General features: G+C 44.1%; 4 protein-coding genes across 4 annotated transcripts; all 4 read right to left on the bottom strand.

The window, feature by feature from the left end:
- Positions 1–30508: 30508 nt before the first annotated feature.
- LOC128330926 (vomeronasal type-2 receptor 26-like) lies at positions 30509–38908 on the bottom strand. The gene is made up of 4 exons (XM_053264293.1): positions 38678–38908; positions 34304–34531; positions 34107–34128; positions 30509–31410 (listed from the first exon to the last, which is right to left on the bottom strand). Exons 1-4 carry the CDS (start codon positions 38906–38908, stop codon positions 30509–30511), a joined length of 1383 nt encoding a protein of 460 aa, XP_053120268.1.
- A 9351-nt stretch (positions 38909–48259) lies between these two features.
- On the bottom strand, positions 48260–71100 carry LOC128330925 (vomeronasal type-2 receptor 26-like; the record flags this gene model as incomplete). The annotated part of the gene is made up of 5 exons (XM_053264292.1): positions 70914–71100; positions 68298–68341; positions 67499–67726; positions 66938–67064; positions 48260–49140 (listed from the first exon to the last, which is right to left on the bottom strand). Coding segments are annotated over exons 1-5 (1467 nt in total), but the record flags the coding sequence as incomplete, so codon positions are not given.
- Positions 71101–81361: 10261 nt separating this feature from the next.
- LOC128330924 (vomeronasal type-2 receptor 26-like) lies at positions 81362–92385 on the bottom strand (the record flags this gene model as incomplete). Its single annotated transcript, XM_053264290.1, has 5 exons — positions 92350–92385; positions 91547–91657; positions 87871–88098; positions 87307–87433; positions 81362–82230 (listed from the first exon to the last, which is right to left on the bottom strand). Coding segments are annotated over exons 1-5 (1371 nt in total), but the record flags the coding sequence as incomplete, so codon positions are not given.
- Positions 92386–101274: 8889 nt separating this feature from the next.
- On the bottom strand, positions 101275–102974 carry LOC128328919 (vomeronasal type-2 receptor 26-like). Its single transcript, XM_053259162.1, has one exon. It carries the CDS (start codon positions 102910–102912, stop codon positions 102028–102030), a length of 885 nt encoding a protein of 294 aa, XP_053115137.1. The 5' UTR covers positions 102913–102974; the 3' UTR covers positions 101275–102027.
- Positions 102975–144179: the final 41205 nt, after the last annotated feature.

Here is a 144179-nt window from a genome sequence, read left to right as displayed (position 1 = left end):
GGATATAGGAAATTGCTCTAATCCGAGTCAGACTATTGCTCAGTAGTGTCCACATTGACTGGTGTTGGCTATCCAAAGTTCCAGGCTGGCGTCTTTCCCAGCCCTACCTGGAGGTGTCATGGATTGAACCTGGGACCCACTGCATGCAAAAAAGATGCTCTACCACTGATCTTAACCCCACTATCGCCATTTGTCATATAGCTGTATGACAAAGGAGGTCTTAGAGATGCCACTGCCCTTAATAAAGAAAAAGTGGCATCCTCTCCATTTGGACAATATGAGGGTGAGTTCCTAAGACCATAGGTTAATGTGAAAGATGTAGCAATACCAATCAATATTCCTGCTGAGAATTGGTGTGTCTGATTTTCCTTTCAGAGGTTTTGACTCTCTATCTAATAGAGCTTCAAAGACAGCCTCCACTCAGGGGAGGCAGGAGTAGAGTCATGATCTGGAAAGAACCATTGGAGAGGAATAAAGTGGGTATTATCCATTGTCTGTCCAGATGCAAACCTCCACCCCTCCACCATACACCAGCATAATAACTGCTTGGCAGGGGAGAGAGGGAGCATTATGACAGACCTGACTGAGGTCCTCTCTGTCCCCTATTCCCTGCATACACAGCTGAACACCTATGACATTAGCACAAATGCTATCTCCAGAGCACGGACAACCACAAAGGTTTTGCCCAAACAGCAGGTAATGTTGCTGACATAGAGAGAAAGGATTTGGTGGTGCAGCAAGAAAGTCATCTAACAGAACTTCCTAACTAACTGCACGTGCTCAGCAGGGAAGCAGCCATTTTCTGCACATTCCCCCTCCCCCAAAAGCCCTCTCTTCAGGTGTTCCACCAGAAAATATCTCCCTGAGGGCTGTGCAGATTTTCAGGTGGCCCAGAGGGCTTCCTGGGGAAGGGAAGGGTCTCATAAATTGCTGCTTCCCTACTGCACCAGTTCTATTTAGCTGCTTTCTCCATGACCCTCTGCATCCTTGTTCTGTATGCCTGCCAGTTTCTTTTTCCAGGCAAGGTTGAGCTATACCTGTGCTGCTAAATGTCCTTTCAGAGGTTTTGACTGTCTATCTAATAGAGCTTCAAAGACATCCTCCACTCAGGGGAAGCAGGAGTAGAGGATGATTGTCCCACTTCTAACCAAAATAGAGAAAAGCTATTTAAAACTGGAAATTTGAAAATATGACTCCTGACCAACTGTCAGCTGGAACTGGCTTCCTGAGACAGTTGTGACTTTTGATGCTGCAGCCTCCATGTGAGGCATATCAGAAGCTGCCATTGATAATGAATCTCCACTAGAATAATTTAAACCAGATAGGCATACATTAGATCAACCCTACTTAAAAGACCCAATACAACCATTAAAACAAAAGATGCAATACTCACTATCCTGTTGTGGATCTGTCTGGTGGTACAGTAAAGTTGAATAGAAGCACACCACCCTGTAAGAAGGATACAAATTCCCCAATGGTAATGTCTTCTCTGGAACCTGTCTTGGAATTGTGCTGAATTCTGCGCAGATGTCTTTGCCTGCTGAAAATAGTAGGCAGATATAGGAGGAATGGTAGTAACCGAACCATTCTGAGCTCCTGCAAATTTTGAATCTCACCCCAGCTGTACACTTGCTTTGTCAGCTAGAGAAGGCTACCCACAAAGAACTTTACCAACACAGAAATTCCATTTGACAGAGCCTTGTTTGTTTCATGTTAACGTCTTCTGAGTTCTAGGGCACACACTGGCACTTTAAAATCCTTAAAACACTGAGTGAATGTGTCCTAGTATGAGCTACTGAGTTATAATTAACCTATCTTATCATTAAATGACCTCTAGCTAGCCATGGGGCTTCCACAAGAAGCAGAACTGAATAATAGTGATTTTGATAATTACAGGGTGGATTGACACTTTCCCTGCTGTCCTCTGGTCCCTATACAATCCACGAGAACATTTCTTATTCCCTCCTAAACAATATTTGTTGTTTAGCAGGCAATAACAGGATTCAGTTAACACTTTGTGGACCCAAGTGCCTGCTGGTCATTGGGCCTTGCTTTGAGTGAGAAGAAAGGGAAACATGCAGTAAGAGGCATCTGGTCAATGCGTCCAGATGATTTATTTTATTATATTTTATTTATATATATTTCATTGATTTTATTATGAGTGGGTACAGATCGCCAATGTGTCCTACATAGGCAAAGTGACCTATCTTCTAAAATGTCAGGCAGAACATTCCCCTTCTTCCACTTCCATGGGGTATCCTAGCATTCATCAGCAAGGTCTTCCCTCAAAATGGCCCAAAGCAGGGCTTAATTGACTATTAGATGTCAATCCCCCAGAAAGAAAATAAACCAGTGAATGAAAATGTTTCTAGGCTCCACTGCAAAGATGTGGTATATAAATGGATTCATGGTCCAGAAAAAATCTACCCAAGTTTGTAAAAATAAAATAATAATTTCAGGATTCAGACATAGTGCAGAACCTTTGTTCATTTTCAGTAACCTTGCTGTCTTTGATCATCCGGACCTGTGTTATGGCAGAAACCACGGTTACAAGATGCGGGCCTAGGGCTGCTACTGTAATGTCTATCCCTCTGTGGTAGACATGGAACTAATAACAAAACAAAGGGACAAAACAAGGTTTCAGTGAACAAATTCAAATTTATTAAAAGAGAATGAAAGTAAATTAGTAAAACAAATACATTACATTCATTCGTTCATTCATTCGTTCATTCATTCATTCATTCATTCATTTTCTATACCACCCTTCCAAAAATGGCTCAGGACTGTTTACACAGAAAAATAATAAATAAATAAAATGGCTCCCTGTCCCCAAAGGGCTCACAATCTTAAAAGAAACATAAGACAGACACCAGCAAGAGTCACTGGAGCTACTGTGCTGAGGGTGGATAGGGGCTGCTAAATAAAGAGATGCACCACGTTAAAAGGTGCCTCTTTGCACATTTAGTAGGGGTATAGCCAGAAATTGAACCCTATAAAAGACTAGCCCTAACTAACTTAACTTGTCCTTTCCCCTTTCTTTGTTTGCTTGCCCTCTTGCTTTCTTCTTTAGAAAGAAAAGAGAGTAGAAGAATTAGTGGGATGAAATATTCCATAATGGTGCACCGGACATTCAGAGAAGTTAGGGAAGGATGAGATTTGGGGAACGGCAGACTCCAAGCAGGCTTTGCTTCTGGCTTAGTGTAGACAAAGTAGGGAGAGAAATAGGGTTGTGCGAACTAGCTCAGACAGAGCCAGGCCTGTTGGGGTGGTCCGAGGATGAACCAGGCCAGTCCTCATAAGGTGTATGAGGGAGGGTGCCAGTCTGATTTAGAACTGGACCACCCCCAATTCATGGAACTGGCTCACAGGCTTGCTTGGTGAGGGGTATACTTGTAAATGGGAATCCAGCAAGCTGGATTCCCCTTTACAAATACAGGGGATCTCCTAGCAACAGGGCATATTTCCGGTGCGCCACACCCTGCGGGGTGCCCCTGTGCCCCAATTCCCACCCTTAATTACCCATTGTGCTCAAAACCCAGCACCCTCCCCACAAACATTCCCCCGTCCTCTGAGTGCCCGCAGTCCGGCCTGCCACCCCCGCCATTCCCAACCTTTTGGGCCGCAAAAACCCTGGAAGGCTGTTCCTTGGCCCCCTGGAATAGACACACAAGGACATGTCTGAACGAGCTGCAGCTGTATTTCCATGGAGACAGGTACATCTCCATGCATGCAAAAATACTATATTCCCCTCCAGAAGCTGGGTCAAAGGTGGAGGTCACTGCTTTCATCCTTGCAAAGATTAAGCCCCTTCCTCCCCCACTGCAGTCGTAGAGCTTAGAATGAATGGCAGCCATTCATGTATCCATGTGTTGTGCTCAACACTTGTGAAATCTGTGGCCAGTGCACATGATTGCTGATCTGTATGCATGCATGTTCACATTTCTGCACTCCAAGCACGTTTTGCAATATGTGCCATTGATACACGACGCTTCTGGGAGCCCAGGTCTCCATCGGTGTTCTTGCTAATTTTTTTTCATCTGAGTGTGGCGTGAGTTTTGTTCTGAGTGACAGTTTCAAGGCAGTGTGCACGCACCATGTGCATTCAGAGTGGGGCCTTCCTGATTCAACCTGTGCGGGATCTAAAATTAACTGAGCATACATCAAAAACCATGTGAGCACATGCACATGTGTACATCTTCAAGGGAACCCTGGTCTCCATGTTGACTGTGCCACGCTGTACTCGGCAGCAATGAATACTCCCACCCTTAAGTAGCCATTCTGCTCAAAACCTGGCACCCTCTCCGCATAAATTCCACCGCCATCTTAGTGTCCCCAGTCCAGCCCTGGCAGCAATTCTTAACATTGCCTTGGCTATCCTATGGTATGTATAGCAAATGAAAAAATTGAATGACTTTACTAAGCAAGTAAATAATTTATGTTTTTAAATTTATGTGCATTTTAAAAATTTGGGACCCCTTTATGACATATGTTACAGGCCCTACATTAGCTTAATCTGGCCCTGCTCCCACCCCAAATTGGCCTCCAGCCGAAAACTGTTATTCAATCTACCTACCCAACACCAGCACTCTCCTGGGAAGTGAACGGTTCCTTCAGTGCCAACCTATGACTGAAAGCCAAAGGACTCAGTGAGAAGTAGGCCAAAAAAGGCCATGCCTTGTGACAATCTGGTGCCACCCAAAAATTTCCTACTTGGCCCCAACAGGCTACCGGCTATCCTTCACTGAGTACAGGGTGTTGGGTGGGTGCCAAGCTGTGGAGCAACTGAACGGAATGGAGGCAGCCGGCACCCAAGGAAGGAGCATGGCCATTTCCCCCCTCACAGTTGTTCTGTAAGCAGATCCTGGAAAGAGACCTTTGAGGATTGTTATCATGACTAGTGGGGTGTGGAAAGAAGGATCTGGGTCTCAAAGGTGGCCGCCTTATTTTTCCAACAATGGAAATTGCCTCTGACCTGTATCTGTGATTTGTTGGTTCGCAGGTACTGTCTGCTGGTCCTGGACCGTAGTAATTTCATTCAGTTCACTCTCTGGCATGTATTGTGTGAATCCGATGGTTTAGATGGAGGTTGTCCTCTCCGCCCCCCCTCCACCTGCCCCACTTGCCTGCCTTTTCATCAATGGTTTTTGCTTTTCCTCCTTGGTCATGACTTCAGGACCAGAGTTTTTAGCATGACCTGTCTGTGTGGGTTTATGTTTCCAAATCTGAAGTAGGAAGGTAAACCCTTTTACCTGATACAACAGTGATCCCTCCTTTCAACCTCCCACCCCACCCCATTCTTCAATGCACACCTTGCTGCATGATTTATTGGCTCGCAAAATGCCTATCATTATGATGGGAGGAATATGCAGAAGCATTGTGTGTATGTGTGTGTGTTGGGAGGGGGGTACATCTCCATGCATGCACAAATACTATATTCCCCTCCAGAAGCTGGGTCAAAGGTGGAGGGCACTGCTGTCATCCTTTCAAAGATTAACCCCCCTTTCCATCCCCACTGCCGTCGTAGAGCTGAGAATGAACAGCAGCCATTCATGTGTGCTCAACACTTGTGAAATCTGTGGCCAGTGAACATGATTGCTGATCTGTATGCATGCATGTTTGTTGACATTTCTGCACTCCAACCACGTATTGCAATATGTGCAATTGATACACGACACTTCTGGGAGGCCTGGTCTCCATCGGTGTTCTCTCTAAATTTTTTTCATCTCTGTGTGTCGAATGAGTTTTGTTTTGAGTGACAGTTTCAAGGCAGTGTGTGGGCACCATGTGCATTCAGAGTGGGGCCTTCCTGATTCAACCTGTGCAGGAGCTACAATTAACTGAGCTTACATCAAAAACCGTGTGAGCACATTCACACGCGCACACCATCGAGGGACCCCTGGTCTCCATGTTGACTGCGCCCCACTGCACTTGGCAGCAATGAATACTCCCACCCTAAGGTAGCCATTCTGCTCAAAACCTGGCTCTCTCCCCACATACTTTCCACTGCCCTCTCAGTGCCCCCAGTCCAGCCCTGGTAGCAATTCTTAACATTGCCTTGGCTTATGTTTTAAAATTTATGTGCATTTTAAAAATTTGGGGCCCCTTTATGACATATGTTACAGGCCCCACACTAGCTTAATCTGGCCCTGCTCCCACCCCAAATTGGCCTCCAGCCAAACACCATTATTCAGTCTACCTACCCATTGGCATTGTTGGAATTAAGACAAAAAGAGAGTTTTTTAAGGTTCAGAGGTATTCCAGAAAAAGCTGACCAAGACATCAAAAAATTACTTGGGGAGGAGCTTGCATCACTTTTGGGAATTACAGCTGAAGAGATGGAGCCACAGATTGAGGTAGCTTTTTGTTTAAATTTGGATTTTGCTACAAGGAATAAATAAATTAAAGACTGTTTGGTGCAATTTATTTCAAAATCAATTAATGAGTGAATTGTTCAGGCTCATTTTGCTACAGCTCTTATTATTGAAACCCAGCAGATAAAGTTTTTGAAAGAAATACCAGCCAGAATTCTAAGAAAACGTAAGGATTACAAATTTTTGAAAGATGCTTTGAATGCCAATGGAATACGTTTTAGGTGGGAAATACCGGAGGGAGTTTCCTTTTTTTATAAGGGCAAGAAGAATAGATTCACTGAGCTCCTCAAGGCGCAATAATTCTGGCGGAAATACAAAAAAAACTTATCTTCTGAGCATCCAGCTCCCTCAACACATAACTCAAATTAGACCAGATGGATTACAAATTAAGAGACTATAGGAGTCTTTCTTGGAACATTAATGGGTTAAACACAAAAGCAAAAAGAAATAGAGTCTTTCATTTTCTTAAGAAACAAAATTTGGACATTGTGTGTTTACAGGAGACACATATTAGAAAAAAAGATAGAAAATTTTTGGTCAACAAGGCTCTAGGACAAGAATTTGTTTCCTTAGATAAGGAAAAAAAAAAAGAGGGGTAGTATTTTATGTCAAACAACAATTTGAACCTAAATTGATTTTCAAAGATGATGAAGGTAGGCTACTAGCATTGGAAATTTTAATCTCTGGAATTAAAACGGTGATAATTGGAATCTATGCCCCTAATGAAAAGAAAGTTGAATTTTATAACTATTTGGAACAAAAGATGGCTGAGTTATCGAATGTCAATTTGATTATAATGGGAGACTTTAATGGTGTTGTTTCTACATCTATGGACAGAAAATCTGATAGATCGGAAAAGAATTTACAAGGTAAACTTCCTAAAGCATTCTTTGATTTAGCAGAACACATGGATCTTTATGATTTGTGGAGAATTAAAAATTTAAATGCAAAAGAATATACTTATTTTTCTGAAAGATATCAATCACATTCAAGGATAGATATGGTTTGGACATCTAAAGCTATTACACCATGTATGAAAAGAATGGATATTTTACCCAGGACTTTTTCAGATCATAATCCAATTTGTTTTACATGGAAGAAGAAAGGAACGACTTCATTTCATTGGAGATTGAATGAGTACCTCTTGAAAAAAACATGTTGTGGAGAAAGCCAAAAAGAAGTTAAAGGACTATTTTGAATTGAATTTAAATCAAGGAATGGACAATAAAATAATCCGGGATGCAAGCAAAGCAGTTATGAGAGGTTTTTTCATACAGCAAAATGCATATTTTAAAAAGCATAGAGGATTGAAAAAAGAGACATTATTGATGCAGATCTCCAAAAAGGAAAGAGAATTATTATGGGCCAAAGATAAGAAGATGGTTACTCAAGCTATCAAAATGTTACAACAACTTTCTATGTTAGTAGCAAATGAATTTGAACGGAATTTGAAGTATGCTAAGCAAAGGGTATTTGAGTTCGCAAATAAGCCAGGCAAGTTGTTAGCTTGGAAAATTAGATCTGAGAGAAAAAAAATTATATATCTAAAATACTTACAAAAAACGGGCTCTCTTATGATGGAAAGGGACTAAGAGCTGAATTTTAAAAATATTATTCAGAATTATATAAAGATAAGATAGTTGAAGACAAAAAAATCGAGCAGTTTCTTAGAACCAAAAATATTCCAAAACTTTCTAAGGAACATATAGAAATTAAGAATGCTCCGATAAAAATCATGGAAATAATAGAAGCAATAAATCAAAGTAAGTCCAACAAGGCCCCAGGACCTGATGGATTGTCAGCTTTGTATTACAAGTCATTCAAAGATCAAATTTTACAGCCTTTTCAATGGACTATGAATGATATCTTACAAAAAGGGATTATGCCTGGAGTATTATGAAAAACATAATGACAAACAGATGGCGATGATTTTTTTGGATGCAGAGAAAGCCTTCGATAATGTTTCGTGGCAATTTATGTGGAGACTATTAGATGTAATGGGTGTTGGCAACAACTTTATTAGGGCAATTAAGACAATTTATTCGGAGCAATATGCTAAGATTATTGTAAATGGGGAATTATCAGACAATTGTGAAATACAAAAAGGGACCAGACAAGGATGTCCACTTTCCCCATTGCTTTTCATATTGGTCCTAGGAGTGCTTTGTAGAAGTATTAGAGAAGATGATAAAATATATGGCCCCAAAATTGGGAAACAAGACTACAAGTTGAGAGCCTTTGCGGACGATGTTGTGTTTTTTCTAGAAAATCCAATGGACAAGATTGGAAGACTCTTGGAAAAAATACAACAATTTGGCCAGCTGGCTGGATTTTATATAAACAAGGCCAAAACTAAGGTTCTGACAAAAAATATGGATCAGAACTCCAAGGATAGATTCTCTGAAATAAGTGAGTTGAAAGTGGAGAAGAAAATTAAATACTTGGGGGTCTGGTTAACAAACAATAATTCTTTGTTGTTTACAAATAATTATGTTAAAATATGGAATACAGTGAAAATTGATTTACAAAGATGGTCTAAAATGAATTTGTCTTGAATGGGAAGAATTTCAGTGGTGAAAATGAATGTCTTGCTTAAAATGTTATTTCTCTTTCAGACTATTCCTATAATCAATACTTTAACTTGTTTCAAGCAATGGCAGAAGGATATAACTAAGTTTGTTTGGGAAGGGAAAAGACCAAGAATTAATTTTAAGAATTTAACAGATGCAAAGGAAAGAGGTGGTCTTACCTTACCGGACTTAAGGTTGTATTTCGATGCTGTTTGTTTGACGTGGCTAAAATAATGGATAACATTAAGAAACCCTAGAATACTTGACTGGGAAGGATTTGATAGAAGGTTTGGATGGCATGCATATCTGTGGTATGAAAAAAGTAAAATACATAAAGATTTTTTGAACCATTATGTGAGAAGGTGTTTAATGAGGGTGTGGTTAAAATATAAAAAATGGTTGGAACCTAAAACTCCGTTATGGGTATCTCCGACTGAAGCTTTATCACGTAAAGAAGTAAATATGCAATTGCATTGGGGTACCTATAGGGATTTGCTATATTTTCAGGACAAGGACTGTAAGTTAAAAAGTTTAACTGAAGTACAAAATTTGGTCAGAGATTGGTTTCAATACCATCAGTTGAAAGAGTTATATAAGAATGATTTTGAAGTTGGATTTGAAGATCAGACTTCGAACTTTGAGAAGGACTTATGTGAAAATGATGAAAAATTAGTTTCTAAAATGTATAAACTTTTACTTCTGGAGGAGACAAGAGAAGAAGTGGTTAAAACAACAATGATAAAATGGGCTCAAGATGTGGGGTGTAACATAGAAATGGCAGCCTGGGAAAAATTATGGAAAAATGGTTTAAAATTTACTGCATGTAATACTTTAAAAGAAAATTATTATAAAATGATGTATAGATGGTATTTGACACCAAAAAAATTGGCATTAATGTATAAAAATGTTTCAAACAAATGTTGGAAGTGTGGACATTCTGAAGGTACTTTTTTTCATATGTGGTGGACCTGTGAGAAGGCTAAGGCCTATTGGGATATGATATATAATGAGTTAAAGAAAATATTTAAAATGACATTTCCTAAGAAGCTAGAATCCTTCCTGCTGGGAATAACACAAGGTGTAATTTCTACAACTAATTTAACATTTTTTATGTACGCTTCTACGGCAGCTAGAATAATATATGCACAGAAATGGAAGAGTAATGAACTGCCTTGAAAAGAAGATTGGCTGATAAAATTTTTGGAATATGCGGAGATGGCAAAACTTACAACATTGATGAGAGACCAAAACTTAGAATGTTTTAAAGAAGATTGGAAACCATTTTTGTTGTATTTAAAGAACTATTTTCCTACCATGGACCTTACAGCAGGGTTTGAAATTTAGTAAAAATTGCAGGTTGGGTAGACTAACTGTATTTGTAAGGGTTTAAATTTATGTTTTGAATTATTATTATAGCAAGGGTAAATTTTATAGCTGATGATTCACGAAGAGATGTGTGTGGGAAGTCCACTTTTGTTTATTTGTTAATGATAATATTACTATTGTTAAAATCAATAAAGATTGAATTTGGGGGAAAAAACAACCTGCACTCTCCTGCCAAGTGAACGGTTCCTTCAGTGCCAACCTATGACTGAAAGCCAAAGGACTCAGTGAGAAGTAGGCAAAAAAAGGCCATGCCTAGTGCCAATCTGGTGCGATCCAAAAATTTCCCACTTGGCCCCCACAGGCTACTGGGTATCCCTCACTGAGTACAGGGTGTTGGGTGGGTGCCAAGCTGTGGAGCAACTGAACGGAACGGAGGCAGCCGGCACCCAATCGCCCCACCTTTTTCCCTCATTGGCCGATCCCTGCCAGGTGGAGGGGGAGGCAAGATGGTGCCCGTGGCTGCCTCATGTGCCAGGGGCACAACCCTGCCTCATTGTACTGGCCCCAAGCCTCCGCCACTCTCCGCTGATGCACTCGCCCCCCACCTCCATGATGCTGCTGGCGATGGCCCTTCTCGTCAGTCCTGTCCCAGCCCCTCCACATGGCCACTATGGAGAGAGCTACCGCAGTGATCCTCACTGGTGCCAAGCTGCGGAGCAACTGAATGGAATGGAGGCAGCCGGACGAAATCGGGCCGCCTCCTTCCCTAATTGGCTGATCCCTGTCACGTGGAGGGGAGCATGATGGTGCCCGTGACTGCCTCATGTAATGGGGGCACAACCCAGAACCCCACCTCATTGTGCTGGCACGGCGGCAGAGACTGGCAAAATTAGAACCAATACCATAGCAGAGGAATCATCCAAAAACCAAACCAAAACTTATTTCCTCTGTCTCTTGCGGTACATTTTCAAAGCAAAGATAATTTGAAAATGAGGGACAGCTACAGACATAATTGTGTGGACACTATTAAGGACAAGAAAGATGGAATGAAATGTTGAACAAAGAAGGGGAAATAATCAGGAACTGTGTGACATTTTTATGTGCAAGTAGCCAGAGCTTGACGTCACCCACACTTTAGCATCCAGGGTGATGGCTTTGTTTGAAATAGTATCTTTATTTTGCATGACCACTAATATAGGAGGAATAGTAGGAAAAAGTAGGAAATAGTAGAAAACTCATCAAAAATAACCAAAGAGTCCAATGCCACAATTCATTTTCCGTACTAGTTGCTCTCTGGTGTCCAGATCAGGCCTAAGAATAATAATGTAGCATTTGGGGAGGAAGATGCAACTCAACAGTTCACCGCTAGAGACCAAGATGAAGAAGACCTCCATAGCCACCATGTATCTCCGCTTGGTGTTCAAGTAGCTTTTGACAAAGGACATCCAAATACTGCAGAAGACCAGCATGCTGAAGGTGATCGGCTTGGCTTCATTAAATTGTTTTAATGTTGTTTTTAGGATATTGTTTTTTTTAAAAAAATTGTTGTGTTTAAAATTTCTTGTTTTTGTTTTTAACTAATGTTTTACATTTGTTTTTATCTTCTTGTAAATCGCCCAGAGACGTAGGTTTTGGGTGGTATAAAGATATTTTAAATAAATGACTGACTGAATAAATAAATCCATCAGTAACATTCTAGCAAGGAAGGCCACAGTGAAGCTGATGATTGCCAGAAAGCCCATGTAAGAGACCCTCAGACCCTTCATTGCATTGCAACATGATCTGGATGAATGTAGAATGCATTTCAAACAAATGTGCTTCATTGGATGACCACACACTGTGTTAGTCTGGATGTCAGCCATTCTTTTTTCAACTAACCTTAAGTATAAGGTTGTCTACATATATCTCCCTTTTTTGAGAACTATTAGTCTGTGGCCAATACTGTAGGCTGGCTGACATCCAGTGCTGCATTCTGGACACATGGTGCTACCGGGCTGATGTGTCCTTCAAAGCAGTGCCAGAGCTGTGCAATATGGCTCATTGTTCAAGCAGCTCTTCCACAGTTCCCCCCATTGTCCCGATATCACCCACGCTTAGTCACCGATACCACCCATGTTGACTATTCTCTAATCTACGCCTTCCTTCACTACTAATATGGGAATATAATGATGAAAGACATGGTGCCGAAGAACAAGAAAAGGCAGAAAGAGTCCAGTGTCTCAATATCGTTTCCTTACTAGTTGCTCTCTGGTGTTCAGATCAGGTCTAAGAATAATAATGTAGCATTTGGGGAGGAAGATACAACTCAACAGTCCACCACTAGAGGCCATGATGGAGAAGACCTCCACAGCCACCATGTATTTCCCCTTGGTGCTTAAGTAGCTTGGGACAAAAGTAATCCAAACAGTGCAGAAGACCAGCATGCTGAAGGTGATCAGCTTGGCTTCATTAAAGCTATCTGGTAACTTTCTCGCATGGAAGGCCACAGTGAAGCTGCTGATGGCCAGAAAACCCATGTAGCCCAGGACGATGTAGAACATGGTGTTTGAGCCTTCATTGCATTGCACAATGATCTCACTGATCTGAGAGTGCATGTCAAACTCTGGGAAAGGGGGAGTGGTTGCCAGCCACACAGCACAGATGCCAATTTGAATAAGTTAACAGACAATGATGACCGATACTGCCAGCCTCTTCCCTATCCATCTTCTCATCCTGTTTCCCGGCTTGGTGGCCAGGAAGGCCAGAACAACAGTGATGGTTTTAGCCAACACAGAGGAAAGTGCGACAGTAAAGGTGATACCAAACACGGTTTGTCTGAGGAGACAGGTCACCTTCCTAGGCTGACCAATGAATAGGAAGGAGCAGAGAAAGCAAAGCAGCAGAGAGGAGAGAAGGGTACAAGTAATGCTCCAGTTATTGGCTTTCACAATGGGAGTTTTGCAGAGCAGAACAAAGATCCCAATCACAGCAAAGGTGATCAGGGAAAACAAAAGAGCAAAAGAAATCAAAATTGCTCCTAATGGTTCTCCATAGTACAAATAGGTCATTGTTTTGGCGATGCATTGATCCTGTTTCTCATTTGGACATTGATCTTCTGGGCACATCTCACACTGGTCTGCATCTGAAATACATCAACAAAGTCTTTGTTTTGCCAAGATACACAAACATTGTTCAACTTTAACTGGAATCTGCTGACTGCCTTGTTTTACTACTGACCGGGTTGTTAAGGTTTGCTCCCTCTCATGTGACATTGATAGATTTTAAGCTGCTCTTACTTTTGCTGTTCTTATAGTTTTTTATTTAATGATTTATTTCATTTTATCTGTGATCTATACTAGGGGTGTGCATTTCGAATATTCGATGTTTGATTTTGGACCCAAATCAAAACACCCCTATTTCATTTCGGATCCAAATCAGACCCATCCAAATCACCCCAGATTCGATTCGGTTCCGAATTAATCAAAATCTGAATATGAACTGATAAGCATTCAAAAAACCGGTCCTGGAGACAAAAGAGTGGTATGGGATGGAAGTGCCTAATGGGTGGAGGCTACCACTCAAATTTCAGAGGAATTGAGCAAAGGACTGATTTTTGGTGATTTTTTGAAGTTCACACATCTTTAAGATTTTCTTCTTCATGTGGGGGGGAAAGGGATGGCCCAGGGTGGAGTGTGGTTGGTGGTAGTGCCTAGCGGTGGCAAGGAAGCTACCAGAATTATTTCTAAGGAACTGGGGAAAGGGCTGATTTTTTTAAAAGTGATTTTTAAAATTTAAGTGTCTTTAAGGTTTTTCTCAATAGGGAATAATGTAGGTTTCAGCAAATGCATCTCTTCACATTGGGGGGAAATGGGTGGCCCAGGGTGGGGTGTGGTGGGTTGGAGTGCTCAAAGGGGGCCAGGAAGGTACCAGAATTATTTCAAAGGAATTGGGCAAAGGGATCATTTTAAAGTGATTTTTGAAGTTTATGCGTCTTTAAAGTTTTTCTCAATAGGGAATAATGGAGGTTTCAGCAGCCCCATAACTGCACTTTGGGGGTGCTGGGGTGGCCCAGGGTGAGTGGAGGTGTAGTGCACAGAGGGTGCCAACCACCCGCATGGGTTGCTATCTCATGGGGTATAGGGTTTTGTTGTTTCTGAGGGGTTCTTAGTGTAGTTTCACTGGTAACAAATGAGAGTGGATTCATGGTTTGTCATTATAAATCCCATATGCTACCAGAGAATAGACACTCAGAACACCTCAGAAACAACAAAACCCTGTACCCTATGGGTTAGCAACCCATGGGGGTGGTTGGCACCCCCTGTGCACTACACCGTCACTTGTTCTGGGCCACCCCAGTGCCCCCCAAGTGCAGTTATGGTGCTGCTGAAACCTCCATTATTCCTATGGAGAAAAGCCTTAAAGATGCATAAACTTCAATAAATCACAAAAAATCAGCCCTTTGCCCAATCCCTTTGGGATCTGGGTGGTGGCAGGCACCCACTGGGGTATGGCACTACCACCTCACCCCACTCTTCCACCCCAAATGCCCCCTTTCTGCCCCAGATCTGCCCCAAAGACACTCAAACTTCAACAAATCACCAAGAATCATCCCTTTGCCCAATCCCTTTGGGATCTGGGTGTTGACAGGCATCCATTGGGGCACTATCACCCCACCCCACTCTTCCACCCCAGATGCCCCCTTTCCACCCCGAATCTGCCCCAAAGTCACTCAAACTTCAACTCAAACTTCAACAAATCATCAAATTTGCACTACCACTACCCCCACTCTTTCTGTCCCAAATCTGCATTAACAGCAAACGTCAACAACAACAGTAGAGCTTTGCAAAGAATAGAACCTGGTTTCCAAAGCAAGTAAAGAAAGGATGCTGCTAATCAACATATTCTGCCAGTGGAATAGCAAGGTTTTGCCCCCCACTCACCTACGCAAGTTGAAAGAGTGATGATGACAACAACAACAATGGTGCCGCACAATTTTTTGGCACATCTCTTTGACATCACCTTTGTTGACTATGGGACAGCTATCCTGGTAGTGGTGAGGAATAGAAGAAGTAATGTTGGCAGGTCATCAGGCCATTCCAGGGGAAGGAAGTCAGAAATTTAATAGCGGTCTCCCCTTCCGGCTGTCCTGCCAGCTCATTGACCTTGGGGGTCACTGCCAACAATCCACAAAGCCTTACCCTGCTCCTCTGTAATGCCAAGATGGTCCAAAATAAACCTAAACTCATCCCTGATTTGATCATTGTTGAGGGAGCCGACCAGGTACGTATTAGTGAAACTTGGTTGGGGGAGGCTAGTGGACCATTCTGGTCCCAGTTTCTCCCTCCAGGATATTCTATAGAGGAGTGGGTGAGGGGACGTTAGTGGGGAGGTGGATTATAATATCTCCCTTACCAGGGTCCCTGTTAGGGTATCAGACCATATTGAATGTGTGTACTTAAGTTTGGGGACCAGGGATAGATTGGGACTTCTGTTGGTGTACCGATTGCCCCGTTGCCCAACAGAATCCTTTAGTAAGCTCATGGACTTGGTCGCGGAACTCGCGTTGGAGTCTCCCAGACTCTTGGTGCTGGGGGACTTCAATGTTCATTTTGGGACCAGTCTGTCCAGGGCAGCTCAGGAGTTCATAGCGGCCATGACAACTATGGGCCTATCCCAAGTGGTCTCTGGACCGATGCATATTGCAGGTCACATGCTTGATTTGGTCTTTGACTGATCAGGGTGGTGTTCTGTGGGTGGGGACGCCTGTGATTTCCCCATTGTCATGGATGGTTAAGATTGGACTTACAAGCACTTCCCACCTCCACAGGGGTGATGGGCCTATTAGAATTTTTCGCCCAAAGAGGTTATTGGATCCAGTAGGATTCCAAGAAGCCTTGAAAGGATTCAGTGTTGTCTTTGCCGGTGATCTTGTTGACACCCTGGTTGAGAATTGGAACAACTTGCTCACCAGGGCAGTAGACACAATTGCTCCCAAGCGTCCCCTTTGACCTGCTTCAAAATTGGCCCCTTTTGGTATACGGAAGATCTACAGGGGCTGAAGTGGCAAGGCAGGAGATTGGATCGCAAGACTCGTATCTGACAGATAGCGACATAGAGCACATCTAAAGATCTATGCTCAGGCAACACGCGTGGCAAACAGGCGGTTCTTTTCTGCCCATATTGCCTCTGCGAGTTCATGTCCAGTGGAGTTGTTCAGGGTTGTGAAGGGACTAGTATTCACCCTCCACCTTGAACCAGAATTTGGAGTCATCAGTTTCCCGCTGTGATGTGTTTATTGAGTTTTTCGCAGATAAAATCTCTCGGATTCGGACAGACATAGATGGAGAAACCACAATTAATTTGGTGTCTGAACTGGAGGTGCCCAAAAACTCCTCTTATGTGATTTGACTGGATCAATTTCAGTTTGTAACTCCTGAGGAGGTGGACAAGCTGCTTGGAGCAGTGAGGCCTACCACCTGTTCACTTGACCCTTCTCCAATATGGCTTGTTCGATCTAACAGGGGGGCTGTTGTAGAAAGCCTGGTGCAAATCATAAATGTTCTGGGGGGGGGGCAGGATGCCTCCTTGTCTTAAGGAGGCAATCATTAGACCTCTTCCAAAGAAGCCTGTGTTAGATCCCTCAGAGTTGAGCAATTATAGGCTTGTTTCCAACCTCCCATGGCCGGGCAAAATAATTGAGAAGGTGGTGGCCTCTCAGCTCCAGGTGGCCTTGGAGGAAACCGATTATCTAGACCCATTTCAAACTGGTTTCCGGGCGGGCTATGGAGTGGAGACTGCCTTGGCCGGCCTGATGGATGATCTCCAATTGGCAATTGACAGGGGAAGTGACTCTGTTGTCCCTTTTGGATCTCTCAGCGGATTTTGATACTATCGACCATAGTATCCTTCTGGAACATTTGAGTTTGTTGTGGGTGGGAGGCACTCTTTTACAGTGTTTCTGCTCCTACCTCTCAGATAGATTCTAGATGGTGTTGATTGGAGATTATTGCTCTACGAAATCTGAGCTTTAGTATGGTGCCCCTCAAGGCTCCATACTTTCTCCAGTGCTTTTAAACATCTACATGAAACCTCTGGGAAAGATCATCAGGGGATTTGGAGCTGGGTGTTACCAGTACGCTGATGACACCCAGATCTACTTCTCCATGTCAACTTCTTCAGGAACTGGCATATCCTCCCTAAATGCCTGCCTGGAAGCAGTAATGGGCTGGATGAGGGAGAATAAACTGAAGCTGAATCCAGATAAGACAGAGGTACTTATTGTGTGGGGCCAGAACTCCAGAGACTATTCTGATCTACCTGTTCTAGAAGGGGTCACACTTCCCCTAAGGGAACAGCTTCGCATCTAGGAGTACTTCTGGATCCACATCTCTCCTGGTTTCTCAGGTTGAGGTGGTGGCCAGGGGTGCTTTTTATCAGCACTGGCTAATACGCCAGCTGCACCTGTTTCTCAAGTTCAGTATCCTCAAAACAGTTGGTAACCTCCAGACTTGACTTCTGTAATGCGCTCTACGTGAGGCTGCCTTTGTACGTATTCCAGAAACTTCAGTTGGTTCAAAATGTGGCAGCCAGGTTGGTCTCTGGGTCATTTTGGAGAGACCATGTTACTCCTTTACTGATGGAGCTACACTGGCTGCCAATAGGTTTCCGGACAAAATACAAAGTGCTAGTTATAACTTATAAAGCCCTAAATGGCTTAGGCCCTGGGTATCTAAGGTAGCGTCTTCTTCACTATGAACCTCACCACCCATTGAGGTCATCTGAGGAGGTCCGTCTCCAGTTACCGCCAACTCTTTTGGTGGCTACCCACAGCCGGGTCTTCTCGGTTGCTGTCCCAAGATTGTGGAATGTTCTCCCTGCTGAGATATGATCCTCCCCATCTCTGGCAATTTTTTAAAAACACCTCAAAACCCATCTTTTTGCCGAAGCTTTCTCAACAAATACAGGAGAGGATCCAGCCAAGCTCCAAGGATGGCTCAGGTAGCAGGCTTTCTGTGTTAGCAAGACAGAAGGAATAAAAGATGGAATCTTCTTATTTTTCTCTATTAAAAAAATTGCTGGAGAAAAAAAGGTGGCAATGGTGGCAATGCTGAACAATGGTTGGAGGCAATGGTGGATGTGTGATGGCAAGGCTGAGCAATCATGCAAAAGAGCTCTCTCCCCACACAAGGCACAGCAAGGAAGAAATGGCTACTGGCCCTTTAATACCCTCCTGAAATATCTCCCAAAATCCCCCCCCACTTGCCCCCTCCTCCACCTCCCCTTAGCTAATGGGAGATTAATTTGGCTCCTGTAGAGCCAAATATGGGCATTATTTTGCACATCAGAACATTGCATTGAAGTCAATGGGAGGCTGAAAGGCAGGAAATTCAAGCACATGTCACCGAACTCAATGGAGGAGGAAGAAGACGCACATTTGGGAACTTTGCGGAAGTCAATGGGAGGCTGAAAGGCAGGAAATTCAAGCACACATCAGAACTCAAATTGGAGGAGAAAGGAGAAGCACGTTCTCGGTCACAAAATGGAGGGCCGAAACGACAACACTTTCGGAACCAAATCAAGGGCGATTCGTTTCGGCTCCAAAAAATTTAAGGATGGTGATTGGGTTTTTTGTTTCGGTGACGGAACACCCAAAACATTTTCCACTTCCCTATTATACATAGAATTTTAACAAGAGGCAATATGAAAATTAAAAACAAAAAAGCAATGCAAAGCAATTAAAAACAAAAAAGCCAAGTTGATGTTTCTCATTTGTAGACACTGTGCCATTTATAGGCTTTTTTGGGGGCAATGATTTATTTTGTTTATATTGGCAGAAATGTTGAGTTGCAAAATGCTGGTACTACCTATGAAGTGTAATACAGCACCAGCACCTATGAGAGAGAGATCAATTTTTGATGATCTCTTCTATCCCCCAGAAGTGCTCTGCGCCAGTCAAAACTATGTCCCTGAGAGCTACATGACCCTCAGGGACATATTTCCAACTGGTGAAGAATGCTTCTGGGGGGAAGGGGCGATCATCCAAATTCACTGTCCCCAAGTGAGTAGCAGTGTTCCATTCGTTGACCCCTTCAGCACCATCTATGCATATCACCTAGCATCAGCTTTTTCTAATGGGAACATCGGCCATTGCAGCTTATTGTTTTAACTTTCAAAGAATCCAGGATATTCTTCTGCAAAGGCCAGCACCTGAAAACTTAAACTAAAGGAATGCTCATCATAAATGCCATAGTCTCTATCCTGCATAAACTCTTTCTAATTTTGGAAAGGTTACAGATTCTGGCTTCACATGAAAAGCCTAGATATTCTGAGAATTTAGTTGTAAGAAAACAAAATGTTTCCTTTCCGTGCAAGGGTGCTAATACCTGAAGATTAAATCCTAGATGCTGCTGCAGAGGGCAGATTGCTGCTCCTGGAGAAGGAGTAGGGAAAGTTTTTCAAGTGAAAAGATTTGCCAGACGAAATAAAACTCTCAGATCTTGGCACTAGTACTTGAGTTCAACAGAAGTATGTTGAGAAATTCAGTCATCTATTTGATGTAGAAAAGAAGATAGAGAATTTTAAACATTTGGATTTGGTTACACAATATACATATTTTTACCGGTCTGTGTTGAAATCCTCCCCGCAGGACACTGAGCACAATCATAACAACAAACTTGTCATCCCTGCTGGGCAATCCTGCTGGATCCAAGATGGCAGCTCTCAACACATCGGGAACGGGGCTGCATCTAACAGGAGCAAGAAGGAAGAATGTTCTGATTTCCCCCCCACTTCTATTATTCCCAAAACTAAATATCCACATATAAAGAGTATGGAATAGGGGTCTACTCCCTGAACCAGGCAAAAGCCAAGCTGGGTCTGACTGCAGGCAGACAAAAAGAGGTTGTGGGCATCAAACATGGTCAAGGTAAATATGGGGTCAGGCTGATAATTTCCTCTGTCGGGGGGGGGGGGAGGTCACCTGGACCCTACTGCTGGAGTCCTCAATCTGAGACTCCTGGAGCTTTGCCCAGAGGAGAGAAACAGAGCATCCCCCATCATGGCACTCCATTCCTTTCAGCCCATTTCTCGCTCCCAACACTCTTGACTCCTGATATTGGAGCTGGGTTGTGAGAAAACCCCTTAAAGTCAGGGACCCTAGCAAGGTGTGGCCTGACAGGTCTCCACATACCTCTTTAAACTTGTGGTTCCATATAGTAGCACTTCCATTCATGGTGAACTTTTTTCCTTCACGAGCCAGGGGATCCATCCTTCCAGAATGGACTTTCTGGATGGTGTCATTGGGGAATGTGACCAAGTTGATGATATTGTATCCTGATGGCAGGCTCCCTTCCTCATCAAAAAAGATTTCTTCCCCAGCACTATTATTGAAATGGATATTGCTCAGAAAAGCATGAAGCTAATTGGGAGGAGAAAAAGTTCACACCCTGGGTCAAATTGTGGGAAATTGCATTAAGATTATCACTTTAACCACAAATCCCTTGATCACCAACTGGAAGATGTCACTGAGAAGAAATACTATATAGCTATCAGGAATATACCTTTAAGCATGTTTATATTGGTAGGAAGCCACTGGAAGCAACAGCAATTCCTGTTGATGAGTAGTACAGGATCTTACGGGAAAGAATACTCACATATAAATTGATATACAAAGCAAATTTGGGATAATTATTACAAAGGGAAAGACTTTTGGAAAAACTGACATCCATTTACCTTATTCTGGAATGGGAATCAGCCATGTTAAAACATTAAAAAATACTGAATATTGAATAAACAATTACAAGATGCTTGATATAAGGTTTGCTTCCTGAAATTTATTTCTGTTGAAAAGCATAATAATTGTGTCACCCCTTAAAAGGGCAATTTGATTTGATTTCCAACTGAATTTTTCAAATTCAGATTCAAATCTCCATTTAGCCATGAAGTTCATGGGTGATTCTGGGTGTTTCTTCTCTCTCAGCCTAAGCTACCTCACACTGCTTCACCAGTGCTTTTTTAGTCAGGGTGTCAGGAACTGCATACAACTGCATGCCATAATCAGACATTATATCACAGAACTGCTAGTATGAGTTATGAACTAAAACAATGGGAAGTGACATGGAAACAAAGAGGAGGAAAAACATACAGGCCGTAACAGAAGACTCTTTCCCCCGAGTTTCTCCATTTCTTTCTGTTTAGCTTTCGGTGAATACATAGAATGGAGAGCATGTGCTACAGCATAAACAGCATTGTAGATGTTATAGCTCTGCCCAGACATGCCCATTTCAAGCACAGATTCAGGCAGGCTCCCCGGTTTCTCCTCCCCAGTGCAGTTGTCATGATTTGGAACATAAAAGCCATGCTTTGGGAGTGAACAGAGAAATGTATACGACCAGAACTGATGGATGAAATATATCATAGACTGGTATGGATTTATTCTCTCCAGGAACTCCTGAAATCCTGGAACTACTTTTGTGTGAAGTGTGAATGACAAAGCACCATTGAAGGATTTCCCTGTGAATTTACTCAGTGGAGTGAGTAATTATTCCTTAATTTTTTGAGAAAACACTCTAAGGACTTGGAAGGGGATGAAAACCTTTCCATTCAAGAACATAAGAACAGCTTTGCTGTTTCACACAGTGGCCTACCAGATGCCTCTGAGAAGCCAACTGGCAAGAGGCATGCCTTTTATTTTTTGGTTCTATATTTGCCACATCCCATAGCAGAGAATTCCATAGATTAATTTTCTGCTCTGTGAAAAATGACTTCCTTTAGTTGGTCCTATTTTACCTGGCCTTCAGACCCATGAGATTTGTTAGAGAGGGAGAAAGATTTCTCTCTGTCCACTCTCTCTTCTCCATGCATAAAAGTAGGTCCGGCAAAGTAGGCAGGCCCATTAGCAATATCGGGCAATGCCAACTAATCCTTGCCTTCTTCCCATCTTCAGTTCATCCAGAACAAATGTTAGGAGGAAAGAAGCAATGCAGTACAGTTAGTTATGTAATTATGCTTCTTTAAATAATGGTTCTAAATGGAATGCATGTAGGCAAAAGCTGCCAAGGGGAGAAGCTGCAGGAGAATCTCTGCCTGAACGCCAGGCTTTCTGCCTAGCATGTGGAAGTGTGTTGTGTATATTCAGAGGGGAGGAAGGTACTCTGAAAATATTCAGGAACAGCTATCCTTACCTTTATCTCATATCTTTCAAGGGTTAATTGAAAAAGACATTGCTACCTGCTAGTTCAAATTTAGCTGTGACTCCAAAGAGCAACAAGATTAGTTTCCTGAATAGTGGTGGTAAGCTGTGAACATATTGTTGGAAATGAAGGACTCTGTGCTGCCTCATGCCTCAATGACAGAGGGGGACAGACTAGTGAGTCAGAGGGCTAGAGGGGTCAAGACATTGGTCATTCCTTCTCTCTACTGTTCTGACACTATCTCTTTGATATGTAGATTGCTACTCTCAGGGACTTCCTGCCTGCCTGCCCCCTCTTCTTCTCCCTATCACACACACTCACCTCGCTCTCTGCGCCATGTGTGCAAAGATGCAGACAGCATCTCTCTGCATCCAGCTAGCTAGCTAGATTAGAGATTGTGTCTCTCCACTTTCCTATCTAGAATGGAGTTCTCCAATAAAGACTCCTCATATTGATTTGAAACTATGAACTGGCTCCAAGTTTCCATCAATGGTTTTTGCTTTTCCTCCTTATTCCTGACTTCAGGACCAGATTTTTTGGCATGACCTGTCTGTGTGGGTTTATGTTTCCAGATCTGAAGTAGGAAGGGAAACCTTTTTGCCTGATACAACAGTGATCCCTCCTTTCAACCTCCTCAACCCACCCCATTCTTCCATGCACACCTTACTGCATGATTTATTGGCTCACAAAATGCCTATCATTATGATGGGAGGAATATGCAGAGGTATTGTGGGTGGGGTACATCTCTATGTATGCACAAATACTATATTCCCCTCCAGAAGCTGGGTCAAAGTTGGAGGGCACTGCTGTCACCCTTGCAAAGATTAACCCCCTTTCCTCCCCCACTGCAGTCGTAGAGCTGAGAATGAACAGCAGCAATTCATGTATTCATGTGTTGTGCTCAACACTTGTGAAATCTGTGGCCCGTGAACATGATTGCTGATCTGTATTCATGCATATTTTTTTCCACATTCTGCACTCCAAGCATGTATTGCAATATGTCCCATTGATACACGATGCTTCTGGGAGCCCTGGTCTCAATCAGTGTTCTCTCTAAATTTTTTCCATGTATGTTTTAAAATTCATGTGCATTTTAAAAATTTGGGGCCCCTTTATGACATATGTTACAGGCCCCACCCTAGCTTAATCCAGCCCTGCTCCCACCCCAAATTGGCCTCCAGCTGAAAACCGTTATTCAGTCTACCTACCCAACACCAGCACTCTCCTTCCAAGTGAACGGTTCCTTCATTGCCAACCTATGACTGAAAGCCAAAGGACTCAGTGTGAAGTAGGCATAAAAAGGCCATGCCTAGTGCCAATCTGGTGTGACCCAAAAATTTCCTACTTGGCCCCGTACAGGGTGATGGGTGGGTGCTAAGCTGTGAAGCAATTGAACGGAATGGAGGCAGGCGGGACCCAATTGCCCCACCTCTTTCCCTCATTGGCCGATCCCTGCCATGTGGAGGGGGAGGCAAGATGGTGCCCGTGCTTGCCTCATGTGCCAGGGGCACAACCCCGCCTCATCGCACTGGCCCCAAGCCACCGCCACTCTATGCTGATGCACTCGCCCCCACCTCCGTGATGCTGCTGGCGATGGCCCATCTTGTCAGTCGTGTCCCAGCCTGTCCACATGGCCACTATGGAGAGAGCTTCCGCAGTGATCCTCACTGGTGCCAAGCTGAATGGAATGGAGGCAGCCGGGACCCAATCGGCCTGCCTCCTTCCCTAATTGACTGATTCCTGCCATGTGGAGGCAGGGGGCAAGATTGTGCCTGTGACTGCCTCATGTGATGGGGCACAACCCAGAACCCCACCTCATTGCGCTGGCATGGTGGTGGGGACTGGCAAAATTATAACCAATACCATAGCAGAGAAATCATCCAGAAACTAAACCAAAACATATTTTCAGTGCTTCCTTCTGTACATTTTCAAAGTAAAGATAATTTGATAATGGGGGACAGTTGCAGACATAATTGTGTGGACACTAATAAGGACAAGAAAGATGGAATGAAATGATGAACAAAGAAGGGGAAATAATCAGGAACGGTGTGACATTTTTATGTGCAAGTAGCCAGAGCTTGATGTCTCCCACACTTTAGCACCCATGGTGATGGCTTTATTTGAAATAGTATCTTTATTTTGCTTGACCAATAATATAAGGCCCTTCAGTGGCGGGGTCACCCCTTTGGGTGAGCCACACTGGGGCAGAAACGAGGGCGAGGGCTGGACACTTTGTCCAACTATTTGTATAGAGGGAGGCGTTCAATAGTGGGGCTTCTGTTTAATCAGTTTTAAATTGTGCTGAAGTTGGGTTGAAGTTGCAATGTGTGTGGGTTTGTCTGGAAAAGGGGAGGCAGGGAGCGCCTTTGTTGAATGTGGGGCAGTTATTCCGGTGGTGATGGGGAATAGAAGAAATAACGTTGGCAGGTCAGAAGGCTGTTCCAGGGGAAGGGTAGTCAGAAACCTAATAGCTGTCTCCCCTTCTAGCTGTCCTGCCAGCTCTTTGACCTCGGGGAGCACTGCCAACATCCCACATAACCTTACCTTGCTCCTCTGCAATGCCAGGTCGGTCCAAAATAAATCAGAACTCATCCATGATCTGATCATGGATGAAAGGGCCGACCTGGTGTGTATTAGTGAGACTTGGCTGGGGGAGGCTAGTGGCCCAGTCTGGTCCCAGCTTCTGTCTCCAGGATATTCTGTAGAGGAGTGGGTGAGGGGATGTTGGAGGGGAGGTGGAGTGGCTGTGGTCTATAAGGATAATATCTCCCTGTTAGGGTATCGGACCATATTGAATGTGTGTACTTGAGTTTGGGGACCAGGGATAGTTTGGGACTTCTGTTGGTGTAACGATTGCCCCGTTGCCCAACAGAATCCCTTACTGAGCTCACGGACTTGGCCGCGGAAGTTGCGTTGGAGTCTCACAGACTTTTGGTGCTAGGGGACTTCAATGTTCATTTCGGGACCAATTTGTCCAGGGCGGCTCAGGAGTTCATAGCGGCCATGAAAACGATGGGCCTATCCCAAGCAGTCTCTGGATCGGCGCATATTGCAGGTCACACACTTGATTTGTTCTTTGACTCTGATCAGGGTGGTGTTCCGTGGGTGGGGACTCCCACGATCTCCCGTTTGTCATGGACGGACCACCATCTGGTTAAGGTTGGAATTACAACCGCTTTCCACCTTCGCAGGGGCGAGGGGCCTATTAGAATGGTCTGCCCGAAGAGGTTACTGGATCCGGTAGGATTCCAAGAAGCCTTCGAGGGATTCAGTGTTGGCTCTGCTGGTGATCCTGTTGATGCCCTGGTTGAGAACTGGAACAACTTGCTCACCAGGGCAGTAGACACGATTGCTCCTAAGCGTCCCCTCTGACCTGCTTCAAAATTGGCCCCTTGGTAATCGGAAGATCTACGGGGACTGAAGCAGCAAGGTAGGCAACTGGAGTGCAAGTGGAGAAAGACTCGACTTGAATCAGGCAGATTACTACATGGAGCACATTTAAAGATCTATGCTCAGGCGATACGTGCAGCAAAGAAGCGGTTCTTTTCTGCCTGTATTGCCTCTGCGAGTTCACGTCCAGTGGTGTTGTTCAGCAGTGTTACTAGTACACTGATGATACCCAGATCTACTTCTCCATGTCTACTTCTTCAGGAGTTGGCATATCCTCCCTAAATGCCTGCCTGGAAGCAGTAATGTGCTGGATGAGGGAGAATAAACTGAAGCTGAAATCCAGATAAGACGGAGGTACTTACTGTGCGGGGTCAGAACTTTAGAGACTATTTTGATCTACCTGTTCTAGACGGGGTCACATTCCTCAAAAGGAACAGATTTGCAGTCTGGGTGTACTTCTGGATCAACGTCTCTCCTTGGTTTCTCAGGTTGAGGTGGTGGCCAGGGGTGCTTTCTTTCAGCTTCGGCTGATACCCCAGCTGCGCCCGTTTCTTGAGATCAATGACCTCAAAACAGTGGTACATTTGTTGGTAAGCTCATAGGCGTAACTGGGGGGGAGGCAGGGGGGGCACGTGCCCCAGGAGCCATTGAGGTGGGGGCACCATACCAGTCCCTGCCACCCCCACCCCATTGCCCACCTGCCCAGCCCCAGGGCCCCTCAGCCACTTGCCTCCAGCTCCGGCTGATCGGCAAAGAGGCCTAGGATCGGCAAGGCCTGCAAACTGCAGAGCTCTTCTCTCCCCGCCTCTCAGCTGATCGGCGGCTGGGCGGGGCTTCCAGAGAGGCCTCCGAGTAGCCTCCCTGAAGCCTGAACTCGAGTAGGCCCCAAGCAAGGAAGGAAGGAAGGAGGAAGCAGGCAGCAGACCCTCTGCCCAGACCAGACCATCCAGAACAGCTATTGCTAGGTAGTCTGTGAATTCCTTTTTGTGGTTGCCCCCATATATAGGGATCTGCTTGCCATAGGGCTTTGATATGGCGGGGTGGGGCGAGACTGAGAAGTCTCTGAATATTTAATTTAAAACTGACTGGAAAATGTGCTGGCTTTAAAAACAAAAACTATCTTAAAAGGCCTATAGGTGGCTTGTTTCATGTCAGAAAATTACAAACACTTCTGGAACAAGTATATTTTATTTATTTTCATTCATTCATTCATTCATTCATTCATAAATGCACTTATGTTCAAGTTGTTTTGCAATCCAGAAGGTCTGAGTGAGAACTGTGAAGCATGTGTTGTGGTTTTATTTTATTTTGTTTTGCTTGTGTGTGAACTGCTCCCCAATAACTTGCAGGGACTTCAGGGTAAATCTGGCCAACATGTGAATGCAGCACCTCTATTCCAGAGGAGGTGTGTGTTAAAGGGCTTTAAAAGCCTGGTGTGAAAAGACTCCTGGAATCAAACTTGACTGAATTTGTTCAGAATTCTGAGAAAACCAACATAGGCTCACCCTGCATGGTTGAAAGTATCATTTGCTAATCTGCAGCAAGGAGTCCATTTTAATAATTAGCATTGCTAGTGTGTTCTAGGCATTAAAAGTAGCACAAATATATAGTACTCAATGTATATCACTATATACTGTGAAGTGTGCATGCGTGTATTCAGTGAAATGTATTTCCAGGTAGCATACTTATTTTGAAATATCAGACTTAAATCCTTGGGGGCCTGGGGTGTGTGGAGGCCCTGGACTTTGAGGGTCTGGGGGCCCATTTTGAAATCCTGTCTCTGGACCCATTCCAACCTTGCTATGCCCCTGGCGGAATAGTTACATATGTATTGATCACTACACATGGGTTTCTGCACAGCACCTGCACAGAAGAAACTTCCATGTAGAAAATGTGTCTCTTGTAAATTGACCCTGAATTTTCCATCCATGACTGGGATATCTGAGAGTTAGAGTCAATAATAAAAGAACAGCACACTGCTTGTGACAGGAAGGGGCAAATTACAATGATTTCTTAGTTTGGCAGGGGCTGGTTTTGGCCCAGGCAGAACTTGGCTATCTGCTCCTGTTGCAAATTCCTCTGTCTAGTGTGGCAAACTAATGTATCCTCCTCCCTCTTGGTGTCAAAGTAAGCACTAGTGTGGTGAATGCACATATACCCCATCATGAGCCAACAGCCATCATAAGACAAAGGCTGGCAGGAATCATTTACCCCACCACCACCACCACTACCTTCTTCTTCCCCTGTTTTGCTAGTGGCTATTTGGGCAGGTGATCCTCTAGGACAAAGTCATGTTTTTTAAAGAATGAGAGGAGACAGAGAAAATGACACTTGGAATCCTCGCATAACTCCTGACTGTTGTTCTAAGTCTTTTACAGAGATGGCTCATGTTTTCAGGTTTTGATCAACAACCATGTCTAGATGGTACAGTGTTCCTTTTAACGGGGATTTCCAGATATTGCTGACTACAAGTCCCATCATTCCTGCTTGGACAGTGGCGCAATTTCAGTGCTTGCCCTAGGCACCATTTTCCCTAGTTACGCCTCTGAATACCTGTCTTGTCTTTTCCATTTTGGGACACAAAACCTATTACTATACTATGTTTAGAAGCATTTATTTTCTGGCCATGAGGACTGCAAACTTAGGCTGCTGGTGTGCAAGACATTTCTTTAAAATATATATTTCTAAAGAGCCTTGTAGCCTCATGTTTCCTTTTTCCTGTCCCAGTATACTTGCACGGATGCAGCCCACAACCCACATTTGACTATGGCTGTGACACATTTCCATATATTTCCGGGGGTGGCGGGGGGGGGGGGTGCGTGGTGGGGGAACACACACGACAATTTCAGCGCTTGCCCCAGGCACCGTTTTCCCTAGTTACGCCTCTGGGTAAGCTGCAGACTTGACTTCTGTAATGCGCTCTACGTGGGCCTGCTTTTGTACGTGGTCGACTTCAGTTGGTTCAGAATGTGGCAGCCAGGCTGGTCTCTGGGTCATCTCGGAGAGACCTCGTTACTCCTTTACTGATGGAGATACACTGGCTGCCAATAGGTTACCTGACAAAATACAAAGTGCTAGTTATAACTTATAAAGCCCTAAACGGCTTAGGCCCTGGGTATTTAAGAGAGCATCTTCTTCGCTATGAGGAGGTCCGTCTCCAGTTACTGCCAACTCATATGGTGGCCACACAAAGACGGGTCTTCTCGGCTGCTGCCCCGAGATTGTGGAATGTGTTCCGTTCTGGAATGTGAGCCTCCTCATCTCTGGCAATTTTTAAACAACTTCTGAAAAAACATCTCTTCAACCAGGCTTTCTCAGCTTTTTAAAACTTGTTTTTAAATTGTTCTGATTATTTAGTTGCTATTTTACAATGTTTTTAATTGTTAATCATTGTTTTATGCTTTATAATTTTTGTTTTAATTATTAACTGATTTTAATGGTGTTTTAATGTAAACTGCTCTGAGCCTTTTGGAAGGGCAGTATAAAAGTTTTAATGATAAATAATAAATAAAATAATAAATAGGAGGAATAGTAGGAAATTACTCAACAAAAACAACCAAAGACTTCAATGCCACAATTCTTTTCCCATACAAACTGCTCTCTGGTGTCCAGATCAGGTCTAAGAATAATAATGTAGCATTTGGGGAGGAAGATACAACTCAACAGTCCACCACTAGAGGCCAAGATGGAGAAGACCTCTACAGCCACCACGTATTTCTCCTTGGTGCTCAAGTAGTTTGGAACAAAGGACATGCAAACACTGCAGAAGACCAGCATGCTGAAGGTGATCTGCTTGGCCTCTTTAAATTGTTTTAATGCTGTTTTTAGAATATTGTTTCAAAAATTTTAAATTTTGTTTAAAATATCTTGTTTATGTTTTTAACTAATGTTTTACTTTTGTTTTTATCTTGTTGTAAACCACCCAGAGACGTAAGTTTTGGGCAGTATAAAAATATGTTAAATACTTAAATAAATAAATAAATAAATAAATTTAAATCCATCAGTAACATTCTAGCAAGGAAGGCCACAGTGAAGCTGATGATGGCCAGAAAACCCATGTAACAGACCCTTCATTGCACTGCACCATGATCTGGATGAATGTGGAATGCATGTCAAACACACGTGCTTCATTTGATGGCCACACACTGCGTTAGTCTGGTTGTCAGCCATTCTTTTTTCACCTAACCTTAAGTATAAGCCTGTCTATAGTTATCTCCCTTCTTTGAGATAACTGTTAGTCTGTGGCCCACATTGTAGGCTGGCTGACATCCAGTGCTGCATTCTGGACACATGGTGCTGCAGGGCTGCTGTGTCCTTCAAAGCAGTGCCAGAGCTGTGCAATATGGATGATTGTTGAAGCAGCTCTTCCACAGTTCCCCCCATTGTCCCGATATTGATGTATGATAAATTAGATATAGAAGTTCACAGCTTGACATAAGCTACGCCAGTATGTTTAACTAAACTGAAGGATCTGCTCTGCTAGAAGGATGCTTACTACTGTGTATTCCCTCTAGTAGTTTCAATATCACCCACGCCATCAATATCACCTACGCTTAGTCACCGATACCACCCATGTTGACTGTATTCTCTAATCTACGCCTTCCTTCACTACTAATATCGGAATATAATGATGAGAGACATGGTGCCGAAGAACAAGAAAAGGCTGAAAGAGTCCAGTGCCTCAATATTGTTTCCTTACTAGTTGCTCTCTGGTGTTCAGATCAGGTCTAAGAATAATAATGTAGCATTTGGGGAGGAAGATACAACTCAACAGTCCACCACTAGAGGCCATGATGGAGAAGACTTCCACAGCCACCATGTATTTCCCCTTGGTGCTCAAGTAGCTTGGGACAAAAGTAATCCAAACAGTGCAGAAGACCAGCATGCTGAAGGTGATCAGCTTGGCTTCATTAAAGCTATCTGGTAACTTTCTCGCAAGGAAGGCCACAGTGAAGCTGATGATGGCCAGAAAACCCATGTAGCCCAGGACGATGTAGAACATGGTGTTTGAGCCTTCATTGCATTGCACAATGATCTCACTGATCTGAGAGTGCATGTCAAACTCTGGGAAAGGGGGAGTGTTTGCCAGCCACACAGCACAGATGCCAATTTGAATAAGTGAACAGAGAATGATGACCGATACTGCCAGCCTCTTCCCTATCCATCTCCTCATCCTGTTTCCTGGCTTGGTGGCCAGGAAGGCCAGAACAACAGTGATGGTTTTGGCCAACACAGAGGAAATTGCGACAGTAAAGGTGATGCCAAACACGGTTTGTCTGAGGAGACAGGTCACCTTCCTAGGCTGACCAATGAATAGGAAGGAGCAGAGAAAGCAAAGCAGCAGAGAGGAGAGAAGGGTACAAGTAATGCTCCAGTTATTGGCTTTCACAATGGGAGTTTTGGAGAGCAGAACAAAGATCCCAATCACAGCAAAGGTGATCAGGGAAAACAAAAGAGCAAAAGAAATCAAAACTGCTCCCAACGGTTCTCCATAGGATAAATAGGTCATCGTTTTGGCGATGCATTGATCCTGTTTCTCATTTGGACATTGATCTTCTGGGCACATCTCACACTGGTCTGCATCTGAAATACATCAACAAAGTCTTTGTTTTGTCAAGATACACAAACATTTTTCAACTTTAACGAATCTGTTGACTGGTTTGTTTTACTACAAAGCGGGTTGTTAACGTTTCCTCCCTCTCACGTGATGTTGATAGATTTTAAGCTGCTCTTACTTTTGCTGTCCTTATAGTTTTTAATTTAATGATTTATTTCATTTTATCTGTGTTCTACACTAGGGGTGTGCATTTCGGATTTTCTCTGTTCCAATTTGGACCCAAATCAAAACTCCCAATGGTTCTCCATAGGATAAATAAGTTATTATTTTGGGGATGCATTGATCCTGTTTCTCATTTGGACATTGATCTTCTGGGCACATCTCACACTGGTCTGCATCTGAAATACATCAACAAAGTCTTTGTTTTGTCAAGATAAACAAACATTGTTCAACTTTAATTGGAATCTGCTGACTGGCTTGTTTTACTACAGACCAGGTTGTTAACGTTTGCTCCCTCTCATGTGACGTTGATAGATTTTAAGCTACTCTTATTTTTGCTGTTCTTATAGTTTTTAATTTAATGATTTATTTCATTTTATCTGTGATCTACACTAGGGGTGTGCATTACGGATATTTGATGTTTGATTTTGGACCCAAATCAAAACATCTCTGTTTCATTTTGGGTCCAAATCAGACCCATCCAAATCACCCTAGATTCGATTCGGTTCCGAATTAATCCAAATCTGAATATGAACTGATTATCATCCAAAGAAACTCGTCCTGGATCCAAAAGAGTGGTATGGGATGGAAGTGCCTAATGGGTGGAGGCTACCACTCAAATTTCAGAGGAATTGAGCAAATGGCTGATTTTTGGTGATTTTTTTTGAAGTTCACACATCTTTAAGATTTTCTCCTTCATGTCAGGGGGAAAGGGATGGCCCAGGTTGGAGTATAGTTGGTGTTAGTGCCTAGTGGTGGCAAGGAAGCTACCAGAATTATTTCCAAGGAATTGGGAAAGGGGCTGATTTTTTTTTAAAGTGATTTTTAAAATTTAAGTGTCTTTAAGGTTTTTCTCAATAGGGAATGATGGAGGTTTCAGCAAATGCATCTCTTCGCATTGGGGGGAAACGGGTGGCCCAGGGTGGAGTGTGGTGGGTGGTAGTGTCCAAAGGGGGCAAGTAAGCTACCAGAATTATTTCAAAGGAATTGGGCAAAGGGATCATTTTAAAGTGATTTTTGAAGTTTACGCGTCTTTAAGGTTTTTCTTAGAGATGTGCACGGTCCGGACCAGTCCGGACCGGCACCGAAGGGGGGCCCTTTCTTTTAGGGCGGGAGGCTTTCTTACCCCTCCCGCCTCTTCACCCCCTCCAGCGCCCGTATTTAACTGAATAACGGGGCGCTGGAAACCAGCCGCCCCCGCTGCCGCTCCCCCCCGAACAGATTTACATGCAAAGGTACCCATACCCCTGCCGCCGCCGCCCGCCCGCCAGCCAGCCAGCCAGCCCTCCCTGCCTCCCTCCCAACTGCCCGCCCGCCCGAGTCCTTACCCAATGCTTTAGGAGAAAACGAAAGGAGCTACCGAACAGAGCTCCTCTCGTTAGGAAGGCCTCCAGCAGACTGAAGGCACTTTGCGCGCGCTCGTATGTCTGAGCGCGCTCGTATGTCTTTTCCAGGCGGGTAGACCGGGCCTCCGGCGATTGGTGTCCTTTGCGGCGCGCGCATGCGAGCACGCGCAAAGCGCCATCCATCTGCTGGAGGCCTTCCTAATGAGAGGAGCTCTGTTCGGTATCTCCTCTCGTTTTCTCCTAAAGCATTGGGTAAGGACTCGGGTGGGCGGGCGGGCAGCTGGGAGGGAGGGAGGGAGGGCTGGCTGGCTGGCGGGCGGGCGACGGCGGCGGCGGCAGGGGTATGGGTACCTTTGCATGTAAATCTGCTCGGGGGGGGCGGGGGGCGGGGGCGGCTGGTTTCCAGCGCCCCGTTATTCAGTTAAATACGGGCGCTGGAGGGGGCAAAGAGGCGGGAGGGGTAAGAAAGCCCTCCCGCCCTTAAAGTTATACCCCCCCACCCGGACCCGAACCAGCAAGGGCCGAACCGGTCCGGCAGTTCGGCCATTCCTTAGAATGGCCGCCGGACCGGTTCGGACTCACCCCTAGTTTTTCTCAATAGGCAATAATGGAGGTTTCAGCAGCCCCATAACTGCACTTGGGGGGTGCTGGGGTGGCCCAGGGTGAGTGGAGGTGTAGTGCACAGAGGGTACTTGAGTTCAACAGAAGTATGTTGAGAAATTCAGTCATCTATTTGATGTAGAAAATAAGATAGAGAATTTTAAACATTTGGATTTGGTTTCCCAATATATATATTTTTACCAATCTGTATTGAAATCCTTCCCGCAGGACACTGAGCACAATCATAGCAACAAACTTGTCTTCCCTGCTGGGCAATCATGCTGGATCCAAGATGGCAGCTCTCGACACACCGGGAACGGGGTTGCATCTAACAGGAACAACAAGGAAGTATGTTCTGATTTCCCCCACTTCTATTATTCTCAAAACCAAATATCCACATATTCAGGCTCTATTCCCTGAACCAGGCAAAAGCCAAGTTGGGTCTGACTGCAGGCAGACAAAAAGAGGTCAGAGGCATCAAACATGGTCAAGGCAAGTCTGGGGTCAGGCTGATAATTTCCTCTGTTGGGGGTGGGGGGAGGTCACCTGGACCCTACTGCTGGAGTCCTCAATCTGAGACTGCCGGAGCATTGCCCAGAGGAGAGAAGCAGAGCATCCCCCATCATGGCACTCCATTCCTTTCAGCCCATTTCTCCCTCCCAACCCTCTTGACTCCTGATATTGGAGCTGGGTTGTGAGAAAACCCCTTAAAGTCAGGGAAACTAGCAAGGTGAGGCGGGACAGGTCTCCATACCTCTTTAAACTTGTGGTTCCATACCGTAGCACTTCCATTCATGGTGAACCTTTTTCCTTCACGAGCCAGGGGATCCATCCTTCCAGTTTGGACTTTCTGGAAGGTGTCATTGGGGAATGTGACCAAGTTGATGATATCGTATCCTGATGGCAGGCTCCCTTCCTCATCAAAAAAGATTTCTTCCCCAGCACTATTGTTGAAATGGATATTGCTCAGAAAAGCATGAAGCTAATTGGGAGGAGAAAAAGTTCACACCCTGGGTCAAATTGTGGAAAATTGCATTAACATTATCACTTTAACCACAAATCCCTTGATCACCAACTGGAAGATGTCGCTGAGAAGATATACTATATACCTATCAGGAATATACCTTTAAGCATGTTTATATTGGTAGCAAGCCACGGGAAGCAACAGCAATTCCTGTTGATGAGTAGTACAGGATCTTACAGCAGTGAATATTCACTTATTAATTAAAACATCAAACAATACTGAATATTGAATAAACATTTACAAGATGTTTGATATAAGGTTTGCTTCCTGAAATTTATTTTTGTTGAAAAGCATAATAATTGTGTCACCCCATAAAAGGGCAATTTGCTTTGATTTCCAATTGAATTTCCCAAATTCAGATTCAAATCCCCATTTAGCCATGAAGTTCATGGGTGATTCTGGGTGTTTCTTCTCTCTCAGCCAAAGCTACCTCACACTGCTTCACCAGTGCTTTGTTAGTCAGGATGTCAGGAACTGCATGCCACAATCAGACATTATATCACAGAACTGCTATTATGAGTTATGAACTAATGCAATGAGAAGTGAAATGCAAACAAGGAGGAGGAAACACATACAGGCCGTAACAGAAGACTCTTTCCCCCGAGTTTCTCCATTTCCTTCTGTTTAGTTTTCGAAGAATACATAGTATGGAGAGCATGTGCTACAGCATAAACAGCATTGTAGATGTTATAGCTCTGCCCAGACATGCCCATTTCAAGCACAGATTCAGGGAGGCTCCCCAGTTTCTCCTCCCCAGTGCAGTTGTCTTGATTTGGAACATATAAGCCATGCTTTTGGAGTGAACAGAGAAAAGCATACGACCAGAACTGATGGATGAAAAATATCATAGAGTGGTATGGATTTATGCTCTCCAGGAACTCCTGAAATCCTGGAACCACTTTTGTGTGAAGTGTGAATGACATAGAACCATTGAAGGATTTCCCTGTGAATTTATTCCATGAAGAAAGAGTTGTGCAATCCCACTGAGCTGTTATGAGCCACACTCTCTCCAATGGAAGCTTAAGATGAAATTCGCAGTATTCTAAGATCATTCGTAAACCCTCCACAGAATGAATATCCCCATAGACAAGAACCACATTCATCTTTGCTTCCTTCCAGACAGCATTAGCTATTTCCACCAGCATTTTTTTAGTGTGTGTATTTAATGTGAGACTCGTTACTTTTGGAATGGATTGTGCCAAAGCAATACAAATATTGCTCTGGAGAAGTCTTGGTCTCATATTTTGAAGAAATGTTTCTCCACTGTCATCATCTGATGTGAGCAGACCGATCCAATTCCACTTGAAATGCTTCAGCAGCAAAATAATCCCGATATATTGAAGGTCTTCACTTGGAACCATCCGGAAGAAAAAAGGGAACCGGGTTTGATCGCTTAGCACAGGGTCAAAAGATCCATAACTCAGCTAAAGGGGGGGGGGATTTTTTTTGTTTTTTAAAAACAGTATTACAAGGACATCCCTTTGTTCTTGATTAAGGTATTACTTCTTCAATTCATTAAATTTCAGCTTCCATCAAATATATCAGATAAGACAATACTTCTATTTTGAGTAGGAACGACTGGTACCATTGAGTCTTATACTGGGATAGGATTCTAAACAGGATGAAGAAAAATTAAAGACTATTCCTACGTGAAAGTGAAAGCTGGGGCAAGGTTGAAACACAGATTGAAAGAAAATGTGCTCAGGGGAGTTGTGGCCCTAATATTGAAAGAAAATGACAATAATAATGTATTGAAAACAAGACATTGCACAGTGGACTGAGTAATTATTCCTTAATTTTTTGAGAAAACACTCTAAGGACTTGGAAGGGGATGAAAACCTTTCCATTCAAGAACATAAGAACAGCCTTGCTGTTTCACACAGTGGCCTACCAGATGCCTCTGAGAAGCCAACTGGCAAGAGGTAAGGGCATGCCTTTTTTTTTTTGGTTCTACTGTATATTTGCCACATCCCATAGCAGAGAATTCCATAGATTAATTTTCTGCTCTGTGAAAAATGACTTCCTTTAGTTGGTCCTATTTTACCTGGCCTTCAGACCCATGAGATTTGTTAGAGAGGGAGAAAGATTTCTCTCTGTCAACTCTCTCTTTTCCATTCATAATTTTATAAACGTCCATCATGTCTCCCCATAGCCACCCCTTTTCCAAACTAAAAAGCCCCAGACATTGTAGACTTACCTTATAAGAAAGGTGCACCATGCCCCTGATCATCTTTGTTTCACTCTTCTTCCCCAGTTCCTAATTATCAAATTGCCCACTACTAGGAGGCCCCCAATCCCCGGAGGAGTATCCTATGTGTGAGAGGATTTGGGAGCACTACCCAAGGAAGGTGTCCCTTCTAAGAGAGTAGTCCTCACTTCTTCAGACTGATGCCCTACATCCCTAAGATCTTCAACCCTGCTAATTGGGCAAAGAGGCACCTTTCACTGTGGTGATTCTCTTTATTTAGCAGGGGGAGAGTAACTGGCCCTATCCGCCCCCAGCACAGTACGTCCAGTGACTGTTGCTGGTTTCTATCTCACTTTTTTTTTTAGAATGTGAGCCCTTTGGGGACAGGGAGCCATCTTATTTATTTATTTATTATTTCTCTGTGTAAACTGCCCTGAACCATTTTTGGAAGGGCGGTATAGAAATTGAATTAATCATCTTCATCATCATCATCATCATCATCATCATCATCATCATCATCATCTATGAGAGTAGAGGATCTGTGAGCATGGGAATAGGATGCCGCTATCACATTCCTGAGGGCCTCATTCACAAACCTCTCTGCTTCCCTGAGCTTCTCCAGGTCCGCCATCTTGGCTTCAAGAGAATGCACTTGTTACCTGAGAGCCAGGAGCTCTTTGCACCGAACGCACACCCACAACTTCTGTACCTCAGGCAGATAGTCACACTCTGGGAGGCACCCCCTCTTCAGCGGGCATTCTTGCTTCATAACTGGTTTTATTGGTTATTTAGAATTTAGAATATAGTGGCTGAATTTGCATAGAACAAACTGTGGTTTGGAACTCTGGTTCCAAGTCCTCAGGTGGAACTGTCCAGGTGGTGGTCCTCATTACAAACCAAAACTGCAAATCACTCTCAGAGGAGGAAAACCTCAACTTCATTTTCTGTTGAAATTGTGGTTGTCCACAAACAGACATACAGTTTTTGAAACTGGAGGTCACTTCACCTCCGGTTTCATGTTCTGTGTGAATGCAGACATAGAGATTGTTTCCTTCACAGATTGGTCTAAGCTGCAATCATCATCTAATTAAAGGTATCAAGCTCTTCCTCTAGGAAAGTTACAAAAGTGGGGCAGTACTCACTTTTTCATGCTTGGTGTCTTGTTTCTGATAAAGGGAGACCACTTCTGGGCCCACATGCAACTTCCCTACTAAACCCCTCACAAAACTCATTTGATGTCTGTTACCAAACTCCTGCTCACAGATCTCCAAAAAGAAAAACTGCCCTTGTCTCAGCATTGTCTTCTCAAGGGTGGCTTCCAAAAAGAGCCACATTCAGAGCATAGCGGTAGCTAATCCCCACCCATTTTCTCTCTAGGCACAACTGAAACTGAAATTGAAACTGCCCTGTCAAAAATGAACCCCTAGCCAGCCAACAACAACAAATATTTCTATACCACTTCTCAGCAAAAGTATCCAGAGTGGTTTACTTAGAGAAATAATAAATAAATAAGATGAATCCCTGTCCCTGAAGGGCTCACAATCTAAAAAGAAATATAGACATCAGCAACAGTCATTGAAGATACTGTGCTGTGGTTGGATCAGGCCAGTGACTCTCCCCCTGCTAAATAAAGTTAATCACCACATCAAAAAGGTGCCTCTTTGCACAATTAGTAGGGGTACAGCCAGAAATTAAACCCTATAAAAGACTAACCCTAAGAAACTTACCTTCTCCTTTCCCCCTTGTTGGTTGGTTTGCTTGCCCTCTTGGTTTCTTCTTTAGGAAAGAAAACAGACGTTTTCCTCCTCCAGACAAGGAAGCCCTTTCTTCTCAAAAGCTGCTTCCAAACTGAGCTACCTCAGGAACGTAGCCATTTCTGAATGACTACAGCTACTCCTCTGTAGGAACAGACATACCTGTGGGATCTTGTAGGTATTGAAGACACTGGCCATCTGCATGGAATTTGGGGAGGTGAGCCCACCAATGGCAAGGACTAGCTGCTGCTTCCCGTCACAGTTGTAATTGAAGGGATTCCCCTGCCCTGTGAAGAGGAACTGCAGAGTGTTCCCAACGGCTCTCAGCGGATTGAAAACATTGTCATAGATTTCCAATCCCAGTGTGATATTGGGTAAGAGATGGTCATTCATGTTGATCTCTTGAATTGCAAAGATGAAGGCAAGAACATGCTGGTAATTTTTAGGCATTAAACTGCAATGAGATTTTAATGTAGTTTTACATGCATAGATCAGCAAAACAAGTTTATTGCATTTATATATATTCTGCTTGCAAGTATGGAAGACAACATATAATAGTTTGATTGTGTTTTTAATAGTTTTAACATTTTAAATTTTAATGGTTGAAATGTTTTAATCTTTTTATTGGTTGTTTTTATTGTTTTGTTGTAAACCGCCCAGAGACTTGCATTTTGGGCAGAATACAAATGTGTTAAACAAACAAACATAGTTGAATGACTTTAAGCCCAACTGTATATTTTTTCTGACATACAGATATGCAGCCAGTACATCTTTCCCCATTGTTGATATGCAGCCATTGGGAGAAAGCTCCCCTTCATGAATTCCTAGGGACATAGGAAACTGCTCTAATCCGAGTCAGACTATTGCTCAGTGGTGTCTACATTGACTGGTGATGGCTATCCAAAGTTCCAGGCTGGAGTCTTTCCCAGCCCGACCTGGAGGTGTCATGGATTGAACCTTGGACCCACTGCATGAAAAAAAGATGCTCTACCACTGATCTATACTTTACTATTGCCATTTGTCATACAGCTGTATGACAAAGGAGGTCTTAGAGATGCTGCTGCCCTCCATAAAGAAAAGGTGGCATCCTCTCCATTTCGACAATATGAGGGTGAGTTCCTAAGATCATAGGTTAATGTGAAAGATGTAGCAATATCGATCAATATTCCTGCTGAGAATATTTGTATTGGTGTGTCTGATTTTCTTTTCAGAGGTTTTGACTCTAATAGAGCTTCAAAGACAGCCTCCACTCAGGGGAGGCAGGAGTAGAGTCATGCACTGGAAAGAACAATTGGGGAGGAATAAAAAGAGTATTATCCACTGTCTGTCCGGATGCAAACCCCCACCCCTCCACCATACACCAGCAGGGAGTATTATGACAGACCTGAATGAGGTCCTCTCTATCCCCTGTTCCCTGCATACACAGCTGAACACCTATGACATTAGCAGAAGCGCTATCTCCAGAGCACGGACAACCACAAGGGTTTTGCCCAAACACCGGGGAATGTTTCTTGTGGCAGTGCAGCAAGAAAGCCATCTAACAGAACTGCCTAACTAACTGCACATGCTCAGCAGGGAAGTAGCAATTTTCTGCGCATTCCCCTCCCCCCAAAAGCCCTCTCTTCAGGTGTTCCACCTGAAAATATGTCCCTGAGTGCTGTGCAGATTTTCAGGTGGCCCAGAGGGCTTCCTGGGGAGGGGAAGGGTCTAATAAATTGCTGCTTCCCTACTGCACCAGGTCTATTTAGCTGCTCTCTCCCTTCACCTCTGCATCCTTGTTCTGTATTCCTGCCAGTTTCTTTTTCCAGGCAACGTTGAGCTATACTGTGCTGCTAAATGTCCTTTTGCTAAAGAATGATTGTCCTACTTCTAACCAAAAGAGAGAAAAACTATTTAAAACTAGAAATTTGAAAATACGACTCCTGACCAACTGTCAACTGGAACTGGCTTCCTTAGACTGTTTTGACTTTTGATGGTTGGGTGAGCAATCTAGAACCCTAGGAATAGTGTTGCTTCACATACACCTGAACACACATGAATATAACTCAGAGATTGGCAAAGTGACTAGGAGGAATCTACTCGGTGTTTTAACCGACCAGGATAGAGACCATTGTGTCACTGAGAACTATGAGATCCTTATTTGCTCAATTAAAGCTTTAATAACCAAACCGGACCACGCCAGATCAGAACTAAAATCTTACCGCCCTAAAAAATGGTTTCGATTATGAGTGTATTAGGGCTAAAAAACATCTTGTTACTCTTTCAAAATATGCTAGCTCTAATCCCTCTGCCGACCTCGTTATAGAAATATCGAAAAAGAAAAAGGAATATAAAGCCCTTCTTAGATAAAAAAAAAAGGGCTGATACACAAAAGAAGTGGTCACTTTTAATAAGTGCAGTGAAGAACAACGACTCAATGAGCTTTTGGAGACTAATTTCAATAGCAAATAATAAGATACACTCCACTCAGGCCTGTTCAATAACCCAAGAATGATGGGAAACTCATTTTCGGGCACTTTATAATGATATCTCTCCCCAAGGCCCCCTTCAAATAGGTTCATTACCACACTGGTCTCTGGTCTCCACTAAAGAGATAGAGCAATTAATCATGCAACTGAAATGCGGGAAAGCACCTGGAAACGATTGTATCCCGCCGGAACTTCTGAAGCTCTACAAAGATTGGTGGGCTCCTGTGCTGGCTGCTCTCTTCACACATATTGATCAAACAGCACAATTCCCCCAGGATTGGGGAACGGCGATTGTGGTTCCCATCCATAAGAAAGGCAGAAGGGATGATCCCTTTAATTATAGACCAATAAGCCTTTTAAATATCATAAGTAAACTTTATGCCAAGCACTTCTGTGTCAAACTATGTGCTTGGATGGAGCAGGAGTGCATTATTGAGGATGAGCAGGCAGGATTTAGAGCTAACAGATCTGGATTAGACCACTGTCTAATATTACAACATCTTGTGGACAAACAGGTAAAAAGGAATAAGCGACCCCTGTTTGCCGCGTTTATAGACCTTAAGATGGCTTTTGATACAGTTTCTAGAGGCCGTCTTTGGTCTAAATTGGCGGCTACTTCTATGGACCGAAGGCTTCTACTCTTGCTCATCAAAATGCATGAAAATTCCTTTTTAAGAGTGCGTTTAGACCATGCTGGTAACCTTACAAACTTAGTACCCACTAGGAAAGGGGTGCGACAAGGGTGTGTACTAGCCCCTTACCTATTCAACCTTTGCATTAACGATTTGATAAAGTGTTTGCAGACATCTGACACACACCCACCAAAACTAGCCAACAAGAAAATCCCAATCCAGATGTATGCTGACGACGCAGTAATTCTGTCTCAAACCAGGGTTGGGCTCAAAAGAGCGTTAGATGCCATAGCACTTTACTGCAGAGATGAGCATCTACAGATTAATTATGACAAATCTAAAATCATGTGTTTCACCAATAAAGTTAAAAAATTTGTATGGATGCTAGATGGACACTGACTAGAACAGGTAAATCAAATAAAATACCTGGGGGTAATTTTTCAACATAATGCTGGGAAATCAGCACATCTTAGTATGGTCACAGACTCGGCAAAACGCAGCACAGCAGCAATCTTAAGATTTTTCAGAACTCAGGGTGCAGGCTACATACCAGCTGCCTTAAAGCTTTATACTGCAAAGGTCATTCCGCAATTATTGTATGGCATACAACTAGGTCCATACTAAAGGTTTGACACTTTGGAAAGAACCCAATCAGGGTTCTTGAGGAATTTATTTGGTACACCAAAATGTACAGCAAATGTGACTTTAAGGACAGAGGCTGGCTTCATAAAAATTGAATCTCGGGCCTGGCTTTTGATTATTTATTTCTGGTTGAAAATACATCTGCGACCAGTTGGTTTAATTCCTGAATTTCTTTCAGTTAGTCCCCAGCCATTATGGTGTACTACAATAAGTACGAAGCTCACCTCTCTAGGCTTAGACCCAGCCCAACTGCTGGAATTGGGTCTAGTGAACGCGAAAAGAGTAGTGAAACAACGCTTTGTTGATATTGAGATCCAAGAAAACTGGGCTGCGCTTCCAGAGTTTGATAGAGCTATAAGAACTAATATGGATCTTTCCCCCGCAAAATATCTGTCGACAATTACTTTCTCTAAGTTTCGATGGATATTCACAAGAGTAAGGGTTAATTCCTTTCCATCCGCACTTCTAGCTGGGAGGTTTCAAGGTGTGCCTTTAGAAGAACGACACTGCCGTTGTGGATGAGGAGATACAGAAACTGTCGCACATATCCTTCTCCACTGTAATCTCCATTTGTATCCCAGGGAACGCCTTATTGCTCCTCTAATATGTAAACTGGCAGATCAATCCGATGCTAACCTTGTAAAACATCGGCTTTCAGACAAAGATGCTTTAATTTCTATTCCTGTAGCTAAGTTTAGTTATATTGCTTTTAAAAGGTATAATGGGATATCACCCCAATCTTAAACTGTATATATGTATATACATATTTTAATGTTTACTGGTTTTTACTCTCTGTTTGGTCAATGACTGTAAATAAAATTACATTACATTACATTACATTACCTCCTTGGAAATCATTGTGCTTGGTATGATATATGGACATACAAGGATATCAAGTTGCCTTATATTGAATCAGGCCATTGGTCTAGCTAGGTCACTATTCTTTATTGGGACTGGCAGGGAATCTGCTTTCAGACAGAGCAGTTTCCCAGTTGTGCCTGGAGATGCCAGAGATCAAACCCAGGAGATTTGTAATGCAAATGATTAGAGATCAGACTGTGCTATTAGATTTGCTAAGGTCCATTCACACACCATGGCTAGATGCTGCAGCCTCAATGTTAGGCATATCAGAAGCTGACATTGATAATGAATCTCCACTAGAATAATTTAAACCAGATAGGCATACATTAGATCAGTCCTACCTAAAAGACCCAATACAACCATTAAATCAAAAGATGCACTACTCACTATCCTGTTGTGGATATGTCTGGTGGTACAGTAAAGTTGAATAGAAGCACACCACCCTGTAAGAAGGATACAAATTCCCCAATGGTAATGCCTTCTCTGGAATCTGTCTTGGAATTGTGCTGAATTTTGCACAGATGTCTTTGCCTGCTGTTCTGCCTGCTGAAAATAGCAGGCAGATATAGGAGGAATGGTAGTAACCGAACCATTCTGAGCTCCTGCAAATTTTGACTCTCACCCCAGCTGTGCACTTGCTTTGTCAGTTAGAGAAGACAACCCACAAAGAACTTTACCAACACAGAAATTCCATTTGACAGAGCCTTGTTTGATTCATGTTAACGTCTCCTGAGTTCTAGGGCACACACTGGCACTTTTAGATCCTTACACACTGAGGGAGTGTAGCCTGGTATGAGCAACTGAGCTATAATTAACCTATCTTATCATTAAATGACCTCTAGCTAGCCATGGGGCTTCCACAAGAAGCAGAACTCAATACTAGTGATTTTGATAATTACAGGGTGGATTGACACTTTCCCTACAGTCCTCTGGTCCCTATACAATCCACGAGAACGTTTTTTATTCCCTCCTAACCAATATTTGCTATTCAGCAGGCAATAACAGGATTCAATTAACACTTTGGGGACCCAAGTGCCTGCTGGTCATTGGGCCTTGCGTTGAGTGCGAGGAAAACTAACCATGCAGTAAGGGGCTTTATTTATTTTATTTATGTATATTTCATTGATTTTATAACAAGTGGGTACAGATCACCAATGTGTCCTACATAGCCAATGTGACTTAACTTCTAAAAGGTCAGGCAGAACATTCCCCTTCTTCCACTTCCATAGGGTATCCTAGCATTCATCAGTAAGGTCTTCCCTCAAAATGGCCCAAGCAGGGATGACCAAGTATTAGATGTCAATCCCCCAGAAAGAAAATAAACCAGTGAATGAAAATGTTTCTAAATTCCAGTGCAAAGATGTGGTATATAAATGGATTCATGGTCAGGAAAAAATCTACCCAAGTTTGTAAAAATAAAATAATAATTTCAGGATTCAGACATAGTGCAGAACCTTTGTTCATGTTCAGTAACCTTGCTGTCTTTGATCATCCAGACCTGTGTTATGGCACAAACCACGGTTACAAGATGTGGGGCCTAGGGCTGCTACTGTAATGTCTATCCCTCTGCGGTAGAGATGGAACTAATATCCAAACAAAGGGACAAAACAAGGTTTCAGTGAACAAATTCAAATTTATTAAAAGAGAATGAAAGTACATTAGTGAAACAAATACATTACATGGCAGAATTAGTGTGATAAAATATCCCATAGTGGTGCACCGGATATTCAGAGAAGGTAGGGAAGGATGAGATTTGTGGAATGGCGGATTCCAAGGAGGCTTTGCTTCTGGCTTAGTGTAGACAGAGAGGGGAGAGAAAGAGGGTTGTGCGAACCAGCTCAGACTGAGCCAGGCCTGTTTGGTTGGCCCGAGGATGAACCAGACTGGCCCTCAAAAGGGGGGGGGGTGCCAGTCCAAGTTAGAATTGGACCACCCCCCATTTCATGGAACTGGCTGGCAGGCTGGCTCGGTGGGGGATATACTTGTAATTGGGAATCCAGCTGGGATTCCCCTTTACAAATACAGGGGATCTCCTAGCCTAAAAAGGCTTTCCCGTTAAAACTTTAAAGCACATGTGTGGGGAGGGGAACTCTGAGTTGGTGAGTCGAGCCACGCAGGCTCAGACTGGCCCACAGGGCAACAGGGCGTATTCCCGGTGTGCCACACTCTGTGGGGTGCCCCTGCGCCCCAATTCCCACCCTCAATTACCCATTCTGCTCAAAACCCGGCGCCCTCCCCACAAACATTCCCCCGCCCTCTCAGTGCCCGCAGTCCGGCCTGCCACCCCCACCATTCCCAACCCCTTGGGCCGCAAAAAACCTGGAAGGTTGTTCCTTGGCCCCCTGGAATAGACACACAAGGACATGTCTGAATGAGCTGCAGCTGTGTTTCCACGGAGACAGGTGGATTTACTCCATAGTGGTGAACCAGACATTCAGAGTAATACAAGGCTGTATACTTTCACCCTTTTTATTCAATTTATATGCTTAACATATACTGAGAGAAGCTGGATTTGAAGAAGATGAGCGTGGTTTTAAAGTTGGAGGAAGAAACATCAATAACCAATACTATACTGATGACACCATTCTGATAGCGGAGAATGCGGATGATCTGCAAGCTCTAGTAATGAAAGTCAAGGAGCACAGTCAAAAAATGGGACTATGTCTAAATGCAAAGAAAACTCAACTGATGACAACGGGCACAGCAACCAGCTGGGTGGAGGGAGGGGAACTCTGAGTTGGTGAGTCGAGCCTCCCCCCCCCCGTATTCCCAACACTTTGGGCCGCAAAAACCCTGGAAGGCTGTTCCTTGGCCACCTCACCATTGCCGGATTAACCTAGTAGCAAAAGTAGCAAATGCTACGGGCCCCACATTTTTGCATGTGTGTGAGAGGGGGAGCTATTTAGGGACACATATCCCCCCCTGCATTCCCATGTGCCTTTCTGCTTGTAATCTACTGGTGCCGCCTTCTCTTTCTGGAGTATCACACTCAGCAAGGGGTATGTGTGTGTATGTAGAAGAGAGAAAGGGATCTTTCACTCCCCAGTTCACACGAACTCAGCTAGAGCACTGCTTGAACCCACAGGTGACGTTCCAAGAAGCCTCTACTGTGAAACCCACCAATCTTTAAGGAAGCCGGTTGGTTCTCTTGTTTGACCTCTGAAGGAAGGAGCATGGCCATTTCCCCCCTCACAGTTGTTCTGTAAGCAGATCCTGGAAAGAGACCTTTGAGGATTGTTCTCATGACTAGTGGGGTGTGGAAAGAGGGATCTGGGTCTCAAAGGTGGCCGCATTATTTTTCCAACAACACAGGAAATTGCCTCTGACCTGTATCTGTGATTTGTTGTTTTGCAGGTACTGTTTGCTGGTCCTGGACCATAGTAATTTCATTCAGTTCACTCTCTGGCATGTATTGTGTGAATCAGATGGTTTAGATGGAGGTTGTCCTCTCCCCCCGGTCCACCTGCCCCACTTGCCTGCCTTTTCATCAATGGTTTTTGCTTTTCCTCCTTAGTCATGACTTCAGGACCAGATTTTTTAGCATGACCTGTCTGTGTGGGTTTATGTTTCCAGATCTAGGAAGTAGGAAGGGACACCTTTTTGCCTGATACAACAGTGATCCCAACTTTCAACCTCGCCAAACTACCCCATTCTTCAGTGCACACCTTGCTGCATGATTTATTGGCTCGTAAAATGCCCATCATTATGATGGGAGGAATATGCAGAGGCATTGTGTGTGTGTGTGTGTGTGTGTGTGTGTGTACATCTCCATGCATGCACAAATACTATATTCCCCTCCAGAAGCTGGGTCAAAGGTGGAGGGCACTGCTATCATCCTTGCAAAGATTAACCCCCTTTGCTCCCCCACTACTGTCGTAGAGCTGAGAATGAACAGCAGCCATTCATGTGTGCTCAACACTTGTGAAATATGTGGCCAGTGAACATGATTGCTGATCTGTATTCAAGCATTTTTTTTCACATTTCTGCACTCCAAGCATGTATTGCAATATGTGCCATTGATACACAACGCTTCTGGGAGGCCTGGTCTCCATCAGTGTTCTCTCTAATTTTTTTTCATCTGAGTGTAGAGTGAGTTTTGTTCTGAGTGACAGTTTCAAGGCAGTGTGTGGGCATCATGTGCATTCAGAGTGGGGCCTTCCTGATTCAACCTGTGCGGGAGCTACAATTAACTGAGCTTACATCAAAAACCATTGAGGGACCCCTGGTCTCCATGTTGACTGCGCCCTGCTGCACTTGGCAGCAATGAATACTCCCACCCTTAAGTAGCCATTCTGCTCAAATCCTGGCTCCCTCCCCACATACATTCCACCGCCCTCTCAGTGCCCCCAGTCCAGCCCTGGCATCCAAACACTGCAGAAGACCAGCATGCTGAAGGTGATCTGCTTGGCTTCATTAAATTGTTTTAATGTTGTTTTTAGAATATTGTTTAAAATTTTTTAAATTGTTGTGTTTAAAATTTCTTGTTTTTGTTGTAAACCACCCAGAGATGTAAGTTTTGGGCGGTATGAAAATATGTTGAATACAAATTAAATAAATAAATAAATAAATAAATAAATAATTTAAATCCATCAGTAACATTCTAGCATGGAAGGCCACAGTGAAGCTGATGATGGCCAGAAAACCCATGTAACAGACCCTTTATTGCACTGCACCATGATCTGGATGAATGTGGAATGCATGTCAAACACACGTGCTTCATTTGATGGCCACACACTGCGTTAGTCTGGTTGTCAGCCATTCTTTTTTCACCTAACCTTAAGTATAAGCCTGTCTACAGTTATCTCCCTTCTTTGAGAGAACTGTTAGTCTGTGGCCCACACTGTAGGCTGGCTGACATCCAGTGCTGCATTCTGGACACATGGTACTGCCGGGCTGATGTGTCCTTCAAAGCAGTGCCAGAGCTGTGCAATATGGCTCATTGTTCAAGCAGCTCTTCCACAGTTCCCCCCATTGTCCCGATATCACCCACGCTTAGTCACCGATACCACCCATATTGACTGTATTCTCTAATCTACGCCTTCCTTCACTACTAATATGGGAATATAATGAGGAGAGACATGGTGCCGAAGAACAAGAAAAGGCAGAAAGAGTCCAGTGTCTCAATATTGTTTCCTTACTAGTTGCTCTCTGGTGTTCAGATCAGGTCTAAGAATAATAATGTAGCATTTGGGGAGGAAGATACAACTCAACAGTCCACCACTAGAGGCCATGATGGAGAAGAGCTCCACAGCCACCATGTATTTCCCCTTGGTGCTCAAGTAGCTTGGGACAAAAGTAATCCAAACAGTGCAGAAGACCAGCATGCTGAAGGTGATCAGCTTGGCTTCATTAAAGCTATCTGGTAACTTTCTAGCATGGAAGGCCACAGTGAAGCTGATGATGGCCAGAAAACCCATGTAGCCCAGGACGATGTAGAACATGGTGTTTGAGCCTTCATTGCATTGCACAATGATCTCACTGATTTGAGAGTGCATGTCAAACTCTGGGAAAGGGGGAGTGTTTGCCAGCCACACAGCACAGATGCCAATTTGAATAAGTGAACAGAGAATGATGACCGATACTGCCAGCCTCTTCCCTATCCATCTCCTCATCCTGTTTCCCGGCTTGGTGGCCAGGAAGGCCAGAACAACAGTGATGGTTTTGGCCAACACAGAAGAAAGAGCAACAGTAAACGTGATGCCAAACACGGTTTGTCTGAGGAGACAGGTCACCTTCCTAGGCTGACCAATGAATAGGAAGGAGCAGAGAAAGCAAAGCAGCAGAGAGGAGAGAAGGGTACAAGTAATGCTCCAGTTATTGGCTTTCACAATGGGTGTTTTGCAGAGCAGAACAAAGATCCCAATCACAGCAAAGGTGATCAGGGAAAACAAAAGAGCAAAAGAAATCAAAACCGCTCCCAACGGTTCTCCATAGGATAAATAGGTCATCGTTTTGGCGATGCATTGATCCTGTTTCTCATTTGGACATTGATCTTCTGGGCACATCTCACACTGGTCTGCATCTGAAATACATCAACAAAGTCTTTGTTTTGCCAAGGAACGGATCTGTTGACTGGTTTGTTATATTACAAAGCAGGTTGTTAACGTTTCCTCCCTCTCATGTGATATGTTGATAGATTTTATGCTGCTCTTACTTTTGCTGTTCTTATAGATTTTAATTTAATGATTTATTTCATTTTATCTGTTTTCTACACTAGGGGTGTGCATTTTGGATTTTCTGTGTTTCAATTTGGACCCAAATCAAAACATCTCTGTTTCATTTCGTATCCAAATCAGACCCATCCAAATCACCCCAGATTCGCTTCGGATATGAATTATTCAAAATCTGAATCTGAATCATTTAGGATCCAAAAACTGGTCTTGGAGCCAAAAGAGCAGGGTGGTGTGGTAGTGCCTAATGGGTGGAGGCTACCACCCAAAAAGGAATTGGGCAAAGGGTGATTTTTAAGTGATTTTTGAAGTTTACGCATCTTTAAGGTTTTTCTCATAGAGAATAATGGAGGTTTCAGGAGCCCCATAACTGCACTTGGGGGGCACTGGTGTGGCCCAGAGCAAGTGGCAGTGTAGTGCACAGAGGGTACCAAACACCCCCATTGGTTGCTAACCTATGGGGTACTGGGTTTTGTTGTTTCTGAGTTGTTCCGAGTGTAGATTGTCTGGTAGCAAATGTGAGTGGATTCATGGTTTGTCATTAAAAATCTCAAACAGCAAGGTTTTGCCCCCCTGCCACCTCCACAAGTCGAAAGAGTGATGACGACAATGACAACAATGATGGCACACAATTTTTTGGCGCATTTCTTTGACATTGCCTTCGTTGACTATGGGGCAGCTATCCTGGTAGTGGTGGGGAATAGAAGAAGAAACATTGGCAGGTCAGCAGGCTGTTCCAGAGGAAGGGTAGTCAGAAAATTAATAGCTGTCTCCCCTTCTGGCTGTCCCTCCAGCTCTTTGACCTCGGGGAGCATTGTCAACAAGCCACATAGCCTTACCTTGCTCCTCTGCAATGCCAGGTCAGTCCAAAACAAGCCAGAGCTCATACGAGATTTGATTATGGATAAAGGATCCCACTTAGTATGTATTACTGAGACTTGGTTGTGGGAGGGTAATGCTCCAGTCTGGTTCCAGCTTCACCCTCCAGGATATTCTGTAGAGGAGCAGGTGAGGGGACGTGGGTGGGGAGGTGGAGTGACTGTGATCTATAAGGATAACATCTCCCTTACCAATGTCCCTGTTAGGGTATCAGACCATATTGAATGTGTGTACATAAGTTTGGGGACCAGGGATAGATTGGGACTTCTTTTGTTGTACCGATCACCCTGCTGCCCAGCGGAATCCCTTACTGAGCTCACGGACTTGGTCGCGGAAACCGCGTTGGAGTCTCCCAGACTCTCGGTGCTAGGGGACTTTAATGTCTATTTTGGGACCAATCTGTCCAGGGCAGCTCATGAATTCATTGCGGCCATGACAACTATGGGCCTGTCCCAAGTGGTCTCTGGACCGACGCATATTGCAGGTCACATGCTTGATTTGGTCTTTTACTCTGATCACGGGGGTATTCCATGGATGTGGACACATGTGATTTCCCCATTGTCATAGACAGACCACCATCTGGTTAAGGTTGGACTTCCAAGCAGTTCCCACCTCTGCAGGGGCAAGGGGCCTATTAGAATGGTCCACCTGAAGAAATTATTGGATCCAGTAGGATTCCAAGAAGCCTTGGATGAATTCAATGTTGCTTTGCTGGTGCTCCTGTTGACACCCTGGTTGAGAATTGGAACAACTTGCTCACCAGGGCAGTAGACACGATTGCTCCCAAGCGTCCTCTCTGATCCGCTTCAAAATTGGCCCCTTGGTATACGGAAGATCTATGGGGGCTGAAGTGGCAAGGTTGGCAACTGGAGTGCAAGTGGAGAAGGACTTGGCTCGAATCTGACAGATTGAGACATAGAGCACATCTAAAGATTTATGCTCCAGAAATACGTGCGGCAAAGAGGCGGTTCTTTTCTACCCATATTGCCCTGCGAGTTCACGTCCAGTGGAGTTGTTCAGGGTTGTGAGGGGACTGGTATTCCCCTCCCTTGAACCAGAATTTGCAATCATCAATTACCCCTGCGATGTGTTTAAATAGTTTTCCCCAGATAAAATCTCTCAGATTCAGGCCGACATAGATGGAGACTGCACAATTAATTTGATGTCTGCACTGGAGGTGCCCAACAACAGGTGATTTTACTGGATCGTTTTCAGTTTGTAGCTCCTGAGGAGGTGGACAAGCTGCTTGGAGCATTGAGGCCTACCACTTGTTCTCTTGACCCTTGTCCTACTTGGTTTGTTCTATCTAGCAAGGGGGCTGTTGTAGACAGCCTGGTGTAAATCATAAATGCTTCTCTGAGGGAGGGCAGGATGCCTCCTTGTTTTAAGAAGGCAATCATTAGACTTCTTCTAAAGAAACCTGCATTAGATCCCTCAGAGCTGAGCAATTATAGGCCTGTTTTCAGCCTCCCATGGCTGTGAAAGGTAATTGAGAAGGTGGTGGCCTCAACTCTAGTCGGTCTTGGAGGAAACTGATTATATAGACCCAAGGGTTGGCTATGTGGTGGAGACTGCCTTGGTCAGCCTGATGGATGATGTCCAATTGGGAATTGACAGAGGAAGTGTGATCTGTTGGTCCTTATGGATCTCTCGGAGGCTTTCAATACTATCAACCGTAGTATTCTTCTGGAATGTCTGAGGGGGTTGAGGGTGGGAGGCACTCTTTTACAGAGGTTCTGCTCCTACCTCTCGGACAGATTCCAGATGGTGTCAATTGGAGACTGTTGCTCTTCGAACTCTGAGCGTAAGTATGGTTCCCCTCAAGGCTCCATACTTAACGTTTTTAGCATCTACATGAAACTGCTGGGAGAGATCATCAGGGGATTTGGAGTTCGGTGTTACCAGTATACTTTTGACATGGAGATCTACTTCTTCATGTTAACTTCTTCAGGAGCTGGCATATCCTCCCTAAATGCCTGCCTGGAAGCAGTAATGGGCTGGATGAGGGAGAATAAACTGAAGCTGAATCCAAATAAGACAGAGGTACTTATTGTGCTGGGACAGAACAATAAGGGTGGCCAGGGGTGCTTTCTATCAGCTCCGGCTGATACGCCAGCTGCTCCCGTTTCTCGAGATCAATGACCTCAAAACAGTGGTACATCTGTTGGTAACCTCCACACTGGACTTCTGTTATGCGGTCTATGTGTAGAATGGAAAATTCCTCTATTGTTTTTTCTATTGTTTTCTACTGCTGAAGCTGGTGATGAGTCACTTATCTACCAAGGGCAGACAGGGTGGGGGAAGTGGGTATGAACGGACTAACTTCATTAACATAGGCGCCAGATGATAGGATCACTTTAAACTGTAAACTGTCCTGCTTCTTAGAATGTGAAAGAATCTTCTCTTAATTTGCTTATCTCTTTTCTGTAAAACCGGAACTCAGAGCAAAGTCCAGCCCAGAGGCAAACACATGTGTTAATGAAGTAAACTAATTGGTTCTAGGGCCAAATGTTAACGCCCAGATGTGTAACAATGCCAAGGTTTAAAACCCCAAAAATCGGGGGACTCGGGGCTTCTTTTCTGGAGGGCCGTGAGGCACCAGGAAGGGGTCACAGCGCTGTAATCAATAAACGGTGATATTGCTTCCTTCAACCATCCTTGTCCGTCTGGTTTATGGTAACTGGGTTCCCCCAGGTAACATAAACTGGTGCCGTGACTCGGCTGGTCGGCTGGTGAATTACCTGCCCATCGGTGGCTGCTTGGGGGATCCTTTCTCACGCCGTGGGAGAGCAACCCTTCAGGCGCCACTCCTCCCTTTTGAAAGGAGGAAGGTTTTGACCCCCGACGACGTGAGACCTAAACTCCCAAGCCCACCGAAGACGGGCGCGGAACGAGGCACACCAACGCAGGAGTCCGGACAGGTGGAGTATTAAGGGTCTCGAGACAAAGGGGAGCCAGGGAATCGCCCACCCTGTGCCAAGAGCCGCTGTAGGCAGAGGGCACTGCCTAGAAGCAGGACGGGCTCTGGGAGGAAAGGGGAGGTTGTGTGAATGTGTGCAGTTTGAAAGATATTTGGTGAGTGCAGAGGGGGACCCTAAAGAGGGGAACCCACCGTGAAAGTGGTCCTTGCAGTGGCAAGGCGGGACTCCTGAGTAAGTCCTCTTTCTCGGCGACGAGAAGGGGACCCAAATCGGAGGTGCGGGCTGTGAAGTTGTCTGTCTATAAATCCCTCTGTGGCTCACTGCGGGACCCCCTACCCGCAGTCCGTTTCCCTCTCCTATTTGTCTGTTTGTCTTGAGTGAAAGAGAGCACAATTCTGTAATTATGGGTGGGGGTGGGTCAAAGGTATGCACCCCACTGAACTGTATGGTCCAGAACTTTAAGAAAGGTTTCACTAGAGATTATGGCGACCCACCCTGCAAGCCTGAAATCCTGGTCAGACATTGCACACTGAACTGGCCAGCCCAAAGTCCAACTTGGCCAGCAGATGGAAGTTTTGAGATAGATGAGATTCGCAAGGTTCACATAACAGTGACTGAAAGCCACCCTGACCAGTATGCATACATAGACCAGTGGATGTTGAACGTTATAGAGGGGCCAAAATGGCTACAGGACTGCAGGAAGAAACAGGGGGCAAAGACGGTGCTAGCGCTCCACACCAAAGGCAAGGGCAAGCTACGGAAGTTGGAGAGAGAAGAGGCCTCGGCACCACCACCAAGCGTGTTACCCCCGCCTCCACCCCAGCTTCTGGAGCCTGAGGAAGAGCCAGAATCGTCCCTACCGCCTCCACCCTACAACCCGCTATACCCCAAAGTTCCCCACCCGAGCGATCCTCCATACCATCTCAGGCAAACGGAGGAGCGCATACGGCATGCGAAAGAAAAAGAAGAAGAAGAGGCTAAAAGGAAGAAGGAACAGGAACGTTTAGAGTGGGAAAAGAAGAAGGAGGCTGAGTTCAGAGAACGAGAGGCAGCCGAACAGGAAGAACTCAAGCAGCTACAGGCTAGGGTGGAAGAATTGGAAAAGGAAAGAAAGGAGAAGGGGGGCAAGGAACAGCTAAACCCAGATGAAGGAGAGGGAGTGACCATGGCCCCCCTGCGTGTAACCACCTTCCACGGGGACAAAGGAGAAGCTATGTACCAATACCAGTATGTGCCTTTTTCGTCTGCGGACCTGCTGAATTGGAAGCGCACCACCAAGTCCCTAACTGAAGACCCAAGGGAGATGCTGGAACTTTTTGAGACGATCATGCGCACCCACCGTCCCACCTGGGGAGACATACAGACACTGATGCACACTCTACTGTCTTCGGATGAGCGAAGTCGTGTCCAAGAAGGAATGAAAAAGGCATTAGACGAACAAGCAAAGAAACTCAAATCAGACATAACCCCAAAAGATTTATATGAGCTTTATTTAGTAACCAAAGACCCTGATTGGCATCCAGGCGTGGGGAAGGGAGATGAGTTTCTGGCCAAGTATCGAGACCTAGTACTAGAAGGCATGAGGGCGGCTGGACGAAGAAATATCAATCTCGCTAAAGTATCAGAGGTCCTGCAGGGACCCCAAGAGGCACCCGGAGCATACATGGAGCGGCTGAAGGCAGCCTACCGGCAGTGGACGAGCATTGATCCAGATAATGAAGGAAACCGAAGACAGATCAACATGACTTTCATAGCCCAAGCCCAGAAAGACATCCGTCGAAAGCTGCAGAAAAGAGAAGAGGCGGTGGACATGCCCGAAGAGATGTTACTGGGACTGGCTAGAAATGTGTATGCAAACCGGGATACGGAGGAAGAAAAACAGCAAAAGGCTGCTGTTGTGATGGCGGCTGCCATCAGAGGGGAGTTGCCAGGAAGACGGGGGCGAGGTGGCAGTACTAGAGGATGTGGTCGAGGGGGCAGAGGAGCCCACCAGGAACGTTTGGGTCGCGATCAGTGTGCAATCTGCAAGAGGCATGGGCACTGGAAGAATGAATGCCCAGAAAGACCTGAGGAGGGAAATGCAGACAGAGGGCACAGAGTTTCGCGAGTAATGGCTGGACGCGCGGAGGAAGAGGAGTGACGGGGCCAGGGTTCATTGCACCAGTTACCACTCACCCCGGAACCCATGGTGACTTTGACTGTACAGGGGAAGAAGGTGCCATTTATGATTGATAGTGGAGCTACTATTTCAGCCATTCAACACCCTATAGGAGAGAGGACTGCTATCAAGTTACCAATACAGGGAGCCACAGGCCGCAGTAACTCCAGGCCCATCTTTGATGTGGACAATTGCAGTCTTAAGGGGAATACCTTTAGACATCAGTTCGTGTGGCTCCCCGATTGTCCAATGAACTTATTGGGAAGAGACATTCTGTGCAAATTACAAGCCACTTTAACTTTTTCAAAAGATGGAAGCTTTACCCTCGAGACGCCACAAGGGGGGGATGTATGCACAATAGAAATGCCCAAAGAAAAGGCTTGGAAGTGGAAAGCCTGGTGGGATGGGAAATCGGAAGCCACCAGAGTCTTGATAGCGCAAGACATAGCAGAAAGCTTGCCAGTACCTAAAGAGGTTTGGGCAGAAAACGGAGGATTTGGCATGGCCATCAACCAACCCCCTGTGTGCATTCGAATGAAGCCAGGAGCCATACCCGCCAATATACCACAGTATCCAATCTCAGAAGAGAAAAGGAGGGGAATCCAGCCAATTATCACGGCATACCTTGAAGAGGGGATACTACAAGAGTGCCAATCTGGATGGAATACCCCACTCTTCCCAGTGGAAAAGAAGGAACCAGGCTGTTACAGACCAGTGCAAGACCTGCGGGCAGTAAATGCAAGAGCTGAACCCATGGTAGCCCTTGTGGCTGACCCATACACCATAATGAGTAGAGTACCAGGTGCTGCTAAATGGTACACAGTACTGGACATTAAGGATGCTTTTTTCACAATCAGATTAGCACCTGCCTCGATCCCTATCTTCGCTTTCACCTGGCACACCCCCCTGGACTTCCCAGGACCCCAGAACAAGCAGATCCGGCTAAGTTGGGCCAGATTGCCACAGGGGTTCATACACAGCCCGAGTTATTTTTCAGAAGCCTTATCTAGAGATCTGGAGGGTCTAGTTGTACCCCCAGGGGGGGCAGTCTTGCAGTATGTGGATGACCTTTTACTCGCAACAAATACGGAAAAAGATTGCAAAGAACTCACTATAGAGGTGCTTAAAAGACTTGCAAACTGTGGCTATAAAGTATCCAAGAGCAAAGCTCAACTTATACAGACTACTGTAAACTATCTGGGATTTCGGCTGGAGGAAGGCCAGAGATACCTATCAGGAGAAAGAGTAGAAGCAATTTGTGCCATTCCAGAACCCAAATCCAAACGTGGTCTGCGAGCATTCCTTGGAATGACTGGCTATTGTCGCGTCTGGATACCAGGCTACACCCAGATAGCCCAGCCCTTGTACGAGGTGACTCGAGGAGAAGGCGAGATGCTGTGGGGAGAGGATCAGAAGAAAGCGTTCCAGGAACTGAAAGACATGCTAACGAGGGGCCCAGCTTTAGGACTCCCAAACCTCACGCTACCCTTTACGCTATACGTGCTTGAGCGGGGGGGGGTTAGCAAAGGGAGTCCTGACACAGCAAGTCGGACCCAGTATGCGACCCTGCGCATATCTTTCAAAAAGATTGGATGCAGTAGCAAGAGGATTCCCTCCCTGCTTGAGAGTTGTAGCTGCAGCAGCCGTACTGTTACAAGATGCAAAGAAACTCACTTTCGGAGCAAAGACTACAATAGTCACTGAACACTCCATTAGATCTTTGTTAAAAGAAGGGACTATCAAGTGGATGACAGGCTCTAGACTCATGAAATATCAACTGATGCTGTTAGAAGACCCAGAGGTCGAATTACAAGTGACCACCAGTTTAAACCCTGCCTCATTTCTACCCGATGAAAATGCAGAAGAGGGAGAGACGCATGATTGCCCAACGCTGTTGGAACAGACCTGGGCAGTCCGATCTGACCTACGCACGGTCCCACTGAAGAATGCAGACCTGCAGTGGTTCACAGATGGGTCCTCCTTCGTAGAAAATGGGGTGAGAAGAGCAGGATATGCCGTGGTGAGCCTAGTGGACACTATCGAAGCTCAGCCGTTACCCACGGGTACCTCAGCCCAGCTAGCAGAATTAATTGCAGTTACCAGAGCCTGTGAGATGGCAGAAGGGCAAACTCTGAACCTCTATTCGGACTCAAAATATGTACACAATATGGCACATGCGTATGCTGCGCTGCATCATGAAAGGGGCATGCTAGATTCTAAAGGGAACCCAGTGAAATACCAGCTAGAGATCCAGCGGTTCATGGACGCCATGCAGCAACCCCGCAGTCTGGCTTTTATGCACTGCCGTGGACACCAGAGAGGAGGAGGGGAAGTGGAAAGCGGCAACCGTAGAGCTGATGCAGCAGCTAAGCTAGCCGCACGCTCAGCCGAAATGATTATGGTGTCCCTTATTCCAGACCTAGCTACCCTGGAAGAGGAATGGGAGTATGGAACAGAAGACAAAAAGCTGGCAGAAGCCCTGGGAGCCGTGAAACAGCATGGGAAATGGATCATCAGAGGGGGGAAGACACTAGTCCCCAAGGAATATGTGACAAGACTTGTGGAGGGCTTACATGAAGGCACGCACATGGGGGCAGAGACTATGTACGAACTCATTCGGAAAAAGTATTATGCACCAAATTTGTCTGCTCATACCCGACAAGTAGCCAGGAAGTGTGTAGAATGTGCTAAAGTCAACCCCAATACCCGGCCTCAAGGACAAGCAGGGCAAGTAGCAATGGGGGCCGGCCCGATGGACATTATTCAGGTGGACTTTACAGAAATGGTCCGGCAAGGACCCTATAAATATCTCCTGGTCATTGTATGCACGCTAACTGGCTGGGTGGAAGCCAAACCATGCAAGGCAGAAAGCGCGCAGGCTATGGTTAAATACCTGCTTAACGAACACCTGCCCAACCACGGGCTGCCAATACAAATTAACTCAGACAATGGGGGGGCATTCGTGAGCAAAGCAGTACAAGACGTTTCTAGGGCATTGGGAATACAATGGAAACTCCATTCCTCGTGGAACCCACGAAGTTCCGCGAAAGTGGAACGTATGAACAGGACACTCAAAGATCATCTAGTCAAGCTAATTGAGCTCACACAAATGAACTGGGTGGCCCTGTTACCATACGTACTGTTTAAAATTAGAAACACCCCAAGGGGAAAGGAGAAATTAACTCCATTCGAGGCTATGTATGGGAGGGCGTCGCCCATCCTACGTACCAGAGTTGAGGACCACCCCCCATCCACGGCCCAATGGGCTAAGGTCCTGCACGATGTACAACACTCCCTACAAGAAACCATTCCCATTCCTATTGTGGATCCAGTACACCCCTATGAGGTGGGAGAATGGGTGTGGGTGAAGAAATGGAAGGTAGAGCCTTTGAAACCCAGATGGGGAGGTCCATACCAGATTCTGTTAATCACACCAACTGCTTTAAAATGTGCAGGAATTAAGGCATGGGTCCATCATACCAGGGTTAAGCGGGCAGAGGCGCCTATCTCGTGGGTTGCGCAGAAGACTGGAGAGACTAAGCTGAAGATACGTCGCCTACCCTGAGTCTACCCCCTGCTACACCCTACCGGAACGGGTGCACGTCTTCGCACGGGTCCAGGGTGCATCTTTGGACGTCCCTACGAGTGTGCCCATACCTGGAAGCGGCACACTCTTTGTACGGACCACCGGCGGGGGTGGGAGAGAGAGAGTTATTTCCTGGTTTCAAGCTTGTAACTGAAAATGTGGTCTCGAACACTGTTGTTTTTATGGGTAATAGGAGTGAATAGCACCTACAAGGTTTCCCACCCGAAAGTCCCCGGGCTCCAAACTGTAATCGGAGCCACATCCCTTAAAGACTGTTGGGTTTGTACTCATGGTGATATACATTCTGAAGAGAAGGTAGCTCTGGTGGCGGGCCCCATCCCCCTAAATTGGTGGGTTCAGAAACCCAGAGTAAATTGGTGCTCCCCCTGGATCAGCACCACCGATTTGGCTTGGCGACCAACCACGGGAGGGGGGAACCGCCAGACCTACCGCTACCAAAGGGAATGGAAGCGAAATTGGTATTCAAAAGGGGTCCCGGAATATGAAGTTGAAACGTTAATTGGCCAGAATCCAATTTGCATTGAGAACAAAGGGGGACCGGGACCCAATTTGGGGGAGATCTCCTACACTCACTGTGCCCACACATGGTCGTTTGACAAATCCCTTGGCGAATTCACGCCACGGGCTGATGATCATGGACCAGACCAGGAAGAGTGCGATGGGGATGATCCTTCTGTGGGCAAATATCCTGGATTGTATGGGGGAGAGATGACCCTCACCTCTGTGACTCTATTCAATTTCACTGAAGGCCACTGGCGGGAGGAGTCGAAATTCCTATGGAAAAACACCCTGTATGTACATGATCGGCTAGGTATCCTGATCAACAAAACACAAACCAAGCATGACACGTGTGATAGTAAACTTAACACGTGGGAATCCCCTTTCTGGAATCTCTGGCTGAGCATAACCTGTGCACACCACAAAGACCCAAATGTAACACTTTCCTGGTTTGGGGGAAGGGCCAGCAAGTCCGGACCTTTCAGCCTTGACAGAGAATGTGGAACGGCCCTGGGCATAGGAGAACGGAGAGTAGGGCCAATGAAGTGGGAAACGGGGGACGTCCTGACCCTGTCCTTGCTCGAACACGGAATGTACTGGCTCTGTGGTAAAAACGCATACAAAGCACTGCCACAAGGTTGGAATGGCAGATGTGCCCCTGCTTATCTAGCACCCAAAGTAGAGGTCCGCAAAAGCCTAAATGCCTCTGACGTTTTGAACATGGGCAGTTTCCTGCACCGCATGAGGCGCGGCGCAGAGAACCCCCTTGTGGTCCGCAACACCGGATTCCACCAGGCTTGGCGGGCTATGCTACCGGGACTTGGGGTGATTGAGCTTGAAATAGCGGTCAAAAACATCTCAAAGGAGATGGAAAAATCTTTCAATAGCACTCTGAAAATGTTAATGGAAGTCCAGCAAGAGGTTGATTCATTATCAAAAGTGGTTGTGCAAAACCGTAAAGCGCTCGACATTCTTGCTGCTCAGCAAGGAGGTGCCTGTGCTTTGATCGGGGAGAAATGCTGTTACTATGTAAATAATCAGGGAAAAATTGACCAGGAGGCAGCCAAATTGAAGGAATCGATACAGGTCTTTCACAACATCGGCCAACCCCCATCTGGATGGGGAATATGGGAATGGCTCACGAGCTGGCTGCCAGACCTAGCCTGGCTAAAGTCATTATTTGTTGTTTTTGTTATCATTGTTATAATTTTGCTAATGCTACCTTGTATAATACCTTGTTTAACTAGAATAATAGAATCTGCCGTTTCTGCCATAGTTAGAAAAGAAACCGCACCACTTATAAAAACAATGTATTCTAGTCTACCCTTAAAGGAAGAGCCATGAAATGGGCTCTTGAGGGGGGAGATGTAGAATGGAAAATTCCTCTATTGTTTTTTCTATTGTTTTCTACTGCTGAAGCTGGTGATGAGTCACTTATCTACCAAGGGCAGACAGGGTGGGGGAAGTGGGTATGAACGGACTAACTTCATTAACATAGGCGCCAGATGATAGGATCACTTTAAACTGTAAACTGTCCTGCTTCTTAGAATGTGAAAGAATCTTCTCTTAATTTGCTTATCTCTTTTCTGTAAAACCGGAACTCAGAGCAAAGTCCAGCCCAGAGGCAAACACATGTGTTAATGAAGTAAACTAATTGGTTCTAGGGCCAAATGTTAACGCCCAGATGTGTAACAATGCCAAGGTTTAAAACCCCAAAAATCGGGGGACTCGGGGCTTCTTTTCTGGAGGGCCGTGAGGCACCAGGAAGGGGTCACAGCGCTGTAATCAATAAACGGTGATATTGCTTCCTTCAACCATCCTTGTCCGTCTGGTTTATGGTAACTGGGTTCCCCCAGGTAACATATGTGGGGCTGCCTTTGTACGGAGTCCAGAAACTTCAGTTGGTTCAGAATGCGGCAGCCGGGTTGGTCTCTGGGTCATCCTGGAGAGACCACGTTACTCCTTTAGTGATGGAGCTACACTGGCTGCCAATAGGTTTCTGGACAAAATACAAAGTTCTAATTATAACTTATAGGGATGTGCAAAAAATTTCGGGCACAGAACGATCTGTGCCCGAAACGAACAATTTCGGGTGATTCGGGGCCGAACCGAATCACCCCCGATGTCCCCCGAATTTTTTCTGAGGTGTGAATTCTCATTCTATCATAGCAAATGAGATTTTTTTCAATTAAACAACTCTCATGACCCCACTTTCACTTTTTCACACTTTCCTTTACTATGAATAATATGAGGAAGTAATCACTTTAGCACACTTCACCTTATGAAGACAAACCTCATACAAATAAATTCACCATAATTCACCCCTCTGCCCAATCACTCTTAAATTGGGGATGGGTGGTAGCCTCCAGCCATCAGGCACTATCTACCAGCCCACCCCACTCCTTTGGGGCAGATCCACTTTCTGCCCCCAATCTGCCCCAAAGACACCCAAACTTCAAAAATTCTCAAAAAATCAGCCCTCTGCCCAATCCCCCTGAAATTGGTGTGGTAGCCTCCACCCATTAGGCACTACCACCCCACCCCACTCTTTTGGGGCAGATCCACTTTCTGCCCCCAAACTGCCCCAAAGTCACCAAAACTTCAAAAATTCTCAAAAAATCACCCCTTTGTCCAAACCCCCTGAAATTGGGGTGGTAGCCTGCACCCATTAGGCACTACCACCCCACCCCACTATTCTGCCCCAGCCCCCACTTTCTGCCCCAATATGCCCCAATCTGCCCCAAAGACATGAAATTTTCAGAAATTTACCAAAAATCAGCCCTTTGCCCAATCCCCCTGAAATTGGGGTGGTAGCCTGCACTCATTAGCCGCTACCACCCCACCCCACTCCTTTTGCCCAAATCCCATGCTATGCCCCCGAACTGCCCCAAAGTCACTAAAACTTTAAAAATTCACAAAAAATCAGGACTTTGCCCAATCCCCCTGAAATTGGGGTGGTAGACTCTACCCATTGGGCACTACCACCCCATCCCAAAATTTTGCCCCTGGGCCCCTTTTTACCCCCCCGAATCGATTCAGATTCGGATTCGGATTAAATCCGAATCCGAACCGAATCAAGGGTGATTCGGGTGACCCAGATTCGGGCACAAAACAGAACGGGGGTGATTCGGCTCGGGTCCGAGCCGAATCACCCGAAAATCCGAATTGCACACCCCTAATAACTTATAAAGCCCTAAACGGCTTAGGCCCTGTGTATCTAAGATAGCGTCTTCTTCACTACGAGCCTCACCGGCCATTGAGGTCATCTGAGGAGGTCCATCTCCAGTTACCGCCAACTTATTTGGTGGCTACACAGAGGCGGACCTTCTCAGCTGCTGCCCCAAGAGTGTGGAATGTGATCCCTCCTGAGATACGATTCTCCCCATCTCTGGTAATATTTTTAAAAAGCACCTCAAAACCCATGTTTTCACCAAGCTTTCCCAGCTTTTAAATTTTTTTAGGTTTTAATCTCTGGTTTATTTTTCAATTGTTAAATTGTTTTAAGTTTTTTGTATATGTTTTTAACTTGTTTTATATTATTGTGAACTGCACAGAGATGACAGTTAGAGGTAGTGTAAAAGTTTAAATAAATAAATAAATAAATAAATAAATAAATTTCTGCACCGGATCAGAGCCTGTGGCACCAGCACATCATAATGCAAGCAATCTTTGAATAAAAACTCTGATGATGCTACAGCTCACAATATGACCCAACCCACTTTTTCATTGCAAACAAGAGGTCCACACAGAGAGAGAGAACCTTCTGCCATAAAGCAAAGTCTCAGATAATAAACATTAAAGAGGCAAGAAGAACGGCAACTCATAATCATCATCACATCACATCAGGGCATCAGCATTATATATATCATATTAATATTATCACATTAACATTCATCATTTTCATTTCAGCATCAACTCAAAATATTCAATGAAAGGAAAGAGGAGGCAACATTGTCAATAATAATAGTTGCTAGTAGGAGGAGATGGATGGATAAAAAGAGCAGAGATACAATGTCCCAACAGTAGAGACACAATGTGGTATAGCCAGCCGGACAAGAAGATACAAAATAATGGCTGAGAGAATCGGTTTAATATACTGCTGCTGCTCTATAAAATAGGAGCATGGACTGGTTTATTTAAAACACACACACACACACACACAGAGACTCGTAGGCAGCGCCTAGGCCCAGAGTGGTGCGTGTGTGTACAGTATGTGTGTGTTAAAATAAACTCACCACTAAGTCTTCTCTTCTCCAAAATGTTGGGCTGCTACTTATGTTGGTCTGGTGGTCTCTCTCTCCTGCTCCTTCTTCAGTCTTCAGATGGGGCATCCACAAAAGGCTCAAAAATCTGGAAGATCTGGGGCTGGTGGTGGTGGCTGCTTGTGCAGACAGCAGCATTCTTCTCTCAGTACAGGGCAGAACAACTATGTGATGGCCAAAAAAGGTAAAATTATCAAATTCACTTTTTCACAGATACAAAAGGGAAAAAAGCAGGAGAGAATCCAGCCAAGGTCCCAGGATGGCTCAGGTAGCAGGCTGTTTGTGTCAGCAAGGCAGAAGGAATAAAAGATGGAATCATCTTCTTTTTCTCAATTAAAAAATTGCTGGAGAAAAAAAGGCAGCAATGGCAGCAATGCTGAAGAATGGTTGGAGGCCATGGTGGATGTGTGATGGCAAGGCTGAGCAATCAGGCAAAAGAACTCTCTCCCCACACGAGGCAGCAGAAAGGAAGAAATGGCTGCTGGCCCTTTAATACCCCCCTGAAAACACCTCCACCCCCACACTTGCCCCCTCCTTCATCTCCCCTTGGTCAATGGAAGGTAAATTTGGATCCTGCAGAGCCAAATATGGGCATTCCGTTGCAGATCGGAACTTTGCTTTGAAGTCAATGGAAGACTGAAAGGTGGGAAATTCAAGCACATTTCAGAACTCAAAATGGAGGAGGAAGGAGAAGCACTATCTCGGTCACAAAATGGAGGGCCAAAACTTACAAAAATTTTGAGCCGACCCAGGGGCGATTTGTTTCGGCTCTAAAACAGTTTGGGATGGTGATTGGGTGTTTCATTTTGGTGCCGAAACACCCAAAAAGTTTTGCACATCCCTATTCTACACTGCCTTGAAGTGTTTAACAGGAGGCAATATGAAAATGAAAAACAAACAAGCAATAAATATAATCTCTTTGACCATTTTTAGGAGCAAAACACTTGCTGTTCCTCATTTGCAGGAACTGTGCCATTTGTAGGCATCTTTTCTGCTTGTTTTATTTTGTTTATATTGGCTGAAATGTTGAGTTGCTAAAAGCCAGTACTACCTATGAAGGGTAATACAGCACCAGCACCCATGAGAGGGAGATCAATTTTTGATGATCTCTCCTTGCCTCTGAAGTGTTCTGCGCCAGTCTAAACAATCTCCCTGATAGCTACATGATCCTCAGGGACATATTTTCAACTGGCAAATAATGCTTCTGGGGGGAGGTAGCAATCATCCAAATTCACTGTCCCCAAGTTAGTAGGAGTGTTCCCTTCGCTGACCCCTTCAGCAGCATCAGTGCATCTCACCTAGCACCAGCTTTTTCTAATGGGAACATCGGCCATTGCAGCTTATTGTTTTAACTTTCAAAGAATCCAGGATGTTCTTCTGCAAAGGCCAGCACCTGAAAAGTTAAACTAAAGGATTGCTCATCATAAATACCATAGTTTCTATCCTGCACAGACTTTTTCTAGATTTTGGAATGGTTACAGATTCTGCCTTCACATGAAAAGTCTACATATGCTGAGAATTTAGTTGTAAGAAAACAAAATGTTTCCTTTCCCTGCAAGGGTGATAATACCTGAAGATTAATTCCTAAATGATGCTGCAGAAGGCAGATTACTGCTCCTGGAGAAGGAGTAAGGAAAGTTTTCCAAGTGAAAAGATTTGCCAGACTAAATAAAACCCTCAGATCTTGGCACTAGTACTTGAGTTCAACAGACGTATGTTGAGGAATTCAGTCATATATATATATGTACTAGTGGTTTTGTAGCCCGTTGGTTAACGGGCGCTAGTGGAGCTCTGCGCTCCATACGTTCGCCGCCATTCCCTCTCCCGCCACCCCCCAGCGCCCGGGGCTCCGGCCGGGCCCGCCACTCACCGCCGCCCGCGGCTCCGGCTGGGCCCGCCACCTACCGCCGCCGGCGGCTCCGGCTGGGCCCGCCACCCACCGCGGCTCTGGCCTGGCCCACCGCTGCCCGGGCCCACCGCCGCATTGTTTTGTCTGCCGCCTCGTCCGGCGGCCATCCTGGGCGGCCAGAAGCGGCCGCCCCGAAGAAGCCGGGTAAGCGGCGGCACGGCCAGGCCTTGGCCATGGCTCTGCCCCCTCCTCGGCCGCGCCGCCTCGGCCAGTGTCCCCCGCCGCTGCTTACCCGGCTTCTTCGGGGCAGCCGCTTCTGGCCGCCCAAGATGGCCGCCGGGTGCTGGCGGTCCTGCCTCCCTGGCCCCTTCTGGCCATGCGCTTCGCGCATGCCCAGAAGAGGCCAGGGAGGCACGGACACACGCTTGGTGTCCGTCCACGGACGGACACCAAGCCTTTTATTAGATAGGATATTTGCACTTTATGTTTATTAGTTTTCTACTTATCAATGTGACTTCCGGTTCATCTTTCAACACAGTTATACTATAACATCCATGTTTGCTCTCATGTGAATATTTTCTTCGTATTTATATATCTAGTTATTACGTCCTAATCCTTGTTTTCATCACCATAGTAATCTATTAGTTTCATTACTATAACAAATTCTCCAACTGTTAACTTTACATTTCAACCCCCGTTAATAAATCCAAATTCACATTGTTTTTTATATGCCGCAAAAGGGTTTCCAATCTTCTACAAACTTTTCTATATGACTATCTCTTACTAATACAGTAAGTTTTGCCATTTCTGCATATTCATATGCCTTCCTCAACCATTCTTCTCTTGCTGGAATTTCCAAAGATTTCCATTTCTGCCAAGAACCATTCTAGCTGTAGTCGTAAGATATAGGAATAAATTTCTATTCCCCCCCCCCCGCCCCAAGATTTCTTCATTGATTATACACAACAGAAAGGATTCAGGTCTCTTGAAAAATACACATTTAAAAATCTTTTAAAGCTAATCATAAATCATATGCCAAAACCTCTTTACCTCTCTGCAGGACCACTACATGTGATAAAAGGACACCTCACTCTCTTTACATCTCCAGCACTTATTAGATACATTTTTATACATTAAAGCTAGTTTCTTAGGTGTTAAATACCACCTGTACATCATTTTAAATAAATTTTCTTTTAAATGATAATATGCTATAAATTTAAGATCTTTCTTCCATAGCTTCTCCCAGGCCTCTAAGTTAATATTCTGACCTACATCTTGTGCCCATTTTACCATTGTTGATTTTACCACTTCATCTCTCATTTCTTCACATAATAACAAATTGTACATTTTGGTAATTAGTTTCACATCACTTTCACATAATTCTATTTCAAATTTAGAAATTCAGTCATATATTTGATGTAGAAAAGGAGAATTTTAAACATTTGGATTTGGTTACACAATATACATATTTTTACCAGTCTGTGTTGAAATCCTCCCCACAGGACACTGAGCACAATCATAGCAACAAACTTGTCTTCCCTGCTGGGCAATCCTGCTGGATCCAGGATGGCAGCTCTCAACACATCGGGAACGGGGCTGCATCTAACAGGAGCAAGAAGGAAGAATGTTCCGATTCCCCCCACCCCTTCTATTATTCTCAAAACCAAATAACCCACATATGAAGAGTATGGAATAGGGGTCTACTCCCTGAACGAGGAAAAAGCCAAAGTGCGTCTGACTGCAGGCAGACAAAAAGAGGTCAGAGGCATCAAACATGGTCAAGGCAAATCTGGGGTTAGGCTGATTATTTCCTCTGTCTGGGGGGGGGGAGTCACCTAGACCCTACTGCTGGAGTCTGAGACTCCTGGAGCATTGCCCAGAGGAGAGAAGCAGAGCATTCCCCATCAGGGCACTCCATTCCTTTCAGCCCATTTCTCCCTCCCAACACTCTTCACTCCTGATATTGGAGCTGGGTTGTGAGAAAACCCCTTAAAGTCAGGGAAACTAGCAAGGTGAGGCGGGACAGGTCTCCATACCTCTTTAAACTTGTGATTCCATACAGTAGCACTTCCATTCATGGTGAACCTTTTTCCTTCACGAGCCAGGGGATCCATCCTTCCAGTTTGGACTTTCTGGAAGGTGTCATTGGGGAATGTGACCAAGTTGATGATATCGTATCCAGATGGCAGGCTCCCTTCCTCATCAAAAAAGATTTCTTCCCCAGCACTATTATTGAAATGGATATTGCTCAGAAAAGCATGAAGCTAATTGGGAGGAGAAAAAGTTCACACCCTGGGTCAAATTGTGGAAGATTGCATTAAGATTATCACTTTAACCACAAATCCCTTGATCACCAACTGGAAGATGTCACTGAGAAGAAATACTATATAGCTATCAGGAATATACCTTTAAGCATGTTTATATTGGTAGGAAGCCACGGGAAGCAACAGCAATTCCTGTTGACGAATAGTTCAGGATCTTATGGCAAAGAATACTCACATATAAATCGATATACAAAGCAAGTTTGGGATAATTATAACAAAGGGAAAGACTTTTGGAAAAACTGACATCCATTTACCTTATTCTTGAATGGGAATCAGCCATATTAAAACATCAAACAATACTGAATTTTGAATAAACAATTACAAGATTCTTGATATAAGGTTTGCTTCCTGAAATTTATTTCTGTTGAAAAGCATAAAAATTGTGTCACCCCTTAAAAGGGCAATTTGATTTGATTTCCAATTGAATTTCCCAAATTCAGATTCAAATCCCCATTTAGCCATGAAGTTCATGGGTGATTCTGGGTGTTTCTTCTCTCTCAGCCTAAGCTACCTCACACTGCTTCACCAATGCTTTGTTAGTCAGGATGTCAGGTACTGCATGCAACAATCAGACATTATATCACATCGCTGCTAGTATGAGTTATGAACTAATACAATGAGAAGTGACATGCAAACAAAGAGGAGGAAAAACATACAGGCCGTAACAGAAGACTCTTTCCCATGAGTTTCTCCATCTCCTTCTGTTTAGTTTTCGAAGAATAAATAGTATGGAGAGCATGTGCTACAGCATAAACAGCATTGTAAATGTTATAGCTCTGCCCAGACATGCCCATTTCAAGCACAGATTCAGGGAGGCTCCCCAGTTTCTCCTCCCCAGTGCAGTTGTCTTGATTTGGCACATATAAGCCAGGCATTGGGAGGGAACAGAGAAATGCAAACATCCAGAACTGATGGATGAAATTTATTGTAGACTGGTATGGATTTATGCTCTCCAGGAACTCCTGAAATCCTGGAACCAGTTTTCTGTGAACTGTGAATGACAAAGAACCATTGAAGGTTTTCCCTGTGAATTTATTCCATGAAGAAACACTTGTGCAATCCCACTGAGCAGTTATGAGCCACACTCTCTCCAATGGAAGCTTAAGATGAAATTCGTCGTATTCTAAGATCATTCGTAAACCCTCCATAGAATGATTATCCCCATAGACAAGTATCACATTCATCTTTTCTTCCATCCAGACAGCAAAAGCTATCTTCTTCAGCATTTTTTCAGTGGGTGTATTTAATGTGTAGCTCTTTATTTTTGGAATGGATTGTGCCAAAGCAATACAAATATTGCTCTGGAGTAGCCTTGGTCTCATATTTTGAACAAATGTTTCTCCACTTTCATCATCTGATGTGAGCAGACCGATCCAGTTCCACTTGAAATACTTCAGCAGGAAAATAATTCCAACATATTGAAGGTCTTCACTTGGAACCATCCGGAAGAAAAAAGGGAACCGAGTTTTATCACTCAGCGCAGGGTCGAAAGATCCATAACTCAGCTAAAAGGGGGGAATTTTTTAAAAAAGTATTAAACGGACATCCCTTTGTTCTTGATCAAAATATTACTTCTTCAATTCACTAAATTTCAGCTTCCATCAAATATTTAAGATAAGACAATACTTCTATTTTGAGTAGGAACTACTGGTACCATTGAGTCTTATACTGGGGTTGGATTCTAAACAGGATGAAGAAAAATTACAGACTGCTCCTACTTGAAATGACCTCAGTAGTGAAAGCTGGGGCAGGGTTGAAACACAGTTTGGAAGATAATATTTAAAGAAAATGACAATAATAGTGTATTGAAAACATTACTCAGTGGCCTGGGTAATCATTACTTAATTTTTAGAAAACACTATAAGGATTTGGAAAGGGATGAACACCTTTCCATTCAAGAACATAAGAACAGCCCTGCTGTTTCACACAGTGGCCTACCAGATGCCTCTGAGAAGCCAACCAGCAAGAGGTGAGGGCATGCCTTTTTTTTGGTCTTTGATTTGCCACATCCCGTGGCAGAGAATTCCATAGATTAATCCTGCGCTCTGTGAAGAAAGACTTCCTGTTGTTGGTCCTATTTTACCTGGCCTTCAGACTCCAAAAGGTTACTGAGGCAAGACTTGCCCTTGCTGAAGCCATGCTGGTTCTCCTTCAGCAAAGAACACAACACCATGTGCTATAGGGCTCCATCAGTGACAACCAAACCAAACAAAGAACTCCAAAAATTATTATAATGCCCAACGCAACTCAATAAACACACTATAATGTGAACATTTAATACTTTCAAAGTAACAAAATTTCTATTAAAGTTCGAGTGAACCAGAATAAGTCAAATAGAAGCCCCTATGAATATCTCCTTCCCAAATATAGTATCAAATGAAATTCTTTGAGTGACTCTTCAAAAAAGAAATTCCTCATTAAATCCCAAGTCAAATTCCCAAAATATAAAATGCAGTTCTCAGGTATAATAAATCTTATCCAAATGGAGTATAAAATGAAATATAATATCTTCAGGGAAATGCTAATGTAAAATATCAATGTCACGTCTGCTCTACTAGTTTTAAATCCAGTTGTTCAAATAAAATGTGTATCTTTTCCAAGTGGCTCTTGTCATTCCACTAGGAAAAGATTCTCATTTGATTTGAAGAATTGGATTTTAAGTGGAGCACGTTCCTTTTTACAGGCTTTGCTTGCCTGCAAATGTATCCCACGGTTTAACAAATCTAAGCCGCTCCCGGCACATTGAAACTACTCAGATCCTCCTGTTTTGCTGGCCCTGCTCATGGAACAGGTAGTACTTCAGAGAATGGTACCCTGGGGGTCCTGGACTTCAATATGCTGCCTAGCAACCTAATTTTGGCTTCCGGGACCTCCTGGCTGTATTTCACAACATTGTTGGTGCCAATGTATACCACAACAGCTGACTCCTCCACAGCACCGCCTAACAGCATATCAAGATGCTGGGTGACATTCACAACTGTCACACCAGGCAGGCAAGTCTCCATGCGGTCTACACGCGAGTCCCAAATCCCTCACTCTATGTCCCTAATTATCAAGTTGCCCACTACTAGGAGGCCCCCAATTCCTGGAGGAGTATCCTATGTGTGAGGGGATTTGGACGCATTACCCAAGGAAGGAGTCCCTTCTAAGGGAGGATTCCTCTCTTCTTCAAACTGATGTCCTCCTTCCCTAATACCTTCATTATCTATGAGAGTAGAGGAGCTGGCAGCATGGGAATAGGATGCCTCTATCACATTCCTGAGGGTCTCATCCACAAACCTCTCTGGCTCCCTGAGCTTCTCCAGGTCCGCCATCTTGGCTTCAAGAGAATGCACTTGTTACCTGAGAGCTGGGAGCTCTTTGGACCGAGCGCACACCCACAACTTCTGCACCACAGTCATACATGCATCAATCTGGGAGGCATCCCCTCTTCTGCTGGCATTCTAGCTTCAATACTGTTTTTATTGGCTATTTAGAATATAGTGGCTGCATTTGCATGTAACAAACCAAATCCCCCACCACCACACACACAATGGAACTGTCCATGTGGTGGTCCTCATTAGAAACCAAAAGTGCAAATCACTCTCAGGGGAGGAAAACCCTGGCTTCCTTTCCTGTTGAAACTGTGGTTGCCCACATTCAGACATACAGTTTTTGAAAGTGGAGGTCACTTCACCTCTGGTTTCATTTTATATGTGAATGTGGATATAGAGATTGTTTCCTTCACAGATTGGTCTAAGCTGCAATCGTCATCTAATTAAAGGTATCAAGCTCTTCCTCCAGGAAAGTTACAAAAGTGGGGCAGTACTCACCTTCTCCTCATGCTCGGTGTCTCAGTTCTGATGAAAGGAGACCACTTCTGGGCCCCCAGGCACACTCCCCCGCTAAACTCCTCACAAAACTCATTTGATGTCTGTTACCAAACTCCTGCTCACAGATCCCCACAAAGAAAAGCTCCCCTTGTCTCAGCATTGTCTTCTCAAGGGTGGCTTCCAAACTGAGCCACCTCCAGAGCGTAGCTGTAGCTAATCCCACCCATTTTGTCTCTAGGCAGAACTGAAACTGAAATTGAAACTGCCCTGTCAAAAATGAACCCCTAGCCAGTCAGCCAAAAACAATAAATATTTATATATCACTTTTCAACAAAAGTTTCCAGAGTGGTTTACATAGAGCAGGCATCCCCAAACTGCGGCCCTCCAGAGGTTGCTGAACTACAATCCTCAGCAAACCCAGCCACAAGAAATTGTGGCTCGGGATGCTGGGAGTTGTAGTTCAGAAACATCTGGAGTGCCGCAGTTTGGGGAAGCCTGACATAGAGAAATAATAAATAAATAAGATGGATCCCTGTTCCTGAAGGGCTCACAATCTAAAAAGAAATATAGACACCAGCAACAGTAATTGGAGATACTGTGCTGCGGTTGGATTGGGCCAGTTACTCTCCCCCTGCTAAATAAAGAGTATCACCACATCTAAAAGGTGCCTCTTTGCACAATTAGTAGGGGTACAGCCAGAAATTAAACCCTATAAAAGACTAACCCTAATAAGCTTACTTTTTCCTTTCCCCCTTGTTGGTTGGTTTGCTTGCCCTCTTGCTTTCTTCTTTAGGAACGAAAAAAGAAGTTTTCCTCCTCCAGACAAGGAAGCCCTTTCTTCTCAAAAGCTGCTTCCAAACGGAGCTACCTCAGGAACATAGCCATTTCTGAATGACTACAGCTAGTCATCGCTAGGAAAAGACATACCTGTGGGATCTTGTAGGTATTGAAGACACTGGCCATCTGCATGGAATTTGGGGAGGTGAGCCCACCAATGGCAAGGACTAGCTGCTGCTTCCTGGCACAGTTGTAATTGAAGGGATTCCCCTGCTCTGTGAAGAGGAACTTCAGAGTGTTCCCAACGGCTCTCAGTGGATTGAAAATATTGTCATAGATTTCGAATCCCAGTGTGATATTGGGTAAGAGATGGTCATTCCTGTTGATCTCTTGAATTGCAAAGATGAAGGCAAGAACATGATGGTAATTTTTAGGCATTAAACTGCAATGAGATTTTAAAGTAGATTTACATTCATAGATCAGCAAAAAAAAGTGTATTGCATTTCTATATATTCTGCTTGCAGGTATGGAAAACAAAACACAAACACATGGGGGGAAAACCACAGACAACATGTAATTGTTTAATTGTGTTTTTAATAGTTCTAACATTTTAAATTTTAATGGTTGAAATGCTTTAATCTTTTTTTATTGGTTGTTTTTATTGTTTTCTTGTCTCACCAAGAGACTTGCATTTGGGGAGGTATACAAATGTGTTAAATAAACAAACATAGTTGAATGACTTTAAGGCCAGCCATATATATTTTTTGACATACAGATATGCAGCCAGTACATCTTTCCCCATGGTTGATATGCAGCCATTGGGAGAAAGCTCCCCTCCATGAATTGCTAGGGACATAGGAAACTGCTCTAATCCGAGTCAGACTATTGCTCAGTGGTGTCTACACTGACTGGTGATGGCTATCCAAAGTTCCAGGCTGGAGTCTTTCCCAGCCCAACCTGGAGGTGTCATGGATTGAACCTGGGACCCATTGCATGCAAAAAAGATGCTCTACCACTGATCTATACCCCACTATCGCCATTTGTCATATAGCTGGAGGTCAAAGACAAAGGAGGTCTTAGAGATGCCGCTGCCCTCCATAAAGAAAAGGTGGCATCCTCTCCATTTGGACAATATGAGGGTGAGAGGAGAGTGGAAGCATTATGACAGACCTGAATGAGGTCCTCTCTGTCCCCTGTTCCCTGCATACACAGCTGAACACCTATGACATTAGCACAAACGCTATCTCCAGAGCACGGACAACCACAAGGGTTTTGCCCAAACATCGGGGAATGTTGCTGACATAGAGAGAAAGGATTCAGTGGTGCAGCAAGAAAGTCATCTAACAGAACTGCCTAACTAACTGCACGTGCTCAGCAGGGAAGCAGCAATTTTCTGCACATTCCCCTTCCCCCAAAAGCCCTCTCTTCAGGTGTTCCACCTGAAAATATGTCCCTGAGGGCTGTGCAGATTTTCAGGTGGCCCAGAGGGCTTCCTGAGGAGGGTAAGGGTCTCATAAATTGCTGCTTCCTTACTGTACCAGTTCTATTTAGCTGCTCTCTCCCTACACCTCTGCATCCTTGTTCCGTATGCCTGCCAGTTTCTTTTTCCAGTCAGCGTTGAGCTATACTGTGCTGCTATATGTCCTTTTCCTAAAGGATGATTGTCCCACTTCTAACCAAAATAGAGAAAAACTATTTAAAACTGGAAATGTGAAAATGCGACTCCTGACTAACTGTCAACTGGAACTGGCTTGCTTAGAAAGTTTTAACTTTTGATGGTTGGGTGAGCAATCAAGAACCCTAGGAATAGTGTTGGTTCACATACATCTGAATACACACGAATATACCCCCTTGGAAATCATTGTGCTTGGTATGATGTATGGACATGCAAACATATCAAGTGGCCATTGGTCAGGCCATTGGTCTAGCTAGGTCACTATTCTTTATTGGGACTGGCAGGGAATCTGGTTTCAGACAGAGCAGTTTCCCAGCCGTGCCTGGAGATGCCAGAGATCAAACCCAGGAGATTTGGAATGCAAATGATTAAAGATCAGACTGTGCTATTAGATTTGCTAAGGTCCATTCACACACCATGGCTAGATGCTGCAGCCTCCATCCGAGGCATATCAGAAGCTGCCATTGATAATGAATCTCCACTAGAATAATTTAAACCAGATAGGCATATATTAGCTCAGCCCTACCTAAAAGACCCAATACAACCATTAAAACAAAAGACGCACTACTCACTATCCTGCTGTGGAATTGTCTGGTAGTACTGTAAAGTTGAATAAAAGTACACCACCCTGTAAGAAGGATACAAATTCCCCAATGGTAATGTCTTCTCTGGAACTTGTCTTGGAATTGTGCTGAATTTTGCACAGATGTCTTTGCCTGCTGTTCTGCCTGCTGAAAATAGCAGGCAGATATAGGAGGAATGGTAGTAACCGAACCATTCTGAGCTCCTGCAAATTTTGAATCTCACCCCAGCTGTACACTTGCTTTGTCAGCTAGAGAAGACTACCCACAAAGAACTTTACCAACACAGGAATTCCATTTGACAGAGCCTTGTTTGTTTCATGTTAACGTCTCCTGAGTTCTAGGTTACACACGGGCATTTAAATATTCTTATACACTGGGTGAGTGTAGCCTGGTATGCGCTACTGAGTTATAATTAACCGATCTTATCATTAAATGACTTCTAGCTAGCCATGGGGGTTCCACAAGAAGCAGAACTGAATAATATGATTTTGATAATTTCAGGGTGGATTGACACTTTCCCTACAGTCCTCTGGTCCCTATACAATCCAAGATAACATTTTTTATTCCCTCCTAACTAATATGTGCTATTTAGCAGGCAATAACAGAATTCAGTTAACACTCTGGGGACCCAAGTGCCTGCTGGTCATTGGGCCTTGCGTTGAGTGCGAGGAAATGGAAACATGCAGTAAGGTGCTTCTGGTAAATGCGTCCAGATGATTTATTTTATTTTATTTTCATATATTTCATTGATTTTATAACAAGTGGGTACAGATCGCCAATGTGTCCTACATAGCCAATATGACTTAACTTCTAAAATGTCAGGCAGAACATTCCCCTTCTTCCACTTCCATAGGGTATCCTTCCACTTCCATAGGGTATCCTAGCATTCATCAGCAATGTCTTCCCGCAAAATGGCCCAAGCAGGAATGGACAAGTATTAGAAGTCAATCCCCAAGAAAGAAAATAATCAATTGAATGAAAATATTTCTAGGCTCCACTGCAAAGATGTGGTATATAAATGGATTCATGGTCAGGAAAAAATCTACCCAAGTTTGTAAAAATAAAATAATAATTTCAGGATTCAGACATAGTGCAGAACCTTTGTTCATGTTCAGTAACCTTGCTGTCTTTGATCATCCGGACCTGTGTTATGGCAGAAACCACAGTTACAAGATGCTGGGCCTAGGGCTGCTACTGTAATGTCTATCCCTCTGTGGTAGACATGGAACTAATAACAAAACAAAGTGACAAAACAAGGTTTCAGTGAACAAATTCAAATTTATTAAAAGAGAATGAAAGTAAATTAGTGAAACAAATACATTACATGGTAGAATTAGTGTGATAAAATATCCCATAGTGGTGCACCGGATATTCAGAGAAGGTAGGGAAGGATGAGATTTGGGGAATGGCAGATTCCAAGGAGGCTTTGCTTCTGGCTTAGTGTAGACAGAGAGGAGAGAGAAAGAGAGTTGTGCGAACCAGCTCAGACTGAGCCAGGCCTGTTTGGGTGGTCCGAGGATGAACCAGGCCGTCCCTCAAAAGGGGGGGGGGCTGCCAGTCCAAGTTAGAATTGGGACCACCCCCCATTTCATGGAACTGGCTGGCAGGCTGGCTCGGTGGGGGAATATACTTGTAAATGGGAATCCAGCTGGGATTCCCCTTTACAAATACAGGGGATCTCCTAGCCTAAAAAGGCCTTCCTGTTAAAACTTTAAAGCACATGTGTGGGGAGGGGAACTCTGAGTTGGTGAGTCGAGCCACCCAGGCTCAGACTGGCCCACAGGGCAACAGGGCATATTCCCGGTGTGCCACACCCTGCGGGGTGCCCCTGCGCCCCAATTCCCACCTTTAATTACCCATTCTGCTCAAAACCTGGCACCCTCCCCACAAACATTCCCCCACCCTCTCAGTGCCCGCAGTCTGGCCTGCCACCCCCGCCATTCCCAACCCTTTGGGCCGCCAAAACCCTGGAAGGCTGTTCCTTGGCCCCCTGGAATAGACACACAAGGACATGTCTGAATGAGCTGCAGCTGTGTTTCCACGGAGACAGGTGGATTTACTCCATAGTGGTGAACCAGACGTTCAGAGTAAGACAAGGCTGTATACTTTCTCCCTTTTTATTCAATTTATATGCTGAACATATACTGAGAGAAGCCAGATTGGAAGAAGATGATCATGATTTTAAAGTTGGAGGAAGAAACATCAATAACCAATACTATACTGATGACACCACTCTGATAGCTGAGAATGCGGATGATCTGCAAGTTCTAGTAATGAAAGTCAAGGAGCACAGTCAAAAAATGGGACTATGACTAAATTTAAAGAAAACTCAACTGATGACAACTTGCACAGCAACCAGCTGGGTGTTTTTGAGGGGAAGTCTGAGTTGGTGAGTCGATCCACACCCCCCAGCCCTTTGGGCTGCAAAAACCCTGGAATGCTGTTCCTTGGCCACCTCACCATTGCCGGATTAACCTAGTAGCAAAAGTAGCAAATGCTACAGGCCCCACATTTTCTAGGGCTCTGTATTCGAGAGAACTGCTGGTCAGATCACGAGTGACTCTATCATCGTCGCCCTTTGGCACCTGGGAATTGCAGTTCTTCTGCCGCTAACTAGAAGTGAAGCATTTTCCATGGAAGCTCTTGGAGGAAAGAAACTCCAAATCCCACAAGCCCTGCGATGTGGCTCAGTTGCCATCTTTTCGTTTGTGATTGACTGTGGGCAGAGAGGGCGGGGAGATAAAATAATTCAGGCCCCTGCGCATAGCTGAGTCGTATCTCTCCGTGCTGCTCTGCTCAGTCTGCTGAATTCCAGCCTGTGCTTTCACGCAGGGACGCCGGGCTTCCCATTCTTCTCCCTTCACACGGTGTCTTGTCTTTTCTACTTGCAAAATCCCCCCACCGTTAGGAGAGCGAGTTGGCGCCAATGTGCATTTTTGCACGTGTGTGAGAGAGGGAGCTATTTAGGGACACATATCCCCCCCTGCATTCCCATGTGCCTTTCTGCTTGTAATCTACTGATGCCGCCTTCTCTTTCTGGAGTATCACACTCAGCAAGGGGTTAGTGTGTGTATGGAGAAGAGAGAAAGGGATCTCTTGCTCCCAATCTCGCACGTACTTACCTAGAGCACTGCTTGAACCCACAGGTGACTTTCCAAGAAGCCTCTCCTGTGAAACCCACCAATCTTTAAGGAAGCCGGTTGGTTCTCTTGTTTGACCTCTGAAGGAAGGAGCATGGCCATTTCCCCCCTCACAGTTGTTCTGTAAGCAGATCCTGGAAAGAGACCTTTGAGGATTGTTCTCATGACTAGTGGGGTGTGGAAAGAGGGATCTGGGTCTCAAAGGTGGCCGCCTTATTTTTCCAACAACGGAAATGGCCTCTGACCTGTATCTGTGTTTCGTTGGTTCGCAGGTACTGTCTGCTGGTCCTGGACCACAGTAATTTCATTCAGTTCACTCTCTGGCATGTATTGTGTGAATCAGATGGTTTAGATGGAGGTTGTCCTCTTCCCCCCCCTCCACCTGCCCCACTTGCCTGCCTTTTCATCAATGGTTTTTGCTTTTCCTCCTTAGTCATGACTTCAGGACCAGAGTTTTTAGCATGACCTGTCTGTGTGGGTTTATGTTTCCAAATCTGAAGTAGGAAGGTAAACCCTTTTGCCTGATACAACAGTGATCCATCCTTTCAACCTCCCCACCCCACCCCATTCTTCAATGCGCATGATTTATTGGCTCGCAAAATGGCTATCATTATGATGGGAGGAATATGCAGAGGCATTGTGTGTGTGTGTGTCGGGAGGGGGGGTACATCTCCATGCATGTAAGAATGCTATATTCCCCTCCAGAAGCTGGGTCAAAGGTGGAGGGCACTGCTATCATCCTTGCAAAGATTAAGCCCCTTCCTCCCCCACTGCAGTCGTAGAGCTTAGAATGAACGTCAGCAATTCATGTATTCATGTGTTGTGCTCTACTCTTGTGAAATCTGTGGCCAGTGCACATGATTGCTGATCTGTATGCATGCATGTTTGTTCACATTTCTGCACGCCAAGCACATATTGCAATATGTGCAATTGATACACGATGCTTCTGGGAGGCCTGGTCTCCATCGGTGTTCTCTCTAATATTTTTCATTTCTGTGTCGAATGAGTTTTGTTCTGAGTGACAGTTTCAAGGCAGTGTGTGGGCACCATGTGCATTCAGAATGGGGCCTTCCTGATTCAACCTGAGCGGGAGCTACAATTAACTGAGCATACATCAAAAACCATGTGAACACAACACATGCACACGTGCATGCCTTCAAGGGAACCCTGGTCTCCATGTTGACTGCACCCCGCTGCACTCGGCAGCAATGAATACTCCCACCCTTAAGTAGCCATTCTGCTCAAAACCTGGCGCCCTCCCCACATACATTCCACTGCCCTCTCAGTGCCCCCAGTCCAGCCCTGGCAGCAATTCTTAACATTGCCTTGGCTGTCATATGATATGTATAGCAGTGAAAAAATTGAATGACTTTACTATGCAAGTAAATAATTTATGTTTTAAAATGTATGTGCATTTTAAAAATTTGGGGCCCCTTTATGACACATGTTACAGGCCCCACATTAGCTTAATTTGGCCCTGCTCCCACCCCAAATTGGCCTCCAGCCAAACACCATTATTCAGTCTACCTACCCAACACCAGCACTCTCCTGCCAAGTGAAGGGTTCCTTCAGTGCCAACCTATGACTGAAAGCAAAAGGACTCAGTGAGACGTAGGTGAAAAAAAGGCCATACCTAGTGCCAATGTGGTATCACCCCAAAATTTCCTACATGGCCCCCACAGGCTACCGGCTATCCTTCACTGAGTACAGGGTGTTGGGTGGGTGCCAAGCTGTGGAGCAACTGAACAGAACGGAGGCAGGCGGCACCCAATCGCCCCACCTCTTTCCCTCATTGGCCGATCCCTGCCAGGTGGAGGGGGAGGCAAGATGGTGCCCGTGGCTGCCTCATGTGCCAGGGGCACAACCCTGCCTCATTGTACTGGCCCCAAGCCTCCGCCACTCTCCGCTGATGCACTCGCCCCCCACCTCCATGATGCTGCTGGCGATGGCCCTTCTCGTCAGTCCTGTCCCAGCCCCTCCACATGGCCACTATGGAGAGAGCTACGCCAGTGATCCTCGCTGGTGCCAAGCTGTGGAGCCACTGAACGGAATGGAGGCAGCCGGGACGAAATTGGGCCGCCTCCTTGCCTAATTGGCCGATCCCTGTCACGTGGAGGGGAGCATGATGGTGCCCGTGACTGCCTCATGGAATGGTGGCACAACCCAGAACCCCACCTCATTGTGCTGGCACGGCAGCAGAGACTGGCAAAATTAGAACCAATACCATAGCAGAGGAACCATCCAAAAACCAAACCAAAACTTATTTCCTCTGTCTCTTGCGGTACATTTTCAAAGCAAAGATAATTTGAAAATGAGGGACAGCTACAGACATAATTGTGTGGACACTAATAAGGACAAGAAAGATGGAATGGAATGTTGAACAAAGAAGGGGAAATAATCAGGAACTGTGTGACATTTTTATGTGCAAGTAGCCAGAGCTTGATGTCTCCCACACTTTAGCACCCACGGTGATGGCTTTATTTGAAATAGTATCTTTATTTTGCATGACCACTAATATAGGAGGAATAGTAGGAAATAGTAGAAAATAGAAGGAAATAGTAGAAAACTCATCAAAAATAACCAAAGAGTCCAATGCCACAATTCATTTTCCGTACTAGTTGCTCTCTGGTGTCCAGACCAGGTCTAAGAATAATAATGTAGCATTTGGGGAGGAAGATGCAACTCAACAGTTCACCGCTAGAGACCAAGATGAAGAAGACCTCCATAGCCACCATGTATCTCTGCTTGGTGTTCAAGTAGCTTTTGACAAAGGACATCCAAATACTGCAGAAGACCAGCATGCTGAAGGTGATCTGCTTGGCTTCATTAAATTGTTTTAATGTTGTTTTTAGGATATTGTTTTTTAAAAATTAAATTGTTATGTTTAAAATTTCTTGTTTTTGTTTTTAACTAATGTTTTACATTTGTTTTTATCTTGTTGTAAATCGCCCAGAGACGTAAGTTTTGGGTGGTATAAAGATATGTTAAATAAATGATTGACTGAATAAATAAATCCATCAGTAACATTCTAGCAAGGAAGGCCACAGTGAAGCTGATGATTGCCAGAAAGCCCATGTAAGAGACCCTCAGACCCTTCATTGCATTGCAACATGATCTGGATGAATGTAGAATGCATTTCAAACAAATGTGCTTCATTGGATGACCACACACTGTGTTAGTCTGGATGTCAGCCATTCTTTTTTCACCTAACCTTAATTATAAGGTTGTCTACATATACCTCCCTTCTTTGAGAACTATTAGTCTGTGGCCAATACTGTAGGCTGGCTGACATCCTGTGATGCATTCTGGAAATATGGTGCTGCCGGGCTGATGTGTCCTTCAAAGCAGTGCCAGAGCTGTGCAATATGGCTCATTGTTCAAGCAGCTCTTCCACAGTTCCCCCCATTGTCCCGATATCACCCACGTTTAGTCACCGATACCACCCATGTTGACTGTATTCTCTAATCTACGCCTTCCTTCGCTACTAATATGGGAATATAATGAAGAAAGACATGGTGCCGAAGAACAAGAAAAGGCAGAAAGAGTCCAGTGTCTCAATATTGTTTCCTTACTAGTTGCTCTCTGGTGTTCAGATCAGGTCTAAGAATCATAATGTAGCATTTGGGGAGGAAGATACAACTCAACAGTCCACCACTAGAGGCCATGATGGAGAAGAGCTCCACAGCCACCATGTATTTCCCCTTGGTGCTCAGGTAGCTTGGGACAAAAGTAATCCAAACAGTGCAGAAGACCAGCATGCTGAAGGTGATCAGCTTGGCTTCATTAAAGCTATCTGGTAACTTTCTCGCAAGGAAGGCCACAGTGAAGCTGATGATGGCCAGAAAACCCATGTAGCCCAGGACGATGTAGAACATGGTGTTTGAGCCTTCATTGCATTGCACAATGATCTCACTGATCTGAGAGTGCATGTCAAACTCTGGGAAAGGGGGAGTGTTTGCCAGCCACACAGCACAGATGCCAATTTGAATAAGTGAACAGAGAATGATGACCGATACTGCCAGCCTCTTCCCTATCCATCTCCTCATCCTGTTTCCTGGCTTGGTGGCCAGGAAGGCCAGAACAACAGTGATGGTTTTAGCCAACACAGAGGAAATTGCGACAGTAAAGGTGATGCCAAACACGGTTTGTCTGAGGAGACAGGTCACCTTCCTAGGCTGACCAATGAATAGGAAGGAGCAGAGAAAGCAAAGCAGCAGAGAGGAGAGAAGGGTACAAGTAATGCTCCAGTTATTGGCTTTCACAATGGGAGTTTTGGAGAGCAGAACAAAGATCCCAATCACAGCAAAGGTGATCAGGGAAAACAAAAGAGCAAAAGAAATCAAAACTGCTCCCAACGGTTCTCCATAGGATAAATAGGTCATCGTTTTGGCGATGCATTGATCCTGTTTCTCATTTGGACATTGATCTTCTGGGCACATCTCACACTGGTCTGCATCTGAAATACATCAACAAAGTCTTTGTTTTGCCAAGATACACAAACATTGTTCAACTTTAACTGGAATCTGCTAACTGCCTTGTTTTACTACTGACTGGGTTGTTAACGTTTGCTCCCTCTCATGTGACATTAATAGATTTTAAGCTGCTCTTACTTTTGCTGTTCTTATAGATTTTAATTTAATGATTTATTTCATTTTATCTGTGATCTACACTAGGGGTGTGCATTTCGGATATTCGATGTTTGATTTTGGACCCAAATCAAAACACCCCTATTTCATTTTGGATCCAAATCAGACCCATCCAAATCACCCCAGATTCGATTCGGTTCTGAATTAATCCAAATCTGAATATGAACTGATTAGCATTCAAAAAACTGGTCCTGGAGACAAAAGAGTGGTATGGGATGGAAGTGCCGAATGGGTGGAGGCTACCACTCAAATTTCAGAGGAATTGAGCAAAGGACTGATTTTTGGTGATTTTTTTGAAGTTCACACATCTTTAAGATATTCTCCTTCATGTCGGGGGGAGAGGGATGGCCAAGGGTGGAGTATAGTTGGTTGTAGTGCCTAGTGGTGGCAAGGAAGCTACCAGAATTATTTCTGAGGAATTGGGAAAAGGGCTGATTTTTTAAAAAGTGATTTTTAAAATTTAAGTGTCTTTAAGGTTTTTCTCAATAGGGAATAATGGAGGTTTCAGCAAATGCATCTCTTCACATTGGGGGGAAATGGGTGGCCCAGGGTGTGGTGTGGTGGGTGGGAGTGTCCAAAGGGGGCCAGGAAGGTACCAGAATTAATTCAAAGGAATTGGGCAAAGGGATCATTTTAAAGTGATTTTTGAAGTTTATGTGTCTTTAAAGTTTTTCTCAATAGGGAATGATGGAGGTTTCATCAGCCACATAACTGCACTTTGGGGGTGCTGGGGTGGCCCAGGGTGAGTGGAGGTGTAGTGCACAGAGGGTGCCAACCACCCGCATGGGTTGCTATCTCATGGGGTATAGGGTTTTGTTGTTTCTGAGGGGTTCTTAGTGTAGTTTCACTGGTAGCAAATGAGAGTGGATTCATGGTTTGTCATTATAAATCCCATATGCTACCAGAGAATAGACACTCAGAACACCTCAGAAACAACAAAACCCTGTACCCCATGGGTTAGCAACCCATGGGGGTGGTTGGCATCCCCTGTGCACTACACCGTCACTTGCTCTGGGCCACCCCAGTGCCCCCCAAGTGCAGTTATGGGGCTGCTGAAACCTCCATTATTCCTATGGAGAAAAGCCTTAAAGACGCATAAACTTCAATAAATCACAAAAAATCAGCCCTTTGCCCAATCCCTTTGGGATCTGGGTGATGACAGGCATCCATTGGGGCACTATCACCCCACCCCACTCTTCCACCCCAGATGCCCCCTTTCCACCCCGAATCTGCCCCAAAGACACTCAAACTTCAACAAATCACCAAAACCCAGTCATTTGCCCAATCCCTATGGGAACTGGGTGGTGGCAGGCACCCATTGGAGCACTACCACTACCCCCACTCTTTCTGTCCCAAATCTGCATTAAAAGCACACGTCACCACCAACAGTAGAGCTTTGCAAAGAAGAGAACCGGGTTTCCAAAGCAAGTAAAGTAAGGATGATGCTAAACAACACATTCTGCCAGTGGAATAGCGAGGTTTTGCAACCCTCTCACCTGCGCAAGTTGAAAGAGTGATGATGACAACAACAACAATGGTGGCACACAATTTTTTGGCACATCTGTTTGACATCGCCCTTGTTGACTATGGGACAGCTATCCTGGTAGTGGTGAGGAATAGAAGAAGTAATGTTGGCAGGTCAGCAGGCCATTCCAGGGGAAGGTAGTCAGAAATTTAATAGCTGTCTCCCCTTCCGGCTGTCCTGCCAGCTCATTGACCTTGGGGGTCACTGCCAACAATCCACAAAGCCTTACCCTGCTCCTCTGTAATGCCAAGATGGTCCAAAATAAACCTAAACTCATCCCTGATTTGATCATGGTTGAGGGAGCCGACCAGGTACGTATTAGTGAAACTTGGTTGGGGGAGGCTAGTGGACCATTCTGGTCCCAGTTTCTCCCTCCAGGATATTCTATAGAGGAGCGGGTGAGGGGACGTGGGTGGGGAGGTGGAGGATAACATCTCCCTTACCAGGGTCCCTGTTAGGGTATCAGATCATATTGAATGTGTGTACTTAAGTTTGGGGACCAGGGATAGATTGGGACTTCTGTTGGTGTACCGATTGCCCCATTGCTCAACAGAATCCTTTAGTAAGCTCATGGACTTGGTCGCGAAACTCGCGTTGGAGTCTCCCAGACTCTTGGTGCTGGGGGACTTCAATGTTCATTTTGGGACCAATCTGTCCAGGGCAGCTCAGGAGTTCATAGCGGCCATGACAACTATGGGCCTATCCCAAGTGGTCTCTGGACCGATGCATATTGCAGGTCACATGCTTGATTTTGTCTTTGACTCTGATCAGGGTGGTGTTCTGTGGGTGGGGATGCCTGTGATTTCCCCATTGTCATGGATGGTTAAGATTGGACTTACAAGCACTTCCCACCTCCACAGGGGTGATGGGCCTATTAGAATTTTCCGCCCAAAGACGTTATTGGATCCAGTAGGATTCCAAGAAGCCTTGAAAGGATTCAGTGTTGTCTTTGCCGGTGATCTTGTTGACACCCTGGTTGAGAATTGGAACAACTTGCTCACCAGGGCAGTAGACACGATTGCTCCCAAGCGTCCCCTTTGACCCGCTTCAAAATTAGCCCCTTTTGGTATACGGAAGATCTACAGGGGCTGAAGTGGCAAGGCAGGAGATTGGAGCGCAAGTGGAGAAAGACCCGTATCCGACAGATAGCGACATAGAGCACATCTAAAGATCTATGCTCAGGCAACACGCGTGGCAAACAGGCGGTTCTTTTCCGCCCACATTGCCTCTGCGAGTTCACGTCCAGTGGAGTTGTTCAGGGTTGTGAAGGGACTAGTATCCGCTCCTCCACCTTGAACCAGAATTTGGAGTCATCAGTTTCCCACTGTGATATGTTTTTTGAGTTTTTCGCAGATAAAATCTCTTGGATTCGGGCAGACCTAAATGGAGAAACCACAATTAATTTGGTGTCTGAACTGGAGGTGCCCAAAAACTCCTCTTATGTGATTTGACTGGATCAATTTCAGTTTGGAACTCCTGAGGAGGTGGACAAGTTGCTTGGAGCAGTGAGGCCTACCACTTGTTCACTTGATCCTTCTCCAACATGGCTTGTTCAATCTAGCAGGTGGGCTGTTGTAGAAAGCCTCGTGGTAATCATAAATGCTCCTCTGAGGGGGGCAGGATGCCTCCTTGACTTAAGGAGGCAATCATTAGACCTCTTCCAAAGAAGCCTGTGTTAGATCCCCCAGGTCCAAGGATGGCTCAGCCACGGTCCAAGGATGGCTCAGGTAGCAGGCTTTCCGTGTTAGCAAGACAGAAGGAATAAAAGATGGATTCCTCTTCTTTTTCTCAATTAAAAAAATTGCTGGAGAAAAAAAGGTGGCAATGGTGGCAATGCTGAACAATGGTTGGAGGCGATGGTGGATGTGGGATGGCAAGGCTGAGCAATCATGCAAAAGAGCTCTCTCCCCACACAAGGCAGCAGCAAGGAAGAAATGGCTGCTGGTCCTTTAATACCCTCCTGAAAACATCTCACAAAATCCCCCCCCCCACTTGCCCCCTCCTCCATCTCCCCTTAGCTAATGGGAGATTAATTTGGCTCCTGTAGAGCCAAATATGGGCATTATTTTGCACATCAGAACTTGCATTTAAGTCAATGGGAGGCTGAAAGGCAGGAAATTCAAGCACATGTCACTGAACTCAATGGAGGAGGAAGAAGAAGCACATTTTGGAACTTTGCGGAAGTCAATGGGAGGCTGAAAGGCAGGAAATTCAAGCACACATCAGAACTCAAATTGGAGGAGAAAGGAGAAGCACGTTCTCGGTCACAAAATGGAGGGCCGAAACGACAACATTTTCGGTACCGAAACAAGGGCGATTTGTTTCTGCTCCAAAATATTTCAGGATGGTGATTGGGTTTTTCGTTTCGGTTCCGGAACACCCAAAATGTTTTGCACTTCCCTATTATACATAGAATTTTAACAGGAGGCAATATGAAAATTAAAAACACAAAACCAATAAATAAGATAAAATCTCTTTGTCCATATTCAGGAGCAGAACAGTTGATGTTTCTCATTAGTAGGCACTGTGCCATTTTAGGCATTTTTTTGGCATTGTTTTATTTTGTCTATATTGGCAGAAATGTGGAGTTGCAAAATGCTGGTACTACCTATGAAGGGTAATACAGCACCAGCACCTATGAAAGAGAGAATAATTTTTGATGATCTCTCCATCCCCCAGAAGTGCTCTGCACCAGTCAAAACTACGTCCCTGAGAGCTACATGACCCTCAGGGACATATTTCCAACTGGTGAAGAATGCTTCTGGGGGGAAAGGGCAATCATCCAAATTCACTGTCCCCAAGTGAGTAGCAGTGTTCCATTCGTTGACCCCTTCAGCAGCATCAATGCATATCACCTAGCATCAACTTTTTCTAATGGGAACATTGGCCACTGAAGCTTATTGTTTTAACTTTCAAAGAATCCAGGATATTCTTCTGCAAAGGCCAGCACCTGAAAACTTAAACTAAAGGAATGCTCATCATAAATGCCATAGACTCTATCCTGCATAAACTCTTTCTAATTTTGGAATGGTTACAGATTCTGGCTTCACATGAAAAGCCTAGATATTCTGAGAATTTAGTTGTAAGAAAACAAAATGTTTCTTTTCCATGCAAGGGTGCTAATTCCTGAAAATTAAATCCTAGATGATGCTGCAGAGGGCAGATTGCTGCTCCTGGAGAAGGAGTAGGGAAAGTTTTTCAAGTGAAAAGATTTGCCAGACTAAATAAAACCCTCAGATCTTGGCACTAGTACTTGAGTTCAACAGAAGTATGTTGAGAAATTTAGTCATCTATTTGATGTAGAAATAAGATAGAGAATTTTAAACATTTGAATTTGGTTTCCCAATATACATATTTTTACCAGTCTGTGTTGAAATCCTCCCTGCAGGACACTGAGCACAATCATAGCAACAAATTTGTCTTCCCTGCTGGGCAATCCTGCTGGATCCAAGATGGCAGCTCTCGACACACTGGGAACGGGGTTGCATCTAACAGGAACAAGGAAGAATGTTCTGATTTCCCCCCACTTCTATTATTCTCAAAACTAAATACCCACATATGAAGAGTATGGAATAAGGGTCTACTCCCTGAACCAGGCAAAAGCCAAGGTGGGTCTGACTGCAGGCAGACAAAAAGAGGTCAGAGGCATCAAACATGGTCAAGGCAAATCTGGGGTCAGGCTGATAAATTCCTCTGTCAGGGGGTGGGGGAGGTCACCTGGACCCTACTGCTGGAGTCCTCAATCTGAGACTCCTGGAGCTTTGCCCAGAGGAGAGAAACAGAGCATCCCCCATCAGAGCACTCCATTCCTTTCAGCCCATTTCTCCCTCCCAACACTCTTCACTCCTGATATTGGAGCTGGGTTGTGAGAAAACCCCTTAAAGTCAGGGAAACTAGCAAGGTGAGGCGGGACAGGTCTCCATACCTCTTTAAACTTGTGGTTCCATACAGTAGCACTTGCATTCATGGTGAACATTTCTCCTTCACGAGCCAGGGGATCCATCCTTCCAGTTTGGACTTTCTGGAAGGTGTCATTGGGGAATGTGACCAAGTTGATGATATCGTATCCTGATGGCAGGCTCCCTTCCTCATCAAAAAAGATTTCTTCCCCAGCACTATTGTTGAAATGGATATTGCTCAGAAAAGCATGAAGCTAATTGGGAGGAGAAAAAGTTCACACCCTGGGTCAAATTGTGGAAAATTGCATTAAGATTATCACTTTAACCACAAATCCCTTGATCACCAACTGGAAGATGTCACTGAGAAGAAATACTATATACCTATCAGGAATATACCTTTAAGCATGTTTATATTGGTAGCAAGCCATGGGAAGCAACAGCAATTCCTGTTGATGAGTAGTACAGGATCTTACGGCAAAGAATACTCACATATAAATTGATATACAAAGCAATTTGGGGATAATTATAACAAAGGGAAAGACTTTTGGAAAAACTGATATCCATTTACCTTATTGTGGAATGGGTATCAGCCATATTAAAACATCAAACAATACTGAATATTGAATAAACATTTACAAGATGTTTGATATAATGTTTGCTTCCTGAAATTTATTTTTGTTGAAAACATAATAATTGTATCTTCCCATAAAAGGGCAATTTGATTTGATTTGCAATTGAATTTTTCAAATTCAAATTCAAATCTCCATTTAGCCATGAAGATCATGGGTGATTCTGTGTGATTCTGAGTGAGTTTTTTCTCTCTCAGCCTAAACCAACTCACACTGCTTCACCAGTGCTTTGCTAATCAGGATGTCAGGAACTGCATGCCACAATCAGACATTATATCACAACTGCTAGTATGAGTTATGAACTAATACAATGAGAAGTGACATGGAAACAAAGCGGAGGAAACATACAGGCCACAACAAAAGACTCTTTCCCCCGTGTTTCTCCATTTCTTTCTGTTTAGCTTTCGATGAATACATAGAATGGAGAGCATGTGCTACAGCATAAACAGCATTGTAGATGTTATAGCTCTGCCCAGACATGCCCATTTCAAGCACAGATTCAGGGAGGCTCCCCAGTTTCTCCTCCCCAGTGCAGTTGTCTTGATTTGGAACATATAAGCCATGCTTTGGGAGTGAACAGAAAAATGCAAACCACCAGAACTGATGGATGAAATATATCATAGACTGGAATGGAGTTATGTTCTCAAGAAAGTCCTGAAATCCTGGAACCACTTTTCTGTGAAGTGTGAATGACAAAGAACCATTGAAGGATTTCCCTGTGAATTTATCCCATGAAGAAAGAGTTGTGCAATCCCACTGAGCAGTTATGAGCCACACTCTCTCCAATGGAAGCTTATGATGAAATTCGTAGGATTCTAAGATTATTCGTAAACCCTCCATAGAATGACTATCCCCATAGACAAGAACCACATTCATCTTTGTTTCCTTCCAGACAGCATTAGCTATTTCCACCAGCATTTTTTCAGTGTGTGTATTTGATGTGCGACTTGTTACTTTTGGAATGGATTGTGCCAAAGCAATACAAATATTGCTCTGGAGAAGTCTTGGTCTCATATTTTGAGCAAATGTTTCTCCACTGTCATCATCTGATGTGAGCAGACCAATCCAATTCCACTTGAAATGCTTCAGCAGAAAAATAATCCCGATATATTGAAGGTCTTCACTTGGAACCATCCGGAAGAAAAAAGGGAACCGGGTTTGATCACTTAGCACAGGGTCAAAAGATCCATAACTCAGCTATATGGGAGATAATTGTTTTTTAAAAAGAGTATTACAAGGACATCCCTTTGTTCTTGATCAAATTATTACTTCTTCAATTCACTAAATTTCAGCTTCCATCAAATATTTAAGATAGGACAATACTTCTATTTTGAGTAGGAGCTACTGGTACCATTGAGTCTTATACTGGGATAGGATTCTAAACAGGATGAAGAAAGATTAAAGACTATTCCTACTTGAAAGTGAAAGCTGGGGCAAGGTTGAAACACAGTTTGAAAGAAAATGTGTTCAGGGGAGTTGTGGCCCTAATATTGAAAGAAAATGACAACAATAATGTATTGAAAACAAGACATTGCACAGTGGACTGAGTAATTATTCCTTAATTTTTTGAGAAAACACTCTAAGAACTTGGAAGGGGATGAAAACCTTTCCATTCAAGAACATAAGAACAGCCTTGTTGTTTCACACAGTGGCCTACCAGATGCCTCTGAGAAGCCAACTGGCAAGAGGTGAGGGCATGCCTTTTTTATTTTTTGGTTCTACTGTATATTTGCCACATCCCAAAGCAGAGAATTGCATAGATTAATTTTCTGCTCTGTGAAAAATGACTTCCTTTAGTTGGTCCTGTTTTACCTGGCCTTCAGACCCATGAGATTTGTTTGAAAGGGAGAAAGATTTCTCTCTGTCCACTCTCTCTTCTCCATGCATAATTTTATAAACGTCCATCATGTCTCCCCATAGCCACCCCTTTTCCAAAATAAAAAGCCCCAGACACTGTAGACTTACCTTATAAGAAAGGTGCACCATGCCCCTGATCATCTTTGTTGCACTCTTCTTCCCCTTCCCCAGTTCCTAATTATCAAATTGCTCACTACTAGGAGGCCCCCAATCCCCGGAGGAGTATCCTATGTGTGAGAGGATTTGGGAGCATTATGCAAGGAAGGTGTCCCTTCTAAGAGAGCATTCCTCTCTTCTTCAGACTGATGCCCTGCATCCCTAAGATTTTCATCCCCTGCTAACTGGGCAAAGAGGCACCTTTTACTGTGGTGATTCTCTTTGGTGATTCCACCCCCAGCATAGTACCTCCAGTGACTGTTGCTGGTTTCCATCTTGTATTTTTTTTTTAGAATGTGAGCCCTTTGGGGACAGTGAGCCATCTTATTTATTTATTATTTCTCTGTGTAAACCACCTTGAGCCATTTTTGGAAGCGTGGTATAGAAATCGAATTCTTCATCATCATCATCATCATCATCATCATCATCATCATCATCATCTATGAGAGTAGAGGAGCTGTCAGCATGGGAATAGGATGCCTCTATCACATTCCTGTGGGTCTCATCCACAAACCTCTGTGCTTCCCTGAGCTTCTCCAGGTCCGCCATCTTGGCTTCAAGAGAATGCACTTGTTACCTGAGAGCCAGGAGCTCTTTGCACCGAACGCACACCCACAACTTCTGCACCTCAGGCAGATAGTCACACTCTGGGAGGCACCCCCTCTGCTTCAGGCATTCTTGCTTCATAACTGGTTTTATTGGTTATTTAGAATTTAGAATATAGTGGCTGCATTTGCATATAACAAACTGTGGTTTGTAACTGTGGTTCCAAGTCCTCCGGTGGAACTGTCCAAGTGGTGGTCCTCATTACAAACCAAAAGTGCAAATCACTCTCAGAGGAGGAAAACCGCAACTTCATTTTCTGTTGAAACTGTGGTTGTCCACATTCAGACATACAGTTTTTGAAACTGGAGGTCACTTCACCTCCGGTTTCATGTTCTGTGTGAATGCAGACATAGAGATTGTTTCCTTCACAGATTGGTCTAAGCTGCAATCATCATCTAATTAAAGGTATCAAGCTCTTCCTCCAGGAAAGTTACAAAAGTGGGGCAGTACTCACCTTCTCATGCTTGGTGTCTCGTTTCTGATAAAGGGAGACCACTTCTGGGCCCACATGCAACTTCCCTTCTAAACCCCTCACAAAACTCATTTGATGTCTGTTACCAAACTCCTGCTCACAGATCTCCAAAAAGAAAAACTGCCCTTGTCTCAGCATTGTCTTCTTAAGGGTGGCTTCCAAACTGAGGCACCTTCAGAGCATAGCGGTAGCCAATCCCCACCCATTTTCTCTCTAGGCACAACTGAAACTGAAATTGAAACTGCCCTGTCAAAAATGAACCCCTAGCCAGCCAACAACAACAAATATTTATATACCACTTCTCAGCAAATGTTTCCAGAGTGGTTTACATAGAGAAATAATAAATAAATAAGATGGATCCCTGTCCCTGAAAGGCTCAAAATGTAAAAAGAAATATAGACATCAGCAACAGTCATTGAAGGTAATGTGCTGCGGTTGGATTGTGCCAGTTAATCTCCCACTGCTAAATAAAGAGAATCATCACCACATCAAAAAGGTGCCTCTTTGCACAATTAGTAGGGGTACAGCCAGAAATTAAACCCTATAAAAGACTATCCCTAACAAACTTACCTTGTCCATTCCCCTTTGTTGGTTTGTTTGCTTGCCCTCTTGCTTTCTACTTTAGGAACAAAAACAAATGTTCTCCACTTGTCTTCCACTTGTTTTCCACTTGTCTTCCACTTGAGAAGCCTTGTCTTCTCAAAAGCTGCTTCCAAACTGAGCTACCTCAGGAACGTAGCCATTTCTGAATGACTACAGCTAGTCATCGCTAGGAACAGACATACCTGTGGGATCTTGTAGGTATTGAAGACACTGGCCATCTGCATGGAATTTGGGGAGGTGAGCCCACCAATGGCAAGGACTAGCTGCTGCTTCCCATCACAGTTGTAATTGAAGGGATTCCCCTGCCCTGTGAAGAGGAACTGCAGAGTGTTCCCAACGGCTCTCAGCGGATTGAAAATATTGTCATAGATTTCAAATCCCAGTGTGATATTGGGTAAGAGGTGGTCATTCCTGTTGATCTCTTGAATTGCAAAGATGAAGGCAAGAACATGCTGGTAATTTTTAGAAATTAAACTGCAATGAGATTTTAATGTAGTTTTACATGCATAGATCAGCAAAAAAGTGTATTGCATTTCTATTTATTCTGCTTGCAAGTATGGAAGACAACATATAATAGTTTGATTGTCTTTTTAATTGTTTTAACATTTTAAATTTTAATGGTTGAAATGTTTTAATATTTTTATTGGTTGTTTTTAATGTTTTGTTGTAAACCGCCCAGAGACTTGCATTTTGGGCAGAATACAAATGTGTTAAACAAACAAACAATTAGAGTTGAATGACTTTAAGACTAGCTGTATATTTTTTCTGACATACAGATATGCAGCCAGTACATCTTTCCCCATTGTTGATATGGAGCCATTGGGAGAAAGCTCCCCTTCATGAATTCCTATGGACATAGGAAACTGCTCTAATCCGAGTCAGACTATTGCTCAGTGGTGTCTACATTGACTGGTGATGAGCTTTAATAACCAAACCGGACCACGCCAGATCAGAACTAAAATCTTACCGCCCTAAAAAATGGTTCAATTATGAGTGTATTAGGGCTAAAAAACATCTTGTTACTCTTTGAAAATATGCTAGCTCTAATCCCTCTGCCGACCTGGTTATAGAAATATCGAAAAAGAAAAAGGAATATAAAGCCCTTCTTAGATTAAAAAAAAAGGGCTGATACACAAAAGAAGTGGTCACTTTTAATAAGTGCAGTGAAGAACAATGACTCAATGAGCTTTTGGAGACTAATTTCAATAGCAAATAATAAGATACACTCCACTCAGGCCTGCTCAATAACCCAAGAATGATGGGAAACTCATTTTTGGGCACTTTATAATGATATCTCTCCCCAAGGCCCCCTTCAAATAGGTTCATTACCACACTGGTCTCCGGTCTCCACTAAAGAGATAGAGCAATTAATCATGCAACTGAAATGTGGGAAAGCACCTGGAAACGATTGTATCCCGCCGGAACTTCTGAAGCTCTACAAAGATTGGTGGGCTCCTGTTCTGGCTGCTCTCTTCACACATATTGATCAAACAGCACAATTCCCCCAGGATTGGGGAACGGCGATTGTGGTTCCCATCCATAAGAAAGGCAGAAGGGATGATCCCTTTAATTATAGACCAATAAGCCTTTTAAATATCATAAGTAAACTTTATGCCAAGCACTTCTGTGTCAAACTATGTGCTTGGATGGAGCAGGAGTGCATTATTGAGGATGAGCAGGCAGGATTTAGAGCTAACAGATCTGGATTAGACCACTGTCTAATATTATAACATCTTGTGGACAAACAGGTAAAAAGGAATAAGCGACCCCTGTTTGCCGCTTTTATAGACCTTAAGATGGCTTTTGATGCAGTTTCTAGAGGCCGTCTTTGGTCTAAATTGGCGGCTACTTCTATGGACCGAAGGCTTCTACTCTTGCTCATCAAAATGCATGAAAATTCCTTTTTAAGAGTGCGTTTAGACCATGCTGGTAACCTTACAAACTTAGTACCCACTAGGAAAGGGGTGCGACAAGGGTGTGTACTAGCCCCTTACCTATTCAACCTTTGCATTAACGATTTGATAAAGTGTTTGCAGACATCTGACACACACCCACCAAAACTAGCCAACAAGAAAATCCCAATCGTGATGTATGCCGACGACGCAGTAATTCTGTCTCAAACCAGGGTTGGGCTCAAAAGAGCGTTAGATGCCTTAGCACTTTACTGCCGAGATGAGCATCTACAGATTAATTATGACAAATCTAAAATCATGTGTTTCACCAATAAAGTTAAAAAAATTGTATGGATGCTAGATGGACACCGACTAGAACAGGTAAATCAAATAAAATACCTGGGGGTAATTTTTCAACATAATGCTGGGAAATCAGCACATCTTAGTATGGTCACAGACTCGGCAAAACGCAGCACAGCAGCAATCTTAAGATTTTTCAGAACTCAGGGTGCAGGCTACATACCAGCTGCCTTAAAGCTTTATACTGTAAAGGTCATTCCGCAATTATTGTATGGCATACAACTAGGTCCATACTCAAGGTTTGACACTTTGGAAAGAACCCAATCAGGGTTCTTGAGGAATTTATTTGGTACACCAAAATGTACAGCAAATGTGACTTTAAGGACAGAGGCTGGCTTCATAAAAATTGAATCTCGGGCCTGGCTTTTGATTATTTATTTCTGGTTGAAAATACATCTGCGACCAGTTGGTTTAATTCCTGAGTTTCTTTCAGTTAGTCCCCAGCCATTATGGTGTACTACAATAAGTACGAAGCTCACCTCTCTAGGCTTAGACCCAGCCCAACTGCTGGAATTGGGTCTAGTGAACGCGAAAAGAGTAGTGAAACAACGCTTTGTTGATATTGAGATCCAAGAAAACTGGGCTGCGCTTCCAGAGTTTGATAGAGCTATAAGAACTAATATGGATCTTTTCCCCGCAAAATATCTGTCGACAATTACTTTCTCTAAGTTTCGATGGATATTCACAAGAGTAAGGGTTAATTCCTTTCCATCCGCACTTCTAGCTGGGAGGTTTCAAGGTGTGCCTTTAGAAGAACGACACTGCCGTTGTGGATGAGGAGATACAGAAACTGTCGCACATATCCTTCTCCACTGTAATCTCCATTTGTATCCCAGGGAACGCCTTATTGCTCCTCTAATATGTAAACTGGCAGATCAATCCGATGCTAACCTTGTAAAACATCGGCTTTCAGACAAAGATGCTTTAATTTCTATTCCTGTAGCTAAGTTTAGTTATATTGCTTTTAAAAGGTATAATGGGATATCACCCCAATCTTAAACTGTATATATGTATATACATATTTTAATGTTTACTGGTTTTTACTCTCTGTTTGGTCAATGACTGTAAATTACATTACATTACATTACATTACCTCCTTGGAAATCATTGTGCTTGGTATGATATATGGACGTACAAGGATATCAAGTTGCCTTATATTGAATCAGGCCATTGGTCTAGCTAGGTCACTATTCTTTATTGGGACTGGCAGGGAATCTGCTTTCAGACAGAGCAGTTTCCCAGTTGTGCCTGGAGATGCCAGAGATCAAACCCAGGAGATTTGGAATGCAAATGATTAGAGATCAGACTGTGCTATTAGATTTGCTAAGGTCCATTCACACACCATGGCTAGATGCTGCAGCCTCCATGCGAGGCATATCAGAAGCTGCCACTGATAATGAATCTCCACTAGAATAATTTAAACCAGATAGGCATACAGTAGATCAGCCCTACCTAAAAGACCCAATACAACCATTAAATCAAAAGATGCACTACTCACTATCCTGTTGTGGATCTGTCTGGTGGTACAGTAAAGTTGAATCGAAGTACACCACCCTGTAAGAAGGATCCAAATTCCCCAATGGTAATGTCTTCTCTGGAACCTGGCTTGGAATTGTGCTGAATTTTGCACAGATATCTTTGCCTACTGTTCCGCCTGCTGAAAATAGCAGGCAGATATAGGAGGAATGGTAGTAACCAAACCATTCTGAACTCCTGCAAATTTTGAATCTGACCCCAGCTGTACACTTGCTTTGTCAGCTAGAGAAGACTACCCACAAAGAACTTTACCAACACAGAAATTCCATTTCACAGAACCTTGTTTGATTCATGTTAACGTCTCCTGAGTTTTAGGGCAAACACGGGCATTTTAAAATCCTTATACACTGAGTGAATGTAGCCTGGTATGAGCTACTGAGTTATAATTAACCAATCTTATCATTAAATGACCTCTAGCTAGCCATGGGGCTTCCACAAGAAGCAGAACTTAATAATAGTGATTTTGATAATTTCAGGGTGGATTGACACTTTCCCTACAGTCCTCTGGTCCCTATACAATCCACGAGAACATTTTTTATTCCCTCCTAACCAATTTTTGCTATTTAGCAGGCAATAACAGGATTCAATTAACACTTTGGGGACCCAAGTGCCTGCTGGTCATTGGGCCTTGGGTTGAGTGCGATGAAAACTAAACATGCAGTAAGGGGCTTCTCGTAAATGCATCCAGATGATATATTTTATTTTATTTTTATATATTGATTTTATAACAAGTGGGTACAGATCGCCAATGTGTCCTACATAGCCAATGTGACTTATCTTCTAAAATGTCAGGCAGAACATTCCCCTTCTTCCCCTTCCATAGGGTATCCTAGCATTCATCAGTAAGGTCTTCCCTCAAAATGGCCCAAGCAGGGATGACCAAGTATTAGAAGTCAATCCCCCAGAAAGAAAATAAACAATTGAATGGAAATGTTTCTAGGCTCCACTGCAAAGATGTGGTATATAAATGGATTCATGGTCAGGAAAAAACCTACCCAAGTTTGTAAAAATAAAATAATAATTTCAGGATTCAGACATAGTGCAGAACCTTTGTTCATGTTCAGTAACCTTGCTGTCTTTGATCATCCGGACCTGTGTTATGGCAGAAACCATGGTTACAAGATGCGGGGCCTAGGGCTGCTACTGTAATGTCTATCCCTCTGCGGTAGACATGGAACTAATAACAAAACAAAGGGACAAAACAAGGTTTCAGTGAACAAATTCAAATTTATTAAAAGAGAATGAAAGTAAATTAGTGAAACAAATACATTACATGGCAGAATTAGTGTGATAAAATATCCCATAGTGGTGCACTGGATATTGAGAGAAGGTCGGGAAGGATGAGATTTGGGGAATGGAAGATTCCAAAGAGGCTTTGCTTCTGGCTCAGTGTAGACAGAGAGGGGAGAGAAAGAGGGTTATGCGAACCAGCTCAGACTGAGCCAGGCCTGTTTTTGGTGGCCCGAGGATGAACCAGAAAGGCCCTCAAAAGGGGTGTGTGTGTGCCAGTCCAAGTTAGAATTGAACCCCCCCCCCCATTTCATGGAACTGGCTGGCAGGCTGGCTCGGCGGGGGAATATACTTGTAAATGGGAATCCAGCTGGGATTCCCCTTTACCTATACAGGGGATTTCCTAGATTAAAAAGGCTTTCCAGTTAAAACTTTAAAGCGCACGTGTGGGGAGTGGAACTCTGAGTTGATGAGTCGAGCCACCCAGGCTCAGACTGGCCCACAGGGCAACAGGGCATATTCCCGGTGTGCCACACCCTGCGAGGTGCCCCTGTGCCCCAATTCCCACCTTTAATTACCCATTCTGCTCAAAACCCGGCGCCCTCCCCACAAACATTCCCCCGCCCTCTCAGTGCCCACAGTCCGGCCTGCCACCCCCGCCATTCCCAACCCTTTGGGCCGCCAAAACCCTGGAAGGCTGTTCCTTGGCCCCCTGGAATAGACACACGAGGACATGTCTGAATGAGCTGCAGCTGTGTTTCCACTGAGACAGGTGGATTTACTCCATAGTGGTGAACCAGACGTTCAGAGTACGACAAGGCTGTATACTTTCTCCCTTTTTATTCAATTTATATGCTGAACATATACTGAGAGAAGCTGGATTGGAAGAAGATGAGCATGGTTTTAAAGCTGGAGGAAGAAACAGCTATAACCTGCACTATACTGATGACACCATTCTGATCGCGGAGAATGCGGATGATCTGCAAGCTCTAGTAATGAAAGTCAAGGAGCACAGTGAAAAAATGGGACTATGACTAAATGTAAAGAAAACTCAACTGATGACAACGGGCACAGCAACCAGCTGGGTGGGGGGGACGGGAACTCTGAGTTGGTGAGTCGAGCCTCCCCCCCCATTCCCAACATTTGGGCCGCAAAAACCCTGGAAGGCTGTTCCTTCCTATCATTTTGATGGGAGGAATATGCAGAGGCATTGTCTGTGGGGGTGAGTGGGGTACATCTCCATGTATGCAAAAATACTATATTCCCCTCCAGAAGCTGTGTCAAAGGTGGAGGGCACTGCTATCATCCTTGCAAAGATTAACCCCCTTTGCTCCCCCACTGCAGTCGCAGAGATGAGAATGAACAGCAGCCATTCATGTGTGCTCAACACTTGTGAAATCTGTGGCCAGTGAACCATATTGCTGATCTGTATTCATGCATATTTTTTTCCACATTTCTGCACTCCAAGCACGTATTCCAATATGTGCCATTCATACACGATGCTTCTGGGAGCCCTGGTCTTCATCACTGTTCTCTCTAATTTTTTTTCATCTGAGTGTGGGGTGAGTTTGGTCTGAGTGACAGTTTCAAGGCAGTGTGTGGGCACCATGTGCATTCAGAGTGGGGCCTTCCTGATTCAACCTGTGCGAGAGCTACAATTAACTGAGCTTACATCAAAAACCTTGTGAACACATTCACACGTGCATACCATCGAGGGAATCCTGGTCAACATGTTGACTGTGCCCTGCTGCACTCGGCAGCAATGAATACTCCCACCCTTAAGTAGCCATTCTGCTCAAAACCTGGCGCCCTCTCCACATAAATTCCACCGGCATCTTATTGTCCCCAGTCCAGCCCTGACAGCACTTCTTAATATTGCCTTGGCTGTAATATGATATGTATAGCAAGTGAAAAAATTGGATTACTTTACTAAGCAAGTAAATAATTTATGTTTTAAAATTTACGTGCATTTTAAAAATTTGGGGCCCCTTTATGACATATGTTACAGGCCCCACCCTAGTTTAATCCGGCCCTGCTCCCACCCCAAATTGGCCTCCAGCCGAACACTGTTATTCAATCTACCTACCCAACACCAGCACTCTCCTGCCAAGTGAACGGTTCCTTCAGTGCCAACCTATGCCTGAAAGCCAAAGGACTCAGTGAGAAGTAGGCAAAAAAAGGCCATGCCTAGTGCCAATCTGGTGCGACCCAAAAATTTCCTTCTTGGCCCCCACAGGCAGGTCAGAAGGCTGTTCCAGGGGAAGGGTAGTCAGAAACCTAATAGCTGTCTCCCCTTCTAGCTGTCCTGCCAGCTCTTTGACCTCGGGGAGCACTGCCAACATCCCACGTAACCTTACTTTGCTCCTCTGCAATGCCAGGTTGGTCCAAAATAAATCAGAACTCATCCATGATCTGATCATGGATGAAGGGGCCGACCTGGTGTGTATTACCGAGACTTGGTTGAGGGAGGCTAGTGGCCCAGCCTGGTCCCAGCTTCTTTCTCCAGGATATTCTGTAGAGGAGAGGGTGAGGGGATGTGGGTGGTGGGGTGGAGTGGCTGTGGTCTATTATCCTTAAATATCTCCCTGTTAGGGTATCGGACCATATTGAATGTGTGTACTTGAGTTTGGGGACCAGGGATAGTTTGGGACTTTTGTTGGTGTACCGATTGCCCCGTTGCCCAACAGAATCCCTTACTGAGCTCACGGCCTTGTCCGTGGAAGTTGCGTTGGAGTCTCACAGACTTTTGGTGCTAGGGGAGTTCAATGTTCATTTTGGGACCAATTTGTCCAGTGCGGCTCACGAGTTCACCCAGATCTACTTCTCCATGTCAACTTCTTCAGGAGTTGGCATATCTTCCCTAAATGCCTGCCTGGAAGCAGTAATGGGCTGGATGAGGGAGAATAAACTGAAGCTGAAATCCCGATAAGATGGAGGTACTTACTGTGCGGGGTCAGAACGATAGAGACTATTTTGATCTACCTGTTCTAGACGGGGTCACATTTCCCAAAAGGAACAGGTTCGCAGTCTGAGAGTATTTATGGATCCACACCTCTCCCTGTTTTCTCAGGTTGAGGCAGGGACCAGGGGTGCTTTCTTTCAGCTCCTGCAGATACACCAGCTGTTCTCGTTTCTTTAGATCTGTGACCTCAAAAAAGTGGTACATCTGTTGGTAACCTCCAGACTTGACTTCTGTAATGCGCTCTACGTGGGGTTGCCATTGTACGTAATCTGGAAACTTCAGTTGGTTCAGAATGCAGCAGCCAGGCTGGTCTCTGGGTCATCTTGGAGAGACCTCGTTACTCCTTTACTGATGGAGCTACACTGGCTGCCAATAGGTTTCCGGACAAAATACAAAGTGCTAGTTATAACTTATAAAGCCCTAAACGGCTTAGGCACTGGTTATTTAAGAGAGCATCTTCTTCGCTATGAGGAGGTCCGTCTCCAGTTACTGCCAACTCATTTGGTGGCTACACAGAGATGGGTCTTCTCGGCTGCTGCCCCGATATTGTGGAATGCGCTCCCTGCTGGAATGTGAGCCTCCTCATCTCTGGCAATTTTTAAACAACTTCTGAAAAAACATCTCTTCAACCAGGATTTCTCAGCTTTTTAAAACTTGTTTTTAAATGGTTCTGATTATTAAATTGCTATTTTACAATGTTTTTAATTGTTAATCATTGTTTTATGCTTTATAATTTTTGTTTTAATTATTAACTGATTTTAATGGTGTTTTAATGTAAACCACCCTGGGACTTTTGGAAGGGCAGTATAAAAGTTTTAATAATAAATAATAAATAAAATAATAAATAGGAGGAATAGGAGGAAATTACTCAACAAAAACAACCAAAGACTTCAATGCCACAATTCTTTCCCCATACAAACTGCTCTCTGGTGTCCAGATCAGGTCTAAGAATAATAATGTAGCATTTGGGGAGGAAGATACAACTCAACAGTCCACCACTAGAGGCCAAGATGGAGAAGACCTCTACAGCCACCATGTATTTCTCTATGGTGCTCAAGTAGTTTGGAACAAAGGACATGCAAACACTGCAGAAGACCAGCATGCTGTAGGTGATATGCTTGGCTTCATTAAATTGTTTTAATGTTTATTTTTAGAATATTGTTTCAAAAATTTTAAATTTTGTTTAAAATTTCTTGTTTTTGTTTTTAACTAATGTTTTACTTTTGTTTTTATCTTGTTGTAAACCACCCAGAGACGTAAGTTTTGGGCGGTATAAAAATACGTTAAATACTAAATAAACAAACAAACAAACAAACAAACAAACAAATAAATAAATAAATTTAAATCCATCAGTAACATTCTAGCAAGGGAGGCCACAGTGAAGCTGATGATGGCCAGAAAACCCATGTAACAGACCCTTCATTGCACTGCACCATGATCTGGATGAATGTGGAATGCATGTCAAACACACGAGCTTCATTTGATGGCCACACACTGTGTTAGTCTGGTTGTCAGTCATTCTTTTTTCACCTAACCTTAAGTATAAGCCTGTCTACAGTTATCTCCCTTCTTTGAGAGAACTATTAGTCTGTGGCCCACACTGTAGGCTGGCTGACATCCAGTGCTGCATTCTGGGCACATGGTGCTGCCGGGCTGATGTGTCCTTCAAAGCAGTGCCAGAGCTGTTCAATATGGCTCATTGTTCAAGCAGCTCTTCCACAGTTCCCCCCATTGTCTCAATACCACCCAGACTTAGTCACTGATACCACCCATGTTGACTGTATTATCTAATCTACGTCTTCCTTCACTACTAATATGGGAATATAATGATGAGAGACATGGTGTTGAAGAACTAGAAAAGGCAGAAAGAGTCCAGTGTCTCAATATCGTTTCTTAACCAGTTGCTCTCTGGTGTTCAGATCAGGTCTAAGAATAATAATGTAGCATTTGGGGAGGAAGATACAACTCAACAGTCCACCACCAGAGGCCATGATGGAGAAGACCTCCACTGCCACCATGTATTTTCCCTTGGTGCTCAAGTAGCTTGGGACAAAGGTTATCCAAACACTGCAAAAGACCAGCATGCTGAAGGTGATCAGCTTGGCTTCATTAAAGCTATCAGGTAACTTTCTAGCATGGAAGGCCACAGTGAAGCTGATGGTGGCCAGAAAACCCATGTAGCCCAGGACGATGTAGAACATGGTGTTTGAGCCTTCATTGCATTGCACAATGATCTCACTGATCTGAGAGTGCATGTCAAACTCTGGGAAAGGGGGAGTGTTTGCCAGCCACACAGCACAGATTCCAGTTTGAATAAGTGAACAGAGAATGATGACTGATACTGCCAGCCTCTTCCCTATCCATCTCCTCAACCTGTTTCCCGGCTTGGTGGCCAGGAAGGCCAGAACGACAGTGATGGTTTTGGCCAACACAGAAGAAAGAGCAACAGTAAACGTGATGCCAAACACGGTTTGTCTGAGGAGGCAGGTCACCTTCCTAGGCTGACCAATGAATAGGAAGGAGCAGAGAAAGCAAAGCAGCAGAGAGAAGAGTAGCGTACAGGTAATGCTCCAGTTATTGGCTTTCACAATGGGAGTTTTGCGGAGCTGAACAAAGATCCCAATCACAGCAAAGGTGATCAGGGAAAAGAAAAGAGCAAAAGAAATCAAAACCGCTCCCAATGGTTCTCCATAGGATAAATAAGTTATTCTTTTGGGGATGCATTGATCCTGTTTCTCATTTGGACATTGATCTTCTGGGCACATCTCACACTGGTCTGCATCTGAAATACATCAACAAAGTCTTTGTTTTGTCAAGATAAACAAACATTGTTCAACTTTAACTGGAATCTGCTGACTGGCTTGTTTTACTACAGACCGGGTTGTTAACGTTTGCTCCCTCTCATGTGACGTTGATAGGTTTTAAGCTGCTCTTATTTTTGCTGTCCTTATAGTTTTTAATTTAATGATTTATTTCATTTTATCTGTGATCTACACTAGGGGTGTGCATTATGGATATTTGATGTTTGATTTTGCACCCAAATCAAAACACCCCTATATCATTTCGGATCCAAATCAGACCCATCCAAATCACCCCAGATTCGATTCAGTTCCGAATTAATCCAAATCCGAATATGAACTGATTATCATCCAAAAAACTGGTCCTGGAGACAAAAGAGTGGGATGGGATGGAAGTGCCTAATGGGTGGAGGCTACCACTCAAATTATAGAGGACTTGAGCAAATGGCTGATTTTTGGTGATTTTTTTGAAGTTCACACATCTTTAAGATTTTCTCCTTCATGTCAAGGGGAAAGGGATGGCCCAGGGTGGAGTATAGTTGGTGGTAGTGCCTAGTGGTGGCAAGGAAGCTATCAGAATTATTTCTAAGGAATTGGGAAAAGGGCTGATTTTTTTAAAAAGTGAATTTTAAAATTTAAGTGTCTTTAAGGTTTTTCTCAATAGGGAATGATGGAGGTTTCAGCAAATGCATCTCTTCACATAGGGGGGAAACGGGTGGCCCAGGGTGGAGTGTGGTGGGTGGTAGTGTCCAAAGGGGGCAAGTAAGCTACCCGAATTATTTCAAAGGAATTGGGCAAAGGGATCATTTTAAAGTGATTTTTGAAGTTTACGCGTCTTTAAGGTTTTTCTCAATAGGGAATAATGGAGGTTTCAGCAGCCCCATAACTGCACTTGGGGGGTGCTGGGGTGGCCCATGGTGAGTGGAGGTGTAGTGCACAGAGGGTACTTGAGTTCAACAGAAGTATGTTGAGAAATTCAGTCATCTATTTGATGTAGAAAATAAGATAGAGTATTTTAAACATTTGGATTTGGTTTCCCAATATACATATTTTTACCAGTCTGTATTGAAATCCTTCCCGCAGGACACTGAGCACAATCATAGCAACAAACTTGTCTTCCCTGCTGGGCAATCATGCTGGATCCAAGATGGCAGCTCTCGACACACCGGGAACGGGGTTGCATCTAACAGGAACAACAAGGAAGTATGTTCTGATTCCCCCCCACTTCTATTATTCTCAAAACCAAATATCCAAATATTCAGGGTCTACTCCGTGAACCAGGCAAAAGCCAAGTTGGGTCTAACTGGAGGCAGACAAAAAGAGGTCAGAGGCATCAAAAATGGTCAAGGCAAGTCTGGGGTCAGGCTGATAATTTCCTCTGTCGGGGGTGGAGGGAGGTCACCTGGACCCTACTGCTGGAGTCCTCAATCTGAAACTCCTGGAGCATTGCCCAGAGGAGAGAAACAGAGCATCCCCCATCAGGGCACTCCATTCCTTTCAGCCCATTTCTCCCTCCCAACCCTCTTGACTCCTGATATTGGAGCTGGGTTGTGAGAAAACCCCTTAAAGTCAGGGAACCTAGCAAGGTGAGGCGGGACAGGACTTCCATACCTCTTTAAACTTGTGGTTCCATACAGTAGCACTTCCATCCATGGTGAACCATTTTCCTTCACGAGCGAGGGGATCCATCCTTCCATTTTGGACTTTCTGGAAGGTGTCATTGGGGAATGTGACCAAGTTGATGATATCGTATCCTGATGGCAGGCTCCCTTCCTCATCAAAAAAGATTTCTTCCCCAGCACTATTGTTGAAATGGATATTGCTCAGAAAAGCATGAAGCTAATTGGGAGGAGAAAAAGTTCACACCCTGGGTTAAATTGTGGAAAATTTCATTAACATTATCACTTTAACCACAAATCCCTTGATCACCAACTGGAAGATGTCACTGAGAAGATATACTATATACCTATCAGGAATATACCTTTAAGCATGTTTATATTGGTAGCAAGCCACTGGAGGCAATAGCAATATCTGTTGAAGAATATTAAAGGATCTTACAGCAGTGAATATTCACATATAAATTAAAACATCAAACAATACTGAATATTGAATAAACATTTACAAGATGTTTGATATAAGGTTTTCTTCCTGAAATTTTTTTTTTGAAAAGCATAATAATTGTGCCACCCCATAAAAGGGCAATTTGATTCAATTTCCAATTGAATTTCCCAAATTCAGATTCAAACCTCCATTTAGCCATGAAGTTCATGGTTGATTCTGTGTGATTCTGAGTGAGTTCCTTCTCTCTCAGCCTAAGCTACCTCACACTGCTTCACCAGTGCTTTGTTAGTCAGGATGTCAGTAACTGCATGCCACAATCAGACATTATATCACAGAACTGCTATTATGAGTTATGAACTAATGCAATGAGAAGTGAAATGCAAACAAGGAGGAGGAAATACATACAGGCCGTAACAGAAGACTCTTTTCCCCGAGTTTCTCAATTTCCTTCTGTTTAGTTTTCGAAGAATAAATAGTATGGAGAGCATGTGCTACAGCATAAACAGCATTGTAGATGTTATAGCTCTGCCCAGACATGCCCATTTCAAGCACAGATTCAGGGAGGCTCCCCAGTTTCTCCTCCCCAGTGCAGTTGTCATGATTTGGAACATATAAGCCATGCTTTGGGAGTGAACAGAAAAATGCAAACATCCAGAACTGATGGATGAAATATATCATAGACTGGTATGGCGTTATGTTCTCAAGAAAGTCCTGAAATCCTGGAACCACTTTTGTGTGAAGTGTGAATGACAAAGAACCATTTAAGGATTTCCCTGTGAATTTATTCCATGAAGAAAGAGTTGTGCAATCCCACTGAGCAGTTATGAGCCACACTCTCTCCAATGGAAGCTTAAGATCAAATTCGCAGTATTCGAAGATTATTCGTAAACCCTCCACAGAATGAATATCCCCATAGACAAGAACCACATTCATCTTTGCTTCCTTCCAGACAGCATTAGCTATTTCCAACAGCATTTTTTTAGTGTGTGTATTTAATGTGTGACTCGTTACTTTTGGAATGGATTGTGCCAAAGCAATACAAATATTGCTGTGGAGAAGTCTTGGTCTCATATTTTGAAGAAATGTTTCTCCACTGTCATCATCTGATGTGAGCAGACCGATCCAATTCCACTTGAAATGCTTCAGCAGAAAAATAATCCCGATATATTGAAGGTCTTCACTTGGAACCATCCGGAAGAAAAAAGGGAACCGGGTTTGATCACTTAGCACAGGGTCAAAAGATCCATAACTCAGCTAAAAGGGGGGGGGGATTGTTTTTTGTTTTTTAAAAACAGTATTAAAAGGACATCCCTTTGTTCTTGATCAAGGTATTTCTTCTTCAATTCACTAAATTTCAGCTTCCATCAAATATTACAGATAAGACAATACTTCTTTTTTGAGTAGGAACTACTGGTACCATTGAGTCTTATACTGGGATAGGATTCTAAACAGGATGAAGAAAGATTAAAGACTATTCCTACTTGAAAGTGAAAGCTGGGGCAAGGTTGAAACACAGTTTGAAAGAAAATGTGTTCAGGGGAGTTGTGGCTGTAGTATTGAAAGAAAATGACAATAATAATGTATTGAAAACAAGACATTGCACAGTGGACTGAGTAATTATTCCTTAATTTTTTGAGAAAACACTCTAAGAACTTAGAAGGGGATGAAAACCTTTCCATTCAGGAACATAAAAACAGCCTTGCTGTTTCACACAGTGGCCTACCAGATGCCTCTGAGAAGCCAACTGGCAAGAGGTGAGGGCATGCCTTTTGGGGGGGGGGTTTCTATATTTGCCACATCCCAAAGCAGAGAATTCCATAGATTAATTTTCTGCTTTGTGAAAAATGACTTCCTTTAGTTGGTCCTATTTTACCTGGCCTTCAGACCCATGAGATTTGTTAGAGAGGGAGAAAGATTTCTCTCTGTCAACTCTCTCTTTTCCATGCATAATTTTATAAACGTCCATCATGTCTCCCCATAGCCACTCCTTTTCCAAACTAAAAAGCCCCAGACACTGTAGACTTACCTTATAGGAAAGGTGCACCATGCCCCTGATCATCTTTGTTGCACTCTTCTTCCCCTTCCCCAGTTCCTAATTATCAAATTGCCCACTACTAGGAGGTCCCCAATCCCCGGAGGAGTATCCTATGTGTGAGAGGATTTGGGAGCATTACCCAAGGAAGGTGTCCCTTCTAAGAGAGGAGTCCTCACTTCTTCAGACTGATGCCCTGCATCCCTAAGATCTTCATCCCCACTAACTGGGCAAAGAGGCACCTTTCACTGTGGTGATTCTGTTTATTTAGCAGGGGGAGAGTAACTGGCCCTATCCACCCCCAGCACAGTACGTCCAGTGACTGTTGCTGGTTTCTATCTCATTTATTTTTTTAGAATCTGAGCCCTTTGGGGACAGGGAGCCATCTTATTTATTTATTATTTCTCTGTGTAAACTGCCCTGAACCATTTTTGGAAGGGCGGTATAGAAATTGAATTAATCATCATCATCATCACCATCATCACCATCATCACCAACATCATCATCATCATCATCATCATCATCATCATCTTCTATGAGAGCAGAGGAGCTGTCAGCATGGGAATAGGATGCCTCTATCACATTCCTGAGGGTCTCATTCAGAAACCTCTCTGCTTTCCTGAGCTTCTCCAGGTCCGCCATCTTGGCTTCAAGAGAATGCACTTGTTACCTGAGAGCCAGGAGCTCTTTGAACTTGTTACCTGAGCCAGGAGCTCTTTGCACCGAACGCACACCCACAACTTCTGTACCTCAGGCAGATAGTCACACTCTGGGGGGCACCCCCTCTTCAGCGGGCATTCTTGCTTCATAACTGGTTTTATTGGTTATTTAGAATTTAGAATATAGTGGCTGAATTTGCATATAACAAACTGTGGTTTGGAACTGTGGTTCCAAGTCCTCAGGTGGAACTGTCCAGGTCGTGGTCCTCATTACAAACCAAAAGTGCAAATCACTCTCAGAGGAGGAAAACCGCAACTTCATTTTCTGTTGAAACTGTGGTTGTCCACATTCAGACATACGGTTTTTGAAACTGGAGGTCACTTCACCTCCGGCTTCATGTTCTGTGTGAATGCAGACATAGAGATTGTTTCCTTCACAGATTGGTCTAAGCTGCAATCATCATCTAATTAAAGGTATCAAGCGCTTGCTCCAGGAAAGTTACAAAAGTGGGGCAGTACTCACTTTTTCATGCTTGATGTCTTGTTTCTGATAAAGGGAGACCACTTCTGGACCCACATGCAACTTCCCTACTAAACCCCTCACAAAACTCATTTGATGTCTGTTACCAAACTCCTGCTCACAGATCTCCAAAAAGAAAAACTGCCCTTGTCTCAGCATTGTGTTCTCAAGTGTGTCTTCCAAAAAGAGCCACATTCAGAGCATAGCGGTAGCTAATCCCCACCCATTTTCTCTCTAGGCACAACTGAAACTGAAATTGAAACTGCCCTGTCAAAAATGAACCCCTAGCCAGTCAACAACAACAAATATCTATATAACACTTCTCAGCAAAAGTATCCAGAGTGGTTTACATAGAGAAATAATAAATAAATAAGATGAATCCCTGTCCCTGAAGGGCTCACAATCTAAAAAGAAATATAGACACCAGCAATAGTCATTGAAGATACTGTGCTGTCGTTGGATCGGGCCAGTTACTCTCCCTCTGCTAAATAAAGAGAATCACCACATCAAAAAGGTGCCTCTTTGCACAATTAGTAGGGGTACAGCCAGAAATTAAACCCTATAAAAGACTAACCCTAACAAACTTACCTTCTCCTTTCCCCCTTGTTGGTTGGTTTGCTTGCCCTCTTGCTTTCTTCTTTAGGAAAGAAAACAGACGTTTTCCTCCTCCAGACAAAGAAGCCTTGTCTTCTCAAAAGCTGCTTCCAAACTGAGCTACCTCAGGAACGTAGCCATTTCTGAATGACTACAGCTACTCCTCTGTAGGAACAGACATACCTGTGGGATCTTGTAGGTATTGAAGACACTGGCCATCTGCATGGAATTTGGGGAGGTCAGCCCACCAATGGCAAGGACTAGCTGCTGCTTCCCGTCACAGTTGTAATTCAAAGGATTCCCCTGCCCTGTGAACAGGAACTGCAGAGTGTTCCCAACGGCTCTCAGCGGATTGAAAACATTGTCATAGATTTCAAATCCCAGTGTGATATTGGGTAAGAGATGGTCATTCCTGTTGATCTCTTGAATTGCAAAGATGAAGGCAAGAACATGCTGGTAATTTTTAGGCATTAAACTGCAAAGAGATTTTAATGTAGTTTTACATGCATAGATCAGCAAAACAAGTCTATTGCATTTCTATTTATTCTGCTTGCAAGTATGGAAGACAACATATAATAGGTTGATTGTGTTTTTAATAGTTTTAACATTTTAAATTTTAATGGATGAAATGTTTTAATCTTTTTATTGGTTGTTTTTATTGTTTTGTTGTAAACCGCCCAGAGACTTGCATTTGGGTCAGAATACAAATGTGTTAAACAAGCAAACATAGTTGAATGACTTTAAGACCAGCTGTATATTTTTTCTGACATACAGATATGCAGCCAGTACATCTTTCCCCATTGTTGATATGCAGCCTTTGGGAGAAAGCTCCCCTTCATGAATTCCTAGGGATATAGGAAACTGCTCTAATCCGAGTCAGACTATTGCTCAGTAGTGTCCACATTGACTGGTGTTGGCTATCCAAAGTTCCAGGCTGGCGTCTTTCCCAGCCCTACCTGGAGGTGTCATGGATTGAACCTGGGACCCACTGCATGCAAAAAAGATGCTCTACCACTGATCTTAACCCCACTATCGCCATTTGTCATATAGCTGTATGACAAAGGAGGTCTTAGAGATGCCACTGCCCTTAATAAAGAAAAAGTGGCATCCTCTCCATTTGGACAATATGAGGGTGAGTTCCTAAGACCATAGGTTAATGTGAAAGATGTAGCAATACCAATCAATATTCCTGCTGAGAATTGGTGTGTCTGATTTTCCTTTCAGAGGTTTTGACTCTCTATCTAATAGAGCTTCAAAGACAGCCTCCACTCAGGGGAGGCAGGAGTAGAGTCATGATCTGGAAAGAACCATTGGAGAGGAATAAAGTGGGTATTATCCATTGTCTGTCCAGATGCAAACCTCCACCCCTCCACCATACACCAGCATAATAACTGCTTGGCAGGGGAGAGAGGGAGCATTATGACAGACCTGACTGAGGTCCTCTCTGTCCCCTATTCCCTGCATACACAGCTGAACACCTATGACATTAGCACAAATGCTATCTCCAGAGCACGGACAACCACAAAGGTTTTGCCCAAACAGCAGGTAATGTTGCTGACATAGAGAGAAAGGATTTGGTGGTGCAGCAAGAAAGTCATCTAACAGAACTTCCTAACTAACTGCACGTGCTCAGCAGGGAAGCAGCCATTTTCTGCACATTCCCCTTCCCCCAAAAGCCCTCTCTTCAGGTGTTCCACCAGAAAATATCTCCCTGAGGGCTGTGCAGATTTTCAGGTGGCCCAGAGGGCTTCCTGGGGAAGGGAAGGGTCTCATAAATTGCTGCTTCCCTACTGCACCAGTTCTATTTAGCTGCTTTCTCCATGACCCTCTGCATCCTTGTTCTGTATGCCTGCCAGTTTCTTTTTCCAGGCAAGGTTGAGCTATACCTGTGCTGCTAAATGTCCTTTCAGAGGTTTTGACTGTCTATCTAATAGAGCTTCAAAGACATCCTCCACTCAGGGGAAGCAGGAGTAGAGGATGATTGTCCCACTTCTAACCAAAATAGAGAAAAGCTATTTAAAACTGGAAATTTGAAAATATGACTCCTGACCAACTGTCAGCTGGAACTGGCTTCCTGAGACTGTTGTGACTTTTGATGCTGCAGCCTCCATGTGAGGCATATCAGAAGCTGCCATTGATAATGAATCTCCACTAGAATAATTTAAACCAGATAGGCATACATTAGATCAACCCTACTTAAAAGACCCAATACAACCATTAAAACAAAAGATGCAATACTCACTATCCTGTTGTGGATCTGTCTGGTGGTACAGTAAAGTTGAATAGAAGCACACCACCCTGTAAGAAGGATACAAATTCCCCAATGGTAATGTCTTCTCTGGAACCTGTCTTGGAATTGTGCTGAATTCTGCGCAGATGTCTTTGCCTGCTGAAAATAGTAGGCAGATATAGGAGGAATGGTAGTAACCGAACCATTCTGAGCTCCTGCAAATTTTGAATCTCACCCCAGCTGTACACTTGCTTTGTCAGCTAGAGAAGGCTACCCACAAAGAACTTTACCAACACAGAAATTCCATTTGACAGAGCCTTGTTTGTTTCATGTTAACGTCTTCTGAGTTCTAGGGCACACACTGGCACTTTAAAATCCTTAAAACACTGAGTGAATGTGTCCTAGTATGAGCTACTGAGTTATAATTAACCTATCTTATCATTAAATGACCTCTAGCTAGCCATGGGGCTTCCACAAGAAGCAGAACTGAATAATAGTGATTTTGATAATTACAGGGTGGATTGACACTTTCCCTGCTGTCCTCTGGTCCCTATACAATCCACGAGAACATTTCTTATTCCCTCCTAAACAATATTTGTTGTTTAGCAGGCAATAACAGGATTCAGTTAACACTTTGTGGACCCAAGTGCCTGCTGGTCATTGGGCCTTGCTTTGAGTGAGAAGAAAGGGAAACATGCAGTAAGAGGCATCTGGTCAATGCGTCCAGATGATTTATTTTATTATATTTTATTTATATATATTTCATTGATTTTATTATGAGTGGGTACAGATCGCCAATGTGTCCTACATAGGCAAAGTGACCTATCTTCTAAAATGTCAGGCAGAACATTCCCCTTCTTCCACTTCCATGGGGTATCCTAGCATTCATCAGCAAGGTCTTCCCTCAAAATGGCCCAAAGCAGGGCTTAATTGACTATTAGATGTCAATCCCCCAGAAAGAAAATAAACCAGTGAATGAAAATGTTTCTAGGCTCCACTGCAAAGATGTGGTATATAAATGGATTCATGGTCCAGAAAAAATCTACCCAAGTTTGTAAAAATAAAATAATAATTTCAGGATTCAGACATAGTGCAGAACCTTTGTTCATGTTCAGTAACCTTGCTGTCTTTGATCATCCGGACCTGTGTTATGGCAGAAACCACGGTTACAAGATGCGGGCCTAGGGCTGCTACTGTAATGTCTATCCCTCTGTGGTAGACATGGAACTAATAACAAAACAAAGGGACAAAACAAGGTTTCAGTGAACAAATTCAAATTTATTAAAAGAGAATGAAAGTAAATTAGTAAAACAAATACATTACATTCATTCGTTCATTCATTCGTTCATTCATTCATTCATTCATTCATTTTCTATACCACCCTTCCAAAAATGGCTCAGGACTGTTTACACAGAAAAATAATAAATAAATAAAATGGCTCCCTGTCCCCAAAGGGCTCACAATCTTAAAAGAAACATAAGACAGACACCAGCAAGAGTCACTGGAGCTACTGTGCTGAGGGTGGATAGGGGCTGCTAAATAAAGAGATGCACCACGTTAAAAGGTGCCTCTTTGCACATTTAGTAGGGGTATAGCCAGAAATTGAACCCTATAAAAGACTAGCCCTAACTAACTTAACTTGTCCTTTCCCCTTTCTTTGTTTGCTTGCCCTCTTGCTTTCTTCTTTAGAAAGAAAAGAGAGTAGAAGAATTAGTGGGATGAAATATTCCATAATGGTGCACCGGACATTCAGAGAAGTTAGGGAAGGATGAGATTTGGGGAACGGCAGACTCCAAGCAGGCTTTGCTTCTGGCTTAGTGTAGACAAAGTAGGGAGAGAAATAGGGTTGTGCGAACTAGCTCAGACAGAGCCAGGCCTGTTGGGGTGGTCCGAGGATGAACCAGGCCAGTCCTCATAAGGTGTATGAGGGAGGGTGCCAGTCTGATTTAGAACTGGACCACCCCCAATTCATGGAACTGGCTCACAGGCTTGCTTGGTGGGGGGTATACTTGTAAATGGGAATCCAGCAAGCTGGATTCCCCTTTACAAATACAGGGGATCTCCTAGCAACAGGGCATATTTCCGGTGCGCCACACCCTGCGGGGTGCCCCTGTGCCCCAATTCCCACCCTTAATTACCCATTGTGCTCAAAACCCAGCACCCTCCCCACAAACATTCCCCCGTCCTCTGAGTGCCCGCAGTCCGGCCTGCCACCCCCGCCATTCCCAACCTTTTGGGCCGCAAAAACCCTGGAAGGCTGTTCCTTGGCCCCCTGGAATAGACACACAAGGACATGTCTGAACGAGCTGCAGCTGTATTTCCATGGAGACAGGTACATCTCCATGCATGCAAAAATACTATATTCCCCTCCAGAAGCTGGGTCAAAGGTGGAGGTCACTGCTTTCATCCTTGCAAAGATTAAGCCCCTTCCTCCCCCACTGCAGTCGTAGAGCTTAGAATGAATGGCAGCCATTCATGTATCCATGTGTTGTGCTCAACACTTGTGAAATCTGTGGCCAGTGCACATGATTGCTGATCTGTATGCATGCATGTTCACATTTCTGCACTCCAAGCACGTTTTGCAATATGTGCCATTGATACACGACGCTTCTGGGAGCCCAGGTCTCCATCGGTGTTCTTGCTAATTTTTTTTCATCTGAGTGTGGCGTGAGTTTTGTTCTGAGTGACAGTTTCAAGGCAGTGTGCACGCACCATGTGCATTCAGAGTGGGGCCTTCCTGATTCAACCTGTGCGGGATCTAAAATTAACTGAGCATACATCAAAAACCATGTGAGCACATGCACATGTGTACATCTTCAAGGGAACCCTGGTCTCCATGTTGACTGTGCCACGCTGTACTCGGCAGCAATGAATACTCCCACCCTTAAGTAGCCATTCTGCTCAAAACCTGGCGCCCTCTCCGCATAAATTCCACCGCCATCTTAGTGTCCCCAGTCCAGCCCTGGCAGCAATTCTTAACATTGCCTTGGCTATCCTATGGTATGTATAGCAAATGAAAAAATTGAATGACTTTACTAAGCAAGTAAATAATTTATGTTTTTAAATTTATGTGCATTTTAAAAATTTGGGACCCCTTTATGACATATGTTACAGGCCCTACATTAGCTTAATCTGGCCCTGCTCCCACCCCAAATTGGCCTCCAGCCGAAAACTGTTATTCAATCTACCTACCCAACACCAGCACTCTCCTGGGAAGTGAACGGTTCCTTCAGTGCCAACCTATGACTGAAAGCCAAAGGACTCAGTGAGAAGTAGGCCAAAAAAGGCCATGCCTTGTGCCAATCTGGTGCCACCCAAAAATTTCCTACTTGGCCCCAACAGGCTACCGGCTATCCTTCACTGAGTACAGGGTGTTGGGTGGGTGCCAAGCTGTGGAGCAACTGAACGGAATGGAGGCAGCCGGCACCCAAGGAAGGAGCATGGCCATTTCCCCCCTCACAGTTGTTCTGTAAGCAGATCCTGGAAAGAGACCTTTGAGGATTGTTATCATGACTAGTGGGGTGTGGAAAGAAGGATCTGGGTCTCAAAGGTGGCCGCCTTATTTTTCCAACAATGGAAATTGCCTCTGACCTGTATCTGTGATTTGTTGGTTCGCAGGTACTGTCTGCTGGTCCTGGACCGTAGTAATTTCATTCAGTTCACTCTCTGGCATGTATTGTGTGAATCAGATGGTTTAGATGGAGGTTGTCCTCTCCCCCCCCTCCACCTGCCCCACTTGCCTGCCTTTTCATCAATGGTTTTTGCTTTTCCTCCTTGGTCATGACTTCAGGACCAGAGTTTTTAGCATGACCTGTCTGTGTGGGTTTATGTTTCCAAATCTGAAGTAGGAAGGTAAACCCTTTTACCTGATACAACAGTGATCCCTCCTTTCAACCTCCCACCCCACCCCATTCTTCAATGCACACCTTGCTGCATGATTTATTGGCTCGCAAAATGCCTATCATTATGATGGGAGGAATATGCAGAAGCATTGTGTGTATGTGTGTGTGTTGGGAGGGGGGTACATCTCCATGCATGCACAAATACTATATTCCCCTCCAGAAGCTGGGTCAAAGGTGGAGGGCACTGCTGTCATCCTTTCAAAGATTAACCCCCCTTTCCACCCCCACTGCCGTCGTAGAGCTGAGAATGAACAGCAGCCATTCATGTGTGCTCAACACTTGTGAAATCTGTGGCCAGTGAACATGATTGCTGATCTGTATGCATGCATGTTTGTTGACATTTCTGCACTCCAACCACGTATTGCAATATGTGCAATTGATACACGACACTTCTGGGAGGCCTGGTCTCCATCGGTGTTCTCTCTAAATTTTTTTCATCTCTGTGTGTCGAATGAGTTTTGTTTTGAGTGACAGTTTCAAGGCAGTGTGTGGGCACCATGTGCATTCAGAGTGGGGCCTTCCTGATTCAACCTGTGCAGGAGCTACAATTAACTGAGCTTACATCAAAAACCGTGTGAGCACATTCACACGCGCACACCATCGAGGGACCCCTGGTCTCCATGTTGACTGCGCCCCACTGCACTTGGCAGCAATGAATACTCCCACCCTAAGGTAGCCATTCTGCTCAAAACCTGGCTCTCTCCCCACATACTTTCCACTGCCCTCTCAGTGCCCCCAGTCCAGCCCTGGTAGCAATTCTTAACATTGCCTTGGCTTATGTTTTAAAATTTATGTGCATTTTAAAAATTTGGGGCCCCTTTATGACATATGTTACAGGCCCCACACTAGCTTAATCTGGCCCTGCTCCCACCCCAAATTGGCCTCCAGCCAAACACCATTATTCAGTCTACCTACCCATTGGCATTGTTGGAATTAAGACAAAAAGAGAGTTTTTTAAGGTTCAGAGGTATTCCAGAAAAAGCTGACCAAGACATCAAAAAATTACTTGGGGAGGAGCTTGCATCACTTTTGGGAATTACAGCTGAAGAGATGGAGCCACAGATTGAGGTAGCTTTTTGTTTAAATTTGGATTTTGCTACAAGGAATAAATAAATTAAAGACTGTTTGGTGCAATTTATTTCAAAATCAATTAATGAGTGAATTGTTCAGGCTCATTTTGCTACAGCTCTTATTATTGAAACCCAGCAGATAAAGTTTTTGAAAGAAATACCAGCCAGAATTCTAAGAAAACCTAAGGATTACAAATTTTTGAAAGATGCTTTGAATGCCAATGGAATACGTTTTAGGTGGGAAATACCGGAGGGAGTTTCCTTTTTTTATAAGGGCAAGAAGAATAGATTCACTGAGCTCCTCAAGGCGCAATAATTCTGGCGGAAATACAAAAAAAACGTATCTTCTGAGCATCCAGCTCCCTCAACACATAACTCAAATTAGACCAGATGGATTACAAATTAAGAGACTATAGGAGTCTTTCTTGGAACATTAATGGGTTAAACACAAAAGCAAAAAGAAATAGAGTCTTTCATTTTCTTAAGAAACAAAATTTGGACATTGTGTGTTTACAGGAGACACATATTAGAAAAAAAGATAGAAAATTTTTGGTCAACAAGGCTCTAGGACAAGAATTTGTTTCCTTAGATAAGGAAAAAAAAAAAGAGGGGTAGTATTTTATGTCAAACAACAATTTGAACCTAAATTGATTTTCAAAGATGATGAAGGTAGGCTACTAGCATTGGAAATTTTAATCTCTGGAATTAAAACGGTGATAATTGGAATCTATGCCCCTAATGAAAAGAAAGTTGAATTTTATAACTATTTGGAACAAAAGATGGCTGAGTTATCGAATGTCAATTTGATTATAATGGGAGACTTTAATGGTGTTGTTTCTACATCTATGGACAGAAAATCTGATAGATCGGAAAAGAATTTACAAGGTAAACTTCCTAAAGCATTCTTTGATTTAGCAGAACACATGGATCTTTATGATTTGTGGAGAATTAAAAATTTAAATGCAAAAGAATATACTTATTTTTCTGAAAGATATCAATCACATTCAAGGATAGATATGGTTTGGACATCTAAAGCTATTACACCATGTATGAAAAGAATGGATATTTTACCCAGGACTTTTTCAGATCATAATCCAATTTGTTTTACATGGAAGAAGAAAGGAACGACTTCATTTCATTGGAGATTGAATGAGTACCTCTTGAAAAAAACATGTTGTGGAGAAAGCCAAAAAGAAGTTAAAGGACTATTTTGAATTGAATTTAAATCAAGGAATGGACAATAAAATAATCCGGGATGCAAGCAAAGCAGTTATGAGAGGTTTTTTCATACAGCAAAATGCATATTTTAAAAAGCATAGAGGATTGAAAAAAGAGACATTATTGATGCAGATCTCCAAAAAGGAAAGAGAATTATTATGGGCCAAAGATAAGAAGATGGTTACTCAAGCTATCAAAATGTTACAACAACTTTCTATGTTAGTAGCAAATGAATTTGAACGGAATTTGAAGTATGCTAAGCAAAGGGTATTTGAGTTCGCAAATAAGCCAGGCAAGTTGTTAGCTTGGAAAATTAGATCTGAGAGAAAAAAAATTATATATCTAAAATACTTACAAAAAACGGGCTCTCTTATGATGGAAAGGGACTAAGAGCTGAATTTTAAAAATATTATTCAGAATTATATAAAGATAAGATAGTTGAAGACAAAAAAATCGAGCAGTTTCTTAGAACCAAAAATATTCCAAAACTTTCTAAGGAACATATAGAAATTAAGAATGCTCCGATAAAAATCATGGAAATAATAGAAGCAATAAATCAAAGTAAGTCCAACAAGGCCCCAGGACCTGATGGATTGTCAGCTTTGTATTACAAGTCATTCAAAGATCAAATTTTACAGCCTTTTCAATGGACTATGAATGATATCTTACAAAAAGGGATTATGCCTGGAGTATTATGAAAAACATAATGACAAACAGATGGCGATGATTTTTTTGGATGCCGAGAAAGCCTTCGATAATGTTTCGTGGCAATTTATGTGGAGACTATTAGATGTAATGGGTGTTGGCAACAACTTTATTAGGGCAATTAAGACAATTTATTCGGAGCAATATGCTAAGATTATTGTAAATGGGGAATTATCAGACAATTGTGAAATACAAAAAGGGACCAGACAAGGATGTCCACTTTCCCCATTGCTTTTCATATTGGTCCTAGGAGTGCTTTGTAGAAGTATTAGAGAAGATGATAAAATATATGGCCCCAAAATTGGGAAACAAGACTACAAGTTGAGAGCCTTTGCGGACGATGTTGTGTTTTTTCTAGAAAATCCAATGGACAAGATTGGAAGACTCTTGGAAAAAATACAACAATTTGGCCAGCTGGCTGGATTTTATATAAACAAGGCCAAAACTAAGGTTCTGACAAAAAATATGGATCAGAACTCCAAGGATAGATTCTCTGAAATAAGTGAGTTGAAAGTGGAGAAGAAAATTAAATACTTGGGGGTCTGGTTAACAAACAATAATTCTTTGTTGTTTACAAATAATTATGTTAAAATATGGAATACAGTGAAAATTGATTTACAAAGATGGTCTAAAATGAATTTGTCTTGAATGGGAAGAATTTCAGTGGTGAAAATGAATGTCTTGCTTAAAATGTTATTTCTCTTTCAGACTATTCCTATAATCAATACTTTAACTTGTTTCAAGCAATGGCAGAAGGATATAACTAAGTTTGTTTGGGAAGGGAAAAGACCAAGAATTAATTTTAAGAATTTAACAGATGCAAAGGAAAGAGGTGGTCTTACCTTACCGGACTTAAGGTTGTATTTCGATGCTGGTTGTTTGACGTGGCTAAAATAATGGATAACATTAAGAAACCCTAGAATACTTGACTGGGAAGGATTTGATAGAAGGTTTGGATGGCATGCATATCTGTGGTATGAAAAAAGTAAAATACATAAAGATTTTTTGAACCATTATGTGAGAAGGTGTTTAATGAGGGTGTGGTTAAAATATAAAAAATGGTTGGAACCTAAAACTCCGTTATGGGTATCTCCGACTGAAGCTTTATCACGTAAAGAAGTAAATATGCAATTGCATTGGGGTACCTATAGGGATTTGCTATATTTTCAGGACAAGGACTGTAAGTTAAAAAGTTTAACTGAAGTACAAAATTTGGTCAGAGATTGGTTTCAATACCATCAGTTGAAAGAGTTATATAAGAATGATTTTGAAGTTGGATTTGAAGATCAGACTTCGAACTTTGAGAAGGACTTATGTGAAAATGATGAAAAATTAGTTTCTAAAATGTATAAACTTTTACTTCTGGAGGAGACAAGAGAAGAAGTGGTTAAAACAACAATGATAAAATGGGCTCAAGATGTGGGGTGTAACATAGAAATGGCAGCCTGGGAAAAATTATGGAAAAATGGTTTAAAATTTACTGCATGTAATACTTTAAAAGAAAATTATTATAAAATGATGTATAGATGGTATTTGACACCAAAAAAATTGGCATTAATGTATAAAAATGTTTCAAACAAATGTTGGAAGTGTGGACATTCTGAAGGTACTTTTTTTCATATGTGGTGGACCTGTGAGAAGGCTAAGGCCTATTGGGATATGATATATAATGAGTTAAAGAAAATATTTAAAATGACATTTCCTAAGAAGCTAGAATCCTTCCTGCTGGGAATAACACAAGGTGTAATTTCTACAACTAATTTAACATTTTTTATGTACGCTTCTACGGCAGCTAGAATAATATATGCACAGAAATGGAAGAGTAATGAACTGCCTTGAAAAGAAGATTGGCTGATAAAATTTTTGGAATATGCGGAGATGGCAAAACTTACAACATTGATGAGAGACCAAAACTTAGAATGTTTTAAAGAAGATTGGAAACCATTTTTGTTGTATTTAAAGAACTATTTTCCTACCATGGACCTTACAGCAGGGTTTGAAATTTAGTAAAAATTGCAGGTTGGGTAGACTAACTGTATTTGTAAGGGTTTAAATTTATGTTTTGAATTATTATTATAGCAAGGGTAAATTTTATAGCTGATGATTCACGAAGAGATGTGTGTGGGAAGTCCACTTTTGTTTATTTGTTAATGATAATATTACTATTGTTAAAATCAATAAAGATTGAATTTGGGGGAAAAAACAACCTGCACTCTCCTGCCAAGTGAACGGTTCCTTCAGTGCCAACCTATGACTGAAAGCCAAAGGACTCAGTGAGAAGTAGGCAAAAAAAGGCCATGCCTAGTGCCAATCTGGTGCGATCCAAAAATTTCCCACTTGGCCCCCACAGGCTACTGGGTATCCCTCACTGAGTACAGGGTGTTGGGTGGGTGCCAAGCTGTGGAGCAACTGAACGGAACGGAGGCAGCCGGCACCCAATCGCCCCACCTTTTTCCCTCATTGGCCGATCCCTGCCAGGTGGAGGGGGAGGCAAGATGGTGCCCGTGGCTGCCTCATGTGCCAGGGGCACAACCCTGCCTCATTGTACTGGCCCCAAGCCTCCGCCACTCTCCGCTGATGCACTCGCCCCCCACCTCCATGATGCTGCTGGCGATGGCCCTTCTCGTCAGTCCTGTCCCAGCCCCTCCACATGGCCACTATGGAGAGAGCTACCGCAGTGATCCTCACTGGTGCCAAGCTGCGGAGCAACTGAATGGAATGGAGGCAGCCGGACGAAATCGGGCCGCCTCCTTCCCTAATTGGCTGATCCCTGTCACGTGGAGGGGAGCATGATGGTGCCCGTGACTGCCTCATGGAATGGGGGCACAACCCAGAACCCCACCTCATTGTGCTGGCACGGCGGCAGAGACTGGCAAAATTAGAACCAATACCATAGCAGAGGAATCATCCAAAAACCAAACCAAAACTTATTTCCTCTGTCTCTTGCGGTACATTTTCAAAGCAAAGATAATTTGAAAATGAGGGACAGCTACAGACATAATTGTGTGGACACTATTAAGGACAAGAAAGATGGAATGAAATGTTGAACAAAGAAGGGGAAATAATCAGGAACGGTGTGACATTTTTATGTGCAAGTAGCCAGAGCTTGATGTCACCCACACTTTAGCATCCAGGGTGATGGCTTTGTTTGAAATAGTATCTTTATTTTGCATGACCACTAATATAGGAGGAATAGTAGGAAAAAGTAGGAAATAGTAGAAAACTCATCAAAAATAACCAAAGAGTCCAATGCCACAATTCATTTTCCGTACTAGTTGCTCTCTGGTGTCCAGATCAGGCCTAAGAATAATAATGTAGCATTTGGGGAGGAAGATGCAACTCAACAGTTCACCGCTAGAGACCAAGATGAAGAAGACCTCCATAGCCACCATGTATCTCCGCTTGGTGTTCAAGTAGCTTTTGACAAAGGACATCCAAATACTGCAGAAGACCAGCATGCTGAAGGTGATCGGCTTGACTTCATTAAATTGTTTTAATGTTGTTTTTAGGATATTGTTTTTTTTAAAAAAATTGTTGTGTTTAAAATTTCTTGTTTTTGTTTTTAACTAATGTTTTACATTTGTTTTTATCTTCTTGTAAATCGCCCAGAGACGTAGGTTTTGGGTGGTATAAAGATATTTTAAATAAATGACTGACTGAATAAATAAATCCATCAGTAACATTCTAGCAAGGAAGGCCACAGTGAAGCTGATGATTGCCAGAAAGCCCATGTAAGAGACCCTCAGACCCTTCATTGCATTGCAACATGATCTGGATGAATGTAGAATGCATTTCAAACAAATGTGCTTCATTGGATGACCACACACTGTGTTAGTCTGGATGTCAGCCATTCTTTTTTCAACTAACCTTAAGTATAAAGTTGTCTACATATATCTCCCTTTTTTGAGAACTATTAGTCTGTGGCCAATACTGTAGGCTGGCTGACATCCAGTGCTGCATTCTGGACACATGGTGCTACCGGGCTGATGTGTCCTTCAAAGCAGTGCCAGAGCTGTGCAATATGGCTCATTGTTCAAGCAGCTCTTCCACAGTTCCCCCCATTGTCCCGATATCACCCACGCTTAGTCACCGATACCACCCATGTTGACTGTATTCTCTAATCTACGCCTTCCTTCACTACTAATATGGGAATATAATGATGAAAGACATGGTGCCGAAGAACAAGAAAAGGCAGAAAGAGTCCAGTGTCTCAATATCGTTTCCTTACTAGTTGCTCTCTGGTGTTCAGATCAGGTCTAAGAATAATAATGTAGCATTTGGGGAGGAAGATACAACTCAACAGTCCACCACTAGAGGCCATGATGGAGAAGACCTCCACAGCCACCATGTATTTCCCCTTGGTGCTTAAGTAGCTTGGGACAAAAGTAATCCAAACAGTGCAGAAGACCAGCATGCTGAAGGTGATCAGCTTGGCTTCATTAAAGCTATCTGGTAACTTTCTCGCATGGAAGGCCACAGTGAAGCTGCTGATGGCCAGAAAACCCATGTAGCCCAGGACGATGTAGAACATGGTGTTTGAGCCTTCATTGCATTGCACAATGATCTCACTGATCTGAGAGTGCATGTCAAACTCTGGGAAAGGGGGAGTGGTTGCCAGCCACACAGCACAGATGCCAATTTGAATAAGTGAACAGACAATGATGACCGATACTGCCAGCCTCTTCCCTATCCATCTTCTCATCCTGTTTCCCGGCTTGGTGGCCAGGAAGGCCAGAACAACAGTGATGGTTTTAGCCAACACAGAGGAAAGTGCGACAGTAAAGGTGATACCAAACACGGTTTGTCTGAGGAGACAGGTCACCTTCCTAGGCTGACCAATGAATAGGAAGGAGCAGAGAAAGCAAAGCAGCAGAGAGGAGAGAAGGGTACAAGTAATGCTCCAGTTATTGGCTTTCACAATGGGAGTTTTGCAGAGCAGAACAAAGATCCCAATCACAGCAAAGGTGATCAGGGAAAACAAAAGAGCAAAAGAAATCAAAATTGCTCCTAATGGTTCTCCATAGTATAAATAGGTCATTGTTTTGGCGATGCATTGATCCTGTTTCTCATTTGGACATTGATCTTCTGGGCACATCTCACACTGGTCTGCATCTGAAATACATCAACAAAGTCTTTGTTTTGCCAAGATACACAAACATTGTTCAACTTTAACTGGAATCTGCTGACTGCCTTGTTTTACTACTGACCGGGTTGTTAAGGTTTGCTCCCTCTCATGTGACATTGATAGATTTTAAGCTGCTCTTACTTTTGCTGTTCTTATAGTTTTTTATTTAATGATTTATTTCATTTTATCTGTGATCTATACTAGGGGTGTGCATTTCGAATATTCGATGTTTGATTTTGGACCCAAATCAAAACACCCCTATTTCATTTCGGATCCAAATCAGACCCATCCAAATCACCCCAGATTCGATTCGGTTCCGAATTAATCCAAATCTGAATATGAACTGATAAGCATTCAAAAAACCGGTCCTGGAGACAAAAGAGTGGTATGGGATGGAAGTGCCTAATGGGTGGAGGCTACCACTCAAATTTCAGAGGAATTGAGCAAAGGACTGATTTTTGGTGATTTTTTGAAGTTCACACATCTTTAAGATTTTCTTCTTCATGTGGGGGGGAAAGGGATGGCCCAGGGTGGAGTGTGGTTGGTGGTAGTGCCTAGCGGTGGCAAGGAAGCTACCAGAATTATTTCTAAGGAACTGGGGAAAGGGCTGATTTTTTTAAAAGTGATTTTTAAAATTTAAGTGTCTTTAAGGTTTTTCTCAATAGGGAATAATGTAGGTTTCAGCAAATGCATCTCTTCACATTGGGGGGAAATGGGTGGCCCAGGGTGGGGTGTGGTGGGTTGGAGTGCTCAAAGGGGGCCAGGAAGGTACCAGAATTATTTCAAAGGAATTGGGCAAAGGGATCATTTTAAAGTGATTTTTGAAGTTTATGCGTCTTTAAAGTTTTTCTCAATAGGGAATAATGGAGGTTTCAGCAGCCCCATAACTGCACTTTGGGGGTGCTGGGGTGGCCCAGGGTGAGTGGAGGTGTAGTGCACAGAGGGTGCCAACCACCCGCATGGGTTGCTATCTCATGGGGTATAGGGTTTTGTTGTTTCTGAGGGGTTCTTAGTGTAGTTTCACTGGTAACAAATGAGAGTGGATTCATGGTTTGTCATTATAAATCCCATATGCTACCAGAGAATAGACACTCAGAACACCTCAGAAACAACAAAACCCTGTACCCTATGGGTTAGCAACCCATGGGGGTGGTTGGCACCCCCTGTGCACTACACCGTCACTTGTTCTGGGCCACCCCAGTGCCCCCCAAGTGCAGTTATGGTGCTGCTGAAACCTCCATTATTCCTATGGAGAAAAGCCTTAAAGATGCATAAACTTCAATAAATCACAAAAAATCAGCCCTTTGCCCAATCCCTTTGGGATCTGGGTGGTGGCAGGCACCCACTGGGGTATGGCACTACCACCTCACCCCACTCTTCCACCCCAAATGCCCCCTTTCTGCCCCAGATCTGCCCCAAAGACACTCAAACTTCAACAAATCACCAAGAATCATCCCTTTGCCCAATCCCTTTGGGATCTGGGTGATGACAGGCATCCATTGGGGCACTATCACCCCACCCCACTCTTCCACCCCAGATGCCCCCTTTCCACCCCGAATCTGCCCCAAAGTCACTCAAACTTCAACTCAAACTTCAACAAATCATCAAATTTGCACTACCACTACCCCCACTCTTTCTGTCCCAAATCTGCATTAACAGCAAACGTCAACAACAACAGTAGAGCTTTGCAAAGAATAGAACCTGGTTTCCAAAGCAAGTAAAGAAAGGATGCTGCTAATCAACATATTCTGCCAGTGGAATAGCAAGGTTTTGCCCCCCACTCACCTACGCAAGTTGAAAGAGTGATGATGACAACAACAACAATGGTGCCGCACAATTTTTTGGCACATCTCTTTGACATCACCTTTGTTGACTATGGGACAGCTATCCTGGTAGTGGTGAGGAATAGAAGAAGTAATGTTGGCAGGTCATCAGGCCATTCCAGGGGAAGGAAGTCAGAAATTTAATAGCGGTCTCCCCTTCCGGCTGTCCTGCCAGCTCATTGACCTTGGGGGTCACTGCCAACAATCCACAAAGCCTTACCCTGCTCCTCTGTAATGCCAAGATGGTCCAAAATAAACCTAAACTCATCCCTGATTTGATCATTGTTGAGGGAGCCGACCAGGTACGTATTAGTGAAACTTGGTTGGGGGAGGCTAGTGGACCATTCTGGTCCCAGTTTCTCCCTCCAGGATATTCTATAGAGGAGTGGGTGAGGGGACGTGGGTGGGGAGGTGGATTATAATATCTCCCTTACCAGGGTCCCTGTTAGGGTATCAGACCATATTGAATGTGTGTACTTAAGTTTGGGGACCAGGGATAGACTGGGACTTCTGTTGGTGTACCGATTGCCCCGTTGCCCAACAGAATCCTTTAGTAAGCTCATGGACTTGGTCGCGGAACTCGCGTTGGAGTCTCCCAGACTCTTGGTGCTGGGGGACTTCAATGTTCATTTTGGGACCAGTCTGTCCAGGGCAGCTCAGGAGTTCATAGCGGCCATGACAACTATGGGCCTATCCCAAGTGGTCTCTGGACCGATGCATATTGCAGGTCACATGCTTGATTTGGTCTTTGACTGATCAGGGTGGTGTTCTGTGGGTGGGGACGCCTGTGATTTCCCCATTGTCATGGATGGTTAAGATTGGACTTACAAGCACTTCCCACCTCCACAGGGGTGATGGCCCTATTAGAATTTTCCACCCAAAGAGGTTATTGGATCCAGTAGGATTCCAAGAAGCCTTGAAAGGATTCAGTGTTGTCTTTGCCGGTGATCTTGTTGACACCCTGGTTGAGAATTGGAACAACTTGCTCACCAGGGCAGTAGACACAATTGCTCCCAAGCGTCCCCTTTGACCTGCTTCAAAATTGGCCCCTTTTGGTATACGGAAGATCTACAGGGGCTGAAGTGGCAAGGCAGGAGATTGTATCGCAAGACTCGTATCTGACAGATAGCGACATAGAGCACATCTAAAGATCTATGCTCAGGCAACACGCGTGGCAAACAGGCAGTTCTTTTCTGCCCATATTGCCTCTGCGAGTTCATGTCCAGTGGAGTTGTTCAGGGTTGTGAAGGGACTAGTATTCACCCTCCACCTTGAACCAGAATTTGGAGTCATCAGTTTCCCGCTGTGATGTGTTTATTGAGTTTTTCGCAGATAAAATCTCTCGGATTCGGACAGACATAGATGGAGAAACCACAATTAATTTGGTGTCTGAACTGGAGGTGCCCAAAAACTCCTCTTATGTGATTTGACTGGATCAATTTCAGTTTGTAACTCCTGAGGAGGTGGACAAGCTGCTTGGAGCAGTGAGGCCTACCACCTGTTCACTTGACCCTTCTCCAATATGGCTTGTTCGATCTAACAGGGGGGCTGTTGTAGAAAGCCTGGTGCAAATCATAAATGTTCTGGGGGGGGGGCCAGGATGCCTCCTTGTCTTAAGGAGGCAATCATTAGACCTCTTCCAAAGAAGCCTGTGTTAGATCCCTCAGAGTTGAGCAATTATAGGCTTGTTTCCAACCTCCCATGGCCGGGCAAAGTAATTGAGAAGGTGGTGGCCTCTCAGCTCCAGGTGGCCTTGGAGGAAACCGATTATCTAGACCCATTTCAAACTGGTTTCCGGGCGGGCTATGGAGTGGAGACTGCCTTGGCCGGCATGATGGATGATCTCCAATTGGCAATTGACAGGGGAAGTGACTCTGTTGTCCCTTTTGGATCTCTCAGCGGATTTTGATACTATCGACCATAGTATCCTTCTGGAACATTTGAGTTTGTTGTGGGTGGGAGGCACTATTTTACAGTGTTTCTGCTCCTACCTCTCAGATAGATTCTAGATGGTGTTGATTGGAGATTATTGCTCTACGAAATCTGAGCTTTAGTATGGTGCCCCTCAAGGCTCCATACTTTCTCCAGTGCTTTTAAACATCTACATGAAACCTCTGGGAAAGATCATCAGGGGATTTGGAGCTGGGTGTTACCAGTACGCTGATGACACCCAGATCTACTTCTCCATGTCAACTTCTTCAGGAACTGGCATATCCTCCCTAAATGCCTGCCTGGAAGCAGTAATGGGCTGGATGAGGGAGAATAAACTGAAGCTGAATCCAGATAAGACAGAGGTACTTATTGTGTGGGGCCAGAACTCCAGAGACTATTCTGATCTACCTGTTCTAGAAGGGGTCACACTTCCCCTAAGGGAACAGCTTCGCATCTAGGAGTACTTCTGGATCCACATCTCTCCTGGTTTCTCAGGTTGAGGTGGTGGCCAGGGGTGCTTTTTATCAGCACTGGCTAATACGCCAGCTGCACCTGTTTCTCAAGTTCAGTATCCTCAAAACAGTTGGTAACCTCCAGACTTGACTTCTGTAATGCGCTCTACGTGAGGCTGCCTTTGTACGTATTCCAGAAACTTCAGTTGGTTCAAAATGTGGCAGCCAGGTTGGTCTCTGGGTCATTTTGGAGAGACCATGTTACTCCTTTACTGATGGAGCTACACTGGCTGCCAATAGGTTTCCGGAAAAAATACAAAGTGCTAGTTATAACTTATAAAGCCCTAAATGGCTTAGGCCCTGGGTATCTAAGGTAGCGTCTTCTTCACTATGAGCCTCACCACCCATTGAGGTCATCTGAGGAGGTCCGTCTCCAGTTACCGCCAACTCTTTTGGTGGCTACCCACAGCCGGGTCTTCTCGGTTGCTGTCCCAAGATTGTGGAATGTTCTCCCTGCTGAGATATGATCCTCCCCATCTCTGGCAATTTTTAAAAAACACCTCAAAACCCATCTTTTTGCCGAAGCTTTCTCAACAAATACAGGAGAGGATCCAGCCAAGCTCCAAGGATGGCTCAGGTAGCAGGCTTTCTGTGTTAGCAAGACAGAAGGAATAAAAGATGGAATCTTCTTATTTTTCTCTATTAAAAAAATTGCTGGAGAAAAAAAGGTGGCAATGGTGGCAATGCTGAACAATGGTTGGAGGCAATGGTGGATGTGTGATGGCAAGGCTGAGCAATCATGCAAAAGAGCTCTCTCCCCACACAAGGCACAGCAAGGAAGAAATGGCTACTGGCCCTTTAATACCCTCCTGAAATATCTCCCAAAATCCCCCCCCACTTGCCCCCTCCTCCACCTCCCCTTAGCTAATGGGAGATTAATTTGGCTCCTGTAGAGCCAAATATGGGCATTATTTTGCACATCAGAACATTGCATTGAAGTCAATGGGAGGCTGAAAGGCAGGAAATTCAAGCACATGTCACCGAACTCAATGGAGGAGGAAGAAGACGCACATTTGGGAACTTTGCGGAAGTCAATGGGAGGCTGAAAGGCAGGAAATTCAAGCACACATCAGAACTCAAATTGGAGGAGAAAGGAGAAGCACGTTCTCGGTCACAAAATGGAGGGCCGAAACGACAACACTTTCGGAACCAAATCAAGGGCGATTCGTTTCGGCTCCAAAAAATTTAAGGATGGTGATTGGGTTTTTTGTTTCGGTGACGGAACACCCAAAACATTTTCCACTTCCCTATTATACATAGAATTTTAACAAGAGGCAATATGAAAATTAAAAACAAAAAAGCAATGCAAAGCAATTAAAAACAAAAAAGCCAAGTTGATGTTTCTCATTTGTAGACACTGTGCCATTTATAGGCTTTTTTGGGGGCAATGATTTATTTTGTTTATATTGGCAGAAATGTTGAGTTGCAAAATGCTGGTACTACCTATGAAGTGTAATACAGCACCAGCACCTATGAGAGAGAGATCAATTTTTGATGATCTCTTCTATCCCCCAGAAGTGCTCTGCGCCAGTCAAAACTATGTCCCTGAGAGCTACATGACCCTCAGGGACATATTTCCAACTGGTGAAGAATGCTTCTGGGGGGAAGGGGCGATCATCCAAATTCACTGTCCCCAAGTGAGTAGCAGTGTTCCATTCGTTGACCCCTTCAGCAGCATCTATGCATATCACCTAGCATCAGCTTTTTCTAATGGGAACATCGGCCATTGCAGCTTATTGTTTTAACTTTCAAAGAATCCAGGATATTCTTCTGCAAAGGCCAGCACCTGAAAACTTAAACTAAAGGAATGCTCATCATAAATGCCATAGTCTCTATCCTGCATAAACTCTTTCTAATTTTCGAAAGGTTACAGATTCTGGCTTCACATGAAAAGCCTAGATATTCTGAGAATTTAGTTGTAAGAAAACAAAATGTTTCCTTTCCGTGCAAGGGTGCTAATACCTGAAGATTAAATCCTAGATGCTGCTGCAGAGGGCAGATTGCTGCTCCTGGAGAAGGAGTAGGGAAAGTTTTTCAAGTGAAAAGATTTGCCAGACGAAATAAAACTCTCAGATCTTGGCACTAGTACTTGAGTTCAACAGAAGTATGTTGAGAAATTCAGTCATCTATTTGATGTAGAAAAGAAGATAGAGAATTTTAAACATTTGGATTTGGTTACACAATATACATATTTTTACCGGTCTGTGTTGAAATCCTCCCCGCAGGACACTGAGCACAATCATAACAACAAACTTGTCATCCCTGCTGGGCAATCCTGCTGGATCCAAGATGGCAGCTCTCAACACATCGGGAACGGGGCTGCATCTAACAGGAGCAAGAAGGAAGAATGTTCTGATTTCCCCCCCACTTCTATTATTCCCAAAACTAAATATCCACATATAAAGAGTATGGAATAGGGGTCTACTCCCTGAACCAGGCAAAAGCCAAGCTGGGTCTGACTGCAGGCAGACAAAAAGAGGTTGTGGGCATCAAACATGGTCAAGGTAAATATGGGGTCAGGCTGATAATTTCCTCTGTCGGGGGGGGGGGAGGTCACCTGGACCCTACTGCTGGAGTCCTCAATCTGAGACTCCTGGAGCTTTGCCCAGAGGAGAGAAACAGAGCATCCCCCATCATGGCACTCCATTCCTTTCAGCCCATTTCTCGCTCCCAACACTCTTGACTCCTGATATTGGAGCTGGGTTGTGAGAAAACCGCTTAAAGTCAGGGACCCTAGCAAGGTGTGGCCTGACAGGTCTCCACATACCTCTTTAAACTTGTGGTTCCATATAGTAGCACTTCCATTCATGGTGAACTTTTTTCCTTCACGAGCCAGGGGATCCATCCTTCCAGAATGGACTTTCTGGATGGTGTCATTGGGGAATGTGACCAAGTTGATGATATTGTATCCTGATGGCAGGCTCCCTTCCTCATCAAAAAAGATTTCTTCCCCAGCACTATTATTGAAATGGATATTGCTCAGAAAAGCATGAAGCTAATTGGGAGGAGAAAAAGTTCACACCCTGGGTCAAATTGTGGGAAATTGCATTAAGATTATCACTTTAACCACAAATCCCTTGATCACCAACTGGAAGATGTCACTGAGAAGAAATACTATATACCTATCAGGAATATACCTTTAAGCATGTTTATATTGGTAGGAAGCCACTGGAAGCAACAGCAATTCCTGTTGATGAGTAGTACAGGATCTTACGGGAAAGAATACTCACATATAAATTGATATACAAAGCAAATTTGGGATAATTATTACAAAGGGAAAGACTTTTGGAAAAACTGACATCCATTTACCTTATTCTGGAATGGGAATCAGCCATGTTAAAACATTAAAAAATACTGAATATTGAATAAACAATTACAAGATGCTTGATATAAGGTTTGCTTCCTGAAATTTATTTCTGTTGAAAAGCATAATAATTGTGTCACCCCTTAAAAGGGCAATTTGATTTGATTTCCAACTGAATTTTTCAAATTCAGATTCAAATCTCCATTTAGCCATGAAGTTCATGGGTGATTCTGGGTGTTTCTTCTCTCTCAGCCTAAGCTACCTCACACTGCTTCACCAGTGCTTTTTTAGTCAGGGTGTCAGGAACTGCATACAACTGCATGCCATAATCAGACATTATATCACAGAACTGCTAGTATGAGTTATGAACTAAAACAATGGGAAGTGACATGGAAACAAAGAGGAGGAAAAACATACAGGCCGTAACAGAAGACTCTTTCCCCCGAGTTTCTCCATTTCTTTCTGTTTAGCTTTCGATGAATACATAGAATGGAGAGCATGTGCTACAGCATAAACAGCATTGTAGATGTTATAGCTCTGCCCAGACATGCCCATTTCAAGCACAGATTCAGGCAGGCTCCCCGGTTTCTCCTCCCCAGTGCAGTTGTCATGATTTGGAACATAAAAGCCATGCTTTGGGAGTGAACAGAGAAATGTATACGACCAGAACTGATGGATGAAATATATCATAGACTGGTATGGATTTATTCTCTCCAGGAACTCCTGAAATCCTGGAACTACTTTTGTGTGAAGTGTGAATGACAAAGCACCATTGAAGGATTTCCCTGTGAATTTACTCAGTGGAGTGAGTAGTTATTCCTTAATTTTTTGAGAAAACACTCTAAGGACTTGGAAGGGGATGAAAACCTTTCCATTCAAGAACATAAGAACAGCTTTGCTGTTTCACACAGTGGCCTACCAGATGCCTCTGAGAAGCCAACTGGCAAGAGGCATGCCTTTTATTTTTTGGTTCTATATTTGCCACATCCCATAGCAGAGAATTCCATAGATTAATTTTCTGCTCTGTGAAAAATGACTTCCTTTAGTTGGTCCTATTTTACCTGGCCTTCAGACCCATGAGATTTGTTAGAGAGGGAGAAAGATTTCTCTCTGTCCACTCTCTCTTCTCCATGCATAAAAGTAGGTCCGGCAAAGTAGGCAGGCCCATTAGCAATATCGGGCAATGCCAACTAATCCTTGCCTTCTTCCCATCTTCAGTTCATCCAGAACAAATGTTAGGAGGAAAGAAGCAATGCAGTACAGTTAGTTATGTAATTATGCTTCTTTAAATAATGGTTCTAAATGGAATGCATGTAGGCAAAAGCTGCCAAGGGGAGAAGCTGCAGGAGAATCTCTGCCTGAACGCCAGGCTTTCTGCCTAGCATGTGGAAGTGTGTTGTGTATATTCAGAGGGGAGGAAGGTACTCTGAAAATATTCAGGAACAGCTATCCTTACCTTTATCTCATATCTTTCAAGGGTTAATTGAAAAAGACATTGCTACCTGCTAGTTCAAATTTAGCTGTGACTCCAAAGAGCAACAAGATTAGTTTCCTGAATAGTGGTGGTAAGCTGTGAACATATTGTTGGAAATGAAGGACTCTGTGCTGCCTCATGCCTCAATGACAGAGGGGGACAGACTAGTGAGTCAGAGGGCTAGAGGGGTCAAGACATTGGTCATTCCTTCTCTCTACTGTTCTGACACTATCTCTTTGATATGTAGATTGCTACTCTCAGGGACTTCCTGCCTGCCTGCCCCCTCTTCTTCTCCCTATCACACACACTCACCTCGCTCTCTGCGCCATGTGTGCAAAGATGCAGACAGCATCTCTCTGCATCCAGCTAGCTAGCTAGATTAGAGATTGTGTCTCTCCACTTTCCTATCTAGAATGGAGTTCTCCAATAAAGACTCCTCATATTGATTTGAAACTATGAACTGGCTCCAAGTTTCCATCAATGGTTTTTGCTTTTCCTCCTTATTCCTGACTTCAGGACCAGATTTTTTGGCATGACCTGTCTGTGTGGGTTTATGTTTCCAGATCTGAAGTAGGAAGGGAAACCTTTTTGCCTGATACAACAGTGATCCCTCCTTTCAACCTCCTCAACCCACCCCATTCTTCCATGCACACCTTACTGCATGATTTATTGGCTCACAAAATGCCTATCATTATGATGGGAGGAATATGCAGAGGTATTGTGGGTGGGGTACATCTCTATGTATGCACAAATACTATATTCCCCTCCAGAAGCTGGGTCAAAGTTGGAGGGCACTGCTGTCACCCTTGCAAAGATTAACCCCCTTTCCTCCCCCACTGCAGTCGTAGAGCTGAGAATGAACAGCAGCAATTCATGTATTCATGTGTTGTGCTCAACACTTGTGAAATCTGTGGCCCGTGAACATGATTGCTGATCTGTATTCATGCATATTTTTTTCCACATTCTGCACTCCAAGCATGTATTGCAATATGTCCCATTGATACACGATGCTTCTGGGAGCCCTGGTCTCAATCAGTGTTCTCTCTAAATTTTTTCCATGTATGTTTTAAAATTCATGTGCATTTTAAAAATTTGGGGCCCCTTTATGACATATGTTACAGGCCCCACCCTAGCTTAATCCAGCCCTGCTCCCACCCCAAATTGGCCTCCAGCTGAAAACCGTTATTCAGTCTACCTACCCAACACCAGCACTCTCCTTCCAAGTGAACGGTTCCTTCATTGCCAACCTATGACTGAAAGCCAAAGGACTCAGTGTGAAGTAGGCATAAAAAGGCCATGCCTAGTGCCAATCTGGTGTGACCCAAAAATTTCCTACTTGGCCCCGTACAGGGTGATGGGTGGGTGCTAAGCTGTGAAGCAATTGAACGGAATGGAGGCAGGCGGGACCCAATTGCCCCACCTCTTTCCCTCATTGGCCGATCCCTGCCATGTGGAGGGGGAGGCAAGATGGTGCCCGTGCTTGCCTCATGTGCCAGGGGCACAACCCCGCCTCATCGCACTGGCCCCAAGCCACCGCCACTCTATGCTGATGCACTCGCCCCCACCTCCGTGATGCTGCTGGCGATGGCCCATCTTGTCAGTCGTGTCCCAGCCTGTCCACATGGCCACTATGGAGAGAGCTTCCGCAGTGATCCTCACTGGTGCCAAGCTGTGGAGCACCTGAATGGAATGGAGGCAGCCGGGACCCAATCGGCCTGCCTCCTTCCCTAATTGACTGATTCCTGCCATGTGGAGGCAGGGGGCAAGATTGTGCCTGTGACTGCCTCATGTGATGGGGCACAACCCAGAACCCCACCTCATTGCGCTGGCATGGTGGTGGGGACTGGCAAAATTATAACCAATACCACAGCAGAGAAATCATCCAGAAACTAAACCAAAACATATTTTCAGTGTTTCCTTCTGTACATTTTCAAAGTAAAGATAATTTGATAATGGGGGACAGTTACAGACATAATTGTGTGGACACTAATAAGGATAAGAAAGATGGAATGAAATGTTGAACAAAGAAGGGGAAATAATCAGGAACTGTGTGACATTTTTATGTGCAAGTAGCCAGAGCTTGACGTCACCCACACTTTAGCATCCAGGGTGATGTCTTTGTTTGAAATAGTATCTTTATTTCGCATGACCAATAATATAAGGCCCTTCAGTGGCGGGGTCACCCCTTTGGGTGAGCCACACTGGGGCAGAAACGAGGGCGAGGGCTGGACACTTTGTCCAACTATTTGTATAGAGGGAGGCGTTCAATAGTGGGGCTTCTGTTTAATCAGTTTTAAATTGTGCTGAAGTTGGGTTGAAGTTGCAATGTGTGTGGGTTTGTCTGGAGAAGGGGAGGCAGGGAGCACCTTCGTTGAATGTGGGGCAGTTATTCCGGTGGTGATGGGGAATAGAAGAAATAACGTTGGCAGGTCAGAAGGCTGTTCCAGGGGAAGGGTAGTCAGAAACCTAATAGCTGTCTCCCCTTCTAGCTGTCCTGCCAGCTCTTTGACCTCGGGGAGCACTGCCAACATCCCACATAACCTTACTTTGCTCCTCTGCAATGCCAGGTTGGTCCAAAATAAATCAGAACTCATCCATGATCTGATCATGGATGAAAGGGCCGACCTGGTGTGTATTAGTGAGACTTTGCTGGGGGAGGCTAGTGGCCCAGTCTGGTCCCAGCTTCTTTCTCCAGGATATTCTGTAGAGGAGTGGGTGAGGGGATGTTGGCGGGGAGGTGGAGTGGCTGTGGTCTATAAGGATAATATCTCCCTGTTAGGGTATCGGACCATATTGAATGTGTGTACTTGAGTTTGGGGACCAGGGATAGTTTGGGACTTCTGTTGGTGTAACGATTGCCCCGTTGCCCAACAGAATCCCTTACTGAGCTCACGGACTTGGCCGCGGAAGTTGCGTTGGAGTCTCACAGACTTTTGGTGCTAGGGGACTTCAATGTTCATTTCGGGACCAATTTGTCCAGGGCGGCTCAGGAGTTCATAGCGGCCATGAAAACGATGGGCCTATCCCAAGCAGTCTCTGGATCGGCGCATATTGCAGGTCACACACTTGATTTGTTCTTTGACTCTGATCAGGGTGGTGTTCCGTGGGTGGGGACTCCCACGATCTCCCCTTTGTCATGGACGGACCACCATCTGGTTAAGGTTGGAATTACAACCGCTTTCCACCTTCGCAGGGGCGAGGGGCCTATTAGAATGGTCTGCCCGAAGAGGTTACTGGATCCGGTAGGATTCCAAGAAGCCTTCGAGGGATTCAGTGTTGGCTCTGCTGGTGATCCTGTTGATGCCCTGGTTGAGAACTGGAACAACTTGCTCACCAGGGCAGTAGACACGATTGCTCCTAAGCGTCCCCTCTGACCTGCTTCAAAATTGGCCCCTTGGTAATCGGAAGATCTACGGGGACTGAAGCAGCAAGGTAGGCAACTGGAGTGCAAGTGGAGAAAGACTCGACTTGAATCAGGCAGATTACTACATGGAGCACATTTAAAGATCTATGCTCAGGCGATACGTGCAGCAAAGAAGCGGTTCTTTTCTGCCTGTATTGCCTCTGCGAGTTCACGTCCAGCGGTGTTGTTCAGCGGTGTTACTAGTACACTGATGATACCCAGATCTACTTCTCCATGTCAACTTCTTCAGGAGTTGGCATATCCTCCCTAAATGCCTGCCTGGAAGCAGTAATGTGCTGGATGAGGGAGAATAAACTGAAGCTGAAATCCCGATAAGACGGAGGTACTTACTGTGCGGGGTCAGAACTTTAGAGACTATTTTGATCTACCTGTTCTAGACGGGGTCACATTCCTCAAAAGGGACAGATTTGCAGTCTGGGTGTACTTCTGGATCAACGTCTCTCCTTGGTTTCTCAGGTTGAGGTGGTGGCCAGGGGTGCTTTCTTTCAGCTTCGGCTGATACCCCAGCCTAGCCCGTTTCTTGAGATCAATGACCTCAAAACAGTGGTACATTTGTTGGTAAGCTCATAGGCGTAATTGGGGGGGGGCAGGGGGGGCACGTGCCCCAGGAGCCATTGAGGTGGGGGCACCATACCAGTCCCTGTCACCCCCACCCCATTGCCCACCTGCCCAGCCCCAGGGCCCCTCAGCCACTTGCCTCCAGCTCCGGCTGATCGGCAAAGAGGCCTAGGATCGGCAAGGCCTGCAAACTGCAGAGCTCTTCTCTCCCCGCCTCTCAGCTGATCGGCGGCTGGGCGGGGCTTCCAGAGAGGCCTCCGAGTAGGCCTCCCTGAAGCCTGAACTCGAGTAGGCCCCAAGCAAGGAAGGAAGGAAGGAGGAAGCAGTCAGCAGACCCTCTGCCCAGACCGGACCATCCAGAACAGCTATTGCTAGGTAGGCTGTGAATTCCTTTTTGTGGTTACCCCCATATATAGGGATCTGCTTGCCATAGGGCTTTGATATGGGGGGGTGGGGCGAGACTGAGAAGTCTCTGAATATTTAATTTAAAACTGACTGGAAAATGTGCTGGCTTTAAAAACAAAAACTATCTTAAAAGGCCTATAGGTGGCTTGTTTCATGTCAGAAAATTACAAACACTTCTGGAACAAGTATATTTTATTTATTTTCATTCATTCATTCATTCATAAATGCACTTATGTTCAAGTTGTTTTGCAGTCCAGAAGGTCTGAGTGAGAACTGTGAAGCATGTGTTGTGATTTTATTTTATTTTTCTTGTGTGTGAACTGCTCCCCAGTAACTTGCAGGGACTTCAGGGTAAATCTGGCCAACATGTGAATGCAGCACCTCTATTCCAGAGGAGATGTGTGTTAAAGGGCTTTAAAAGCCTGGTGTGAAAAGACTCCTGGAATCAAACTTGACTGAATTTGTTCAGAATTCTGAGAAAACAAACATAGGCTCACCCTGCATGGTTGAAAGTATCATTTGCTAATCTGCAGCAAGGAGTCCATTTTAATAATTAGCATTGCTAGTGTGTTCTAGGCATTAAAAGTAGCACAAATATATAGTACTCAATGTATATCACTATATACTGTGAAGTGTGCATGCGTGTATTCAGTGAAATGTATTTCTAGGTAGCATACTTATTTTGAAATATCAGACTTAAATCCTTGGGGGCCTGGGGTGTGTGGAGGCCCTGGACTTTGAGGGTCTGGGGCCCCATTTTGAAATCCTGTCTCTGGACCCATTCCAACCTTGCTATGCCCCTGGCGGAATAGTTACATATGTATTGATCACTACACATGGGTTTCTGCACAGCACCTGCACAGAAGAAACTTCCATGTAGAAAATGTGTCTCTTGTAAATTGACCCTGAATTTTCCATCCATGACTGGGATATCTGAGAGTTAGAGTCAATAATAAAAGAACAGCACACTGCTTGTGACAGGAAGGGGCAAATAACAATGATTTATTAGTTTGGCAGGGGCTCGTTTTGGCCCAGGCAGAACTTGGCTATCTGCTCCTGTTGCAAATTCCTCTGTCTAGTGTGGCAAACTAATGTATCCTCCTCCCTCTTGGTGTCAAAGTAAGCACTAGTGTGGTGAATGCACATATACCCCATCATGAGCCAACAGCCATCATAAGACAAAGGCTGGCAGGAATCATTTACCCCACCACCACCACCACCACCTTCTTCTTCCCCTATTTTGCTAGCGGCTTCCCCTAGTGGCTATTTGGGCAGGTGATCCTCTAGGACAAAGTCATGTTTTTTAAAGAATGAGAGGAGACAGAGAAAATGACACTTGGAATCCTCGCATAACTCCTGACTGTTGTTCTAAGTCTTTTACAGAGATGGCTCATGTTTTCAGGTTTTGATCAACAACCATGTCTAGATGGTACAGTGTTCCTTTTAACGGGGATTTCCAGATATTGCTGACTACAAGTCCCATCATTCCTGCTTGGACAGTGGCACAATTTCAGTGCTTGCCTTAGGCGCCATTTTCCCTAGTTACGCCTCTGAATACCTGTCTTGTCTTTTCCATTTTGGGACACAAAACCTATTACTATGTTTAAAAGCATTTATTTTCTGGCCATGAGGACTGCAAACTTAGGCTGTTGGTGTGCAAGACATTTCTTTAAAATATATATTTCTAAAGAGCCCTGTAGCCTCATGTTTCCTTTTTCCTGTCCCAGTATACTTTGCACGGATGCAGCCCACAACCCACATTTGACTATGGCTGTGACACATTTCCATATATTTCCGGGGGTGGCGGGGGGGTGCGTGGCGGGGGGGGGACACACGACAATTTCAGCGCTTGCCCCGGGCGCCGTTTTCCCTAGTTACGCCTCTGGGTAAGCTGCAGACTTGACTTCTGTAATGCGCTCTACGTGGGCCTGCTTTTGTACGTGGTCGACTTCAGTTGGTTCAGAATGCGGCAGCCAGGCTGGTCTCTGGGTCATCTCAGAGAGACCTCGTTACTCCTTTACTGATGGAGCTACACTGGCTGCCAATAGGTTTCCGGACAAAATGCAAAGTGCTAGTTATAACTTATAAAGCCCTAAACGGCTTAGGCCCTGGGTATTTAGGAGAGCATCTTCTTCGCTATGAGGAGGTCCGTCTCCAGTTACTGCCAACTCATTTGGTGGCTACACAGAGATGGGTCTTCTTGGCTGCTGCCCCGATATTGTGGAATGCGCTCCCTGCTGGAATGTGAGCCTCCTCATCTCTGGCAATTTTTAAACAACTTCTGAAAAAACATCTCTTCAACCAGGCTTTCTCAGCTTTTTAAAACTTGTTTTTAAATTGTTCTGATTATTTAGTTGCTATTTTACAATGTTTTTAATTGTTAATCATTGTTTTATGCTTTATAATTTTTGTTTTAATTATTAACTGATTTTAATGGTGTTTTAATGTAAACTGCTCTGAGCCTTTTGGAAGGGCAGTATAAAAGTTTTAATAATAAATAATAAATAAAATAATAAATAGGAGGAATAGTAGGAAATTACTCAACAAAAACAACCAAAGACTTCAATGCCACAATTCTTTTCCCATACAAACTGCTCTCTGGTGTCCAGATCAGGTATAAGAATAATAATGTAGCATTTGGGGAGGAAGATACAACAGTCCACCACTAGAGGCCAAGATGGAGCAGACCTCTACAGCCACCACGTATTTCTCCTTGGTGCTCAAGTAGTTTGGGACAAAGGACATGCAAACACTGCAGAAGACCAGCATGCTGAAGGTGATCTGCTTGGCCTCATTAAATTGTTTTAATGCTGTTTTTAGAATATTGTTTCAAAAATTTTAAATTTTGTTTAAAATATCTTGTTTATGTTTTTAACTAATGTTTTACTTTTGTTTTTATCTTGTTGTAAACCACCCAGAGACGTAAGTTTTGGGCGGTATAAAAATATGTTAAATACTTAATAAATAAATAAATAAATAAATTTAAATCCATCAGTAACATTCTAGCAAGGAAGGCCACAATGAAGCTGATGATGGCCAGAAAACCCATGTAACAGACCCTTCATTGCACTGCACCATGATCTGGATGAATGTGGAATGCATGTCAAACACACGTGCTTCATTTGATGGCCACACACTGCGTTAGTCTGGTTGTCAGCCATTCTTTTTTCACCTAACCTTAAGTATAAGCCTGTCTATAGTTATCTCCCTTCTTTGAGATAACTGTTAGTCTGTGGCCCACATTGTAGGTTGGCTGACATCCAGTGCTGCATTCTGGACACATGGTGCTGCAGGGCTGCTGTGTCCTTCAAAGCAGTGCCAGAGCTGTGCAATATGGATGATTGTTGAAGCAGCTCTTCCACAGTTCCCCCCATTGTCCCGATATTGATTTATGATAAATTAGATATAGAAGTTCACAGCTTGACATAAGCTACGCCAGTATGTTTAACTAAACTGAAGGATCTGCTCTGCTAGAAGGATGCTTACTACTGTGTATTCCCTCTAGTAGTTTCAATATCACCCACGCCATCAATATCACCTACGTTTAGTCACCGATACCACCCATGTTGACTGTATTCTCTAATCTACGCCTTCCTTCACTACTAATATGGGAATATAATGATGAGAGACATGGTGCCGAAGAACAAGAAAAGGCTGAAAGAGTCCAGTGTCTCAATATTGTTTCCTTACTAGTTGCTCTCTGGTGTTCAGATCAGGTCTAAGAATCATAATGTAGCATTTGGGGAGGAAGATACAACTCAACAGTCCACCACTAGAGGCCATGATGGAGAAGACCTCCACAGCCACCATGTATTTCCCCTTGGTGCTCAAGTAGCTTGGGACAAAAGTAATCCAAACAGTGGAGAAGACCAGCATGCTGAAGGTGATCAGCTTGGCTTCATTAAAGCTATCTGGTAACTTTCTCGCAAGGAAGGCCACAGTGAAGCTGATGATGGCCAGAAAACCCATGTAGCCCAGGACGATGTAGAACATGGTGTTTGAGCCTTCATTGCATTGCACAATGATCTCACTGATCTGAGAGTGCATGTCAAACTCTGGGAAAGGGGGAGTGTTTGCCAGCCACACAGCACAGATGCCAATTTGAATAAGTGAACAGAGAATGATGACCGATACTGCCAGCCTCTTCCCTATCCATCTCCTCATCCTGTTTCCTGGCTTGGTGGCCAGGAAGGCCAGAACAACAGTGATGGTTTTAGCCAACACAGAGGAAATTGCGACAGTAAAGGTGATGCCAAACACGGTTTGTCTGAGGAGACAGGTCACCTTCCTAGGCTGACCAATGAATAGGAAGGAGCAGAGAAAGCAAAGCAGCAGAGAGGAGAGAAGGGTACAAGTAATGCTCCAGTTATTGGCTTTCACAATGGGAGTTTTGGAGAGCAGAACAAAGATCCCAATCACAGCAAAGGTGATCAGGGAAAACAAAAGAGCAAAAGAAATCAAAACTGCTCCCAACGGTTCTCCATAGGATAAATAGGTCATCGTTTTGGCGATGCATTGATCCTGTTTCTCATTTGGACATTGATCTTCTGGGCACATCTCACACTGGTCTGCATCTGAAATACATCAACAAAGTCTTTGTTTTGCCAAGATACACAAACATTGTTCAACTTTAACTGGAATCTGCTGACTTTCTTGTTTTACTACAGACCGGGTTGTTAAGGTTTGCTCCCTCTCATGTGACATTGATAGATTTTAAGCTGCTCTTACTTTTGCTTTTCTTATAGTTTTTAATTTAATGATTTATTTCATTTTATCTGTGATCTACACTAGGGATGTGCATATCGGATATTCGATGTTTGATTTTGGACCCAAATCAAAACACCCCTATATCATTTCGGATCCAAATCAGACCCATCCAAATCACCCCAGATTCGATTCGGTTCCGAATTAATCCAAATCTGAATATGAACTGATTAGCATCCAAAAAACTGGTCCTGGAGCCAAAAGAATGGTATGGGATGGAAGTGCCTAATGGATGGAGGCTACCACTCAAATTTCAGAGGAATTGAGCAAATGGCTGATTTTTGGTGATTTTTTTGAAGTTCACACATCTTTAAGATTTTCTCCTTCATGTTGGGGGGGAAGGGATGTCCCAGGGTGGAGTATAGTTGGTGGTAGTGCCTAGTGGTGGCAAGGAAGCTACCAGAATTATTTCTAAGGAATTGGGAAAAGTGTTGATTTTTTAAAAAGTGTTTTTTAAAATTTAAGTGTCTTTAAGGTTTTTCTCAATAGGGAATAATGGAGGTTTCAGCAGCCCCATAACTGCAATTGGGGGACGCTGGGGTGGCCCAGGGTGAGTGGAGGTGTAGTGCACAGAGGGTGCCAACCACCCGCATGGGTTGCTATCCCATGGGGTATAGGGTTTTGTTGTTTCTGAGGGGTTTTTAGTGTAGTTTCACTGGTAGCAAATGAGAGTGGATTCATGGTTTGTCATTATAAATCCCATATGCTACCAGAGAATAGACACTCAGAACACCTCAGAAACAACAAAACCCTGTACCCCATGGGTTAGCAACCCATGGGGGTGGTTGGCACCCCCTGTGCACTACACCGTCACTTGCTCTGGGCCACCCCAGTGCCCCCCAAGTGCAGTTATGGGGCTGCTGAAACCTCCATTATTGCTATGGAGAAAAGCCTTAAAGATGCATACACTTCAACAAATCACAAAAAATCAGCCCTTTGCCCAATCCCTTTGGGATCTGGGTGGTGGCAGGCACCCACTGGGGTATGGCACTACCACCTCACCCCACTCTTCCACCCCAAATGCCCCCTTTCTGCCCCAAATCTGCCCCAAAGACACTCAAACTTCAACAAATCACCAAAAATCATCGCTTTGCCCAATCCCTTTGGGATCTGGGTGATGACAGGCATCCATTGGGGCACTGTCTCCCCACCCCACTCTTCCACCCCAGATGCCCCCTTTCTGCCCTGAATCTGCCCCAAAGACTCTCAAACTTCAACAAATCACCAAAACCCAGTCCTTTGCCCAATCCCTTTGGGATCTGGGTGGTGGCAGGCACCCATTGGAGCACTACCACTACCCCCACTCTTTCTGTCCCCAGTCTGCATTAACAGCACACATCAACAACAACAGTAGAGCTTTGCAAAGAAGAGAACCGGGTTTCCAAAGCAAGTAAAGTAAGGATGCTGCTAAACAACACATTCTGCCAGTGGAATAGCGAGGTTTTGCCCCCCTCTCACCTGCGCAAGTTGAAAGAGTGATGATGACAACAACAACAATGGTGACACACAATTTTTTGGCACATCTCTTTGATATCACCTTTGTTGACTATGGGACAGCTATCCTGGTAGTGGTGGGGAATACAAGAAGCAATGTTGGCAGGTCATCAGGCCATTCCAGGGGAAGGTAGTCAGAAATTTAATAGCGGTCTCCCCTTCCGGATGTCCTGCCAGCTCTTTGACCTTGGGGGGGCACTGCCAACATTCCACATAGCATTACCCTGCTCCTCTGTAATGCCAGGATGGTCCAAAATAAACCTAAACTCATCCCTGATTTGATCATGGATGAAGGAGCCGACCTGGTATGTATTAGTGAAACTTGGTTGGGGGAGGCTAGTGGACCATTCTGGTCCCAGTTTCTCCCTCCAGGATATTCTATAGAGGAGTGGGTGAGGGGACGTGGGTGGGGAGGTGGATTATAATATCTCCCTTGCCAGGGTCCCTGTTAGGGTATCAGATCATATTGAATGTGTGTATTTAAATTTGGGGACCAGGGATAGATTGGGACTTCTGTTGGTGTACTGATTGCCCCGTTGCCCAACAGATTCCTTTACTGAGCTCATGGACTTGGTTGCAGAACTCACATTGGAATCTCCCAGACTCTTGGTGCTGGGGGACTTCAATGTTCATTTCGGGACCAATCTGTCCAGGGCAGCTCAGGAGTTCATAGCGGCCATGACAACTATGGGCCTATCCCAAGTGGTCTCTGGACCGATGCGTATTGCAGGTCACATGCTTGATTTGGTCTTTGACTGATCAGGGTAGTGTTCTGTGGGTGGGGATGCCTGTGATTTCCCCATTGTCATGGATGGTTAAGATTGGACTTACAAGCACTTCCCACCTCCACCGGGGCGAGGGTCCTATTAGAATTTTTCGCCCAAAGACGTTATTGGATCCAGTAGGATTCCAAGAAGCCTTGAAAGGATTCAGTGTTGGCTTTGCCGGTGATCTTGTTGACACCCTGGTTGAGAATTGGAACAACTTGCTCACCAGGGCAGTAGACACAATTGCTCCCAAGCATCCCCTTTGACCCGCTTCAAAATTGGCCCCTTTTGGTATACGGAAGATCTACAGGGGCTGAAGTGGCAAGGCAGGCGATTGGAGCACAAGTGGAGAAAGACCCGTATCCGACAGATAGCGACATAAAGCACATCTAAAGATCTATGCTCAGGTAACACGCGCGGCAAACAGGTGGTTCTTTTCTGCCCACATTGCCTCTGCGAGTTCACGTCCAGTGGAGTTGTTCAAGGTTGTGAAGGGACTAGTATCCGCCGCTCCACCTTGAACCAGAATTTGGAGTCATCAGTTTCCCACTGTGATGTGTTTTTTGAGTTTTTCGCAGATAAAATCTCTTGGATTCGGGCAGACCTAAATGGAGAAACCACAATTAATTTGGTGTCTGAACTGGAGGTGCCCAAAAACTCC

This window comes from Hemicordylus capensis, chromosome 6 (genome assembly GCF_027244095.1).
Source record: "Hemicordylus capensis ecotype Gifberg chromosome 6, rHemCap1.1.pri, whole genome shotgun sequence".
In the NCBI taxonomy this organism is placed as follows: Eukaryota; Metazoa; Chordata; class Lepidosauria; order Squamata; family Cordylidae; genus Hemicordylus; species Hemicordylus capensis.
Note: the sequence above shows the minus strand (reverse complement) of the source record. Positions and strands in the feature narration are given on the sequence as shown.

Coding starts and splice junctions, on each gene's coding strand:
- LOC128330926 (XM_053264293.1), bottom strand. CDS start 38,908: ATGAATGACCATCTCTTACCCAATATCACACTGGGATTGGAAATCTAT. Junction 34,129..34,303: donor GGAACCACAAGTTTAAAGAG/GTATGGAGACCT, acceptor ATGCTCCGGCAG/TCTCAGATTGAGGACTCCAG. Junction 31,411..34,106: donor TCAGATTGAGGACTCCAGCA/GTAGGGTCCAGG, acceptor GATGTATTTCAG/ATGCAGACCAGTGTGAGATG.
- LOC128328919 (XM_053259162.1), bottom strand. CDS start 102,912: ATGTGCCCAGAAGATCAATGTCCAAATGAGAAACAGGATCAATGCATC.